The 101827-nt window shown below is 41.6% G+C and overlaps 1 protein-coding gene and 1 long non-coding RNA gene across 4 annotated transcripts; one reads left to right on the top strand and one right to left on the bottom strand.

Annotated features, from left to right (window-relative positions):
* Positions 1-9752: 9752 nt before the first annotated feature.
* KCMF1 (potassium channel modulatory factor 1) lies at positions 9753-85421 on the bottom strand. Of its 3 annotated transcripts, none has more exons than XM_067704537.1 (9): positions 84626-84870; positions 79369-79543; positions 78988-79115; positions 40301-40468; positions 36125-36264; positions 22370-22460; positions 19259-19444; positions 15764-16046; positions 9753-11856 (listed from the first exon to the last, which is right to left on the bottom strand). In XM_067704537.1, exons 2-9 carry the CDS (start codon positions 79470-79472, stop codon positions 11595-11597), a joined length of 1362 nt encoding a protein of 453 aa, XP_067560638.1. In that variant the 5' UTR covers positions 79473-79543; positions 84626-84870; the 3' UTR covers positions 9753-11594. The 3 variants fall into 3 exon arrangements, with proteins under 3 accessions (XP_067560638.1, XP_067560636.1, XP_067560637.1); XM_067704535.1 differs by lacking the exon at positions 84626-84870 and adding an exon at positions 79922-80006; XM_067704536.1 differs by lacking the exons at positions 78988-79115; positions 79369-79543; positions 84626-84870 and adding an exon at positions 85255-85421.
* A 397-nt stretch (positions 85422-85818) lies between these two features.
* On the top strand, positions 85819-88188 carry LOC137206017 (uncharacterized). Its single transcript, XR_010934409.1, has 2 exons — positions 85819-86465; positions 86576-88188. It is a non-coding gene; the product is annotated as an uncharacterized lncRNA (long non-coding RNA).
* The last annotated feature ends 13639 nt before the right edge of the window (positions 88189-101827 follow it).

Genomic DNA, 101827 nt, shown 5'->3' on the forward strand with positions numbered 1-101827 from the left:
CATAAAATGTACCATCTTCAAGTATACAGTTCAGTGTTTTAGTATATTCACAGAATTGTGCGACCATCACCACTATCTAATTTTGAACACTTTCTTCAAAAAGAAACCCTGTACCCACTCGCTGTCACTCTCCCGTCCCCCCAGCCCCTGGTGACCACTAAGCCGCTTTCTGTCTCCATGGATTTGCCTATTCCGGTCATTTCATTTAAATGGAATCATACAGTATGTGGCCTTTTGTGTCTGGCTTCTTTCATTTACCTTAATGTTTTCAAGGCCCATCCAAGTTGTAGTGTGTGTCAGAACTTCATTCCTCTTTATGGCCAAATGATATTACACTGCATGGATATATTATATTTTGTTTACCCATTCATCACTTGAAGGACATTTGGGTTGTTTCCCCTTTTTTGCTATTATGAGTAATGCTGCTATGAACACTCATGTATGAATTTTTGTGTGAACAAAATTTTTTTTTTAATACACAGATATGTAGTTTATTTTTTCCCTTACTCATAATTAGTTCTTAAAAATGTTAAGAGTTCAGAAGCCCAGATTTAGCTATGGTTCTATAGGATGTACTGGGAGCCAGAGAATAGATACTGGTTGAAGAGATACATCAGGATACAATCTGGATAAGAACAGATGAATATTTTTTTCTGATAGTAGAAAATTCGTTCCTCTGATATCTGCCATATTAATTGACCTCAAGCCCAACTCTGCTGAAACAGTATAAGACCACAGAACAGCAGATTAAATTCTGTTTTCTTAAAGATTCTGCTTGGAACTACCAAAACCCAGAGGGAAAATATATTTCATTGGGATTAATGGATAATGTCTATTGAATGCAAAAAGTTAAAACTATATTATGTCTACAGTTGTGAACACTTTAGCCAAGAGAGGATGTAATTTTATTTATAGATTCTTGCTTTGAACTGCATTTAACTTTCTCAAAAGTATCTTTGGGCAATAAAACTTTCTGTGATTTTCTAAAAATAATTTTATTTTTGGTTCTGGCTTTAAGTAAGAAAGGTTATAACATTTAAATTTTTTTATAGAACTAAGAACTGATGTGATAATATAATAAGGCTTAGAGAAGTAAAGTTATAGTATATTAGAAAATGGCAAATATGCTTTAAGAGAACATTTTAACATTTACAATTTTACACTCAAGATCAGATTTTTTATTGAAATAATTATAATGCCAACTCATTTTAAAAATTGATTTTTAAACTTGAAATTTATTGGCACAATTTTTTTATTGTCTACATGTTACTGCTTTATTTTTTTCAGGTTTTAAAAAAAATTTTATTGGAGCATAGTTGATTTAAAATGTGTGCAAATAACTCAATTTCATTTCTTTTTATGGCTGAGTAATATTTCATTGTATATATGTGACATCTTTTTTAAAAAATTATGTTAATTAGAGCTGTATTTATTTATTTATTTTTGAGTCTTACTTTTATTTTTATTTTTTAACATCTTTATTGGAGTATAATTGCTTTACAGTGGTGTGCTAGTCTCTGCTCTAAAACAAAGTGAATCAGCTATACACACACATACACCCCCATATTGCCTCCCTCCTGCATCTCCCGCCCACCCTCCCCATCCCACCCCTCTAGGTGGTCACAAAGCACCGAGCTGATCTCCCTGTGCTATGCGGCTGCTTCCCACTAGCTATCTATTTTACATTTGGTAGTGTATATGTGAACAAATGTTTTTAATTCTCTTGGGTATATACCTAGGAGTGGCATTGTTGGGTCATATGGTAACTCTATGCTTAATTCTTTTGGGAACTGCCAAGCTCTTTTCCACAGCAGCTGAGTATTTTATATTGGTGTGTACTTTTAAAATCATAAAAACCACTCTTTTTTTTTTTTTTTTTTTTTTTTGCGGTACGCGGGCCTCTCACTGCTGTGGACTTTCCCGTTGCGGAGCACAGGCTCCAGACGCGCAGGCCCAGCGGCCATGCCTCACAGGCCCAGCCGCTCCGCGGCATGTGGGATCTTCCCGGACCGGGGCACGAACCCGTGTCCCCCGCATCGGCAGGCGGACTCTCAACCACTGCGCCACCAGGGAAGCCCCAAAACCACTCTTAACAGAACCTGGCCCACAATAGTCATCCTTTCATCCATAAATATTTATGGAGCACCTACTATTGACAAAAACATTGTTGTAGACATAGGAAAATAGTGGTGAATAATAGAAAGTTGGGATTCATGTGTGTGTGTGTTTATGTATGTGCATATGTGTATGTGTGTATGCATGTGTATGTATGTATGTGTTTATATATGTGTATGTACGTGTGTATGAATGTGTGTTTATGTATATGTATGTTTATATGAATATGTCTGTGTGTATGAATGTGTGTATGTGTGTATGTTTGCATGTGTATGTGTTTATGTATGTGTTTATATGAATATGTGTGTGTGTACGTGTGTGTATGTATGTGTGTGTGAGGGGGAGTCAGATGATGATAGGAGTGTTGGGGAAACACTGAAACAGGGAAAGGGACTGGGGAAGTCTGGGTGGGTGGGATCGCTGTTTTTTTTTTTTTTTTTAACATCTTTATTGGAGTATAATTGCTTTACAATGGTGTGTTAGTTTCTGCTTTATAACAAAGTGAATCAGTTATACATATACATATGTTCTCATATCTCTTCCCTCTTGCGTCTCCCTCCCTCCCTCCCTCCCTCCCTATCCCACCCCTCTAGGTGGTCACAGAGCACCGAGCTGATCTCCCTGTGCTATGCGGCTGCTTCTCTCTAGCTATCTGCTTTACGTCTGGTAGTGTATATGTGGATTGCTGTTTTTAACTGAAAGGTCAGGGAAGGCCTCACTAACAAGGAGGAGGAGGTGAGGGAATGTGGACCTTCCAAGAAAAGGGAACTGCGAAGGCAACAGTCCCGAAGCTGTGCTGAGCCCGAGGACAGTGAGGTGGCCAGTGGGGCTGGGGTGGGGGAATAAAGAGAGTAGCAGGGGATGAGCACAGAAAAGTCACAAGAATTGCATCCTGCAGGGCCCCGGGGCCAAGATGAGAAGTCTGGCCTTCACCCTGAGAGAGAAGAGAGTCACCGGAAGGATTTGAGGCATGTGGTGACCGCATCTTCCTTGGGTTCTAACAAGATGGCCCAGCTGCTGCGTTGAGCACAGACCCCGAGGAGACAGGGATGCTGGTCAGGAGACCACGGCGATGGTCCTGGCGGGAGATGGCGGTGATCTGGGCCCGGGCAGCCGTGGAGATGGTGAGGAAGCGTCCGTTCCTGGACAAGTTGTGGAATTAAAGCCAACGGAGTTTGCTGATTAAATGGATGTGAAGTGAAAGGAAAAGAGTAGAAATGACCCCAACAGATTTTGCCCTAAGCAACTGAAAAGAAAGCAGACTGTTATCCACTGTGCTGGGGACAGCTCTGCTTTGCTCCCTGTAGAACCCGAGTGCCTGAACAGTGCCTGGCACGTAGGAGGGCTCAACAAATTGAGTGAATGGAAAGGTGGCAGGGTCCTCAGTAGGGCCTCGGTCCATCTCTATTCTTTAGACCTGTGGTCACCTGACCTGGGGTGATACGTCCCTCCCCCTGATCTTTCCAGATAAAGAATCTTGAGTTTTCGTGGTTGTTTACTAGGTCACTGAGCCTCATGGAGATGGTTGCCAGAATCTCTTAGAAGTGTTGGAAGGAGGGCAGGCTAACTGAATCAATGCACTGCCTTTGTAGAAGCCTGCGCCGTCTGGAGTTTGCTCCCAGGCGAATCTCGTGCTGTTCTCTGCCATCTGATCTACCACCTACCATTTATTGAAATGGTTACTTTGTACCAGGCACTGATTGAGCACTTTATTTAATACTATTATTAGTTTCACTTAATAGTGAGGAAATATGCAAACTGTTTAATTAAGGTTAATTATCTCAACCAAGATCACACATCTAGTAAGTGGTAGATCCGGGACTGAAACCCACGTCTGTGCTTGTACCCACTGCACTTTATCTTCTTCCTGTTCTGGGTGGATGTTCACCTGTCAGGAGTGTTTCCGGGGAACCCCTGCATTCAGACGGCGATCGAAACTTTCCAACCCTGAACTTTAATCCCGGAGATCCATTCTCCAGGTTTTCCCAAAATTTCACCTTTAACTCAACTGGATTTCAAACCCCATCCACCGCTCTTGATTCGAAAGCACGCATCTTTTAATCTGTGCTGTGAATTTCAAATTCTAACCTTTGATCAAGGAACACCATCATCTTCCCTCCCCCTCCCTGGGGGTGAGCGAATCAGTAATCCAGGGAATTCTGCAAGTTTCAGACTCTTGGCCAGTTATTGCCTGGGACGTGAGGACTTGTCTACTAGTCCAGGCATATTTGGGTACTTTTAAGGTGGGAGAGGGAACCTTCAGGTGATAAGCTGAACCCTAATTTCTAATGCTCAACATTCATATCCATTCTTACCATTCATTGTAATCTTTCCAACACTTCTCCTCACCAATCTTATTCCATTCTTTCTCCTGACTACCATCTGTTATGGCAGTTACAGAATTCATAAACATGGAAAAGCTGAGCATTTTCCAAATTCTTCATCAAATACTGCCCTAAATTCTAGGTGAAATGCCCTGTAACCATATCTAACTTATAACAGCATAATAAATTGTGAAAAGCAACCTTTGTTGCCTTCTTTAAGAAATCTTAGCCAATCCTTGGCTGCCTGGAAGGCAATTTGAAATAGGTCAGTGTGATAAAAATGTCTGGCGCCAGGGCCACTGGACAAGCACCTGAAAGTCTACATGGTGGGTTTTGGTTTACTCAGATGGACCTGTTTGGTGCTCTGTAACCAAAGAATGGTGAGAACCTGGGGAAAAAAACACTACAAAGAATTGAAAGCCTTGTTGAAATATACTAAAATTACTTTTAAAAGATACGCTCCGGGGCTTCCCTGGTGGTGCAGTGGTTGGGAATCTGCCTGCCGATGCAGGGCACACAGGTTCGTGCCCCGGTCTGGGAAGATCCCATATGGAGTGGCTGGGCCCGTGAGCCGCGGCCGCTGAGACTGCGCGTCCGGAGCCTGTGCTCCGCAACGGGAGACGCCACACAGTGAGAGGACCGCGTACCGCAAAAAAAAAAAAAAAAAAGATACACTCCATCTTCCCTCCCAGAGACCACTCCAGGCTCATTCATCTCAACCCTTAGAGCCCTGGGCTAAAGTGAAAGGCTCTTGTTCAGGGAGATGCCAAACATTTTATGATTTTCACCAATCACTTTTAAACCCACTTTTGTTCATTGGAGGCATTTGGCTGTTCCAAAAGGGAAAAAGCAGCAACAAGCAAAAAGTTAACAGGGACTCTGAAGAGGGAAAAAAAAAATTGATGAGGATTAAGCTTTGTCCCCTCTCAGGTCCTGGGGCGGGGGGTTAGGACTCATGTTGTGCTGACGAAGTTCCGGGGGCTCCTTCCCAATTCCCTCTCTGTAGTCTTGCTTGTCCTGTGAGGCTGTGAGTAGGGTAAGTATTCCGAAGTCCTTGTCTGGACTGAGCAGAGGCCACACCTTCACCTCTCCGGCTCAGCAGTCTTCGTGTTCATCCCAAGTGCCGTCAGCAATGGGTCTCAGGGTAACCTGGGTGGGTCCTGAAAATTCTGTAGGCAAACGGAGCTAAAACTTCTACATGTCACCAGAAGCACTAACGAAACACACACACAGATGGAAGACAGAGGAAATAGAGGAAGCAGAGAGGGACAAGAGGAAGAAGCTATTCATGGGGCATTTAAAACTGTAGAAAATTCCCTGTAGAACAGCTAAGACACTGGTACCACAGCGTCTGTTGAGCATTACTTAAAGAGGTAATCAACAGAGCCACTGACGCTCCACATGAATGAAATGGAAAGTGACTTGTATAACACAAAGTTTGTTTATATATGTACCCCAAAATATATTCAAATCAGACCACACAGATAAACTGGGTGGCTAAGTGATGATGTTATAAAAGATAATCCATGTAAGGATTCAGTGTCAATTAGTCTGGGCGCCTGTTACGATGTAATTCACTTAAAAATACTGCTGTATTGTCGGTGGGATATTTTTCAAGGTAAGCTTTAAATCAGACTGGTCAGTGAACAAGGTGGCTGCCATCCAATCTGCTTGCACTCCAGTGACAAGCTCTTTTGCAAGGCAGCAGATTTTGATTAGCACGCTGCATATGCAAAGATGGTTTTTTTTAATTGGTGAAACTAGTGTCTTGTCATGAGAGGCTCTCACAGACAGAATTAAAGGCATTCCAGACTAGGCAGAGCACCTTATGCAGGATGTAAGAATCCATGAAATCTTCAGCTGGTAGAGACCGTGGCTGAGGCCTGCTTCCTAGTTGGTCCGGCGCACTTGCTGATTTAGGAGTATTACAAAATCTTACCTTAAGAATATTGTTGCTTCTACCTCAAGTGTTAAAACCTTTTATACAGGGTGTGGTCAGAAGATCTAAAAGGAGAGAACTGGGACCTCATGCAGCTTACAGAATAGGATGTCCCAACTGTTTTTGTGCCGGCTTTGCTAAAACATCAAATTCGGATTGATGTTTTATGTGTAAGGCGGGATGCTAAACATGGGCACTCCAGTCTGACAGCAAGATTTAAAGAAGTAGCTCTCTCAACCAGATCAGACCGGTCACCCTATCTACCAAAGGCAACAGGCTTGGTGACCTTTGAAAACACTCCCAATTGGGTGAGGGTGAAAGGCTCTTCTAGGAGTCATTTCTGATGAATTCTCTTATGGGGGGAACGTCTGTGAAAACCACAAGCTGTAAGCAATGCTTAGGCTTGGACTAAAGCTCTGTACCTACTGAGAGCTCAAAAAGTATACATGAATGAGAGATCAGGGGTGATGGTGGTTTATGGAGACAGTGGGGCCACACCCACTGTCTACAAAGGAAACAAGGTACAGACTAGGTTCTTGGTGGTTCCTAAAGTATCAGTGAAGACCTCAGACTCTAAAACTCATCGGTCTAGGTCTGAGGAGAGCAGCCTCAGGAGAGTGTGCGCACGTGTGGCCCGCAGGGTTTCAGGTCACATGCACACATCCATCCGTGCACAGTCTGCACACCAAGGACAGCTATCAGGGACACAGAGTCATGCTGAAGGGTTTCTTTTTGATTGAACCATCTCTTTTACTAGTTGCTGTAAAGTTCAACTGACTTTGTAAAACCTGAGAACTTGAGGGGAGCATCACGCTTTGTAATTTGAGGAGGCCAGTCAAGGCACTACCCACCTGATAGCAACTGACTAAAATGTCATGTGGATTTGAGGTTCTGGACCAGCCTCTCTGAGAGATGAATAATCTTTCATACTTGAACCTGCTAACCACGTTAGCAAGGCTTGCTGCAGGGTTCCTTAAATCAGGAACTTCCCAAGCTCATGTATTTATTTACAGAACAATTATTTGACAGAGATGGGTTGAAAACTAGAAGAACCAAGAGTACTAGTCAGAAACAAAGACAAAGCATTTCTTGAGCATGGTTGAAGCTGATGGCATAGGAATTACATTTCTACACTATTCTGAAAAACAAAGTAACCTAAATTTGGCTTTGTAATACTGTGATGAACTTATTCAGATTAAGGCCATGTTTAAAGCCACAGAATTTCACAACATTGTCACAAATGACCAGAAAAGTCTGCAAATTCCCTGGCGGTCCAGTGGTTAGGACTTGGCACTTTCACTGCCAGGGCTCAGGTTCAGTCCCTATTTGGGGAAGTAAGATCCCATGAGCTGTGCAGCATGCCCCCCCCCCCCGCCCCCACCAAATAGATAAAATAAGCATGGAAAAGCAAGACCTTTGTGCCAGACATCACAACTTCAGCATATAATTCCGGGAAATTTTCATACATAGCATTTTACTTATTCCTGCACATGAAATCAATTTTGCATGTGCCTCCCCTGCAAATAAGGGAGAAACGGCAGACCTCGCATATATGAACACTGATGTGGGGCTCTTTGCTACAAAACTGATACATGTGTTAAAGAGCTTTTAGCACCCACTTGGATAGTTTGTTACACACTGCTGTTTCACAGGGCTGTACTGATCATCAGACTCCAGTTACAGCAGACTTTCCTATTTTTTACCAGACACCTTCAGTGGCAGGGACCTCATTCAGAAGAGCCCTCTTCACCGAGCACCTCCTTCCACTATCTTTCCTCTTGACCACCTTTCCTCCCAAGAGCCATGGAGTAAAATACACAAGGGAAATGGAATACTTGCTGTGAGGGGCCGTCAAGAGAACTCTTTAAACTCCTTACCTGTTTTTTGTTTCTAACTGTGGCCCACAGACCAGAAAAAATACAACAGGCTTAGTATTATAAAATCTCTTTGTACGTTATCGAAATTCAAATTGAATGGGATGGATGGATTTTTGTGTTGCTTCTGTTATTCTAATGACGTAATCCGCTATCCTAAACTACATTTCTTTGTGGGTCACAGGGAGAGGGACCTTCTCTTCTATTGCCTGAGTCTAATTATAAACGAAATAATCTACTGCGTAACAAACCTAGGCTCCAACTCTGTGGGTTAAAAAAGAAAACAAACAAAAGACCAATACAATCTAAATACAAATCCAAATATTTCACTGTAGCCAATCACAGAAATTGTATCTTATGACAATGGCCATAAAAGCACAGGCATTTCTATTTGTTCAAAAGAGCGGAAATATTTTAGAAAACTAAAGGAACGAAAAACAATCTGAGAAAGTCATGCGGTAGGTTCTACTATTTGAAATTCCAAAATTCCATTGTTCTCCATGATTAACTATCCAGGAGTGGGAAGCCCACAAACCCCTACACAGTTACAGTTTAGCAGGAATTACTGATACTTTGGGATTCTTAAGACACAGCATATTCTAGTCCATAAATTATACAGAAATAGAAACAAATACAGTTTCAAACATTCCCTGTAGGTCTTCCCCTTCACTAGCTTTTTTTTTTTTTTTGGGTGGGGTGGGGGGTGGTTTCTCTGTGAGTCATGACATTAAACTTCTTCCAGAACAAGTGAGCAGATTTAAATTATTTCCACGCAGTAAGTGAAGAGAAGCACTGCAGAACACTTACAAACGTACAGCCTAGACACTCAAAACTCAACAAAACAAAAACCTCTCAAAACTCAGGGTCTGGTCCTTAGAAAGGTGAAGCTGTAGCCAAAATAAACAATGGTATAGTGATTCTCTCTCCTCTACATCACCGTCTTTGCAATTATTTTTATTCAATAATCCCAGTAATATGATGTTAATTCAGAAACTAAAGAAAAAGGACACAAGAATTTGAAGGGCTTAAATATATTTTTTATATTGATAATCTGTGTCTTTCTACCCTAATACATTATTATTGATTACATACAGGATGAGGTGAGGTATTTGTAAAATATCTGGTAAAAAATGATTAATATACAGTATTCTGAGATGGAATCTTATAAACCTTTAGGTCTTCTGAAGTGTCAAATTGATCATCTCAATTAAACTGCCCTGACTGGACTTACAGCTGTTCCCTCAAACCACGTTAAAAAAGGAAGGATCTTACATTTTCCCAGAGCGTGTGCAGTAAAGGGAAAGCAAAGAATTGGCAATTTCTATCTCTCACATCCGAAGTAATGCATCCACACAAAATCAGGACCTTCAAGTCTAGCATGAAACAAACAAACAAAAAACCCCCCCAAACCACAGACAAACCAAAAGACTAGATTAGAGATATACAATCTCTGAATGATGGTTAGGCTAATTCACCAACACCAAAGAAATCCAAGTGGTCAACAGTCTTGAAAATGCTTTATTGAAATGTGTGACGTATGTGCAGAAGATGTGTGTGAAAAGACCACAGCTTGAAAACTGGTTTTTGAAACGTCTCAACAACCAACTGAAAAAAAAAAAAAAAACCTATTGGACTGGACTTCTAGCATAACCAGAAGCCTGGTGTAAAATTTTCCTTTAAAACATTTTCCATCACAGAAACTAAAGAAAACAAAGCTAGGATACTTGGAAATTGTTGGAGTCTGAAGTTTCAGAGAAGGAGAAGCAACAGTTTTTTAGAAATGTGGGGTGACATCTTTTTTGGATACATCTGGATGAGCATGGACTTCACAGTTCTCGGGAAAACACCGGAGGGTGCTTGAGTCTGTATGCTTGTGTTGAAGAAACAGAGAAACACAGACGGGGAAGGAAAGGACTACAGCGGAAGAGGGGAGACGGAGGAAAGGGCTCAGAGGAGAGAGCACTGGAACAAGACATGATTAGGTTAAGTCTAGTTATAAATTTATCAGAAGCTGTGCGCACCTTTTTTAAAAGTCCTAAATTTACATTCCAAAAACTGCCCCCCAACCCCAAACCCACTGTCCCTGCCTTGGAGCTATTGTGAAAAGTCTATGCACAAAAACTGAAACAGAAAATAAAAAATATCCCGGCCCCTCCAAACCCCAAAACAAACCCAAAAGAGTTGTACATTTTTTTTTTTTTACACATAGGATTAATAATATAGGCATATAGGTGGCATGATTCAATTAAAACGCTTTGCTTTTTATGCTGGAAAAAACCCAATAAATAAAAGGTGCTAAAGTTAGCATTAAGAATTTGGTTGTAATATATTGACAAAGTCTGGGAAGGCAAATCCTCAAAGCTCCCCTGATACTGATCTGTCTCAGCAAACTATGAAGCAAATACATAAATAATGCAAAGTATGATTGAGAATGTGAGATTTTCAAAAACAAAGACAACATAATTCAGGTTAACTTTGTTGAACAGTGAATAAATGAAATTCATCTACACCTGAATAAAACATATTTAACAATTGAAAAAAAATTTAAACCACCACAGAAAGTAAAAAGTTTAAACAAGTAGAACAGGATTTGTTTTCAGGGCACACAGACGCCTGCAGCAGATTCCCACAGTAGCTGTACTGGTGTGTCTTCTATGGATGAGTTAGACAGGCTGAGCTCCACACGGTAAGATGACTAACAGGGCGACAGGACAGTCACACAGGGCGGAGCGCGACACCGGCTACGACCCCAGGTTCCACTGCAGAGCTGGCTTGTGCGTAGAGGCACACAAAGAAAGGTGATTCAGGCAGACATTATTCAAAAGCTACTTTGTCAAGTAATCCTTTTGCTGCGTAACCATTGAATAATGTTTGGGAAAGCTTTGGGCTTTTATTTTTAAGTTTTACTCCTTGTATTTAAGTTTTTTAAATAACAAGGTCACTAAAACTCATGCACGCTGCAAAAAACCTCATGCAGTAGTTAAGGTAAACCATCCAAGCAGTTTTTATTCATTAATATTCATAAATACACACAGCAGCTTCATTAGAGATTTCAATTTTCCTCTTCAGTTTGAATGTGGAGTATTAGGAGAGCCTTTTGCATGTCAAGGTACAGGAAGCAGAGATCACCCCTGCACTGCTACCTACATTTACCTGCTAGAAGTAAAAATTAGTTAAGTGGAAATGATTATCATATATATCTTCTCTCTTCCTGTTGAATGTACACAATGTAACAGAGTGACAGACCTGAAATTACAATCACCAAACAAACCCAAGATAGCTGTTGTCCACTTTCATTGGCAAATACAGCACAGAGGACATTGTCTGCGAATTGGGATGTCATCAAAGAGGAGGTGGTGGAGGCTCATTTCCTTTATTACTCTCTTTTAAATTTAGGTTTTCTAAAGCAACATCTAAAGGCATAATATCTACACAGCCCATAGCACCAAAATCTGCCATCTCCCCCCGTTCATCCTCGTCTGAGGACGAGCTCTCTTCACGAACTAAAGTGGACAGAAGGAGCTCTTGGACAAACAGGCTGCGGTCTGCGCGCTCACTTTCCATGGACTGGCGCTCTGTTTCAGACATTTTAGGATCATTCAACCTGTGTAAATTAAAAAGAAAAGAGCTTATTGGTAAAGAGTCAATGAACAATGTCGTGGTCAATTTCTACAATGTCCTACTCTGTACAAGCTTCACAGGCGGCAAAACTCAGAATCTGAGACGTATTAATGGAACACCTTGCTCTAATTTACCTCGTTAATTATGTTGAGATGAATTCCCCACACTTGTAACAGCAATACTGTTACCCCGAGGTGCAAGTCTATGCTTTAATTAGATTCAATGAGAAAAAATACATTTACACTTCTCATACTCCCTTTAGAGAAAACTGGTGAAAAATTTCCTAAGGAAAACAAAATTTCTACCAGATTAGATACTTGGGGAAGTAGTGATTTCCCCAACCAAAATTTTACCAGTGGGTAGTAAAAAGAGGAAAAGTAGCAACCCTGGTCACAAAAACAAAATCTGCAGTGATTAGAATAGTCAACCGAAAAAAATCCTAAAAGTTCTCTTGGCTTTTCTCTATTATTTCCATCTAATTCTTCCTGAAATGAAGATATGTCCAGAAGACTGAGAGGGCAAACACACACACTCACACACACGCACGCACGAGCATGTGCGCACCTACGCTTCTACCAAGGACTGTGTAACAAGTCTGACCCAAGGTTTAACGGCCCAGTATGCTCACCTGACAACAGGCACTTATGAGACCTGTGTCATGTTGGGAAACCTGGTTCGTTTGCACAGAGACTGGACGGCTGTCAAGAGCTGAATTTTTATTACTAACCTGTTAAGTGACTTATGCAAAATTCTGCTTAGTTTCAGTGCTAATTTTATTTCTCTACATTTTTAGTGGCAAAGAAAGAAAGGGAAACTGGTTGGAGCACTGGGATCAAGAAAAGTAACAAACAGGGAGAAGATGGTGACAGTGAAAGGAGGTTCAGTAGGCACGCGTGACAGGTGCTCCTCCCGGAGAAGCCAGGTGCACTTGGAGCCCACGTTCGTCTACACCCCGCACCTGTTCCCTGCTGTCCCACCGACGCTGGAAGGCACGGGGGCATCCCAAAGTAGCAATGGAGGAGGCGTACTGGGCACTCACCATGGGCTCTGCTTTAGGTGCTTTTTGTATGGATTATCTCTTTTAACTCCTACGAGTTAGGTCTCATTATTATCAAGTTATAGGCAGAAGAAACGGAAGAGGTTAAGTGACGTGCTCAAAAATCTCACAGCCATCAAGTTCAAAACCGCTCAATGATTAGATCCATGGCTTAGAAAACAAAAGATCTAAATTTAAGAACTGAAAGAACCAAAAGGATCTGGAAGGCAACTACATAAAAGCCATTAAATCCACACTGAAAGGAAATGACTGATGACATTTATGATTAAAACCAAATTAAGAATATAAGAGAGTATCTAATGAAACAGGAGATTGAGCAATAGGCTACATATTCTCCATCAAAAACTTTGAAAGTGCTAAGAAGTGAAGTACATTCCACATCCTTAGTTTTGGAAAAGGCCTTAAAAAGAACAACAAACTAAAGTCAAACCTATTAGAAAGAGAAAGGATGCATAGAAAACTACCTACACAGCAAGCAGGCAAACTAGAAACATACAGGCTGAGGCTCCCAAACCTTCGGAGAGCATGTAATTCTGGTATCACTGTTGATTTTTAGGAAATAACTGAGAAAATGTTTCACTCCTGAGGGGGGCAGATAAAATCGGTACTAGGACTAGATGTCTTGATGGCCAAACTTCATTTGGGATCTAGAAGTAACTGCAAAGCTTGTAAGGAGCTTCAAACCGGAGTTAGCCAAACTAGCTGGCTCCATTACCAAGAGACTGGAATCTGACATAGGCACTTACACAACTGCTTTCTAAAAGGTCAACCATTTTTGGATCCCAAAGAAACTGTGTCCCACCATCAGTTCCAAGGCAACAGGAACAGGAATTGCCCCTGGTCAAAGAGACCAAAGAAGAGGCTGGAGCCCCACACATGTCACATGACAGCTGTGTGGCCAGGGAAAAGGATTTCCCCTTGGAAACATCGCAGACCCTCTCCTAGCCTTGAAGATTCTCAGCACACATGTTAATGTATTTGAAGTTCTGAGACGCCCAAGAGTAAATAAACTATTTGTTAGTTAGTTTTGCCCAAACTTATTCATCAGGAAAAAAACTTGAACATAAACAACTATTTATATTTCTTAGAATATATAAAGTTCCAGGGAATATTTTTTTGGGAAATATTGCCTTAGGTAAACTATATGAGTCAGGATCTAATGACACAATGAAAGATGTAGAAAGTGGTCTACAAATTGCAAGGTACTATGCAACATACAGTATGACAGAAAGGGGGCCTTCCAGAAGCTACAACCAGAATCCAAGGAAAGCACTCAGAGGCCACCCATACTGTGCCCTGGTTGCTGGCTGTCTGGTCTAGAATAACTACATAGAGAAAAGTCCCAGATCAAGCTCACTGAGTCTGGAGCTCAAAAAACAAAAACTAAAAACCAGACTGGAGCAAAGGTGGGAAGATGTATTTTCCAAAGGGCAGTGGGGCAAGACATTCATTCCACCCCCCAGGCCAGCGAACCCTCAGCAGACACATACACTGGTAGGGCTCCTTTCTGAGGTAGGTACCTAGATCTGTGGCTCTGTGCTTTCTCTACGTTGAAGCCACGTTTTCTGGTGATAATCAATCAGGCACAGTTACTCACTTTGCAGAGATAATACAAAGGTAAAATTTCCACTTGAAACTTCCTCCTTAGATCCATACCAAATGATAATAAGTACCATTAACTGGGCTTTTATTACATGCCAGATACTGAGCCAGACCATACACATACCTGTACTCCATTTCATCCTCAAAACAATTCTCATTCTAATGCGGCAAAACTCATGGGATATTATAAAACTGAGGTCTGGAGAAGTGAAGTGACTTGCCTAAGGTCCAAACTAGTAAAAGCTGGGGCTCTTGACAGGGGTCCTATTTGCAGCGACGTGCAAACAGTTTTTATTCTGCATCAACAATATGTTATTTACAACTATACACATGTGCCACTGTACTAACAGAGATGTTTAAAAGTATGAAATAAAAGAAATATACACAGAAATAGTGTTTTCTTCTAACATCTAGTTGTCACACACACTACTTTTTGGAGATAACTGATATATTACACTAATTTTCTTCTTCGTGTCACAGTTTTTAACTTTATATTCCTCTCTATTCCATTAAAAGTCCAAATTAGTCCAGGTTCTTTATCTGCTGAGCCTACTCATTACTGCTCTTTCTAAAATTCTTTTATTTTTAAAAGTCACATAAAATGCCTACGAGGTCTCAGCAGAGGAACATATTTGGTTGCTAATGGTAGTTTTCAGAAGCAAATAAGAACTCTACTCCATCCAGCAGAGCCATTTACTGTGTGTACTAAGTATTTTTTACACTGTGGTGAACCATTATTTTAAATGGTTATTTTGTGTACGCTAACCACAAAAATTTAAATTCCACTTCTTTAGAAAGTCTCAGGAGAAAACCACCACATTATAAAATCTTCTCTTATACTTTTGGATATTTCACAGCAGACTGAAACTGGCAATAAAAAGACAGCAATGTTAATTATGACAATAAATGTACCTAGTATGTCCCATATATGTAATGATATGATGTTTACATTTTATGGGCAACATGGGAAAAGAAATTCATATCAGATGATGACACACCGTCAGAACAAGACCATCAGCATTCCTAGTTTATCTAAAATAAACTATTATTTTTCATATTTTTAAGGAAATACTGAATATACAGTTTTGATTAGAGATCTGTGAGTTTTAATGGTTTGATCAAAGGCCGAGTCTGTAAGAACACATATAAGCACAAAAGAGAAAAGGTCATCTCAGGCTGCGCGGTGCTAATAAAATACTACTTCTCAAAGTTACATTAATAAATGAACTACCTTGTTAAAAGAAACTGGGAATTCTGGATAGTTTGCTGACTGCTTTCTGTGTTAGCTGTGTTGGTTGTTGCTGTGGATTGTGTGATTGTAGTGGTGACACTGCTTGTGTTAGTACGTCGGGTTGCGTTGCGTGCAGTCTCCAGTTGTTGCCGTGCTGCCTGGGCGTGCTGCCGTTCTAGCTGCAGCTGCATCTGCAGTTGTTGTAACTGAGAAGCTGAAGGGCCAGAGGAATTAAGCTGTCCTCCTGCAGAACGTCTCACTCCTGATAACTGGGATAAAAGCTCTGCCAATGGAAATGAAGACATTAATGTCTACTTCAATATGAGGAAAACAAAATGCTACAGATCTTTCTTTTACCAGAGGAACATTAAAAATGATTGTCAACGGGAAGGTAACCTGTGGCAACATACAGTTCCAGCTTGGAGCTTAATACCTTTTAGGATGCCTCCTAGAGGCAAGAGTTGTGTATGTGTTGTGCATGGGAAATGCAAATACATATGAATATTAGCTCACATACAATTATTCTTAAGCAAAACATAGCAAATTGTTTTTCAAGTTGTCTGCATAATGGGCTGATTTAGTTACACTTTCTCTTAGTATCTTAGTAGGCTAAGGTGGCTCATCTGCTGGTCCAAACACAACAAAAACCCTCTCAACGTGAGCCCCATGAAGGCACGGATCAAGTCTACTGTTTACGATATGCCTGGTTCTTAGAACAGCACCTGACACATAGTAGGCACTCAAACATTTATTTAATGATTGAATGACTCTCAGAATTAAATCCAAGAGACCTGCATCATTTCTAACTGTGACGGTTGTACACTTGCCTCTGCCTTCTTTCTCTGGAACCTTCTGGTACTGCTGTTTGAGAGCCCCAGAACACCACTGCAGTGAGGACCACTGGTGATGCCCAGTGAAGCTGATTAGCTCCTGACTGTACAGCCTATTTAGACGCTCTTGTTTGGACAAGGCTGTGCTCATCAGAAGCCAGGTGGCTCTCTGTCCCTGCCTTGTCATCTAAGTGAGGTGCAGTAGTTGCCTTCTTCCACGTGGAGGGTCTATCTGGCTTGCATGGATTTGATGATTGCCCTTTCAACACTACTAGGCTGGCAAAGCTCTTCACCATTAAAATTCATTTCCAGGGCACATTTCTGCCTTATTGCTCACTGCTGTTTTATTCCAGGGGCTCTTAACACCATTCTTTCACATAGTCCATCAATAACACAAACTAATTTTCACTGACAGAAAAAAACTGAATGGAGAAAGTGTCTCAACTGTGAATTTTGCCCCCAGAAATCACATTAACTTTTAGAGCCTGCTACCAAAGACAGCAGGTAAATATCCTTTTAGATGAAGAAGTATTTTTTAAAATTCCCAAAACTCAGTTTTTTGGGGCTTACTGCACATCCAAATGCCCAAAGCACATTTGAAATTAAGATTTTACACTGGCTTCCCTGGTGGCGCAGTGGTTAAGAATCCGCCTGCCAATGCAGGGGACACGGGTTTGAGCCCTGATCTGGGAAGATCCCACATGCCGCGGAGCAACTAAGCCCGTTCACCACAACTACTGAGCCTGTGCTCTAGAGCCCGCGAGCCACAACTACTGAAGCCAACGTGACACAACTACTGAAGCCCGCGCACCTAGAGCCCATGCTTGACAACAAGAGAAGCCACTGAAAGGAGAAGCCTTGAGGTGACAAGCACCTCAACGAAGAGTAGCCCCTGCTCGCCGCAACTAGAGAAAGCCCGTGCACAGCAACGAAGACCCAACGCAGTCAAAAATAAATAAATAAATCTATTAAAAAAAAAGTTTAAAAGAACGATTTTACACTGAATACCTCACATTTTCAGGAAGATTTTATGAATAAGACTGTTCCTACTTTCGATGACGGATGTATACTCAGCTGCATTTCAGGTATGCGTTCCACTGTACGTACACATTTCGGACTTGTACAGGCTCCCTGGACTCTTACTGCCTGCCAGTGCTTACTGTGTCTTTCAGGGTCTCAGGCTACAGTGACTTGACATTTTGACTGTCAAACCTTGTGTTTTGCTGCTGGCTTCCCAGGTTGGCCGTGCATGAGACCGGTGACTTGGCTATGAACTACGTGTTCAAATGTTGTTGTTGTTTCTTTTAAATAATTTTTTCCTATTTATTTATTTATGGCTGCATTGGGTGTTTGTTGTTGTGCGCGGGCTTTCTCTAGTTGAGTCAAGCTGGGGCTACTCCTCACTGCGGTGTGTGGGCTTCTCATTGCAGCGGCTTCTCTTGTTGTGGAGCACGGGCTCTAGGCACATGGGCTTCAGTAGTTGTGGCTCGTGGGTCAGTAGTTGCGGCACACGGGCTTAGTTGCTCCGTGGCATGTGGGATCTTCCCGGACCAGGGCTCAAACCTGTGTCCCCCTGCGCCACCAGGGAAGCCCCAAATGTTTTTTTTTGTTTTAAATAACAAATTTATTTATTTATTTTTGGCTGTGTTGGTTTTTCGTTGCTGCACACGGGTTTTCTCTGGTTGTGGCGAGCGGGGGCTACTCTTCGTTGTGGTGTGTGGGCTTCTTACTGCGGTGGCTTCTCTTGTTGTGGAGCACGGGCTCTAGGCGCATGGGCTTCAGTAGTTGTGGCACGTGAGCTCAGTAGTTGTGGCTCGTGGGCTCTAGAGCGCAGGCTCAGTAGTTGTGGCGCACGGGCTTAGTTTCTCTGCGGCATGTGGGATCTTCCCAGACCAGGGCTCGAACCCGTGTCCCCTGCATTGGCAGGTGGATTGTTCTTTTTTTTTTTTTGCGGTACGCGGGCCTCTCACCGCTGTGGCCTCTCCCGTTGCGGAGCGCAGGCTCCGGATGCGCAGGCTTAGCGACCATGGCCAGCCGCTCTGTGGCATGTGGGATCCTCCCGGACCGGGGTATGAACCCGTGTCCCCTGCATCGGCAGGCGGACTCTCAACCACTGCGCCATCAGGGAAGTCCGGCAGGTGGATTCTTAACCACTGCGCCACCATGGAAGCCCCCAAATGTTTTTTAAAGTAAGATTTTCCCAAGCTATTAAAACACGAATGTTCCACAATAATATAATTCTCAAATCAAGGCAAGGACAAAACACTCCTACTTGACTTTCTTCCATGAGAAGAGCTTAATTCTTTAGTCCTGTCAATTAATTTTCTTATCTGTGTGCTTGTGGAGGCTGAGCCATGAAATTCTGCAGGTCTTTCAACTCTGACATCTTCTATGACTTTCTTGGGTTTCACTGGAGGCCACAAATAGAACAGTGACTGTTCCTTATTCTCTTATACCTCTAAGTACTTAAAGAAATGCCAAAATAATATGAACTACTTTATGTGGTCTACTTTAAACATATTTTATACTTATAAAATTTAGAGGAATTTTGTCAAGGAACATGTGGCGTGTGATAAGAGACTAAGAATACAAATCCTACCAAAAATTTTTAAAGGGAGCTCCACCATCCCCAGCCATTTCCTTTATTAATGTGAAACTAACTTACCAGCTATAGGATCCATGGCTTCCCTATTGCTTGGAGAATATGAACTCTGAGAAGAAGAAAGTCCACCAGTAGAACTGCTAGTAAAGTGCATGTTTGATCTACGTGCACGAGGACCTCCCAATCCCCGGCCAGGGTGAAACATTCTACGTACATGTCGAACGCCACTCGATTCATCATAACTCCAAAGTTAAGGAAAAAACTGAAGTATTTCATAGAAAGAAAAAAAAAAATCACTCGAGTCCTTGCAAGATAGACATGCAGATTTCCCAAATTATAAGCATTTTAAAATAGCACATTTCATTTAGAATACAAATGGTACAACTGTATCTATGAGGGCTATTAACTCTAAAAAAAGACACTCAAATATAAAGCAACATGTGAGTATGTGTATACTGTGTGTGTATGTTGTGCATGTGTGTGTGTTTTCAAAGAGAAAAAAGTTTCTCCAGGTGGGAAGAAGTTCCCTCCTAACACTGCCAAACGAGGTGAGAGGCACTGCCTGGTCAGACACCCAGGGTGAGACATTCTCTTACCCTCAACTCAGTATTGAATTCCATATACGTTCATACCGAAGTAACCACAAATAATAACCAGCAATTTTTTATATTTGGTGAGAACTGTGCTAATATGCAGGCTAATCAAATCTCAATGACCATCTGTAATGAGAACCGAACAGTATAAATAATTTAAATTCAGGAGTAAAAGACTCCTTCTGGCTATTAGTTTTAATCTGTCAAGTTTTTTTTTTTTCTTCCAATGCTGCTGCTAAGCAGAAAACCAGATTTGAATTTCCTGTACAGGTGGACACAGACAGAGTAACAGCACATTTCTCAAGAAGTCAAAGTTCCAGCAGCCTCGACCATCTTACGCACCTGCGTGTGAGTTACACTGAAGAAGGTCCTGAGGAGCAAAAAGCTGCCAAAACTCGTGAAGACAACACTGTGTTGCCTCCACACAGGTGAGTGTGAGTGTGCAAAGAGGGTGGGGAGGGCGACTGGGTGAACTAGCTATTGTAGCAGGGGAGATCTTCTTTCAAAGCAGCCAATATATGGGAAAAGAATCTAAAAAAGAGTGGATGTATGTATATGTGTAACTGATTCACTTTGCTGTACAGCAGAAACTAACACAACACTCTAAATCAAGCATACTCTAACAAAAATTAAAAAAAAAAAAGAAACAAAGCAGCCAACAGACAGCTATATAATACAGATTAATTTTTGTGTTGACTTCCCAGCTTTTTCAGCTGATGGTTCAGGAGTCACGTGGGGACAGGGTGGGTGGCCGCTCCAGGAAGCCCTCAGGCGCCACCATGATGCACTGTTTCATGGTGGTATGACGGTGGCTTGGGTTCTGCAGAAAGCAATGTTGTGATCATCACACTCTGCTTTTAAAAAGTGTAAAAAGTGCACTTTAGGAGGAGTTCCATCAAAGTAGTTAAAAAAAAAAAAAGAAGTTTGGGTGCTTAAGAGGCTTAGAAACAAGTCACTCCCTCATGTCAAACAAAATTACCACAGCAGCACCTGAAGTACCTGAGAAATCAGTTATGCTTCCAGGAAAACGGCTATGCCAACATTTTGCTTTCCAGAACTTAATGATAATACTTGTTAGTAATCTAATATGCAACACATGACTTCTCTTATTCTTATATTTTGCATAAGTTAATCTTTTCTTGGTAATGAAAGACTCATAAAAATCTTACAAAAATGCATGTAGATGATACGGGACATTCTACTGAATGGATACTAATTTCACTAGAGGCCCTTGAACTTGCTGAAAAAGTGCAGGATAACAGCACGGTTTTAAGTTATTTGCCCAGCTTCTCCATGAAGATGGAGTGAAGCAGGGATCAAGCATAACTCCGGGTATCGTTATAGGATTCTTTTATACAAAATGAGAAGTGACCCTAAGGCTAAAGTATTCTTGGCCTATTTGGATTTTCATATTCTCTTGGAAAAAAACAAAAACAAAAACAAGCAAGCACCGCTTTCTTCACTTTGCTTTTAGTGTCCCCTGCATTTAGGAGAGAGGAAGAGTGGGTTCCTCTTTCAGTACTTGTCCTAGACTGGCTCAGTCCAGGCTGATATTCTAACTTCTCAGGATGGGTCGATATCTTTTTCTTTCCATTAGTTTCCACTTATCTTCCCCTAACTCTAAAGGGCCATATTTCTAATTAGAAAATTAGGAATTGTGAGCAAGGGATGGGACCTATAGGACAAGAAAACCACCAGACCAGTTTCTTCCTCAAATAAGTCTAAGCTTGAATTATGACTGCCAGGAGGCAAGCAAAGGAATCAGAATGAAGTCTGGCAGGGAGAAAGGTTGTGATTAGCTCTTGAATTGCTTCAAATTGCAGCGAACATTAAAACCTTTACATGAGAACAGAACCCTACGTTAATAGGTGATAGTTTCAGAAAAACAATTCATAACTTGAAACCAGAAGCACCGAGTCTACAAAATTAACTTACTCTGGGGGGCCAGTAATCTCTTGGAGATTATTAGGGAATACTGCCAGGAACTGTCATGAGATTGGTTTGGGAGGGGAAGCAGAAATGAAAGTGGGAAAGGAATTTAGAGCTGGACCTGACCTTATGCTATCCTACTCAGAGACTGGGCAGGAAATGGCTCTCTCTGGAGAAGGAAACTCCAAAAGGGAAGGGAGCCCCACGACACACACTTGCCCACCATCCAGCCTATAACAGGGTGAGGCAACAGAGAACAGGGGTGGCAAGCAAATACATCCTCCGTATAGTTAATGAACGAGATTTTAATTTGGATTAGCATTTTCCTCTTTCGTATGAAAACACCCTCCTGAAGACTTATAACCTGGTCAAATTGTCTTAAAAAAAATCTGATGGTAACGAACTAAAGATGACGAGCAAGGGAACTTTCACTTACTGAGCATGATTAATATAACAGTCATAGCACAGAAAAAGAGAAATAAGAAATTGCACCTTAACACTGAGTCACTCTTAGGAAAAGGTTAAATCAACTAAGATAGTCTGGAGGTTAGTTTTCCTCTTTGGGGATGCCGTCCTTAAAATTCATCGAAATGATAAATGTTACAAACAACGTTTCCCCTTGTTGCCTCTCGAAAGGATATTAAATCTCTAGGGGCTCTGTGTTCAAGTGTAAGATGAGCTGCAAAGTCATCCGTGACATGATTAGGATCGCCTCCAGGCAATGCCGCACATATTGGACAAATCTGAAATGAAAGTAAAGAAAGCAGGTTTACTTACAGATGAACACTGATCAGACATGTTTCCGGATGAATACTTTACTATACATTTTACCTTGACCAGGTTTTAACCAGGCAAAAACAAAGCAGATCCTGAACTAGTGAACAGCTGCAGAGGCTGAACAAGAACCACAGGCATCAGTGCTGTGACTCCACCGAAGCAGACGTCTGTCAGGCTCAGACAGATAATTCTAAACACACAGGTCAAATCTGAGCTCTGGCAACGACTTCCAACAGCCTGTCCAATTCATCTGCATGGTCTAGTAACACAGTTTCCATAAAAAGAGTTTTTTAGTGTGCTATTTAGTGCACATTCATGTCTAAGTCCGGTCTTACTGGTAAAGGCTGAGACATAAGCTTCCCTAAAGTAAGCTAGACTTGAGGGCCAACAGCCAAACAAGACAGCAAAGCTCTTACTAAAAACACAACTGCACGAACTTAAGTACTTTGAATGTGGTATGGTAAGACAGACAATGACTACTGATAATATGCAAATATGCTCTATCGATTCATGAATGGGACTTCCAAGGTGGCGAGTGGGTATGAGAGACCATTTTTAGAACTTTACTTCCCAGAAGGATGGGAGGTAGGACAAAAGCTTGTGATCAGAGCAGGTCAAGGAGTAGAAGACAACTTCGCTGTGGGCCTGAGAGCAAGGGACAGAGGAGAAAGAAGAAATAAAATAACGTGTCCACAGGCAGAGGAGGCTTGACAGGTTGGGAATGTGGTTTCTGAAACAGCAGTTTCAACAGAAGTGGTGAAATAGGAGGCAAGAGAGGGAAGGACAGGAAGAATGCACAACTTTCAGGGGAAAGCCCCTTACTCTTCCAGAAATCCAACTGGACAGATGATGGCCTAAGAGTGGTAGCCAAGCCTTGAAGTATGAAGAACTTCAACCTGAAAGAACAGAACCAAGAAGAAAGGTCTGATATCAGCAAAGGACACAACCAAAGGGAGCCACAGGACTCGGACAAAGAAAGGTCTCAGCTTGTGCCCCTCCAGGGACAGGAGAGCTGAGGGTAGGATTCATCTTGCCAATACATGTGTCCTGTGCCTAAGTTCTTTCACCTGGAGTAAAACTGGGCATCTGGTTGACCTTACTGCCGGCTCACAGCAAGTGGGAGAGGAGAGCGGCACTGGAGATGAGGCAGCAGGAAAAAGGCGAGACCTGGAAGGACAATACCGGGATACGGAGGGGAAAACAAATCACTCTGATTCCTAGAGTCTAAGCGAACACAAATCCCTATCTCTAATGACTAGAAAGCAGAAGCTCCCGGACTCTGATGTGATCCTAGGTTCCCCTTAATGTGCGAACAGTCAGCTGTCCTGATTATCTGCCTCAGGACTCTGAGAAATATCCTCAAGAAAACCTAAAGTTGCTCAAGAAAAATAACACTTAAGCAAGACTGTGCAAAAGAATTAGGGAGGTCACAATGGGACATACTTGTGAGGCAAATGAAAGAAGTAGATAGCTATGCCTGTGTTTTTTCAGAAGATGCTAGAAACTTTTTTTTTTTTCTTTTTTTTGGTGCCAGAGAGAAAAGCAATTGGATCTGTTTACAAGTGTACAGATTATCAACTCTCTCCTTACCAGGAACTTGGGTTTTACTGTCTGTACCACTCCTGTGCTGTGACACTGTGGGGTAGAGTCTGATATACTTATTTTACTTTTCACATGTTTCTGTCTTGTCTAGCTAGATTGTAAACTCTTTGAGAAATGCAGGACAGTGTGATTTCTTTCTTGTTTGGGAACTGTGACCAGATTTGCTAAAACGAAAAAGATTGACAATGTTTGGAGAAGCAGAAACAACCTCCAGTTGCATGTATGAGATTTTTATCCAAAGAGAAAATAACCACCAAAAGGTGGTTATCTATTTATAACTTGAACTGCACAAAGATAGCTACAGAAGTTGCAGTACTGTGAGGATGCATATAAGTGAACTTAGATGAGGAAAGTCTCCTTGAGAACATGCATTCCTGGAAGGAAGACAGAATGGGAAAGTACAGATACCAAACATACTAAGAATGTCCTAATAGGACTGATAATCTCCTACAAACTAGAAAATCACCTTTGATGTAAAATAGAAGGAAAATCAGGATCCTTCAATATTGTATATTAATTTCAGTTCTGTAATTCAAAATCTTTTATATTTCACTATCGGGATAAGGCAGGATGAAGGTATTCAGACTGCTTCCCTTAGAGAGAAATACCAAAAGCAAACACTTCTCTAGTAACTAGGGATAAAGAATTACCAAGGATAAGGAATTACTGGGGTAGGAGGACCACCTAGTTTGGCAGCTGGCACACAAAAATCAAGAGGCTAGATTAGAACCAAGTGGAAGATGCTGTGACACTTGGGGCCACATGAAGCTAATTCAGATGAAGACCTGGAAGGGAAAACTAAGTGCTGATGGAACTGGAGGCCCGGTCACCTTACAAGTTTTTACATTTTATACTTAGCAAGCTAACTCATGTTTTAGAATAAAAACTTTGGTAAATCAAGGTTGTACTACTTTTCTGAGAGATAATTGAGAGAACAAGAGGAAGGGAGAAAAAGAAGAGCAAAGTGGGGCAGGAGAAACAAAGAGGTGGGAATAGAGACAGACGCCACCCTGCACCCAGGAGCACAAATGCAGCTTAGCTCTGAGTGTGTCTTTACTTCCCCGAGATGGTACCTAATACCTTTTACAGGACAGGCAAATTCCACACAAAGGATAAGCTATTAACCCTAAAATTATGAGCCTGTCAACATTAGTATTTATCATACTTCTACCGCCACATGATATAGAAATATCTATCACCTGAACAAGAAAATTCCATTAATTTTAAGCTAACACATTAGCTTAAAATTATGACAACACAACACTGTAAATCAACTATATTTCAATAAAATAAAAAATTAAAAAAATTACAACAATTTGTCAACGTTAAGGCTTACTGAATTGGCTTAAGTCAGTGCTTCCTAAATGTGCTAAGGATATAATTCATCTGGAGCATCTGTTAAAAATATAGTTTCCTACAAACGTATGGACACCAAGGGGGGAAAGCGGCGGGGGGGGAGTGGTAGCGATGGGATGAATTGGGAGATTGGGATTGACATGTATACACCAATATGTATAAAATAGATAACTAATAAGAACCTGCTGTATAAAAAATAAAATAAAAAAAATATATATAAAAAAATAGTTTCCTAGACTCCTGCCTAGAAAGTGATTCTAGGTTTGAGAATCTGTATTTTGACAAGGGTCCCAGTTACTTTATAATTAGAAAGTTTGGTAAATACTGCTTGAATATACAAAGGTACTGAAAAATAATACTTACCCTGTTGTATGAAACACCAAATGTTGTCATTAGCTACCCCTCCCCCACAAGCTTATTCACAAATGTCCTTGCTATTCTCAGTCTTAGCAATCTTTGCTATTGCTCGAGTCTTCCCCTTCTGCGTCATCCTGCCACTGAGGGTCACCGTCAGTCCTGCTTTTTACCTGTAGCACCTTTGGAAGCCGTTACCCATGTACTGGGGTGAGACTCCAGGCCAAAAACATAATGGAGTTTCCATTTTTCCACATGTTCCCAGTGCATGATTGCCAGTGAGTAACCAGTCAGTACAGATTCTTAACACCGGTGGTCACCTGTGTGACCAATGTCTAGAACATACCTTCTGAAGTTACTATTCAACATGTAAATGCTAAGTCACTACTGAATTTACAAAATCTTTTTCCCTGTGACAGGCTACTATATTAAAAAAGAAATCTAAAAGCAAAGCGCCCCATATAATTATCAACCAGTCTAAAGCAAGTTCGGATTTCCCCCAGCTTCTTTCTTGAGCTCGAAAACCCTCTCCAGGTGGCATTCTGTCTGGCTACTGTACAGTGCTTTAAAACAACAAGAGAGGAGGATTTAAGTTCCTGTGATGTGGTGAGTTCTTTACCTCTCTCTCTCTCCCTCCTTTTTTTTGGATAGGCTTCGTAATACACTTCTTGCCCATTTTGTTCACTGCTACAGAAAAACGCATTTTAAAAACTGCCTATCCGATCCAGCATACAACCTGGCCTTCACTGAAGCTAGACTGCAGCATTATAGAGAGACCGGTCTTTCACCAAATTCGTTCAGCAGCTGCTGGGGAGCGAGGTAGGCTCTTCACCATGAGGAGGATCCACTTCGATGCATCATCTTCTCAGACCACTTGAAACTGCCCTTGAACTCAGATTCTGGGACACCACGCTTCTTCTCACAGCAAACACCCTAAGTGAAATAACTGCCCTGGCAATCGGCATTTCTCGACTAGGTTTCTGGATCACAAACCTGATAAGCTCATTTATTTCTTCGATCTAATTTTACACCCATGAGAAACATTCTCCTTTTGAGAATACATGTTCCAAAGCTGTGATTTCCTTACATCATCTTCTATTGTTACTTTCTGGTGATACCAAATGTCTGAGGCATCACTTCTCTGATGATCATGGTCTTATAACAGGCAGCAAAAGCTTCTTTGTAATTGCTACCCTTTTTTTTTTTTTTTTTGCGGTACATGGGCCTCTCACTGTCGTGGCCTCTCCCGTTGCGGAGCACAGGCTCAGGACGCACAGGCTCAGCGGCCATGGCTCACGGGTCCAGCCGCTCCGCGGCATGTGGGATCTTCCCGGACCGGGGCACGAACCCACGTCCCCTGCATCGGCAGGCAGACTCTCAACCACTGCGCCACCAGGGAAGCCCCTCTACCCTTTTTTGATCCATGTTCATCCACATAATCATTATGATTAAGTTCATCCCGTTTCAAAAGAACTACAGAATCACTCAAACCCTACCATCCTTCCCTTCCCAAATGAGAGCCTAGGTGCCATGATGGTAGAGAAAATGTCTCTCCTCTGTACAGGGGCAAACACTTCTCTTTATTGTCCACCAAACCAAGTGGACAAATATTCTGGCTTTAAAGGTTCTCTACTATCTGGCTTCATTTGGCTGATTCAGTTTTCCCACTACTTCACACAACAATCAATGCCTTACCATCCTTTCCACATCCTGTGTTCTTTCTAACACTGCATCTTGGTTCATGTCTCTTCCCTCGAGTAATACCATTCCTTCCATTCTGTCCACTTTTTGAAGTAACACCCATTTTTCAAGGCCTACCTCAAGTCACAAAGCCCTGACTCCTTGCGTTTTTCTCCAATTGTGTCAAAAGAGCTAGTTTGGTTTTTAGACATGCTATAAAGTCTGTGTGGGTAGAGGCCATGTTTTAAATTTATTATGCTGACAGCCATCGTGCTTTACTCCAAGAATCTGATGACTTCGGAAAGCACTACTTCACACTTGACATATTAGATGTAACGCTCCTGGTTAATAGTTGGAGAGACACATTGAGAAGTTAGGAATATATGAAGTCTTGAGAAAGACCAGCAAATGTTTCCCTAAGCTGTCCTTAATAACTGACCCAGGCATGACCCAGAACAGCCTTTCTTCTGACGTCATCCGTCTGAGGGCAAAGTAAATGTTGTGCCCCACCCTGACCCATTTCCTCCATCACAGCTAACACCTCAGTTAATTTCTTCTCAGGCACCCACACTTTCTCTCACACCCTAGCCCTTCTGCAGCCCCCATCCTCCTTTGTTTCCCTGTTTTTTGTCCGGTCATTACTTCAAAACTCCTTCCCCCTTTTCCATTCCTCATTCCTTTATTACAGCTGTGAGTCAAGTTATGAAGTTAATCGTGGTTGAAAAGATTAAAAGTAACAGCCTTGTATCTGAAGAGTTATAAGTTCTGAAGCAAAATTAAAATGCAGTGAAGAACCTGCCCACTGCCATAGCTCTACTGTCTTCAGAAAAGCTCTGATTATTTCTTCATCCTTATGTGAATGTGCTGTTTTTCCCCAATAATAACACAAGAACATAATTTCAAGCCAAATAATTTTCCTGTGTTGTTTGATACTATACTAATTTTCTAGTATAACGTTACCTAGGTTTTCCCAAGCTAGCTCTGAAACCCAAGTTCACTACATGATGCGTTCTGGCAACTTATGTGCTTACTGTGCTCTGAGCTCCAAACCAGGTGTCCAAAGGACATTTACAAAAATAGCCTCTTTTTAAAGTTGGGGTCTTCCTTTTTTACGATATTTATGTAGACTATGTAATAAATTCAAATAAAAACATTTAAGTAAAGCCTTGTGAGTGTCGTTTAAGATAAGGGCAACTTCTGGAAGTGCGATAAGCATACCTTCTCTTGTGCTGCTCTTTACAACTGTGTCCTAATTTCTGTAAGTTAAAGGACTTATGCTGTGAAGTCCAGGTAAGCTGGTAAACTTAAAGTTCTGACTGGTTAAATTTGCCATACTGTATAATTTTGTTACTATGGATTAACTAATTCATTAAGTATTTACTGAGTAAATACTTAGGTACAATTCATATCTGGGGCACAATTTGTGTCTCTCCTTTTGAGGAACTCAAATTCAGCTCTAGAAATACCACGGGCTTGTTCTGTAAGGCAGATTTTCTGATCAACTGCAATTCAATGGGGGTGTTTTTAACAAAGTTTCTTTTACTGAAAGGTGGTGACCCAAAGGAGCTATTATAATTTAAAGCCATGACATACAAAACCCCTCACATGCATTATATTTTAATCCTCATACTAAAAAAAGAGAGTTGACATTCTACTGAATTAACAACTGCTAAGGCTAACTGATAACTCCAGATTTTTGGATCTCTTGAGTAATTAAAAGTAGTTTATCTTATAAAATCTGCAGATATAATGAAAATAAGACCAGAGTGAAGTTTTGCTTTGAGGACATACAAAAAGCACTAGTGGAAAATCTATGCTACATGGTCAACAAACTCATTTTGGGCCTTCTCTAGAACCATCTAAATTGTAGCTACATGCACCTTAGCCATCTGTTTTGTCAATACAGATATAGGTTCTTTCAAGACCCGAGTGATCACAATGTTCAACTCGATTATAATCTAATTTTCTGCTGTTGCAGTGGAACACTCAAATTAACTTATAATTAAGTATAAGCTACTTCATATTGAATTTATTTTTCTCCTCAGTTCCATTCTCCCCATTTTAATGCTGAGGTTGGAACTGTCACCTGCTTCCCAAGAGCAGCATTTAGAATGTTAGGGAGTTTTTGTTAAATACAAAAATTTCAGTTTTCCTTACATTTTTATATATGATTTAAGAGTACTAAATAAATAAAGTTTTGGTTTTAAACATGTTTCTTGGATATAGATTTAAATTACATGTGTATACTGATGTCCTGGAAATTCATAACACTTGAAAAAACATAATTTAGCCACAATGAAAAATAACTCCAAAGGGGTCAGGGCGCTCGCATTTCTTTATCCTGTTCACAGTTCACTCTGAATATGAGCACTCATATCCACGAGTACTGAGAAGAAGAACTGCAGTGTAAGCTTCACTGTTTCCACCTATCCTGGGGTAAGCTATCTATTTCCCCTGTTGACCTAGAGAAAGAAAAGGAAACGGGCACCTCTTGTTGCATAGTGTGTCCGTAAGCACCTGCGAGCTGCAGGGAGACAGGCACAGGGAGGCGGAGCCCAAAGCCAGCAACAGTTTTAGTGAAAAGTCACAAATGACTCCACGTAAGTTAGTGGGTTTATGTTGTTTATGAGTTGAGTGTCTGGCAATGACAGAAGCTTTGTATGCTCTCTCCTCAAGAGCATTACAAGTTTGTCAAGTGAGGCTGAGTTTGGTCGGATTTCCTAGAAAAAATAACCTCAGCTATGAAGACCGAGACTGGCGTCTTCAAATAATTTTCTTAACCAGTTTTTCTTTTTTTAACCTGAGAGGCACGATGGGGAAGAAAGGGATACCAGGAGAAGAGACAAGGCTGAAAAGTGTTTAAAGGACTACTGAGCTACCTTATAATTTTCCAATAGGTGCCAGAGAGGTCCCATCTTTAATTTATACCCCCTTCCCTACAAATCTTTCTGCAAGCCCTGCAAGAAGAGGCCCCACTTCTATGCACTGACTTGAAATTAGCTGTCCAGACACTGAACTAGACAAGCCAGTATTTCACAGGACAAAGAAGAAACCAAACCAGTGGCCAAAGAAAAAAAGAACTCAAAGTGAATGTCTCTACACCTGCTGCTCTTACCCAGCACTCCCCTTCACACTGGGTGTTCTTCCCATTCTGAAAACTGCCTACTCACCTTCCCCTACAGGAGTTTACTTCAACACAGAGGGAAGTACAGAGCAATGAAAACCCTACCCAGGATAACAATATACTCTGAAATACCAGGCACAACACCTTCTTGGAAAAGCTTTTATTACCTCATTTTCATAATATTCTAAATGATTCCCCTCCTGGTTTTCATATCACCTTAAGGAACTGATCTCTTATAGAAATATCTTTTAAAATATCAGGACACACACATAAATTGAATTATCCTAGAACAATCTGGAATGCCCAACGTGTCTCCTATCATTTCCTTCTGTGCTATCAACTCAAGAATCTACTGGGAAACCAATGGCTGTATCACCCTTAAAATCAAAAGTATTACTATCCGATTTTAAACAAGTAAATATGCTCAAAATAACTATTATTAAAAATGTGCAAAGATAGCTAAATACTAAAGATAGTAAAAAAGTGATTTATAAAAAAGAAAGTGTTCTGAGTCAAAAGTAATGAAAAGCACAAATGGTAAAAGTACCAAATCCTGGTCTTCTATAATCTCTCTAGCTAAATGCAAATGAGTAGTAGCTATATGGTTGCCTGTAGCAACGGTAGTTTTATGTATTCCTCCACTATTATTAAATAAAATACCATTGTTAGTTCACAGAAAAGCAGACAGCATCCAACTGCATTCTTTGAAGAAGAATGCAAGTAGTAACAGTCAATTAAAGCCTATTTAAAAAAAAAAATGTGTATTTGGCTTTTAAATGCTTACTTTTCTTGATTACCTGATTATAAGAGTAAATAGGTAATTATAATATTTAAGAAAATGTACAAGATTAGATTAGAAGATTTGTAAAAATTGTGGTTCACTCCACTATTATTGTTCCTAATAAGGAAATACCTGTGTTGGGAAGTTAGCTCTATATATCTACATATTAAAATGGTCTTTCAATGAAATACAGATACTATTTTGATGGTCAAAATTTAAAAGTCCTATACACAATTTAAAGATATGCAACCTTTCATAGCCCTCATGTATAAACCATACCTGTCACATTATTTTGGTTTGCAGTATATTAGATCTTACATTTTCCTGCTTGTTGAATTTAGGTATCAAATGCATCTGTTTATACACAAAACGCCACAATGATGATAATTTCTATTCTGTGTTCTATGGCTCCTTTTAATTGACAAACAACCGTCTAAATATTAAAAAAATTATCAGCTAAAACAGATTATTCTGACTCATTAAAAACAAATTTAAAAGTCCTTTTATGTCATCATGTTTCTCCATAAGAATAAAATTGTATAGTCAGATTGTGAAAAATTTCTAAAATAATTCTTTCTTCTTGGTTTTTACTTCTTATCAAATCAGTATAAATAGAACACAATACAACCATGCTATTTCAAAATTAAACTCAATTTGTTACAAACATATCTAGGTCTTCATTAAAAAAGGAGGGATGTGACAATAGTGTTCTGAGGTTCCCCAAGGTGCAAGATGATTCACTTTGCTGTACAGTAGAAAGTAACACAACACTGTAAAGCAACTATACTCCAATAAAAATTAATTAAAAAAAGAAAAAAGGTAAAAAAAAAACAAACCAAAAAAGAAATGAGAAAGAGTCAGATAGTGTAGACATCGACAATATAATAAGATGATATTATGAATAACCTTGTGCCAAGTTCAGAAACTTATACGGATGTATCCCTGGGAAAATAAAAATGAACAAACTAACACAATTAAAAGAAAAAAAAAAAGGAGGGACTGTATCACTTACATGTATGAAAACCTAAAAGCTGGAGATTGCCCTAACCTCCCCTTTTTGGAGAGGAAAGAAACCAAAGAGTAAAACCAAATGAAAAATAGAAAGCAAAAAGCTTCTAGCAGGGAATGCTAGAGAACTGATGCAATTATGAACGGAGTAGTATACTGCAACACAGATTTCTAGAAGTGAGAAGAAAATGTTGGTGAACAAAAGTACTCTTACTTTTTAAAGCATAATGTTCTTAATATAAATTGCAAGAGATTTATTAAACAAGGAAGTGAAAGATTAATTACATATCATTAATTAGAGGTAAAGCTACATTTCATTTAAAAACAACAACAAAAATCCCTGAAGGCTTTCTAATTAGCTGCAGTGCAAGTCACCTCAAATGTAAGATTTAAGAAAAATTTCAGGAGTCATGCTTAATGTTTTTATGTTCAAAGCTTTCCCACCGTATTTCTTCCACATTCTTACCACTTCCTCAACAAATCCTTCATGTTTGCAATCCCATTTGACCTCTAGTGCTCACTTCTACTACCAGCTTGATGGATTTTGATAATTACATACTGTGCTACTTCCCCTCTTAATTCTTCCCGCAACCAAAAACTAGTCCCAATCAACCAGATTTCATAACTATGAGGGTTTTTAAGAACTTGTGCTTAACTTCAAAATCACACTGCTTATCAGATTTGGTGTTTATAAAAAGATCCCTGAGACTACACCCAATCTGCTTGTAAAATTTTTAATCATCTTCACTATGCATTCTATGTCAGATGTTTTTTAGTTTGAAGGATCCTCCATATCCTCAAAATCAAAAGCCTCTTGAGCAATCTTAAATTAATCTTAAGAAAGGAGGCAAATCTTAGGTTGGGGCCTTAGAGTCCCAAGTTGAAAAAGGAGACAAAAATATAGACAAAGGGGCTTCCCTGGTGGCGCAGCGGTTGAAGAGTCCGCCTGCTGATGCAGGGGACACGGGTTCGTGCCCCGGTCTGGGAGGATCCCCTATGCCGCAGAGCGGCTGGGCCCGTGAGCCGTGGCCGCTGAGCCTGCGCGTCCGGAGCCTGTGCTCCGCAACGGGAGAGGCCACAACAGTGAGAGGCCCATGTATCGCAAAAAAAAACCCCAAAACAAACAAACAAACAACAACAACAACAACAAAATATATATATACACACAAAGACTACAAAGTTATTTTAAAAATTAACCTTCCGTACACTTTCTTACTAGCTATGTCAGGTATTGGTAAGTGCTTACTAGTGGTGACAGTAATATCTGCAGGGATATATCCTCTCACTCCTAAATGTTCCAAAGGGATGCTGGTTAGAGGAGTGAGATCCTTAAGTCCTAGAGGAAGGTACAAGCTGGTGGTACAGAGGAGAGATATGCAGGAAATGCAGGGGCAAAGAAGGATAGAAAATTGAGCATTTAGGAAGAAAAATATAAACAGGAATAGAAACAGAGATACAGCTATTATGTGAATCTAATTCCCTACCTTCCAAAATGACATGAGTCACTCCTGAACTCCAGAATTCAAAAATGTTTTAATTACCATGACTTGGCAAAACACAGGGGGGAGGGTGTTGAGAGGGCACACATAATAATATCACATGGACATTTACGTATAACTGTAACACATCAGAGCTGATAATGTGTTTCACATATATACCTAGAGGCATTCAAAATACTTAACACCTGGCAAGGCACAGGCAGCAATCACTGAGCATGGACACTGGCCAGTATTCCACACGTGGTACACCTGCTGATGTCAGCCCCGGATCTAGGACACGACCTACATGATTCAAAGAATCAAGCACCTTTGTATCAAAGATTCTTGCCTGCTTGCTATTTTTCACTTTGAAATGTCTGGGTGTGCTAATGAGTGGGAAGCGAGGTAGATGCGGTGCTCATGCAGACTAAGAGCCCATGAGGAGAAAGAAATCCTTAAAATATTACACAAATACTAATATGAAAAAATGGTATGGCCGCTGCCTTGAGCTATGTTCCAAAAGTTGGGGAACTAAACGAAGGCATATAACTGAACACAACTTATGAGAGACAGACCATAAAACTATTTGTAGATGGTATTTAATTTTCAAACTGTGTATCAGGTACAAAGGACTATAAATAAATTGTATTTACTTTCTGGAAAAAAATAAAGGCAAGGCTGCTGGTAGTTGACTCTCATTTTTAAAAATGAATAATTAGCTTTTCATTCATGGAGAGGACTTGAATTTCCACTGGATTCCCCAGTTTTAGATGTGGAAAACCGACACATTGTCCTGTCCCAAAGGGGTGATGGAACTACTACACTAGGGCCTACTGGCTAATATAATAATGATTTTAAGAATGCCAGGTTTACAATAGGGAAACCCCTCCTTATTGTATCTAGGTAAATAAATTCTCAAACTTAACAGAATTTAAATCAAAGAGAAATTATTCCAACTTTCCCACAACAACCAGGACAGAGATGCAATCAAATCAGCATTCATTCTTCACACTGTCATCTGGGACTGTTCCAAAAGGAAGCAAAATCACCTTTGTAGAATAAAAAGAACAAATTAAGAACACAAGTAAAATGTGACAATAGTGTTCTGAGGTTCCCCAAGGTGCAAGATGAGAGCATTTTTGAGTTGTCAGACGGTAAAATTTGATTTGAGAACTACATAATGTAAATTTACCAACTGTTTGAACTATGGATCTTATAACAACTTTAACATCAACTAGCAGTGTAAGTGGAGATAACAGTGAACCTGTACTCTCACAGCTGTAACAGCAGGGCTGTAGTGGAGACAGAATAAGACAGTGGTTAAGTAGGGACTCTACAACCCAGAGGGACTCTGGCTGAGTTCAAACACCTGACTCTGCCCCTTACTAGCTGTGAGTCCTTGGATACACTATTACTTTACTTCTCCTGAGTTTCAGTTAATTTGTTTTGAGTACATTCAGGGGCTTATGAGTTGAAGCAATGTGCAAATGCTTGGGCCCAAACTCTCCGAGTTCCACACCCACAGTTCCAGCTCTCATGGCTCACTTTATCTACTGTTACCAATGGTAAACGGGGGGAAGGGGACTCTTTGGGGTGCACTCATCATTTCTTGAAGTTGGATATATGCTGACTCAGGTGTCAAGTAAAATATCCAAAAAGCTTTCAAGCCAAGATTTTCTTTGGGTATTATTCTGGGTCCCAGGCCACTGGCAAAGATCAGAGTAGGAGGAACTTCTAGGGACCTCAAAGCTCTGACCTATGAAGCAAGAAATATGATCTGATGAAAACCAAGGAAGGTCACTGATCTATCACAATGAGATGTGACAATGGATTTCTACTTAGTATATGACCAAAGATTTTAAAATTTCCTTGTGAAGGTTTCCTTATAAAAGGGAAATCAATCAGGCAGCTAGAATACTATGGAAAGCGATGTGTTGCAGGTCGGGGTGCTTTAAACCTTTTCACCACGTGTTTACTGAAGGCTCCTGAATTTGGTTAAGATTCCACGTTGTGCTTTCAGCAACACCGCAAGAAAGGCTAGTGTGGACAAATAGGGGGCATCATCTTGTACACGTGCAGCCTCCCTCCTAGGATGCGTAAAATTTGCTGTTTGAAGATAATTTAACAGTTATCACACAAACAGTAACAGTACACTTAACAGGAGGTAGATGATAGTGACATGGCTTTATTTATGTTAGAAATAATATACTTTACCATATCATTTAGACACAAGGCTGCTTCACTTACCACTTCTGTTGATGTTTCTGCATGTTCAGAAGTAACATGTTCTTGAAGAGATGTCTCCGTATAGCCCATTTTTCCACAATAGGGACAAGTAAAAGACTGTGGCTGCTCTACAGAGAAAGCTTCCCCACCATAGTACAAATCTGAAAAACAGAGTGGAACTGCATTGAGAAATAATTATTATTCGTTTTTTAAAAAATATATGAAAATGTAACCATGTGGTACAATAACGTAAAAAAACCCAGGGTGCCTGAAATCTCCACCAACAGCCTCACTTTGTCAAGGAGTGCTTAGGTACCTCTCTGTTTACCTCTGTAACATCCTTATTCTCCCAAGGACTCTATGTCACTCTTCCCAAATTCCTTCTCTACTTGCTACTACAGCCTTAAGAGAAAAGCAAGCAAACAGCTTTATATCCCTTCATTTAATTTTGAAACATCTCTAATTTCACATCTGGTTCTAATTTTATCGTAATTTATTTTTTTCTTTATCTCTGTATATACTGTGGCAACACCAATGTCAATACAAAGAATCAGCAGGATATATCACATACAAGAACACAAGTGCTCAGAGGGAAAGAACAGATGACAATGATCAATATGCTAACTCCTAGATGCAGCTATTTATCTACAGAACATACCATTCATATAGCAGGAAGGACCCTAAGCATTCAGTTATTATAAATGCTAACTTGAATGGGGAACTACCACAACGTACTCTGCCCAACTTGGTTACTGAAGAACTGACCAATTAGTGAGAGTCTGTGGGAATAATCTGTTTGCCTGATTAACACATGCCAAGGAATAAGTCTATTTTTCTCTATCAGGAGCACAAAAGGAAATGCAATTGAAAGTACACTTAGTATGTTATGTCACTTCATTACAAAGATCTCATTATTTAACATGAAACAAATACCTACTTTAAGAGGATATGATCGTTTTTGTGAGAAGAGAAAATGAAAGAAAGTGTTTACTACATGGTAGATTCGTGCACATTCATTTTTAGGGAAATTAAGACTATCTTAAAAATATTTACCCATTACATATATATTGACCATTTATTATATGCATAAGACTTGCCAAGTGAATTTGGGGTAGGTGGAGACAAACATAAAAAAAAAAAGAAGAGAACTTTCTTACCTGATAAAGGGCATCTACAAAAAACCCAGAGCTAACATCATACTTACTGGTGGAAGACTGGATGCCTCCCGCCTAAGACCAGGAACAAGACAAGAATGTCCACTCTTGCCATTTCTATTCAATATTTTACTGGAGGATCTAACCAGAGTAATTAGGCAAGAAAATGAAAGGAAAGGCATCGAGATGGAAAGGAAGAAGTAAAACTATCTCTATTAGCAGATGACGTGACCCTGTATATCAGCAAACCCCAACCTTTTTGGCACCAGGGACCAGTTTCCATGGATGCGGGCGGGGTGGGGGTGGGGTATGGCTTTGGGATGATTCAAGCACATTACATTTATTATGCACTTTATTTCTATTATTATTACATTGTAACATATATTGAAATAATTATACAACTCATCATAATGCAGAATCAGTGGGAGCTCTGAGCTTGTTTCACCACTTGCCACTCACTGACAGGGTTGTTTTTTTTTTTTTTTTTGCGCGGTACGCGGGCCTCTCACTGTTGTGGCCCCTCCCGTTGCGGAGCACAGGCTCCGGACGCGCAGGCTCAGCGGCCATGGCTCACGGGCCCAGCTGCTCCGCGGCATCTTCCCGGACTGGGGCACGAACCCGTGTCCCCTGCATCGGCAGGCGGACTCTCAACCACCGCACCACCAGGGAAGCCCACTGATAGGGTTTTGATATGAGTCTGCAAGCAATTGATTTATTATGATCTCTGTGCAGTGAAACCTCTCTGCTAATGATAATCTGTATTTGCAGCCGCTCCCCAGCACTGGCATCACCGCCTCAGCTGCCCTCAGATGATGTGTTAGATTCTCATAAGGAGCGTGCAACCTAGATACCTTGCATGTGCAGTTCACAGTAGGGTTCCCGCTCCTGTGAGAACCTAATGCTGCCGCTGATCTGACAGGCAGTAATGTGAGCGATGGGGACTGTCTGTAAATACAGGTGAAGCTTCGCTTGCTCACCCGCCGCTCATCTCCTGCTGTGAGGCCGGGTTCCAGTAGCTGTGGGGACCCCTGCTGTATATAGAAAATCCTAACGAATCCACTAAAAAACTATCAGAACTCATAAACAAGTTCAGTAGCATTACAGGATACAAGATCTATATATAAAAACCTATTCTTTTTCTGTAATTTGCAATGGACAATCCAAAATAAAAATTTTAAAAAATTCCATTTACAAAAGCAAAAAGAATAAAATATTTAGGAATACACTTAATGAAAGAAGTGTGAAACTTATCCTCTGATAGCTACAAAATTTTGCTGAAAGAAATGAAAGATGACTTAAATAAACAGAAAGATAGCCTAAATAAACAGAAAGATACCCCGCATTCATGGGTTGGCAGACTTAATAACATTGCTCTCCAAACTGATCTACAGGTACAAAACAATTCCTACCAAAATCCCAGTTGGCTCCTTCGCAGAAACTTGACAAGTTGATCCTAAAATTCACATGAAATTCAAGGGATCTAGAATACCCAAAACAACTTTCAAAAAGAACAAAGCTTGAAGACGCATACTTTTTGATTTCAAAGCTTACTACATAATTGAGACACTGTGGTACTGGTATATAGGCATATAAATCAACGGAACAGATTGAGAGTCCAGAAATTAAAACTGACATTTATGGTCAACTGATTTTTCTTTTTTAACAGCTTTACTATCTTTGACATATAAAAATTGTATATATTTATGGTATAAATATGTTTTCACATATGTATACACTGTGAAAAGATCACCACAATCAAGCTAATTAACATCTCTATTACCTCTACATAGTTACCATTTTGTGTGTGTGTGTGTGTGTGTGTGTGTTGAGAAGATTTAATTTAAGATCTCCTCTTTGAAAATTTCCACTATACAATACAATATCGTTAAGTATGGTCACCATGCTATACATTAGATCTCTGGAACTTATTCATCTTGCATAACAAAACTTTGTACTCTTTGACCAACACACCCCAATTTCCCCTTTCCCTCTGGTCAACCGATTTGCAACAGTAATGCCAAGACAATTCATTGGGTAGAAAATAGTCTTTTCAACAAATGACGCTGGGACAACCGGATATTCACATGCCAAAGAATGAAGTTGGAACTCTACCTCATTCCACACACAAAAATTAACTCAAAATGGATCAAAGATCTAAATGTAAATACTAAAATTATAAAACCCTTTGACGAAAACATAATTTTAAGTCTTTATGATCTTGGATTAGGCAATAGTTTCCTAGATATGACACTAAAAGCACAACAAAGGAAAGAAACAGATAAACTAGACACCATCAAAATTAAAACTTATGTGCTTCAAAGCGTACCATCAAGAAAGTGAAAAGACAACCCACAGAATAGGAGAAAATTTCTGCAAGTCATTTATCTGTAAGGAACTTGTATATAGAATACACAAAGAACTATTAAAAGTCAATAATAAAGGACACATTACCCAATTAAAAAATGGGCAAAGGATCTGAATAGACATTTCTCCAAAGCAGATCCACAAATGGCTAATCAGCACTAGAAAAGATGGTCAACATCACTAGCCATCAGAGAAATGCAAATCAAAACCACGTGAGATACCACCACTTCACCTTCACACCCACTAGGATGGCTATAATCAGATAATAACAAGTGTTGACTAGTAAGAAATTACAGCATGAAACATTTAAAGCTTTTCTTATGAATTGACAGTGCCTTCTAATCAACTGTAGAAATAATCTGCTTCCTGATAACCAGAGCAAGAAGACTTGTGTATTGTTAGCAAGAACGGTCAGTTTAAACTTTATTCCTTCTTTACTGAGGCACTCTTCCGTTTCATACCTTGCCGGTTGTATTTATTTCTGAATGGCTTTCATAAATAAACTATAAGAGGAAAAATTACTTAGAATATAAAAGTAAGACTCATGTTATTTTTAATGAATTTGGAGCCTCATGTACGCTACTGGGGACAGTTTTAGAACATTTTGCCTTTACTTCTTCATACACATACACACAAAGTTCTAAATGATAATTCATTAAAATTTTAATTAAATACGTACCAAAATCTACCCTTGTTAATATGCACTGCATTGGGTGGTCAGTTGTATGCCTTGTTGTTGTTGCACCACTTTCATAACAAGATGCACAAAGATCGTAATCGTAGCAAATTAAACACTTATATCTGCGACCTCGAAAATTTCCTTTTAAACATGCATCACAGCTGACACCTATAAAAAAAAGAAATATCATTAATCAGCAGCCGTAAAAGGCCACTCTCCATTTCAATTTTATAAATAAAAAAATATGCATTTAATCCCAGATTTCCTTTCCAAAATGACTAAAAACAACACAGTAAAATGATATAGGAATTTCCAACTACATGGTGGATTTGTTCCCCTGATTTACATTCCTAATGGAAATAACTTAAAATGTTTCAAAAAATGCAGAGAAACGTTTTAAATGCCTTGATGAACTAGCAAGAGGGTAAAACCCAAGTGAAAGAGGAATGGTTAAATGGAATCACTCAAGAAGTGGGCATCTATTTGGAAAAATCTGAGCTTAAATTTTCACAGCATTGCAGGACAGACACAGGAAGCAAAGACCAAGGTCTGCCACGGCGGGGTGTCTGAACAGGCAACTCCTCATAAAGCTGAGACCCTAATATACCCTCAGTATATGGGTGAGCTAGAAACCCTCCCTAGGGAATTACAAAACTTACCCGTGAAACCCCCCTCTCCCCAGGCACAAAACAACAACAACAACAACAAAACCCTGAAAAGTTATAACTACAAACCAGTCCAGACTTCTTATAAGTGGAGAGCCCAAATTCAGACTCCCAAATGGTTCTCAGGTCAAGAATTTAATTTAAAGTGGTCCTAAATTAGTACTGCCACCAGGCAGCTGGCAGAAATAAAATTTGAAGGAATGACAGCTCATACACAAAATACCAACAAAAAACAAAACACCATCAGAAAGTAGCAGAAACAGCAGAATCAGAATGGCAAACAGTTTATAACAGAATCGAATATCAAATAACACTTAACAGTTTAAAAGAAATAAAGAAGAGCTTGAAGAGGCGACCAACAGATTTGAAAATGAACTATCTAGGTATACAAAAAATTAATTAAAATTTAAAACTCAATAGGCAGGTTTAATTAATAGTAGGAAAGCCTTTTATTCACATGTGATATGCTTGTTTATACAGAAAACCCCAGCTAAATTATTGAAATTAATATTTTAAGCAAGTTAGCTAAATACAAAAACCAATTTAATAAAACACTGATTTCTTCACTCAAAAAAGACAAATACTGGTATATTTTTAAAATGCCACTTATGATTCCACTTATATGAGGTACTCAGATTAGTCAAATTCACAGAAAAAACAAACCCCCCCCCCAAAAAAAAACCCAACAAACCAAAGTAGAACAGTGGTTAGTTACCAGAGGCTGGGTGGAAGGGAGAATGGGGAGTATTGTTTAATGGGTTTCAGTTTGGGATGATAAAAAAATTCTAGAGATGGACAGTGGTGATAGTTGCACAACAATGGGAATGTACTAATGCCACTGAATTGTACCTGCAAAAAGGGTTAAAATGATATGCTGTGCATATTTTACCACAATAAAAACGTTATGTCATTTGTAGTAGCATTTCTGAAAAGTGCCTATGAATAAAGCTAACGAAAGGGGACTTCCCTGGTGGTCCAGTGGTTAAGAATCCACCTACCAATGCAGGGGACGCAGGTGCAATCCCTGGTCAGGGAACTATGATCTCACACGCCATGGGGAAGCTAAGCCTGCGTGCTGCAACTGGAGAGAAGCCCGCACGCTGCAACGAAGATTCCGCATGCCGCAACTGAGACCCAACGAAACCAAAAATAATAAAAATAAAATAAATAAATTTAAAAAAGCCAACCAAAGATATGCAGCCCTTTATGAAGTAAATTAGTAAAAATGTGTTCAAAGACAAAGAGCTTTAAAAAAATAAAAATACCAGGTTCACTGACTAGAAGGTTCAACATAATAAAATATCATTCTCCCCAAATTGATCTGTGGATTCAATACAATTCTAATAAAAAAAAATCACAAAAGAATTTTTTGTGGAACATGATAAGCTGACTCAAATTTTTACACAATTTGCAAAGGGTCAAGAATAGCCAAGATATTCCTGAAGAATAACAAGATGCAGGGATTTGCTTAACATATCAAGAGCTACTATAAAGCTACAGTGATAAAGATAGAATGGCATTGGCATAGAGACAGACAAACTGACCAAAGGAACATTATAGAAAGCCCCCAAACAGATGCACACATGTTGAAATCTGTTTCATGACAGTAAGGTCACTAGAGATCAGTGGGGAAAGGAGAGAGTAGACAATAAATGGTCCTAGGACAGGTGATCACCCATATATGGGGAAAATAAAATTGGATCTCTTTCACAGATCCTACACACAAGAACCAGTTCCAAATGGTTTAAAGACAAACGTGAAAGGAAAGTGAAAAAATCTCTGAAGACAATGTAGGGAATATTTTTATGAGCTCAGAGTAGGAAACAATTTCTTACACACACACACACACACACACACGCCCAAACCATAAAAAGATATATTCAACCACGTTAAAATTAAGACTTTTCCTTCACTTTTAATACCCTAGAGTGACAGAAGAGACAACGCCCAGAAACTGGTGATAAATACAACATACGTGACAGACAGAAGTAAGGAATACATTAAGGAACTCTCACATATCAGTAAAAAATGACCAACATCCAACAGAAAAATGGGCAAAGACCTCAATGGGCACTACAAAGAACAACAAACACAACTGACCAATAAATATATGAAAAGACTCTCATCTCATTAGTCACCAAAAAAGTGCAAATAAAACCATCATGAGCTATCATTTTACATCTACCAATCTGGCAAAAGCTTGGAAGTCTGTTGATATCAAGTGCTAGAGAAGACAAGGGGCAACAGAAACTCTTCGACGCTGCTAGTGGGAACACATATCTGCACAACTACTTTGCAAATTTTGTTCATATTCTAGTCAAGTTAAACATGTACAATTACTGTGACTGCAATTTCACTCTTAAATCTATTCCCTGGGGAAACTTTTGCCCAGGAGCACCAGAAGAATGCAAAAGAATGTTCAAAGCAGTTTTGGCAACTGGAAAGAAAAAAAAAAAAGGCTGTTAACAACCCAAAGGGCCATCAACCGTCCATTATAGAATGAATTAAAAAAGAATGAATGATAGCCTAAAAGAGTGGGTGAAGACAGGCATACAACCAAACTAAGTTATAAAGCAAGTTGGAAGATAGGTGCCATGGAGAAAAATAAAGCAAAACAGGATAAATAGTGTGGACAAAGAAAGCTTCACTGAAAAGATGGTGGGCAAAAAGATGGAATACTTCAAAATCTGCCTATTCAAAATAGCTTCCAAGCATGACAATGCTTTTAGCACAGCACTGAAGGTACTGAAAAGGGGTAAGTATCTATTCAGATTCACAAATGAAAGTTTAATGTAACAGGGTACAATAACTTTGTCAAACAAAATGTAGTGTGAACTGAGCTAAAGAGGTGCCTGAAAGGCAAGCTCAGTTTTGAACACTAACTTTTCGGCATGTCCCATCCACCATTACTCTGCGGGCCCCACTTTTCTTTCTGTGGTGGGGATGCCCACCGACAAGTATAAATGAACAAAGCTTAAGGCGACTGGGGATGGTGATATTGCCAAACACTGCATCAGTTTCAGTAGGGACATGCTGATGATGCCTGTCCCTTGCCTGTTCTACTTGGCTGATAAAATTCGAAGCTATCTAAATCTAAATGCTCTCCTAAGGGGTGAGGATGTCGAGTGGTGTCAGGCTTCACCTACAATCCAGCTGGAGTTCAGTAACTGTTAGCCCTTTAAGAAACTGAGGTTCTTTTAAAAAATTACTAACTTTTTTTTTTTGCGGTACCCAGGCCTCTCACTGCCGCGGCCTCTCCCGTTGCGGAGCACAGGCTCCGGACGCGCAGGCTCCGCGGCATGTGGGATCTTGCCGGACCGGGGCACGAACCCGTGTCCCCCGCATCAGCAGGCCGGACTCTCAACCACTGCGCCACCAGGGAAGCCCTATTAACTATTTTTGATGGAATCATTTCTAAAATGTATGTTTTGGGGGAAGTCCCTGGCGGTCCAGTGGTTAGGACTCCGTGCTTTCACTGCTGTGGGCGCGGGTTCAATCCCTGGTGGGGGAACTAAGTCATGTCCCGCAAGTCATGTGCCTCTCCCCCCACCCAAAAAAGACATTTAACAACTTTTGTGATTCAAGGTCATTATTTCAAACACAAATATATATTTCAGTCTGACCATTAAACATTATATTAGGTAAGTTCTCGGCAGGGTTTCTTACAACATAAGTAAGAGTAACTTTAATAATAATCTATAGCAGCAAGTATGTTATAGAGTATTTGTTTTGGTGAAGAGTGTACTATGAATAAGAAGTCGGAAGTAAAAATATTTTATCACATATAATTTTCCAGACAACCTGCTACTCCTTCTCATTGTAACAGCTCTGCCAATTTAATACTTCTAATCTGTCATCATAAGCTTTAGTCAATATCTCACTTTAGAGACGATTCCATACCACCTCTCGACAGTAGCTCGAAGTCTCTGAATAGAAGCACAGAAGCATGCATAGGCTTTGCCACAGTTTCCCAACAGTAACCCGGTCTCCCTCTGCCCCAACTCGAAATTACTAAATCTCATGTAGCTTTGAAAAGAACCCCAGATTTCTCACTCAAAACAGAACCTCTTCCAAGTATACCTGTCCGAATTCACTCTATAACACAGACTAACAAAATGTGCTCCCTTTGTGTCTACTACAGGTGCTTTCCTATCAGGGAAAACAAGCCAGCTCTTCAATGCACAGTCGCTTGGTTAATAACAATGTTCTACCTGGTACCAGGAGACTCAGGAAAATCTGAAACAGAACATATACGTGGCATATGTAAAACGATCAATTCCTTGATAGGAAGAATGAAGTTCCTTCTGGTGAGATAACAATAAGATATATTTAAGATGCTAAGAACTAAAGTTCCTATGCAAGAGGGAGGGGGTGTGGGGATATATGTATACATATAGCTAATTAACTTTGTTATACAGCAGAAACACAACATCGTAAAGCAATTATACTCCAATAAAGATGTTAAAAAAAAGTTCCTATAGAAAAATATCATTTATAATAGAAACAAGAATTCAAATATTGTCAAATAAAATATCGCCTTGAGAGGCAAGGCTGGAGAACCACTATGTGTTAGCACTGAGATCTCCTGGATTTAAAAAATGTTAGGTTTCAGTTACTCTATACTATATACACCCTGCAAAAACTGAGTTAACCAAATAATAAAATACGCAACTCATCCTTGAATAATCTAGCTTTAGCCATATTGTCATAAACAAATTCGGACAGTCACTACTTTGTAACATGGCAACTAGCACAAGCTACATCTTTTTTTTTTTAAATTTTATTGAAGTATAGTTGATTTACAAGGTTGTGTTAATTTCTGCTGTACAGAAAAGTGATTCAGTTATACAGGTATGCAGTCTTTTTCATATTCTTTTCCATTATGGTTTATCACAGGATATTGAACATAGTGCTATACAGTAGGACCTTGTTGCTATACAAGTAGGACCTTGTTGTTTACCCATCCTATATATAACAGTTTGCATCTGCTAACCCCAAACTCCTGATTCATCCCCGCCCCCACCCTCTTGGCAACCACAAGCCTGTTCTCTGTACCTGTGAGTGAGTCTGCTTCCATTTTGGAGATAAGTTCGTTTGTGTCGTATTTTAGATTCCACATATAAGTGATATATGGTATTTGTCTTTCTCTTTCTGACGTACTCCGCGTAGTATGATTATCTCTAGGTCTATCCATGTTGCTGCAAATGGCATTATTTGATTCTTTCTTTATGGCTAATATTCCATTGTATATATGTACCATATCTACATCTACACAAGCTACATCTTAAAGTTATGGTGGGATATTTGTGATTCCCCATCTGACCAAGTTCACCTAACAAGACAAACAAAAATGCTAGGAAATACAGCTTATCCTCAATTTTGACACGCCCATGTGTGAAACTTACATAAAAAGAATGGTGTATATCTGACAACCCCTATCTATAATAGGTATATCTGAACACATTCAAACCCTCAACACTTACCTTTATATTTAGCAGTTCTGTAAAATAAATACATAAAAGCTATGAACTAAAATCAAAGGAAAGAATGCCCTCTAGTGGGAACAGATGTTTAAAAATCCACCGAAATAATATGTAAAGTCTTTTTTCTTTCTTAATTTTCTAAAATAAACAAAGGTTTATTTACTTATATATATATTACGTGTACATTAAATATACATTTATATATCTTTTAAAAGAAAAACCCAAAGGTTGATACAGCTTTTTCTTTTGATTTGAACGAATTTTTAGGTAGGGAACAGAGAGGTGGTGGGAAGGGAAGGTCGACAAAGGGAAAGCTATCTGTCAAGATACACAGTGAAAAGAAACACAACAGGAAGAGACTCCATCCACCTGAATTTGAAGCCCTGGGATTATTCAGCCTTTGCCACTGACAATCTATTTTGACTTCTAGATGCCATGTAATTTGGAGAGAAGGCTCTCTTTTTACTTCAGTGAATTCTCTCTTCAGGCCCTATGCATCTCTAAATAAGTGTGACTTTTAAAAAAAGAATGTGTGTGTGTTACATGCTATAGAACAATTTTAATATTAAGATCTGCACAGAGAACTATGCCACTAAAATAACTTGACAATGATAAGGGCAATTCCCAAAGAGGCTCTTTGCATTTAGATGGTTGAAGAATCATGCAACCTTCTGAAGAGGATCTCAGATGAACACAAGCAGTTAAAGAAATGAACTATTATAATTCAGTGAACAGCAGAAGTAGCCAGAATTAAAGAAGATGATCAATGGATATTTCTAGAAGCAAAATTGCTGGAACCTAAGACAAATTTTATAATGCTTCACAAGCTGGGAGCCTAGATCAGGAGTAGAAAGCTTTCCCCCCTTCTATTAAAGAAACATTGGGGGGCTTCCCTGGTGGCGCGGTGGTTGAGAGTCCGCCTGCCGATGCAGGGGTCGTGGGTTTGTGCCCCGGTCCGGGAGGATCCCACGTGCCGCGGAGTGGCTGGGCCCGTGAGCCATGGCCGCTGGGCCTGCACGTCCAGAGCCTGTGCTCCGCAGGGGGAGAGGCCGCGGCAGTGAGAGGCCCGCGTAACGCAAAAAAAAAAAAAAAAAGAAACATTGGGGGAAATAGAATCAATCATGCCTTGCAAAGGTAAAGTAACTCTAGGAGTTTGTTTCTTTTTAAAGAAAAAAGAAAGCCCTACTCAATTATTTTTAGAATTAGGAGCAGAATCCCGCACCCCCCCCAATTAAATACACACGTAATTCTATACGTTTATTAAAAAAAAAATCTATGCCATATGATAAAGGGAGAGACTCAAAAGGAGATGGGTTTCCCTGGTGGCACAGTGGTTGAGAGTCCGCCTGCCGATGCAGGGGACACGAGTTCGTGCCCCGGTCCGGGAAGATCCCACATGCAGCGGAGCGGCTGGGCCCGTGAGCCATGGCCGCTGAGCCTGCGCTCTGCAACGGGAGAGGCCACAACAGTGAGAGGCCACAACAGTGAGAGGCCCACGTACAGCAAAAAAAAAAAAAGAAAAGACCTTTAGGACTTCCCTGGTGGCTCCGTGGTTAAGAATCCGCCTGCCAATGCAGAGGACAGGGGTTCGATCCCTCGTCCAGGAAGATCCCACATGCCGCAGAGCAACTAAGCCCGTGAGCCCCAGCTACTGAGCCTGTGCGCCTAGAGCCTGTGCTCCACAACAAAGAGTAGCCCCCGCTCGCCCCAACTGGAGAAAGCCCGAGCGCAGCAATGAAGACCCAACGCAGCCAGAAATAGAAAAATTTAAAAAATAAATAAAATAAAAAAAAAGAAAAGACCTATAGTTAAAGAGACGCTAGGGGCAGAGAAAAGAGAAATCAGAAGGAGCGTATACACCTGGGGAGGGTACGATTCAGAAGAACAAGGGCAGGGTGATGGCGAGGAATTTTATGGGAAAACATGGAACAGCCTGGTAAATAGATCTTGTAGTATGTGTGTTCTTCACACTTAGCAGACTTGCTTGAACCTGTGATACATTTACCTGGCCATTTAAAACAACCTTTTCTGTACTGGGACTCAGCTTTCTAACTTCCGGTTTATTGTTTTCAGGTGGAATTCTACAAGTTTGATGACATGTAACAATGAGGAGCAGCCACCTATCCTTCCACTACTATCTATTCTGCGCCAAGATACAGCAGTGAGTAAAGGTCTTTGCTACACAGAGCTATAATACTCCAGTGGTAATAGCAGCAACTTCCATCACTATTTATTGTGCGCCCATTTTCATAATTACTTTATTAATCCTCACAACAAAGTCATGAGGTAGTTGGAAAATACGATAAAACTTCTTTCATGGCTGTGGATGATTCCAAGCTAGTTCATGTCTGTTCAACAAAGTGGACAGAAAGGCAGGGGTTGGACATTATATTTAAGGAGTTCCTTATGCATTTTTTCAGAGGGAAGTTTAATTCATTTCTAAAAGTTTTTAGTGTAGTGAAATTTGGTCCATTTTGGAACAACTGGCTGTTTTCCTTGGTTTTAAAGAACTGTTCTATGCTCTTATTTCGTAGAAATGCATCCCTGGCCTGCGAACAGAAACCTACCTTAGTAACAATGGACTTGCTCATGAGTAAGCTTAGTTAGGAATAGTCTTTCAGAACCTCTCATCTGGAAATAGAGAAGCTTCTATATTACTCAATCTACTATTACACTCAGCCATGATTAGAGCTATTTTCTGACTCACACATAAAACGAAGGAAGAAGAGGTGTGTAAGGAATGCCTGGGACAAAGTGGGAATTCAGTGGGTATCTGCTGAATGAAGTGGATGAAAAGAGAAAGGGACATTTTCCTAGAGTATTTAGATAAGAGCTCAAAAGAGAGAAGGGAAACAAGGATTAATGTGTGTCTATAATAGACCTCTTGATGTAAGAATGACTGAATGATGAAAGTAGGGGGGAAAAAGAAGGGACTGAACAACAGGTACTTGTTTCCCGTAGGAGAAAGGAAAATTAAGTCAGCAAAAATGCTGTGCCGAATACTTCTAGGCATCAGCCCCCATTCGGCAACATTAGCCCAAAAGAGCTTGGCTGCCAGCTGTATAAACGAAGGGTCTGTTCTTGGGAAGCAGGTTTTTTATCAGCCACAGATTGTGTTAACAATTTCATATATAAAAGCCAAAACTAAAATCTCAATATTTCCAAATATGTGTGCAACTCCATTTAGTTGCTATAAACAATGCACACTAATCAGAAACACTGCCCTGTTTTTTGTTTTTTGTTTTTTTTTGGTACACGGGCCTCTCACTGTTGCGGCCTCTCCCGTTGCGGAGCACAGGCTCCGGACGCGCAGGCTCAGCGGCCATGGCTCATGGGCCCAGCCGCTCCGCGGCATGTGGGATCTTCCCGGACCGGGGCACAAACCCATGTCCCCTGCGTCGGCAGGCGGACTCAACCACTGTGCCACCAGAGAAGCCCTGCCCTGTTTTAAAGACCCTCCAGGCAGGCCTGCAGGGCAAGGGCAGAAAGCTCTAGCCCTCCCAAAAAGACAAGTGCCCTTAAAGAAGGTGGTAATTTTTATTAAAATATCTAGTGATTACATGAGCATTTTGCAGAGCCTTGTAAAGGAGAACACTAGTAAAAAATACATTACGTTTCAAACCTATTGGGATCCGTCTGAAAAATTAAAGCCCTTAAAACAGGTATAAAATGACACAGGCGAGAGAGAGTCATGGACATATATACACTAACAAACGTAAGGTAGATAGCTAGTGGGAAGCAGCCGCATGGCACAGGGATATCGGCTCGGTGCTCTGTGACCGCCTGGAGGGGTGGGATAGGGAGGGTGGGAGGGAGGGAGACGCAAGAGGGAAGAGATATGGGAACATATGTATATGTATAACTGATTCACTTTGTTATAAAGCAGAAACTAACACACCATTGTACAGCAATTATAACCCAATAAAGATGTTAAAAAAAAATGACATAGGAGACTCTCCCTCAGATCATCTCCACTAACCAATTAGTGTTTAACTGACCTTGCTGCCTCAGGCACCTGCTAAGGGCTTGGTCACTGAACTGTTGTTCTTCTTTTACAGATGAATAAACTGAGGCCCACAAGCACTATGCAGCTTGCTCCTAGGGCGCACCATCATGAAGTGACCAACGGTGATGACGATGAAGGGTTACCTACTAAAGCAGATCATCTGACAACAATTAATCTGTTTTTTGTTTGTTTCAGAAATGGATGTCTTTAGAACTTTTATTTACTATGGCATAGAGATATACATTTAATGTCATGTTTATTATTCTTCCCTTAATTCTTTATTTTGTGAGAGACTTTAATTTTACCTACCACATAGCTTCTCTAAAATGAAACCCTGAGATTGAGGAATTACTTTCAAGGCAGGTGTTTTTACATATACATATATATATATTTCCAGAGGTTGATAATTGATCAAACACAGCTCTACCTAAAGTCACTATTTTGTTAAGTTCTTATTCTAGAGTAGTGTTCTCTTAACTTTTTGAAAATCCATGTCCTATATTGGTAAATGTTTAAAAACATCACCATCTCTTTTATTTAAAATTTCAGGGACTTCCCTGGTGGCACAGTGGTTAACAATCTACCTACCAGTGCAGGGGACACGGATTCGACCCCTGGTCTGCAAAGATCCCACATGCCGCGGAGGAACCAAGCCCCATGTGCCACAACTACTGAGCCTACGAGCCACAACTACTGAGCCCACGCACCATAACTACTGAAGCCTGTGCTCTGCAACAAGAGAAGCCACCAAAATAAGAAGTCCGTGCACCGTAGCAAAGAGTAGCCCCCACTCACTGCAACTGGAGAAGGCCCGTGTGCAGCAACGAACACCCAACGCAGCCAAAACCAAAACAAAACAAAGACAAAAAAAAAAAACCTTAAAAAATAAAAAAAATAAAATTTCAGTAAGCAAGAAACATGTCAGGCCTCACTCTTTCAAATCACAGCAGAATATCAATATGACTCAAATATATAATTTATTTTTCTTTTTTGGTCTTTTCAAACATAAGGAAATCTGGCATACACACATCTTCAGACATGGGAATCAACAACCTATTATACGTGACATAATCACATAATGAAATTCTAGAACATCGTACTCCAACAAACTGCTATTATCATGTATAAGTCCCCACAAAAACAAGTTGTAAAAGGATACAAACCACATGGAAGCATTTATGTAAATTTTAAAATACACGATACTCTATAATTAGAGTTTATGGACACATACATATGTGGAAAGCATGCTGAAATGTGAACGGAAAGGATACACACCAGCTCCAAGAAGTGATGGCCTCTGGGAAGTAGGGAGAAAAAGGAAGGAAATAGAATGGAATCAAGAAAGGGTACAAAGTGAAATTCGTCCATATCTGCAAAATCTTTCTTTCTACATGTTTAAAATGTTTCGTTAAAAACTCCACGAAAACCTAACACAGACAAAACTCCCCCAATCCCATCTCAACTTGTACAGTAGCATGGAAGGTTGACAGGATGGCTGGTTTTACACTGAGGTATAAATGGGTAAAATAGTTGACCTAATGAAATTATAGAATAAAACTAATGTTTTTTGGCCCCAGAGATGGATTCTATATCCCGTACTTGTTAATTCTTGCTGAAGTATCAACTAGTCACTGAGTTTCAAGCTAAGCATTCACAGAATGACTTCTCCCAAGCACAGTGTATAATCTGGGTACGCTAGGCACTGCACAGACAACGTGGACAGCGTACTAGTGGGCACTGACAACAGGCTGAAGTTGCTGTTTAGAATGCCTTCCCATTGCATAGTTGGCCAATGCAGTACAAAGAGCAGTAGGGGACCTCTTGCCTTTCCTGGAAAGACAGACTACATATATTCGTGAGAGAGAAGAATGTCATTTTAAACAACTAAAGGGTGAAACATACTTAATGGGATTTGCCACCCCCCCACCCCAGAACATCCTGCCTATGGTTTAAACACTTTAAAACTGATCTTCTGCAACTGTTTTAGGGAAAGGGGAAGAAAACCACAAGATGAATAGGGAGGGACCAGAAAACATACTATTTAATAATTATTTGAGCTAGAAATGTCTGCACATTTATTTGTGATAAATTCACAGTCTGCACATGACAGCCCTTTCTATTATAGTGTAAAGGATTTGTCCTGCACGGATATTAGGAGATAATTTTGTATTAAATTACTGTAACAACATTACTTCAATGAACACAAGTTTCTGAGCACCTATAGGCCCACTTAGTGTTTAAAGTTTAATAGGGAATAAAGATAAGTAAACAAGCAATTAAAATAGAGTATGAAGAGTAAGTGGCAGAGAACTATGGGAACACATCCAACAAATAAGAGCAATATAAGATGACCTGTTCTAGTTGGGAGAGTACAACAGAGCCCCACAATTAGCCTCACCCTGACACAACGCTTCATATCAAGCAGTCCCTGAGGTACCTTCTCTTCAAAACACTGAAACACAACTTCAGGTCCCTTTGTTCCATGTTTCCTCCACATAAAGCAATTACTCTAAATCCGCTCTCAGAAAGCCACTACACAGCTTAAGACAAGAATCAAGTCGCTTCTGGGACTTCCCTGGTGGCGCAGTGGTTAAGAATCCACCTGCCAATGTAGCGGACACAGGTTTGATCACCGGTCTGCGAAGATCACATATGCCACGGAGCAACTAAACCCGTGCACCACAACTACTGAGCCTGTGCTCTACAGCCCGCGAGCCACAACTACTGAGCCCGTGTGCCGTAACTACTGAAGCCCATGCGCCTAGAGCCCATGCTCCGCAGCAAGAGAAGCCACTGCAATGAGAAGCCTGCGCACCACAACGAAGAGTAGCCCCCACTCACCACAACTAGAGAAAGCCCGTGCACAGCAGCGAAGACCCAGTGCAGCCAAAAATAAACAAATATAAATAAATAAATTTATTTAAAAAAAGAATCAAGTCACTTCTTCCTCTTTTCTTTTTTTTTTTGGCTGTGTTGGGTCTGTACAGGCTCTGTACTTGTGGCGTAAAGGCTTAGAGGCTCTGCAGCATGTGGGATCTTCCCGGACCAGGGACTGAACCTTTGTCCCCTGCATTGGCAGGCGGATTCTTAACCACTGCGCCACCAGGGAAGTCCCCTTCCTCTTTTCTAGGCGAACCGATTTTAAATCTAACAGGTCTTCAAAAATCCTACCTTCAACTGTTACGTTATGTTTGTGTCTGCTCTAGTTCCTTCACTGATTTTAAAGCAAAGAGACCTACAACAGATATAAAACTCTGGAGAGGACTAGGAATAACGCAAAGTACAGAGAATGCTCTAGCACTGGAAGAGAAAAAGCGGTTTATGTCTGGCTTAGAAAGCACACTAGCCTACTTTGGATGTTAGGTCTGAGGCGATCATGAGTCATGCAAGGTGCAAGGTACTGTAAAGTATTAGGTTGATCTTTGGGAGATTTCCTTTGAGAGAGGACATGTCTTTCTACCACTGAGAGTGACACACAACAATATGGAATAGAAAGAAGTAAAGGACTAGGCATAAAGGCAAAATGAGAAAAATAGGCAGTGCTTGTATAGTCTGAAGCAAATCTCTAGGAAATCAAGTTAACTAGTACTTAAATATAAGTATCCAAAACTAAAAAACAAAATAAGACATTGGCTTTAACATAATTTATTTTTTTGGCCACATCGCACAGCCTACGGGATTTTAGTTTCCTGACCAGGGATTGAACCCGGGCCCTCAGCAGTGAGAGCACAGTGTCCTAACCACTGAACCACCAGGGAATTGCCTAACAAATATTATTCATGTTTCTTCTTCCCTCTGTTTGTGAACATTTTTAGCCATTATTCTAAGCATGGCTCCAGTAGGGCACCATCCAAAAAATGCACCCAGGTTGACAATATATCCATAATGACTTGAAAATGCAACACTCAAAAGAATAGTTGCCCCACTTAAAAAGACTATGGCAATAACTACAACCTAAAAATTCAAGCACAAACTTCAAGAGCATGTAAACGAATAACTTTATCAGCAAGGATTTGAACCCTGCCTGACTGCGAAGAAATTACTTAACTGGTCTTTGCTTTCCTCATCAACTAAAGAAAAAAAAAAAAGCATATACTAATCTCTCTATATTGCAGGGCTGTAACAGGAACGTAAATGTTAATTTCTCTTCCCTTCCTTCACACTTCAAGGTTGTGTAAAGTAAAGTAGGGTGCTGGTTAGTACTACTGTTTCTCAGCTCCAAGTCTACCCTTCTCTATTCTTTTCTGCAATGATGGTCCAGGAGGTGGTCCTCAATGGGGTCATTTTGCCTCCCCAGGGGATAGCTGGCTATATATGGAAACATTTGGGGGTGGGGTGGATACTGGAATCAAGTGCATAGAGGCCAGGGATGTTGTTACTAAACATCCTACAAAGCACAGGATGGCCACCTGGCCCAAAATGTCAGTGGTGCTGAGGCTGAGAAACAATGGTCTAGGGTTTGCAAACTCAAGTTATTCATACTCCCTTGGCAGCTGGCTTCTGGTTCACGTTCTGCCAATGGGAGGTTAAAGAGGGAGAGAGAAAGCACCCCTCCAGCAGCAGAGGGGTTCTAGCACCAAGCTCTTCTGGCATTCTCATCACCAACCAGCTGAATCCACTCAAAGGCCAAGCACCAGCTGTGTAGAGATGGGCCTGGGGAAGTAGGAGTCTCTGAACTCCTAAATTCTAGTAACCCCATCTTTCCCCTTTTTGCAATGATAGAAATATCTCTTTATCCGTGCTGTCCAAAGCCATCAGTCTTTAAAAATCCCTTGTCAGCTTACAGAGCCTAGAAGCAGTGCTGGTCCAGCAGCAATGAGCCCACCAAGCAACCAGATCTTGGTTTCCATTATCCTCCACTAAGAGGAACCAGAGCTCCTTGGAGAAATGGATGATTCCAGAGGTTAGGACAGGGTGAGTACGTGAGGAGCCTGTAATGTCTAAGGTCTAGAATGAATGATCCAGAAAGAGGGTACATGTCAAAAGGACACAGAAGAAACCTGAATGGGGTTTCCACTGTCCAAATCTGGGATAATTTGAGCATCAAAATCAATAATAAAAAAATAATGCCCACTGAATAATACAGAAATCCACGTGTCCACACTGATATGAATGAAGAAATAAATTAAGGAGAAGGAAACAGGAAAAAAACGTCCATGTAGTAGATATGCTGACTAGAATTTACATTCCAACTCCTAGTTCACCAGCACTGGACCTGCACTGTCCAGTATGGCAGCCACTAGACGCATGTGATTATTTAAATGTAATTTATTAAAATAAAATAAAGGGAATTCCCTGGTGGTCCAGTGGTTAGGGTTCCACACTTCCACTGCAGGGGGCATGGATTCGATCCTTGGTCGGGGAACTAAGATCCTGCAAGCTGCACAACACAGCCAGAAACAAACAAACAAAAACAAATAAAATTAAAAATTCAGTTCCACACTGAATTGCACAGCTGCATTTCAAGGGCTCACATGGCTAGTGGCTATTGCATTGGACAACAGTGCACTGGACAGTGGCATTTAAGACTGAACCATAATTCTGTGATGATAAGGTCTAGAACAGATAATAAGGTAAGACCTAATTTTGTTCTTTTCTGAAAATCTTAAAATCTAGTATTGGAATTTAAAAAAGACAATTTCATAAGAATAGGGACAACACAAATAAATAATAGCAACAAAATTTTGGAAGCTGGGAAGCAGATGGATGAGTGGTAATGGAGTTAGGAGGTTGGAGAAAGCTGAATCCTTGTATGGGTAAAGGGGGAAGCAAAAAAACCACCCAATTTACAGTACACATTCAACAAAATGTCTGGGACTGGCAGCATCAGGTATTGCTGGAACTTGGATTAGAGTGGAAATCATTTAAAGATGAAAGATGTAAAAACTCTTCCAGAAGCAGTTAAATTTGTAAGTTGCCTTTCCAACATATTCTACTCCAAGTGGAAATAGGAAGTTTATTCATTAAAGAGGGTAAAACAGAGGGCCTCTGACCTAGGGAACTCAAGGCACTGTTGACAACAGAATAATATGCAAGTATTACTGAAAAGAGAAGAGTCTGAGTTAAATCTTAACTAAATTATTTCCAGAAGGAGAAGGTGCAGGAGGGAAAGAGAGAGAATAGAACGTTAAAGAGAAGAAAACTGGAACCCAAATCTCGACGTTTCAATATCCTGAAAGTGACCTTACACATAAAGGAACTAGAAAAAGAAGAACAAACAAAACCCAAAATTAGTAGAAGAAAAGATATCGTAAAGATGAGAGCAGAAATAAATAGAGACTAAAAATACAATAGAAAAGATCAATGAAACTAAGAGCTACTTTTTTGAAAAGATAAACAAAATTGATAAACCTTTAGCCAGACTCATCAAGGAAAAAAGAGAGAGGGCCTAAATCAATAAAATCACAAATGAAAAAGGAGAAGTTACAACTGACACCACAGAAATACGAAGGATCATAAGGAATTACTACAAACAATTATATACCAATAAAATGGACAAGCTAGAATAAATGGACAAATTCCTAGAAATGTATAATCTGCAAAGACTGAATCAGGAAGAAATAGAAAATATGAACAGACCAATTACCAGTAATGAAATTGAATCAGTAATCAAAAAATTCTCAACAAACAGAAGTCCAGGACCAGACAGCTTCATAGGTGAATTCTACCAAACATTAACACCTATCCTTCTCAAACTATTCAAAAAAATTGCAGAGGAAGAAACACTTCCAAACTCATTCTACAAGCCTAGCATCATCCTGATGCCAAAACCAGACAAAGATATCACACAAAAAAAGGAAATTATAGACCAATATCACCAATATCATTGATGAACACAGATATAAAAATCCTCAACAAAACACTAGCAATCTAATTCAATAATACATTAAAAGGATCATACACCATGATCAACTGGGACTTATCCCACAGATGCAAGGAGGGTTCAATATCCACAAATCAATCAATGTGATACACATTAACAAACTGAAAAATAAAAATCATATGATCATCTCAACAGATACAGAAAAAGCTTTTGACGAAACTCACCATCCATTTATGATAAAAAAAAAGAACTCTCAGCAAAGCGGGCATATAAGGAACAAACATCAACATAATAAAGGTCACATATGCATCATACTCAATGGTGAAAAGCTGAAAGCATTTCCTCTAAGATCAGGAACAAGAGAAGGATGCCCACTGTCACCACTTTTATTCAATATAGCATTGGAAGTCTAGCCACAGCAATCAGACAAGAAATAAAAGGATTCTAAATTGGAAAGGAAGAAGTAAAACTGTCAGTGTTTGCAGATGACATGATATTATACATAAAAAAATCCTAAAGACACCACCAAAAAACTACCAGAACTCATCAATGAATTTGTAAAGTTGCAGGACACAAACTTAATATACAGAAATCTGTGGCATATTCTATACACTAACAACTATCAGAAAGAGAAATTAAGAAAACAATACCACTTAAAATCCTATCAAAAAGAATAAAATACCTAGGAATCAGCCTAACTAAAGAGCTTAAAGACCTGTACTCAGAAAACTGTAAGACACTGATGGAAGAAATTCAAGACACCACAAACAGATGGAAAGGTATACTACGTTCATGGATTGGAAGAGTTAATATTGTTAAAATGACCACATTACCTAAGGCAATCTACAGATTCAATGAATTCCCTATCAAAATACGATTGGCATTTTCCACAGACCTAAAGCAAATAACTCTAAAATTTGTATGGAAACACAAACTACCCTGCATAGCCAAAACAATCTGAGAAAGAAGAACAAGGCCAGAGGAATCATGCACCCTGACATCAAGACTATACTACAAAGTAATATAAAAAACAGACACATAGATCAAGGGACCAGAACAGGGAGCCCAGAAATGAACCCACACTTATATGGGCAATTAATCTATGACAAAGGCAAGAATATACAATGGGGAAAAGACAGCCTCTTCAATAAATGGTGTTGGGAAAATTGGATAGTTACATGTAAAAGAATTAAACTGACTACTCTCTAGCAACACACAAAAATAAATTCAAAATGGATTAAAGACTTAAATGTGGGACTTCCCATCTGGTGCAGTGGTTAAGAATCTGCCTTCCAATGCAGGGGATGCGGGTTCGAGCCCTGGTCAGGGAACTACATCTCACATGCATGCCACAACTAAGAGTTCGCATGCCACAACTAAGGAGCCGGTGAGCCACAACTAAGGAGCCCACCGGCTGCAACTAAGGAGGACACATGCCGCAACTAAGGAGCACACTGGCTGCAACTAAGGAGCGCACATGACGCAACTTAGGAGCAGGTGAGCCACAACTAAGAGCCCGTGAGTCGCAACTAAGGAGTCCACCTGCCGCAACTAAGACCCAGTGCAACCAAAAAAAAAGAAAAAACCGGAAGCTCTTTGACATTGGTCTTAATAGCATTTCTTTGAATATGTCTCTTGAAGCAAGCAAAACAAATGCAAAAATAAACAAATGAGACTACACCAAACTAAAAAGCTTCTGCACAACAAAGGAAGCTATCAATAAAGCGAAAAAGCTGCCAAGTGAATGGGAGAAGATATCTGTAAACAATATATCCGATAAAGGGTTAATATCCAAAACATACCAAAACCTCACACAGCTCAACATTAAAAACAAAACAAAAACCCGATTAAAACCTGAATAGATATTTTCCCAAAGAAGATATACAGATGGCCAACAGGCACATGAAGAAAACACCCATCATCACTAATCATCAGGGAGATGGAAAACATTATGGCGACTCCTCAAAAAATTAAAAATAGAACTACCATACAATTCAGCAATTCCACTCCTGGGTATTTATCTGAACAAAATAAAAACACTAATTAGGAAAGATATATATACCCCTATGTTGTTCACTATAGCATTATTTACAGTGGGCTGGATATGGAAGCAACCTAAGTGCTCATCAATGGATGAATAGGTAAAGAAGATGTGGGGTGTGTGTGTGTGTATGTATACATACATACGTATATATACATATGTATAAAGTGGAATATTACCCAGCCATAAAAAGAACGAAATCTTGCCATGTGTGACAAATGGATGGACCTAGAGGGTATTATGCTAAGTGAAATAAGTCAGACAAACACTGTATTATTTCACTTATATGTGGAATCTAAAAAACAAATGAACAAACATAACAAAACAGAAACAGAGCTACGGATGCAGAGAACAAATAGGTGGTTTCCAGAGGGGAGCGGGTAGGGAAAGGAAAGAAATAGGTGAGGGAGATCAGGAAGTACAAACTTCCAGTTGCAAAATAAACAAGTCACAGGTATGAAATAAACAGTGTGGGGAATATAGTGAATAGCTATGTAATATCCTTGCATGGTGACAGATAGTACCTAGACTTACTGTAGTGATCATTTTGAAATGTACTGAAATATTGAGTCACTATGTTGTGTAACAGGAACTAACACAGTATTGTAGGTCAATTATACTTCAAAAACAAACAAACTCATAGAAAAAAGAGATCAGATTTGTGGTTACCAGAGGCAGGGGGTGGGGGAAAGGGGAACTGAATGAAGGCAGTCAAAAGGTACAAACTTCCAGTTATAAGATAAATAAGTACTAGGGATGAAATGCACAACATGACAAAGATAATTAACACTGCTGTGTGTTATATATGAAAGTTGTTAACAGAGTAAATCCTAAGAGTTCTTAAAACTTTACCCTGAAAGCGAGAAAATGGAGGAGAGGAAAATAATCAACAGAATAATTCAAGAAAACTTTCCAGAAAAGAGGATATAATTGACAGACTGAAAAGACCCATACAGTACCGAACAAAATGGATAAAAGGAAAGCAAGTAACCACATTTCAAAAGAGCAGGCTTAAGGGAGATTCTACCACCTTCCAGGAGAGGGAATAGGGGAGGAAGGAAATAGAGGTCACACACAAAGATCAAGAATTTGATATGTTCAACAGGAACACTGGACTCCAAAAGGTAATACACTAATGTCATCAAAGTTCTAAAGGAAAGAACTTCCAAATTAAAATTATATACTTTGCAAAGTTATCATTCATGGATGAGGGTAGTATTAACAATATTTTCATATTTGTTAAGTTCTTACAAAATTATTCCCAGTGCACCCTTTCTCCAGAAACTACAGAAGAGTGAGAAGAGGAAATAATGGGGAGATCGAATCTAGGAAACAGGAGATCCAAAATAAGAGAGAAGCAACTAAAATCAGCAGGAAGATGGTGAAGTGGGAACCCCCAGAATGACAGCCATGCAGTAGCTGAGAACAACTTGTCCACAACAGAGCAGTGACACTCAAAAGCCGTGCCCAATGAGTGGCCACCGCCCAGATCCTGAGGCCACAGTACTGTTTGTTTTACACTATTTACTGAAGTGGAACACCATTTAGAAAAATACACAAATCATAAATACGCAGCTTGGTTTTCACGAAGTGAACACATCCTGCGTAACTAACACCCAGATCAAGTTAACAGAACAAAAGTCTCCCTTACGCCCCTTCTGGTAGTAACTACCCCAAGTTACTATCCTGGCGTCTAACATCTTGGATTAACTTTCCCTGTTTTTTGTGTGTGTGTATGTATGTGTACGTGTGTGTGTGTATGTGTACATGTGTGTGTGTATGTGTATATATACACACACACATACACATACAGACTTACATAGCATACCTGCAGTGCTTTCAAAGTCACTCATGCACATCTGAGTTACCAATGTGCACATTCCTAGCTGAGCTCAAACAAGTGGCCGCTCTGCCTTCTTGTTTCAGTTCATCCTGTAAACAAGCATCCTTTTCATGGTCTATGTACTGTCACGTTTTTCAACTTTCTGTATTGTTTGTAGGTGATCTCACTGTTTAAAGTGGCCCCTAGTGAAGTGCTGAAGTGCTGTCTAGTGTTCCTAAGCACCACAAGGCTGAGAAAATATGTGTTAGATAAACTCTGTCCAGTCATGAATTATAGTGCTGTTAGCTATGACTTCTATGTTTATGAATCAACTGTATATTAAGTAAGGTGTCTTTCAACAGAAACACACAGAAAACAAGGTTATGTATTGATCTGTTGATGAAAGTGTGACCAGAGGCTCACAGGAACGTAGCCCTGTATTTCTACTGGAGCATTGGTTGAGTATTTGCTACTTCAGTGTTCACGGCAACTTTATAGAACACAGCTACCAAGAACAACAAGAATCAACTACACACACACACACACAAAATTATATACTTTTTTCCTTTTGACCTGAGGACAGAATGATGCTCAGGGCGTCTGGCCCAGGCTCCGCTGCTCATCTGGACTTGGCTGATGAAGTAAGTTCCTGTTCTCCACTCCAGGAGGGAGTTCAGCTTCACCCCACAGGTGTTCTGCTCTGACCTGCTCCTGAGAGCGGGGGATGTGAGTGGCTGTCCTCTGACCGCATCTCGGCTGGAGATCCACCCTGGTCCAAACGAAGGCCCAGCCAAATCCCCCGCTCTGTGGTGGCCCTGATCTTTCAAGGTCCACTCGTGACCTCACCCAGTGACTTCTGCAAAGGGTCTCTGGGAAACTCCCAGGGAGGCTGAAGACAGACTTTGTTCAGCTTCTCCTCTCCTAGGAGCTTGTGTCCAATGGTGCAAACTGCCCTTTCCTCACACAGAGAGCTCTGAGCTTGTCACTCAGCGATTCATAACTAAACAATACGCTGCTTAGATAGGAAGAGATTTACTGGGGATAAAACTATAGAGAAAGGCAAGAGGACGATCAAGACAAAGGTCCAGATAGTGGTTATGGACATGTCTGGGAGACAGCCTATGTTTTAATACAGATGGATACAATGTCCTTTGTTTTATTATCTTTTTACTGAATGTAGACATCTTGCACATTTCTGAATGCATGACACATTTCTCACACATGCATAAAAATTCCATTCTCAACGAAAAGGACTGACTGGTTGGCATATATCTTAAAAATGGCAAGTATGTTTAGATTTTTTAAAAAAGCCATGAACTTCTTAAAAGAAACTACAAGAGGATCTCTTTATTTTACCTCTTAGTGTGTGAGAAGTTTCTAAGCAATACAGGGAACCTGAAACCATAAAGGAGGCAAGGAAGCACAATGTAAATTTGATAATAGGTAAGTATAAAACTTTAATATTGACAAAAGAGCCACAAAATAAGTCAATTACAACAGATAGAGAGAAATATTTGCAACAAATACAACAAACAATGGGCTCTTAAAGATTAAGAAAAGACCAACAGGAAAAACAAAAAAGAAAAATGGGAAATGATACATGAACAGGCACTACTGAAAAGGAAGTATCATTCAAATACATCCTTGAGGGACTTCCCTGGTGGCGCAGTGGTTAAGATTCCACCTGCCAATGCAGGGGACACGGGTTCGAGCCCTGGGCCGGGAAGATCCCACATGCCATGGAGCAACTAAGTCCATGCGCCACAACTACTGAGCCTGCGTTCTAAAGCCTGCGAGCCACAACTACTGAAGCCCACGTGCCACAACTACTGAAGCCTGCGTGCCTAGAGCCCATGCTCCGCAACAAGAGAAGCCACTGCAATGAGAAGCCCGCGCACCATAATGAAGAGTAGCCCCCACTCGCTGCAACTAGAGAAAGTCCGTGCGTAGCAACGAAGACCCAATGCAGCCAAAAATAAATAAATAAATATTAAAAAAAAAATCCTTGATAGTAAAAAAAAAAGTGTGTCTAAAGTCCTCCAAAATTTTCAATGCCATTCATAAAAAGGCCTAATTCAAGAAAGGCTCATGAACTCTTAAAGTAGAAGTTTCAGGCACATCCAGTCAAATGAAGCATAAGCTGACAGTCTTAGGAATAACAGCTGGCTCCATTCTTAGGTAAAACTGACCCTCCACCTACCAGTCCTCCAAAAAATTCATTTGCTCTCATTCTGCAAGAGTTCTAGTTTAGGCGCCACCCCAGTCAGCATATAAGTAACACTGAATCACGGCCTTCAGCCTATGCTGACAACATTTTTTAGCTTCCTCATACAGTTACATACTTGCTATACAGCTTCTTTTCACTTGCCATCTTGTGCCATGGTAAGGTCCTGTATTTGACCCTGTTCTATACGATATTTTTATTAGTGTCTTAGAAAATGACAGAAAGCATACTTATAAGCTTTGCATAAAAGAAACAGTTAAAACACTGGAGGACAGGATAGAAATTCAAAGAGGCAAATGGGTGTGCCAAAACAAACGAGATGAATTTTTAAAGGGGTTCACATAATGTCTTGCTGTTGGATTAAAGAGCAATTCATGTGATTAAAACAAGCAAGCAAACAAAACAAAAAAACTCTGGGTGAATTAAGTAAGCAGAACTTCAGCTTCAGTATTAGCCCAATATGGGATGCAGTTGCTTACAAAAGTGAGGGAATAAACAAACAAGCTTAGGCTACATTAACTGTCATGTGGGACACACAACTGTAATATTTCCACAACATTTTGCTCTCGTCAGACCATATGTGAAGAACTGCATTCAGTTCTGGATGTCTTGTTTTAAAATGAGAAACAAATACAACATACTGACAGAATGGCAAAAGATCTAGAAACTCAGTCAAGAGAAATTACTAAGAGACAAAATGAGAAGAACAGAGAGCATGCAGTGTGGAGAAAATGTGCCGGCTCCACACAGACCCAGTACAGAGAAAGAACGCACTGCTCTCCATGCAGCTACTCAAGTCCAAACCAGGAAGCACTAAATGCAACATGGAATCTTGAACTGCATCCTGCAACAGGAAGGGGATATAAGGGGAAAAACTGGTAAAAATCTGAGTAACTCTATAGTTTAGTGAGTAACAATACATCAATGTTGGTTTCTTAGTTATGACAAACTTGTCAAGTTAACATGTTAACATCTGCGGAAACTGGGTGAGGGGTACGTGGGAAGTCTATTTACCATCTTTGCAACTTTTCTGTAAATCTAAAATTACTACAAAATAAAAAGTTTATTAAAAAAAAACCAAGAAACAAGGAGGCAGATGGTTCAATGAATGACACTCAAAACAGTGTAGTGAGTGCTCTGTCAATGCATGGGCTGTGTTTAGAGATTAGACAAACTGATACATGCCTTTGAAAGAATTTCTGAGTGTTTCACTGGAGGATGAGGCCATCTAAATTGGAGGTCAAATGAGTTTATTAAGACCATCAATATCTGTCTTGGAGTATGAAAGCCAGAATGTAAAGAACAAAAGCAAACTGAAGTGACCTATCAACACTAGGGAAATAACCATCTTACATTTGCAATAATGTTGCAAGTCATTCTACTAGTTTTCAGGAGGACCCAGAGGCTTCCCTAAGTGTTTTTGCAAACTGTAGCTCAGGACCCAGTAAAATCAGTTTAATCACAGAAGCTTTCACCTGGGAGGTACCATCCCCAGGGAGCCTATGGGGGTTATTTTTTGGTCACCACAATGATTGGGGTCCTACTGGCATTTATTGGGGGAAAGGCACCAAAGATGCTAGGAGTCTGGAAATGCAATAAAGAATTGCCCAGTATCCCAACAAGATTTTCCAAATCTCCCACCAGACATTCAAGTAGGAAATTAAAACAAAAAACTTTAAAATTGAGCATACTACCAAACTCCATCTTCCCCATAAACACAAAATATTTCCTGACGCTTTAGTTAACTTATTTTCCAGGTGTGACACTATCCTATAAGTTAAGAAAAGACTGTTTTGCTTCATTTAGGACTAAGACTGTTTAGCATTTCAGAAAATCTGATGACAAGCTGTTTGTAGTAGCTGAGTTTCCAGTACAGCATACCTCTATCAGACTGCTTTTATAGCCATAACTTTCAAATAGTATGTAACAGAGACGTCTCTGAATAGATTTATTTCTAAACACTAAGTTAGTAAGGATTTATGAAACAGAGGGTTCTTTCTAAACTTTATTAACATTAAAAAAATTTCACATCAAGATCATCCTATATGTTATCCGATATTAGAAATCTATGTTGTGAAAAGTAACTATTAAACTTATTTATTTTGGGGCTGCTTCTCTTTCTTTTTTTACTCTGAGAATGTCTCTCCAAGTTTACCACATGGCTGTTAACTGTTTCTTTTTCTAATCCATCCTCTACACCCCACTGCCCATCAAAGGATATGCCCTGCAGGGTAGTTAAGTACTAGAGTCTGAAAGCAGGTTGCTAATGATGACTTCTTCCAGGTTTTCTGTGAGACTTCATCACTTCCTTGTCTCATGCCAGGTCATTTCACAGGGAATTATTTTGACCCCACAGGTATAAATAAGGTCAAACTCACTGGTGAGTATGTGATACTACTTTTACTTCTCCATGTGGACAGTCTAATTTCTTATGTTATCCTCACATCAAGTAAAATTACTTCCCTCTCTTATCATATTTTCCATTTTTAAAAATTTCCCTCTTCCTCTTATCATATATTGTTTTTATTTATTCTAACAGTTTTTATTTTAGTATCTACATATATCTCAACTCTTTCATTTTCCTATGATTTTTATACGGTATGTCTTCTGAGCCTATTTCTTTTCTTTTTTTTTTAACATCTTTATTGGAGTATAATTGCTTTACAATGGTGTGTTAGCTTCTGCTTTATAACAAAGTGAATCAGTTATACATATACATATGTTCCCATATCTCTTCCCTCTTGCGTCTCCCTCCCTCCCACCCTCCCCATCCCACCCCTCTAGGTGGTCACAAAGCACGGACCTAATCTCCCTGTGCAATGCGGCTGCTTCCCACTAGCTAGCTATTTTACATTGAATCCGAAGGTATTTACTATAAGTAGGTACAGGCCGTCAACTACTTCACTGTAACATCTAAGGTACCTGATGACCTATCTACTAACTTTATTTCAGGATAATCAACAGCCTTAAAATATTTGTTATAAGAATAAATGAGGCACTAGGTCTGACTGGGTTGAGAATCATTAATATAGTGGATCTTAATCAGAATTTCTTGAAAACAACTGAAAATTATCAGAGTACACTGCAAACAGGGGACCGTTTCATGAAACTTTTGTTTCCATTGTGTGTGTTTTTCTGGGTGTTGTAAAAATGTATTTCTTGCTGGAAGTCAAGGTCAAATAAATTTGTGGTCCCCCAGTTACTGAACAGATCGGTGGCCAACAATTGTCCTACAAGGTCCCTCACACTCGCTGCCTGCTTCACAAACGTCCCTCACCTCCTGGGCGCTCAGTCTACTCTGGGATTTACTTCCCACCTCCAGGTCCTCCCTGTCTCTCTAAAGCAGGTGCTTTCACCTTCCCTACTCCCCATATGGATGCCTTCAAGTCACTCCCTCAATTTCTTTTTATCTTTTCTGTCTTAAAAAACAAATAAATAAACAAAAAAACTGTGGGCATGGCAAAAGGCAAAAAAGTAGCCTTTTAAGGCAGGATGAAACCCAGAAGGCATACAGAAAAGACAGAGATAGGTCTATAATAAAAGTGAAAAGTCTTTGGGGGAGCCAAAGCATATACAAGGCAAATGCGATTCAGAAAAAAGTCCTATAATATAAAAAAGGTTTAATATCCTTAAGACTGGTAACAATCAGGAAGAAACAAGCAATTCTACGAGGCAGAAAATAAGTGAGCGCAAGAACAATTTTTAAATGAAAATTAAGCTGCTCACTTACCCTATGACCTAGCAATTCTCACCTCTAGGTATATACACCAATCCGCTTACTAAATTATCTCAATAATTGTAATAATTTTAAAAGAGTTTCACGTTTTCTAGGCATAAAGTGATATTAGCAAAAAGAGAGGTGGTTTGGGTTTTTTTGTTGTGTTTTAAATTTATTTATTTTTGGCTGTGTTGGGTCTCCATTGCTACACGCGGGCTTTCTCTAGTTGTGGTGAGCGGGGGCTACTCTTCATTGCAGTGCACGGGCTCCTCATGACGGTGGCTTCTCTTGTTGCGGAGCATGGGCTCTAGGCGTGCGGGCTTCAGCAGTTGTGGCACGTGGGCACAGCAGTTGTGGCTCACGGGCTCTACAGCACAGGCTCAGTAGTTGTGGCGCACGGGCTTAGTTGCTCCGCAGCATGTGGGATCTTCTCGGACCAGGGCTCGAACCCGTGTCCCCTGCACTGGCAGGCGGATTCTTAACCACTGTGCCACCAGGGAAGCAAGAGAGGTGGTTTTTACCTCCTATTTTCAAATGTTTATTTATAGTGGTTATTTGATTTCCTGTCTTAATAATATTTGCACTTGACTAGTGGTTTTTTTTTTTTTTTTTTTTTTTGGCGGTACGCGGGCCTCTCACTGTTGTGGCCTCTCCCGTTGTGGAGCACAGGCTCCGGACGCACAGGCTCAGCGGCCATGGCTCATGGGCCTAGCCACTCTGCGGCATGGGGGATCTTCCCGGACTGGGGCACAAACCCGTGTCCCCTGCATCGGCAGGCGGACTCTCAACCACTGCGCCACCAGGGAAGCCCTGACTAGTGGTTTTTAAAGAGTGTGGTATTACTTCCGAAAGGGCATTTTGAAATTTGGGTGTCATCTTGGCATTTGGGAGGTCAGTGCCAGGGATTTAAGAAACCTGCAATGTGATGGACAATATGACACAATGAAGAACTGCTGTTCTACCTTTCACATATCTTTCAAAGGTCCAAACAGAAAAATCTGTTTATAATTATTTGAACTTGGAAGCTAACTGAATTTTACGTATAGATACTAAGTATGTTTTGTAAGATTTAAACACACACTGAAATCATCAGTAACTGTTTGGGTAAATTGTTTAAAACCTGACACCAAGAGTTGTTCAACAGAAACAGCACTGATGGCAACATTGTTGAAGGTGAACTGCCAACACAACATGTCTGTATGGATTTGCATTTGAAGCTATCTGACTCACAGTGAGTCTTACATAGGTACAAGTATCTAACCTCTTCATTATTTCCTCTAATTTAATTATGCCTGAGCATTCACATCCTGAAAGGCACTATTTCATTTCATTTATCCTTTATGAGAGCATTACAGTGATTTCTTTAAAGTACGTGAATCAGAGTTCTTTATAGAAAAATTCTAATGAATAAAATAAACATAGGGAAAACAAAAATGGAAAAATCAACATCTTGCAATCACTATGAAACAACAGATCCAGGCAGCTTACATCAGTAACTGCCAACGGAGGGACAGCTGACATTTGAATCCACTAAGACAACCAGTCATTATGGGCCTCTTAATGTGATATAATAAGTATTATGAAATATTCAGCACCTATAAAATATTCTATGAAACAAACATCTGAATCAACCCTCTAGAACTGATTACCGCTTAAAAGAAATACAGAGAATGAAAGAATATGATAAAATGACATCATAAAAATGCAAACCAGAATGTTAGAAATACCAAAGAAATGATTTGGTTTCTTCAAAAACTAAATAGCATTTTTAAGGGTGGGGGGCTGTTATAGAGATTTTAAAGGACATAACAACCAAATGTAATTATGTGGACCTTCTTTGGATCCTGATTTTAACAAACTAACTTTAAAAAGACGTTTCTGAGACTACTGGGAAAACTGAAGATGAACTGGGTATTATATAATACTAGAGAATTGCTGTTAATTTTGTGAGGTGTGATAATGATACTGTGGCACGTGTGTGTGCACGTGTGTGTGCATCCCTATCAACGGGATAAATACTGAAATATTTGTGGGTAAAATAATACACAGGTCTCGGATTTGCTTTAAAAATGTTCAAAGCCCCCCAAAAGGAAGGGGGTAGGAAATTGATTTAAAAATGGCAAAATGCTGATGTGATGAACCTGGTTAACAGAACAGGGGAATATATTACCAATGTGTTAATCTCAGTCAATTAAAAAAAAAATCTTAGAACAGAATAAAAGAGGTACAGAATCACCTCCTTAGTCCTCTCTTTACTCTAGGTTGCCACTAATCTACCAATCAACACTCTGAGCTACTCAGTGATGCACTCCTCTGACATCATCATCTAATAGAGCTAATATCCTGTCCACGAGGACAATGACAGTCTTTTATACACCTTAATGAAAGATATTGTCTATGGCGATACTTTGATATACCAATTTAGAAGCCCAATCAAAAGAGATAAGTCTGGTATGCTTGGTTTTGATATATCCTCAATATATCCTAATCACTACTATTTTTCATGGGCCTTTTCCCTAGCAAAACTGTTCTTTTCACTGTTCACAAATTCTCACAAATTGTGTTTTCCTACCTTGGCCTTCTTATTACATACTCATTTCTGCCCACCCCATTGGTCTGGAATGTCTGCTTCTCCTCTACCCAGGCAAGTCCCTTATCCACAAAACTTGCTCAAACCTCTTTCTCCTTAGTCCCTTTGCCTTCATCTGAACACTCAGATTCACAGAATGTTAGGAAAGTAAGAGATTATTCATGGCTTTCACTGTCCTATAACAAATAGGTAAGCCTTTTAAAACTTCTCCCTCCATTATAATGCAAATTCCTCAAAGGTAGAGACTATATCTTACCTTATATACCTTATCTTACCCTACCTTCCTATATCTTCTCTTATATACTTTGCATAACGTTAACACTCAAATTACAGGCACGGAACTGAGAAGTATGGTAGACAACTGTTTCGTACGTCCAAGATGAAAATGATGATGATGGCTCAGACAATGAGTGCTTACCATATGCCAGGCACTATTCTAAACATTATATATATAATAACCATCAAATATAACCATCCTAGCATTATGCCCACCTCATGAAATGATACACACAGAGGTGAACAACTTACCCAAGGTCACAGTTTGTAAAGTAAGTGACCAGGCTGGGGTCTGAACCCTGGTGGTCTGGCTCCAAAGTCCCATGGATAAATTTACTTGTCAGCATCTCAGAAAAAAAAAACCTTGAGTGAACAGAAAATTTTATCCACTGAAGAAATCTAGCCTCAGAGTATCTACAAACTAATAACTCTCCCTGAGCCTACAGTTTTGGGTAACTTCATCCCAGCAGCATATATAGTACAAAGTGAGCCTGGAATAAGAGTCATAGGATCTGAATTCTAGCCCTCACTGTGATCTCAGGTAGTGTGACTCAGCCTTTCCAGACTGCAATTTTATTTGGGAAAAAAAAAGGTTGATTTCCTCTGGACCAAAAGGTCTATTATTCTATCTTCTCTTGATTTTATTGGAGAGAAAAGCATTCAAATAAACTAATTCATTATCCAGCTGCCAAACTGGCCTAAGTTCCACACTGAGCTCTCCTGGCCTGGACCTGTATCACTGCAACACTGGCACAGGAGACACACCGGGCTTGTGACCTCTATGCTCCCTCTCTCTTGCTACTTTGGGGGAAAAAAACAGGTTCACAGGCCCCCCCAAACAGACACTTACCTACTAAAAGGTTCAGGGACTCAAGCCACAATAAACTGGAAAGAAAGGCAGCAGAATCACACCAAGTCTTGACTTTAAGATACCTAATGATATTGCTGAGCCTGTACCTGTTCACACTCATTCAACCAACTCCAGTTGATTCAGCACACATCTCCACTTGAACATTTAACAGACATCTCTTACCTAATATGTCTGAAACGGAACTCCTGACTCCAGCCTCCACAAATGCTCCTCCCCTCCACATCTCAGTAAATGGCCCTCCTCTCACCCACCTGGCCTGCCTGTGTCCTTGTTAGATCCACATTCAAAGGATTAAACCCCAATGCCCCACCATCACCTGTAAAGCCCCATGTAATCTGGCCCAGGCTATCCCCACCTCCTCACCTAGTCAGCTCCAGCCATCCTGTTCCTCGCATAACCTACTTCATTCTAACTCCAGGGCTTGTATACCTGAAGTCTCTGCTTGAGATGGGTCACCCTCCTCTGAAAGGCTTTCTTGACCAATCTTTTTTTAAAAAACACACAGACCACTCATTCACCTCCCATCATATTCAATCCTTAATCCCCCAGTCTGCTTTATCTTCTTCAGAATATTTATCAGTAACCAAAATTAAATTATGTGTTCCTTTTCTGTATCCAACCTCCCCATTAAAACATAAGCTCTACGCTGAGAACTTCCTCTTATCTTTCATTACTCTATCCCCAGTTTCAACACCAGTACCTGGCACAGTATTTGTTGAGTGAATGACTTTTCCCAGTCTTTAGTATCAGTCTGTAGTATCTGCCTTTTAGCTACAGACATCTCTCCTTTCCTTCACAGCTTAATCTTTAAGAAGTGTTTCCAGTTTCTCATGTTCCTTCAGGATTGAATACACTGCAATCTGGGCTCCAGCCTATGCCTTTGAAGGTGCTCATTAAGTTCCACAACCTTCCTCACTCCAACAGTCCCAGCCAAAGAACACTTCACTCCTTATCTTCTTGACCTTTCTGCGGCAATACTAACCATATCCTCCTTCCAGAACGTCACCTTCCTAAGTTTCAGTGACAATGCTCTCCCCTGGCTCTCCCGCTCTCCAGGCTATCCTCTTCAGCCAGTCCTCCTGCTCCTTGAACGTGAACTTTTCCCAAGGGCTGAATGATTGGTCTACCAATCTTCTTAATCTGCATGTTCTCACCATCACTGAGCAATCAACTCTACCACTATGGATTTATCTTAGCCCAGACCTATTCCTCCTGAATTCCAGACCCACATGTTCAACTGTCCCTGGTCATCTCTACCCGGATGTCCCACAGGTACCTCAAACCCAACATGCTAAATATGGAAGTCACTTCTCTTTTCCCTACTTCCCACCTTCACCCTTAAAGCATGCTTCTTTGTCCTAGATATGCATCTTGATGAATAGCACTGCCCAACTAATGAAGCCCAAACCCCGAGTTTTCCTAGACTCTTCATTATTCCAAAATCCCCACGCCTAACCATTCACCAGATAGGTCTCTCATTTGCACCCACTATAGCAATTATCTTATCTTGTGGTAACTTACCTGTCCGTCCCCCCGCCCCACCCCCCGCAAATCCATCCTTCAGAGCATCTCTTTCTAGAACACAAAAGTCATACTGGTTTAAAATTTCCTAAAAACTCGTTCCCATTAACCTATCCTATTGACAAGGTTCATCTCCTGGCATCAGCCCCTCCCTTTCTGCTCCAATAATGTTAAATTTCTTATGGTCTCCCCTCAGAGCAAAATTCTTTCTGCCCATGTCTCTTTCCATGGGATACTCTTCCCCAACATCAGATACAGCTCAAATACATAACTCCTTTTGGGATGCATTCATGAATTCATCCATAAAACTGAGAAGCCTCCCATATCTATTCCTTCACTATACCTTGCAGGTATAAATTTATTATAGTTCATACTACATTGTATTGTAATTACCTGTCTCATCTTAGAAGGCTGGAACTGGAACTCCCTCTGCTCTTCATCCCCAGTGCCCAACACAATGTCTCCGCATAGAGAAAGTATTCAATGTATATTTATTAAATGAATGGATTAAAGTAGGAGTCAGCAAACCATTGCCCATGGGCCAAATCTGGCTCACCACCTGTTTTGTCCAACCTACAAGCTAAGAACAGTTTTTACATTTAAAAATGTTTAGAAAATTTTAAAAAGAATAATATTCAGTGATGCCTGAAAATTATATGAAATTCAAATTCAGTATCCACAAATAAAGATTTATTGGATTATAGCCACGCTCATCTGTTTATGTTTAGTCTTATGGCTGCTTTCATACCACCGCAGCAGAGTGGAGTAGCTGCAGTCGAGACCACGTGGCCTGCAAAGCCGTACTTGCTATCTAGCTCTGTACACAAAGTTTACTGACCTCTGAATGAAATGAAATGATCATGGGCTTTGGTTTTTGACAGAACTTAGTTCAAGTCCTGGCTTTACCACTTACTACCTGGGTGACCTAGGACAAATAAGCTAACCTCTCTTACTTAGACTCAAATCCCTAATTTGTAAAGGATAACATATCTGCTGGGTTGTTTTGAAATTTTACTAAGCCTTTTAATTGTGATCCCCGCTGTAGGAACCAGTCTATAAAGTGCCTGGTACAGAGTACAGCTTAATGTTGAGAACCCAGACCTGGGTTTGAATTCCAGCTTCATTGCAGACTGTGTGACCTTGGGCAAGGTACTGAACTCAGTGCTTCAACTTCCTCATCCATTACACTGGGATAATAAATATACACCTCACAGGACAGTTGTGAGAACTAAATGAGTTGGTACATGTGAAATGCTGAGCACAGTGCCCCTCGGATTGTAAGCACTCAATAAATACTACTATTACTATAGCAAATGTTTGGTTAGTATTAGTTTCTCCCCTTCCCACCTCCTCATCTACTCTACCTCTCACCCCTATTCAAAGCAGCCTATATCTAAAGGAGTAAGTCAATACTTGCATGACAAGTGCTATTGCAGATGATGGGTGGTCAGGAATGGTCTGTGGCTTCCAAGTCACATCACAATCATGGTTCTCCCTTTGCTTTCTGATCCTCCCTTCTCTAGATGCTTTCTTCCTTAGAAATCTAGCCAATCCCCAGACTTCAATGTAGGCGGCTATAAAATTCTTTTTTCTAACCAAGATTTCTCTCTCCTGAGCCCCAGTGTAGTATTTCTCAACTCCTGATTTCTACCTAATGGCCTACCATCACCTTAAATTCAGAACGTCAAAAGCTGAAAATTATTCTTTTCCCCATCTTTTCCCCACCTGTCCCTTCCTATCTTCCTTAACTACCAAAAGAACCTGCTATCCTCCCAGCACCCTGGCTGGTTGTCCTGAAATTATACTTTAGTCCTTCCTCTCTTGCAATAGGACTTTCTCTCAAGTCATATTTTTTCTTTTTGCTCCTACTGTCACTGACTAATTCAGGTCCTTTTAACTTCAAGCTCATTCCGCCAGAGTCTCTAACTGGTCCCTGCCCCAGGCACCAACCTACTCTGCACACGGATCCCACTACTCTTCCTAAAACATGCCACTCTTCATCATGCCCTTTCTCTGCTTAAAACTTTTGATGCACTACCCCAACCCCCCTTCCATCCCATAACCTGTATGGAAAAAGGAAAAGACTGACCTTAGTGTGGCAATCAAAATCCTTCCCTATCTACCTTGCTCCAATCTTCCTTTCTAATCTTATCTCCCATAATAAAAATACCATCACCTTACATTTGTGCAGCACTTTATCTAACTTAGAAAACATTCTTACATGTGCTGCCATTTCATCTCCACAACAACCCTTGGGAAGAGGCCAAAGAAGTATATTAGTATCCTTTTACAGAAACCAGATTCCTAGCACTGAACTGGAAGTTAGGACTTACTGGCATATGGGAGGCTCCTGTTCTAGACACCCTGGTCTCCTCAGTATTGTCCCATCTACCTCTCTCCAACTCGCTCATGTTTTCTTAGCTCTGCAGTCTACTCCCTCCCATTCTCCTACTTGGTGGACTCCCTAGAGTGAAGAGTATAGGGGAAAGTTCAAAAAGAAATGTTTCTTAGAGATGCTGGAATGTGCTTCATTAGGGATTTAGTTTCCAGCCTTTGCCAGAAAGATCTCTCTAAAGAAGGGCTTCTACAGTGTATTTCTCAAAGCACTAACAATTCAACAGTCCTCACCACAGCCCACCATACAGGGTATGCAGGGTCTGGCCTGGCTATGCCAACTCCATTTCCTACCTCTTCCCCCTCGATCACTGTCTGCCATCCACAGTGGCCTCACTGCTGTTCCCAGAGCATTCCAAGTCTCAAGGCCTCTGCACTTGCTGTACCCTCCTTTACACATCCTTCACTTAATTCAAATTTTTTCTTTTAAAGTTCTGTCTTCAGAAAGGCCCTTCCTGACCACCGTATCTAAAGTAGGCCCCCGTTCTCTATTCCCTTAACCTGTTGTATGGGTTCTCATAACACTTGTCACCTCCTAACACTCTGTTACTTATTCATTCTTTCATGGTCTTTCTCAGGGATCCACAAACCTTTTCTGCCAAGAGGCAGAGAATAAATATGTTCAGCTTTCTCTGTCACAACTACTCAACCCTGCCACTGTAGCACAAAGCAGCTTAGACAATATGGGAAAGAGGAGATGTGGCTGTGCTCCAATATAACTTTATTGACCAAAACAGGCAGTGGCCAAGTTTGGCTTGTAGGCCATACACCCCCAGTATACTCCTTCTAATAGAGTGTGAGTGTCAGAGGGACAGGAAGCTTCTCTGTTTTGTTCACTATGGTTTCCTTGTGGCCAGAATAGTGCCTAGCCCCAAGTACACATTCAATAAATATATGTTGAGTAAACAAACAAATAGAACTAGTCTGGAGCAGAGAGCTATGCTCCTCTTCACCCCCTCAGGTGACAACAGCATGACGTTCAAGAAGAATGATGCCAAGGTCATGAGCTCCATTTCCATTTGGTTAGTATCACACCATGAAAAGTGGTCCCACAACCATTGTGTGCCTGTCACCAGCAATAACAACCTCAGGCAAAGAATGCCTTTGGTTGTAACTGGGTCCAGGTAGGAGCCTGTTAAAACACAGACTGCTGGGCCCCACCCCCAGAAATTCTGATTTGGTAGGTCTAGGGTAGAGTCCAAGAATCTGCATTTCTAGCAAATTCCCAGGTGATGCTGATACTGCTGGTCCTGAACCACACTTTGAGAACCACTGGATGAGAGTATCCAAAAATGACAGTACTAGCGTTTTTATACTATTAAAAAAAAAAAAAGAGAGAGAGAGAGAGCCACAGATTCCTTATGTTCCAGTGATCTGGCTGGAGGGGGACTGCAGGGAAAAAAAAAAAAAAGAACCGTAAAACTGACTGCTCAGTGGAAATGTTGCTCCAATAAAATGAAGACAGAAAAACACTAGGTCTTTAATTTTTAACAGACTGTCTTCCAAACACTCTATTTTCACTTGCAAATCTAGCTGTAACTGGAAAACAATAAGCCAAATAGGTAAAAGAGAGAAGTCACCAGTGGGTGGCTAACCTTGATAGTGGGCTAAGTATTAACTCCATAGTCAGTTTCCTTAAAATTACTTTAAAGAACAATCATAACCACCTGTCTTTCTATTGCTAGATGCCAAGAGACTTTTGGAGATGGATACTAGAGATCTAATCTATACAATGAAATATATCGACAATAAATTACCAAGCCTAGGGGGTCACTGTTTTCAAATGATGAATTCACCATAATAGAACTTGAAATGGACTAGTAACAATTTTCCCAAATTCTACATTTGTCAATGCAGGGGACTTTAAAATAACCCCCAAACTCACATTAAAATCACCCTGAAGCCATTACTTTATACCTCATCAATCTGAACAGCTCACAAAGGGATTAGAATTTATATACATTTGTAGCTGTTTATAAAGTAGGTTTCTATTGTGATGGTTATATGCAGCTAAAGTAAGTTAAAAATAATTTTAAGGTGAAAAAGTAAGGTAAAACCTAGCTTCATAGGAGAGAAATTCTAGGAACAGAAATCTAGAATGCTAATGAACAGACCATTAAGTAGATGGCAATACTGCATCAACATGTACTTACAAAAAGAGACAGTACATGATCAAAAGATGAATCAGCAGACCCCCGATATATGAGTCTAAAGTATGTCTCAACTAAGACCAAGTATTAATTTTTTTTTTTTTTTTTTTGCGGTACGCGGGCCTCTCACTGTTGTGGCCTCTCCCATTGCGGAGCACAGGCTCCGGACGCGCAGGCTCAGCGGCCATGGCTCACGGGTCCAGCCGCTGAACGGCATGTGGGATCTTCCTGGACCGGGGCAGGAACCCGTGTCCCCTGCATCGGCAGGCGGACTCTCAACCACTGCGCCACCAGGGAAGCCCAAGACCAAGTATTCTTTATGAAAATCTAGCATCTGAATTGAAAAGTATTAAGTGTGAACTATACCCTAGATTTTTATAGCATTGTAAAGAATAAAGAATGTAAAAATATCTCATAAACAATTTGTATACTGATTGCATGTTGAAATGCTGTTTTGTATATATTGGGTTAAAAGCATTAAATTATTAAAATTAATTTCACTTCCTTAGTTTTGTTACTGTAGCTATCAGAGAATTTTAAATTACATGTGACTTGCAATTAGATTTCTGTTGGACAGTGTGATCATGCACCCCAATTCTGCAAGTAGATTTGCTATCTCCTCTACCATTTGGGTGATTTCTAAGAAGCTTGCAGAAAATGATATGGAACAATGAATGAGCCTGAAGATATGCAGTATGTCTGACATGGAGTGAAGCTCCCTGATCCTGGCCTAATACAGGATCACCACGGGCCAGATGCTCATCCACTGTAACTTGAGGTTCTAATCACCATTTTTCCCAAGGATAGGAAGACTGGTTCTACCTCTGTGACTACTATGTATATCCATATCTATAGCTATACAAACATGTGAACAGGTGACATTCAATTCAAATTGCAATTAACTGTGTCAGAATCCCTAGTAGTGTCAATAAGGATGAACGTAAGATCTCTGATTATGAAAACTACCTGGTTCCCAACACCAAACCAACCCCCAGCTCCCAGCATGTATTTCATTCTTGCAGAGAAGGGACACATCTGTAACAACTCCTTTATATAATCCCCGCCCATTTTATTTCAATGTTTTTAACTCCTGACTTAGAAAGTTTCTCATTTGCTTGCACTGCCAAACCTCTACAATCACAGAGGACACCAAAGGAGAATGCTGGCTGAGGAAGAATAACAGAAGGAAGTAGGGTCTAGTTACTCACCCCAACAGTTGCTATATAACCATAAGGACTTCGCAAAAAAACTATACTGAATACAAAAAGCTTAATCCCTTGAGCTCTTTTCTAAGTATTCAATATCAAAAAGATACTTATATATGCAGATGTGTGTTGAGTCTTACAGTCTAAGGATAATATTGTTAAAGAAAGAAATGTACTGCTGGACAGCATTAGAAGTGATTGTGAAGCTTGAATGAAAATAAGCTAAAAAAAAAAAAAAGGAGGGGGAGCAAATATTGCCAAAACATTAAAACACTTACATGACTTAACTATCCTGTCATAAAATATAAACTTCAAGGACTAACTCGAGCACACTGGAAAAGAGCCACAACCTATGCAACAGCATTTAATTCCCAAACATGTGTTTCTAACCCGCTGAATATCATCATCCTGCAGCAAGGGTCAACAACTTGCGGCAAGCTCTGGAGATGACTGAGTGGTACTTGAGTAGGTAGTCCATAAATATTTGCTGAATGAATGACTGAATGAACCAAAAAACTCATACACAGTACAATTAATATGCAGAACCCACAGCCAGCTAATCTGAAACCAGAGCCAGAAGGAGAACAAAACAGTACCTCGGAGTCCAGTCCCAGGCCATCCCCACAGGAGTCAGCTACCCTAAGTTATTTTCATTCTATGTACATAGTTTATTCATCCCCTCTGACTTTTATGGAAGTTCCAAGTTCTCTTTCCTACAATCTCTCTCCCTCTTAACCAGTTCCTCCAGATAAAAACAGGAATGCATTGTCCAGTCTCACCATTTTTTAGACAAGTATTAACATCTCTAACAATCACCGGCAAATGTTCACTGGGCCTCCAAAGGCCAGACACTATGCTAGGTGGTAGGGTACAAAGGTAAGTGTAACACTATACCTACCCCTCAGGTAGTTTGTGGGGCAGGCAGACAAGTAAACAATTGCAGCATAAAAAAACGCCTGGAGAATGAGGCAGGAGTGCCACCGGAGGAACTTAACTTTGCTGGGTGGATGGGGAGGGTGACAGAGTCTTAAGGAACAAAAGAAACAAAAGTCAAAACCAAACATTATAGTTCAGTATACCTGTGACTGTTCGAATGGTCAACTCATCAAGTTAGCACTCTAAAGTGGTGCTCTGAATGAAGATCCTCTGACTGTAGAAAAATTTGAAGTTCATGACAGTGGCAATGAATACTACCAAGAGAAGGAACACACAGACACACACTTCAGCAGAACATAATGTGCAAACCTAATTAGTCATGATGTCAAGAGGCTTCACCCACTTATTGTCTGTCCCTCCAAGCTGAAGGTGACTCGACTGACCGACCCACTCCTGTGATTTCAGCTGGTTTTTTCTCACAGCAGTGATGGATTTGCAAGGATCCATCCATACTTTCTCCCTGATACCCCTTGTGGCTACGGGCAAAGTCTGCTGGACTGATGGCTGGTACTGTGGCCCTGAAAAGATACACAGACCATGTACATGAACTGGATAGACCCACACTCTGCTTGTCACTATTCAGAAAGACACAGCTAAAAACACGGATTAACAAACATGTGGGAAGGCAGTGAGAAAGGTAGCAGGGATGGCACCCTGGAAGGTGCCTCATCAGGCAATTCATCTCTTGCTAGTTTCACAGGACAGTGAGTTTTTACCTCCTGGCATGCAGCTCTTAAGACATTTCATCGGCATAATAGTTTTGTGTTTCTGACTCCCTGTGACTACAGATAATTTCCAAGCTTCAGGCCCACCCTAACTTTCCTCTGCCATCACCCTCCTGGCCTCTTGTCCTTACCATCCCCAAAACGTCCTCTCTTTTCACCCAAAATGCTCACTTCCTTCCCATGGAACGTAGGTAATTTGTTCCCTCAGGAAACTGTCTGCCTTATCCAATATCTCCAACATGAATCAGGACATAGATAATATATAAAAATTAGCACATTTAAAAAATGCTCTGATCTGTATATCTCTTACAGACTCTTTCTTCAATTATAATGAATAGCTTAAGTGACTAAAAAAGCATACCATATCATTTTAAGGAAATAAACAACATCATGGCTCCTAGCACAACACTAAAATTAACATGAAATTAAACTTTTATCAACAAAGATTTTAATTATGAATAGCACTCCTTTTAAATTTTATGAGTATGATGGGTAGGAAACGTTTCCGTATTCATGAATGTAGCCACACAGCAATAATGAAATTAAAAACACACTATTTTTAGGATAACACAACGATACCTTAATCTTCACTAAGAACAACTTTTGGAACCCCCAGTCTAAAAGAAACACCCAAATCTCAGCAAATATATATGGTAGATGTTATAAAGCTGATTTTTGAAAATTAAGTAATGACTCATAAGGGCATGGATTTCTTTTCTGAAATGTCGCAAGTGTAATATGAAGGAATTTGGTAGTTTCACATCAGAAGCTTCCTAATTTTCCACTGTGAAAAAGTTTTCAATCTTTAAGCAAGATTGCTGCTAATAAATTCTTAAAATTCTAAGACTAAAAGGAATTTCTTCCAAATTAAATTTCTAATTTAAAATAAGAGAGGGAAGTTATATTTCGTCACATTTTAACTTTAACACAAATGTCAATATATGGGGAAAATGGGCTTCAAAATCAACTTTATACAAAATCATGAAATTGAAGACCCCAGAAATTAAAATATTTATGTTCTATCCTTTATTGAAAGTCAAGGTAAATGTAATTCATGATTTATTGAAATTTAAAGTCAAGTAAGAATGTCATAATCTTTCAACAGATCATTTAAGTAAAATAAGTTCTCTGACATGATGGCAAAGCTCTTTTCAGTGGGAGTGAATCTACTTTGCCACAGGAAGGCAAAAGTCACCACATTAAAATCACATGCTAATTGCCAATCCTGGCTTTCCAGTCCCCAAATCCTGAAAACAAAATTATTGCAATTCACTACGGGATTGTCTGCATGTGCATTTTAGCATCAGACAGCACTTTCAGAGAAGAGAAATCTACTAACAGAAGAGTTCTACAATTTCAAAAAAATGGTACAACTTTCAAAAACTAGAGTAATGGCCTACTTACTCTTGTACATTACATTCTGAAAATAAACAGTATCAGATGCTTCTGAGAATAACACAGTATCATCACTTGTCCATTTATTCACTATCATTTTTACATATGAAAATCTTCAAAAAACTAGGGGAAATATAAATCAGGTAGAGATAGGAACTCTATTTGAAATCTCGAACAATTTTATCCAAAATCGAGAGTAGCCCACAAAAAAGCTGAGGCGGCACTCAAGAAAAAGGAGTTAGGAATCACAGTAGATTCCCTCTCTGAAATTGGGCAAAATTAGCAAGAAAAAAGTTGGTAATTATTTTGTCATCAATTTGTTTATCCCTTCCTTATGGTATGTCTACTGGGCGGTAGAAGCTGTGCACACATGCACCTTCCCCACCAAACTTAAGGTGAGAAGCTGTGTCTTGTTCATTCATCCCCACATTCTCCGTAACTAACCCAGGGCCTTATACATAGTAGCGAATAAAAAAAGGTTGAATGATTTAAGGTAATAACCCCAGGTAATCAATTAGGCTCCAACTCATGCAAGAACACTCATAATTTCATTTTAGCTAATAAGCACTGAGTAATTTGATGTTTTTAAAAACATGTGCAAAGCTATTATATAGTTTTTAAGCTCTGCATAACACAGTTATACTTTAAATGTATTTAAAAGGAAAGTATGTAGTGAAACATTAAAAAAAATACTCTTACAAATGAAATAGAAAATGATTGGTTTCACTGTGTATAACATGGAACTAGATGGTGTTGGTATGTTGAACATAAAGTGACTAGGAACTGATGTTGTAAAATGTTTGTTAACATGACAAGAACGTTACAAAGTGAATTAAAAGGCCCTGGAATTCTGGTTGGAAAAGTCACGTTGGGCAAGCGGGAGACAATGTAGAGTACCATCATCTCCACTCAGACAGTGTCTGGGAAGGTGGTTGGGGAGTCTGCTTCCCATGCCTCAGGAACAATGACTTCTATCCCAATTGACATGGTACTGCTGGAAACAGGTACAGAACTGGCTCAGTCCATGGACTTGCTCCCCATTCCCAAAGGAAACACCAAGCAGAGCGGGCCCTTTCTGGACTCCCAACAATTCCAGTTCTATCAGCTCTCTAAAGCTCTACTCTAGAGTAAAAGTAGGCAAATTATAGCCTGCTGGCCAAAATGGGCCAAATTCGGCCACCTCCTGTGTTTGAACAGCCTGCACGCTAAGAACAGTTTTTACAGTTTTAAATGGTAAAACAAAGAATCATATGTCATGACACATGAAAATTAAAATGAAATTCAACAGCAGTTCCATAAAGAAAGTTTTCACTGGAACATGGTTGTGCTCATTAATTACATGCTGTCTGCTTTTATACTACAACGGCAGAGTGGACAGAGACCTTATAGCTTGCCAAGACTATGATACTTACTACCTGGTCCTTTACAGAAAAAAGCATGCTGACCCCTGGGCTAGGACATTTTTCTATGCTTCTAGTTGCATCTCATTTCTCAGAGGTAGTCCACTGCTTCACCAAGTACAGACTCTAAGCTTGACAGATGTCCATCCTGGGGCTGTGTTGTCCAAAGTTACATGTTACATGTAAAATAGCGCAACTCATTAGGATGGGCCCAAAGACAAACTAACAAATTACATGCCTACAGAAGGCACTGAAAAGGAAGCTCAATGCAAGCACAACAGTACAGGCAGCTCAGTTCAGATCTTTTCGCAGACTACTACACCCAGTCCTGGCTCATACTACTGAAAGGAAAACAACAACTACAGAGAATTTGGAGGTGGACAGACGATTGAAAGGGCTCAAAAATCATACCACTAAAGAAATGGGATTACTTGGCCCAAAGAAGAAAGGGTAAGAAACAAACTATAATATCGAGGGTGTCAAACTCTACATTTGTTGATAGGCTAAATTTCTACTGATGAAAATAACTGGCAGCCTAAACTAAAATTCCACAAAACATATATCTAATGAATTAAATGTGATTCTTAATGAGATTGCCATTCCTGCCTTAGGCCATAAACCAGATCCTTAAAAAGTAATCACTTGTCAAATATTGTACTATAAGTCTTAAACTGATACATTATAGGAATGCTCCTTCTTCAGAAACCTCTGGCATTATGTAAGTTACCAGAAAAGGTGTGCTATTCATGTGCTGAGGAGTTCAGTAATATTCAAGTAACTAAACGGTAAATGTAAGTTTCATGACCACATGCCTTTCCACAGGACCAAACAGGGAAAACTGGGCTTAAATTACAGAATTTGTGTTACATTCAAGAATGTTCACGCTGTGGGATTTTAATTACTCTAAAAGATTACTGAGGGTAAAGGAATCTTCCCAGGACACCATTCAATCTGAATATTCCATCTGGAACTACCTGGATATTTTCTTAAAGCAAGGAGAATGGGTCTCAAACACCCTTCTTCCATTGCTATGTTTCTGTAACTTTAACTCTCCTAGTTCTTATGAGTAAGAGAGCCTGCAGCCATTACTCACTTTCGTTTTGTCTTGAAGGTGGTCAATGTACACACGACTTCAGCCTAAAATAAACTTTAATATCCCCAATTAAAATTTTATTATAACTTTAATTACAACTTCTTTTAAATTACAAGATAGAAAATGTATTGCCATTAAGTAGAAGAAAATGGGAAAATAGGCATAGCTTCTAAATATTTGTATGAGCCTATGTACCTTATTATTTCAAACTGTCCAACACTTGTACACAGTAAGTGAAGAAAATATAACCTATTTCCTATTAGTTTTCTGACTTTAAAATACAGAACCCTTGGACACAATATTTTCTTGGAGTCCATCTCAAATTACATTATAATTAGTAATGCTCTGAATATAATTTTGAACAATCTGAGTTTTTCAATCTTTAAAGTCTAAGGCCTGTATTTCCCTAAGAATACCCTTCTAACAGTGTGATGCACACACAAATGTGACTCACTAAACTTTCTCCACTCCTACATCACCTATACAGTATTTTAACATCCAGAGTACACAATATCTTCAAGCCACTTCTACAATGTTGCATTAACCTTACCAGGATAAACTTTTCGCCAAGTCTCGTAATACTTTTTATTTAAATACCTGTGGTAGTGAAACAAAGAAAACACAACCCCCCTCCCCCTTTTCTAAACCATATGGCAGCAAACTGAAGTTAACTTATTTTTTACCAGATCAACGCCTATACCTCGGCTCTAAACATTTTTCTCTTTGTGCCCTGGGGCCGGGCTAGAGCTGTCTGCTGATTTGCAACTGTACCCCCATCATGTTTTTAAATCGCAAAACAAAGTCCAAAACGCTCCCTGACCACTAACAGACCTCACCACGGTCATTTACCAAAACCTGGTTTAGGGAGACACGCACGCCGGGAGAGGGGCCCACGGCCGGCCGGGAGCCAGTCCCCCTCCTACCGGGTGACCGAGCAGGGAGTTTGCTCGCCCGGCCGGGACGGATCCGCCCCGGGAACTTGGTTACCCGAGCTCAGGGCCGCGCCGAGGCCTAGCCGCGAGGCCGGGGCGGGCTCCAGGCGGCGGGGGCTTCCCGTTCCCCGGCCGCAGAGCCTTCCCGCCCACCCCGCAGTCGCCCGCAGGCAGGGGCGCTCGCCGTCGTCTCCCGGCGACCGGACGCGCCCGCCGGGTCCCGGGCCGGCTCCTCGGTCTCCTGCCGCCGTCTGCGGCCCCGCTCGGCGGCCGCGCCGGGCCCTTCCGGGACGGCGGGAGCGCTAGGCCGCGCCGGGGCCCAGCGACTCCGGGGCCGGGCGGGCGGGCCGCGGCGTCCGGTATCAGTCCCGAGGGCCCGGCTCCCGCCGGTAACGGGCCCCGCCGCCTCCCCTCCCCCTCCCCCGCCCCATGACAGTGCAAACCCTCCGGCCTGCCCGGTCGCCCCGCCTCCGGCACCAGGCCCAGTTCAGGGCCGCGGCGGTGTCGGCGGCAGCGGCGGCGGCTGCGCCGCGGCTCTCCGCCCTCGCTCGCTCTCGGGCCCGGCGCCTCGGGCCCGGCTCGGGCTCGGCCCAAGTCTCCGCCGATTCCCGGCCGCCCTCCGCGGCGCCCGGCCCGGGCGGGGTAGGCCGAGGCCCTGGCGGTGGGGGTGGGGGCTCCTCTCACCTTCATGTCGGGACATCCTAGTTCAGACGGTGGCGGCGCGGCCCCTCCCGGGCTCCGGCTGCAGTGTCCCCCGCGGGGTCCCGGCGCTGCCCGCGCCGGCCGGCCGACTCCCACTCGACTCCCGGGCTCGGCCGCGGGGGCGGGGTGGGCAGCGGAGCGCTCCCGCGGCGGCGGCGGCGGCTGCGGCGGGGAGGCGGCACGGGGCGGGAATGGGGACGGGCCTGGCCGAGGCTGAGCTCCTCCAGGAGGCGGGTCCGACGCCGCGGCTCCGCCGGCGCCCGCCGTGACTCGGTCACTCTCGGGCCCGCCGGCTCCGGGCGGCGGCGCCGCGCTCCGCAAATCCCGCTCCTCCCCTCCCCCGGCCCACCCCCCGCCCCTCTTCCCCGGCTCCCGGCCGCCGCCTCCTCCTCCTCCTCTTCCTCCTCCTCCGCCTCCTTCCGCCGCCCGCACGTCGGCCCCGCCTCTCGCAGCCCGCGCCGGGCCTAGCAGCCCGGAGCCCCACGGCTGGAGGGCGCGGCGGGGGCGGCGGGGGCGGCGGGGCGGCGCGGCGGCGGCTGCCCGCGCTCGTCGGCAGGCCGCGGTCGGGCGCCCGAGCCCGGCCTCGGCCTGGCCGCCGCCGCCGCCGCGCAGCGCGTAGGCAGGAAGAGGAAATGCTCGGCCGCTGGCGCCAGCCGCTCGCCAGTATGACCGGCCCGCGCGGCTCGAGGGGCCCTCGGCCGCCCCCAGCCCCGCCTGGGGCCTATCCGAGCCCGGGCCGTAGGCGCCCCGCCGGTAGGCCGGGCCAACCGCGACGGCGGGTGCTTCCCGGCAGCGAGCTGGACCCCGAAAGGCTCCCCCCTTTCGGGCCCATGGCTGCCGGGCCGACAGCGGGCAGCGCCCTGCGGCCTCCGATCCAGACGGGAGGCTGCGCACCGGCTGGGGACATGTGTTTGTATTTCTTTTTAAGCCAGCGGCCCCAAAGGGGAAGGCGGCTGGCCTCCGGGAGTCGTCCGGTGTTGCCCGGCGGGGTGACTCGCGGTCGGCAGGGCGTGGACGCGAGAGGCCAGCCGGGAGGCGGCCGGTCTTGGCTGCTGTGACCCAGGGCCGGCTCCTCGGGAACCATCTACTTCGAAGACTCCGCTCCCTCCAGCCCGGGTGTCCGGCAGCACCCGCGCAAAGTTTGTTCCAGCACCTTGGCTCACCCTGAATATTCTTCTCTGAAAACTGTTGGGGTGTGTTTGTATATGTGTGTGTTTCCTTTTCTTCCTGTCCGTGAACTACTTTTCTGTTTTTAATCTATCTTTTACATTTTTACCCTCTTCCTTGTCAACTTTGTTTTCAGGCCTTAATTAGTTCATCAAATATTTATACAGCCCCTTACCACGTGTCGATTGGTAGCGTGGTTTAGTGGAAAGAGATCGCACTTTGCAGTCAAGACAAATGCCGTGGATTCTGGTTCTGATATCCTCTATGTAACCTTGGCCATTTACCCTTTTATATTTGAATTTTTGTTTTTCTCCATAAACTAGAAGTGTGTCCCTAGGCTGAGTCTACTGAAATTGGATTCTAAGGTAGTGCTTGCTTTGGGATTACTCTTTTTCCTTTCCACCATTACTATCTGTGTGACCTGGAGCAAATGACTTAGCCTCCTTGTGCCTTGACTGTCCCATCTTTAAAATGAGCGCGATTACACATGATAATAACAATAATAATAACAACAGGTATTTGGACGATTAAGAGCTAAAGTGTATATAAAATATCCAGCACGGGACACAGTAAAAACACAGTTTGTTACCATATTTCATTACATCTGATTTCAAGACGCTTCTCGATTTGAAAGGTATTTTTAAAAGCTCATCTTAAAAGTCAGGGAACTAAGTATTAGGTCACTATTTGGTAGTAACTAATGATAAACTAATTCCCAGTCAAACTAAGGTTTAAACAAATGGGTTTAAATGAGGACTGTCACCAGAAATACTTCCAGTGCATGTACGGAGCTTTTGCCTAAATTCAGGCCAGCACAGTTGTTGAAGAAGGAGGTTCATCTAGGCCGTAAGGGGGCTTGGTGGGATAGAGAAAATAGGGCTTCCAACAAGGCTAATATCTACTGAATGCTTGCCCTGTGCCAGTGTCTTTCTAAGCATTGTACAGTATTGTGTGTGTGATTCCCTGGTACCAAACTCTTAGGACCCTCAATTTCTTGGGCTGTAAAAGTGAAGACAGCAACACCCCATAGTCTTGTGATGAGTAAATGATGTCTGTAAATAATAAGTTATAGAGGTTAGGGCATTATCAGTAATATAGTCAGGTAAAATGCTGGAGCAGGTAGGAGAGCTGACAAATACTCCAGGAAGGAATAAGAGTTAGTTTCTTTTGGTTTGGGGAAATGTTAGCTAATCCTATTAAGGAGAGCATACAGATGACTGTCTAAACCTGAACGGAATATCGGATCTTTGACAGTTAACGTTGTTTTCAATCAGGCAAAAGTAAGAAAATGAAGACACTAAAAAAATGTATTTTTTCCTATTTGAATAAGAGTAAGCAGGAATATTATGGTTATTCAGGGTTTTCATGAGTAGATGAAACATTTCCTCAATTCAACTAGAGATCAGGCCCTTCAATTAAAACAACCTGCTTGCTGTCCTTCGTATAGGAGACTGCATTTCCCAAAAAAGGATTAATGTAAACGCTCATACCAAATTGTTCATCAAATGATTTTTGGTCTTGGGACTTCCCTGGTGGACCAGTGGTTAAGAATCCGCCTTCCAATGCAGAGGACTCGGGTTCGATCCCTCGTCAGAGAACTAAGATCCCACGTGCCGCCGGGCAACTAAGCCCGCGCATCGCAGCTACTGAGCCTGCGCGCCCTGGAGCCCATGCTGCAACAAAAGATCCCGCGTGCCGCAACTAAGACCCAGTGCAGCCAAATAAATAAATAAATGTTTAAAAAAATGATTCTTGTTCTCCAGGAATGCTTCTTCCAGTCCTTTCCTTTGCCTGCACTTCCTTGAGTTCTTCTGTGTCCTTGCCTTGCCAACCCAAATCCATACAATGGCCCAATTATGTACCTTAACACAAGCTAATGCTCATAAACATTGGTGAAATCAGGATAAGGTCTGTAGTCTAGTTAATTGCACTAATGTCAGTTTCCTGGTTTGATATTTTTCTATAGTTTTGTAAGATATTACCATGGGGGCCAGGGGGGAGTGTACGTGGGCTCTCTCTGCAACTTCTTGTGAGTGTATAATTTTATAAAGTAAAAACTTAGGGAGTTCCCTGGTGGCCTAGTGGTTAGGATTCCAGGCTTTCACTGCTGTGACCCAGGTTCAATCCCTGGTTGGGGAACTGAGAGCCCGCAAGCTGCTCGCGCAGCCAAAAGAAGAAAAAGAAAAAGTAAAAACTTAAACTGTAGGAACAGAAATCAGATTAATAGTGACCTGCAGCTGAGAGGGTGGGGGGATGGGGATTGACTACAGAGAACTTACAGAGGTGATGAGAATACTGTCTTGATTGTGTTGTGTTTACTGTATACCTTTGTCACAACTTATAGATCTGTAAACCTAAAAGATTACATTTTACTTCTGTGTAAATTGTACCTCACTAAACCTAACTTTAAAAAAGAAAAGCAAACTCTTGTCACCCCAGCCTCCTGTGATTAGAGGGTGAAGTTTAACTTCTCATATAAGGCCCAACATTCTTTTCCAGCATAAGGACTTTTCCTGCCTCTGCCAGTGTACCCTGTGCTATCTCATACTATATTGATTCCTGCCTCTGGGTCTTTGCACATGTGCTTCCCTCTGCTTAAAGGGAGGACAAGAAATTCAAGCCTAAATTAAAATTCCTTGTACTCTGTTAAGCCTTCCTTGCCCCTCAGGCACACCAGTAAGTTCCCTGTGCTCACTTATGCTGTGCATAATTTATAATTAGTTTTCATCTTGTTTCTTAGCTAAACTCCTCCAAGACAGACAATCACGTGATTCCTTTCTGTCTCGGATCCAGTAGTGTGGTATAAAGCTGGAAGAAAACTTAAAGTAACTGTTCTCAAAGTGTTGTCCAGGGTCCTCAAGACCCTTTCAGAGGGTGAGTTGCTTGGGTTTTCTTGTATACTTGAAACAGCACATCTCAGTAGATAGAAGGCAGAAGCAGCTAAGAGAATCCAGCTGTCTTCAGTTAAGCCAAACATTAGAGGTACTATTTGCAAGGATGTAAAACAATGTCACACTTCCAAATATTTTTTATTTTGAAAAATTACTTTTCTTAAAAATATTTGTATTTCTAGGAAATGGGTTATGTTAAAAGATTTTCTAGGAAATGGGTTATGTTAAGATTTTAATTTTAATTAAAAATCAATAGGGGACTTCCCTGGCAGCACAGTGGTTAAGAATCCGCCTGCCAATGCAGGGGACACGGTCCAATCCCTGGTCTGGGAAGATCCCACATGCTGCAGAGCAACTAAGCCCGTGCACCACAACTACTGAGCCTGTGCTCTAGAGCCCGCAAGCCACAACTGCTGAGCCCACATGCCACAGCTACTGAAGCCTGCACGCCTAGAATCTGTGCTCCACAAGAGAAGCCACCACAAGGAGAAGCCCGTGCACTGCAACGAAGAGTAGACCCCGCTCGCCACAACTAGAGAAAGCCCGCTCGCAGCAACAAAGACCCAATGCAGCCAAAAAATTAAATAAATAAAATAAATAAATTTATTTTAAAAAATCAATAGGTATAATACACATTAAAAAAAAAGTTCTTTGGAGTCTTCAGTAATTTTTAAGAGCATAAAGGGATCCGGAGACCAAAAAGTTTGAGAATCTCTGCCTTAGAGACTGTTAAAACCCCTTCATTGCACAAATAAGAAATCATAATGATGTTGACATTTAAGTAGTGCTCTGCTACAGGTAGAGCTTGTGATAAGCACTTTTCTTGTGGGTGCTATTATAGCTTCATTTTACTCATAAGGCAAGAGAGGCACAGAGAAGTTAATTGACTTGGCCGCATACCGAGTCGCTGGTAGAGCCAGGATTTGAGCCCCCGTGTGTTTCAGAGGCCCTGCTGCTAACCATCCTTTTCTGCCACCTCCCTAGAGCCCTGGAAAGGGTCAGAAAGGCTCATGCTATCTGGTACCTCACCGCTCTGTGCTCTCCACCCACCTCACTGTCACTAGGTAAGAGTCATGGAGGCCTCCAACTTTCCAGTTTTCATTTCAAATTCTGCCACTCTGAGTATTTTCAAGCACAGCATTGCAATGCTTTGGTTTCTAACAATCTAACTATGTGCACCTGCACTTCAGCCACCCATTCCCCTCTACTGACCACACCCAGAACTCTACTACACGACTTCCTGTTTTATTGTGACTGCCTACTTTTCCAGTTTTCTTACTCTGCCATTAAATCTATTCTTTTACTTCTTTAGGACCTCAATCCTTTGATCTTTCCACTTAACTTCTTTTCTTTTTCTTTTAACCGTATTCTCTTCCTGACCCAGTGGGTTCCCTATGGTCAACTAAAACTATTCTCATTTATGACCTTCAGCTCTTTAGACCCCTCATTCTCAAGCTGCACCACCCCTGCAAACTCCCAATCCGGAATCAACTGCATGACGATTTCCCCCCACCTATATTTTCTTGGCATGCAGAACACAATGTAAAATATGATGCAAATAAGCGGATTCGTCAGGCGGGGGGGAACTGTTACAAAATCTAGTGGATCCAACTTCAGCTGGACCTCAGTACCATTGAGCAGTTCTTATCTGATCAGCACCCTCTTCCTTTCTCAGATTATTACAGACCTTCACCACTTGGCTTCCACTACTTACCTATCCACCCTCCCAATAGATAACCTCACCTCCTAATTCACAGAGGGAATATAGTTCACAAAGTAAGAACTTCCCCTTCCCACTATTAACCCCCAAAGGAATCTGTACATGTGTATCCTGCTACTTCATGCCCTCACTCCCATCCCAGAAGAGCCAAGATGTCCTTTTTCCAGTTTAATCTCACCTCTGTTTATGATCTCACTTCACCCCATCTTGGATCATACTCCTTCAGTCACCTCCTTAACATCTATACTTCCAGCCATGCAGCCTCTGCTGGTTTGTTTCCGTTGGCCAAGAAACACCTCAGCCCTACATTCCCTCTGCTTACCACCTTATTGTTTCTTTCTCTTCATAGTCAAGCTTCATAAAATGTCACTCCTCTTCCTCAGCTTTATAACCTGATTCATCTGATTGCTTGGCTTTTTATGCTGTAGGCCACTCTCATTTCCTGTGATATCACTCTTACCTTCCCTCCCATGTCTGTGCTCTTCCTGTATCCTCTACTGGGTTGAGCAGAGTCATCATCAACCTAGTCAGTTACCCAAGATGAAACCCAGTAGTCATCTAGACTTCCTTCCCATTTACCTCCTGTGGCCAATCAGTCACCAGTGGATTTTACCCATTAAACATTGGTCAGGTTCATCCCTTTCCATTCCCATGGCAACCAAACCACTCCAGGCTGCTACCCTCCCTCCTCGAGCCTCAGTACATCTTGGCCCCTCGCCACTAATCATACCCCTTCTGTTGTCCTTTGTACCACTTCTAGTTAGATTTTTCCCCTTTTTTGACTAAATTTCTAAAACTATAAAGTAATACATACTCATTGGAGAAATTTTGGCAAATACAGAAAAACATAAAGAAAATAAATAAAGATCACTTATAAACCTACGACCCAGAGGTAAACATTGTTATAGTTTGATGTGTTTCCTTCCTAGAGCTACAGTTCAGAGTTACAAATGGATCATATATCCACTGCTTAGAGCCCTTCAGATGGTTCACCTTCAATGCTCCCCATCTCTTACAGACTATCACTCAAATTCCTACCAAGGTCTAAAGTCCTGGTAGGGTCTGCCTCTACTTACTTCAGCTTGTCTTCTGCCCCCACTATGTGATCCGTGTTAGATGGGTTGCTCTGGCTGCAGAGTGGTTTCCTTTCCTATCCCTGGAGTGTCCGTACCTGATTCTTCCTGTAGCAGCCTTAACCTAAAGTCATCTCCTCAGAGAAGCCTTTCCTGACTACTTTATCTAATATAAGGTCCCATCACTGATTTTTTTTTTTTTTTTTTTTTTTGCGGTACGCGGGCCTCTTACTGTTGTGGCCTCTCCCGTTGCGGAGCACAGGCTCCGGATGCGCAGGCTCAGCGGCCATGGCTCATGGGCCCAGCCGCTCCGCGGCATGTGGGATCTTCCCCGACCGGGGCACGAACCTGTGTCCCCTGCATCGGCAGGCGGACTCTCAACCACTGCACCACCAGGGAAGCCCCCATCACTGATTTTTTAAAATCTTGTTTATTTTATTAATAACAATTCATATGAATTGTTACAACCATTCCAAGACAGGATTTCAAAGAACCATAGAATTTTGCCCAGTCTTTGATATAGCAATCCCACTTCAACTCACTTGGTCTCTTTAAAGCATGATTGATACATGTAAAGATTTTAGATACAAGGACGTTTATCACAATGTTCTTTTTAATACTTAAGACTGAAGACAACCTAAATAAATTATTTTTTATTTTATTTTTTTTTTTTTGCGGTACGCGGGCCTCTCACTGTTGTGGCCTCTCCCATTGCGGAGCACAGGCTCCGCCGCGCAGGCTCAGCGGCCATGGTTCACGGGCCCAGCTGCTCTGCTGCATGTGGGATCTTCCCCGACCGGGGCACGAACCCGTGTCCCCTGCATCGGCAGGCGGACTCCCAACCACTGCGCCACCAGGGAAGCCCCTAAATAAATTATTTATCCAAACCCAGAGCAGCTAGAAATATATTTGTGGTATCTTTTCCATAAGAAAATCAGACTTTAATCATACACTGATCCTTTTGTAAATGATGTATAAACAGCATGATGCCATTTTTGTTTTCTAATAAAGCAAATACATAAAATAAAGACTGAATGGATAATATGAAGGATTTATGTTATTTGTTCAATTTATACATGTTTATTGGGAGTCTTCTGTGTCCACCGAGCTTACAAGGGTGAAAAAGAAAATCACGTCCTCATCCTCAAGCCATTTACATTCTGGTGACAGAATTAATTGAATTGCCATTCTGATAAGAGTGTCTTGAGAGTCTGTGATGTGGATGTGAAGGGCCTTTTCCCCCTTAGTTTTGAAATTTTCTCTAATGAACAAGTACTAGTTTCATATCCCTTTTGTTTCTTTTTTTTTTTCTTTCTTTTATGTTTAAAGAAGCTTCTCATTGAAATAAATGGGAACTAGAAGGTGGTAAGTGGAGGGGTCCAGAGTAAAGGGGATGGTTCTGATGATTTGAGGAATGGGGGAGACTCCAGTGTGTTTAGAGGCTTAGGGGAAGGCATGTGTGTGTGTGTGTGTGTGTGTGTGTGTGTGTGTCTGTGCCTGAGTAAGGCAGCGGGGAGGATGGAGGAGACAAGAGGAGCCCAGGTGAAGTAAGCGTTCACCAGGCAATAGGACTCATTCTCTGCTGACAGTCATAAGAAATAAAGTTGTTTTAGGCAGAGCTGTGTCTCTTGGCCTTCATTTTCTCAAAGTCGAAGGTAAGGCCATTTTGTGCCTCTGTGCCTGGTAAGTTTCTACTCCTTCCTCCTTTAGAAATCAGCAGTAGAGGGCTTCCTTGGTGGCGCAGTGGTTGAGAGTCCACCTGCCGATGCAGGGGACACGGGTTCGTGCCCCGGTCCGGGAGGATCCCACATGCCGCGGAGCGGCTGGGCCCGTGAACCATGGCCGCTGAGCCTGCGCGTCCGGAGCCTGTGCTCCGCAACGGGAGAGGCCACAGCAGTGAGAGGCCCGCGTACCGCCAAAAAAAAAAAAAAAAAAAAAGTCAGCAGTAGACCCCTGCCCTTGTGAACAATTTCCTGACCCCTTCAAGTGTGCTGGGGCCACTTCCAGTAGCATCACCTTCTTGGGGGGGGGGGTTGAGGGGGGAGCTCTTGTTTGTTAAAACCTTCCCAGCCCCCTCGGACTTACTGGTCAGAGTTTCTGAGGGGTGGAGCCCAAGGATCTGCATTTGAAAGAACACCCACAGGGATCCCGGTCATGCAAAGTTGGAGGATCACCCCACTAAGCGCTCCCAGTTCATTTTACAATTCTCCGTGATTGCAATTAAGCTATTCCCTTTTACCAGCTTGCTGACCTTGGGAGGGAGTGTCTCTTCATTTACAAACTTTGCTTACAGCCCTGCACTTGGCTACCACAGAGGGCTTCGGGTGCTAAGTTGTGAAATGAATGGTGTGTCCAAAATGAGTCCAGGCATCCTGATGTCCCTCTGACATCATGGTTTATCTCCACAAGCCGCTGAATTCTTCATGAAAGCATTTCCTGCTTCAACTATGCCAAAAAATCATATGCTAACTAAAACCCTTACAGACCCACATAGGAAGATCCTGGGAAGAATGGACTTAAGGAGGACTGGTGGCTGTAAGGAAAGTCAGAACCCGAGGCCCTTTGAAAGTGAAGTGAGTGGAACCCACACCGAATGGATGAGCCAGTCCCTGCAGCCGGTGGGGATTCTCAGTATGTCACCTGTCTCCCCAACACCCACCAAGGAGTTAAAACAAGCTTTGGAAAAGAGCCCTGGAATGTAACTGTTAATAAGGTGACTGCTTGGCAGGTAACGAGTCATAACAAGAGGCTTGTGTGTGACTTGCACAGAATCCAAAAAAGGGGAGGCCACAAGGTTAGAAACTATAGTGTGTCTCTCACACTGTCCAAGGAAAAAGATGCTCTGAAACCATTGGTCAGTGCTGTTCATTTAGAGGGAACTGTCCAAAGGATGGCTAATTCATCTTAGGAGAAACAGATTTATCTCCCAAGAACAGCTAATCCACTTTCTTTAATCCAAGTCTTTATTGAGCACCTCCCATGGGTCAGGGGCCGTACCAGATGCTGGAGATGTGACAGTGGACAACACAGGCGTAGTACCTGCCCTGAAGGAGTCTCAGCGTCGTGCTCACTCACTCACCCAATTCCCAGCCTGTAATTTGGGATGCTTTGTGGGTTTGCCTGGCAAGGCACAGGACTCTGAGCAATGGCCAGAGCCCATTATTTTGCCAGTTAGGCCTCCTGTTTTCACACAAACAACATTCTAGCTTTGAGTCATGTGTGACTCGGATGAGCGTAAAACAGCCAGCTCTGCAGAGTTTGATTTCCTCTGGGCCTACGGATGAGCTGGAGAGACGTCCTCGGCCTGGGAAGCCCTGTGATGGCCAGCAGCCTACCTTCAGTGGCTCTCAGTTCCTGCCCAGCCTCAGGCCCACCCCCAGTACCATTAGGATTGCCTGTGTCCTTTGCTGCCCCAGTGGCCCACTGAGAGGTTGTTGAGAGGTTGATGGGAAGATTTTTGAATTCCTGGGTGTCTTAAATTCCAAGGAGTTGAGTCAGCAGAAACCACTGGGCCCAGGGTTGATTTTAAAGGAAAAGGGAGCAGAACCAGCTGCTGTTAAGGGGAACGACTTTGAATTGGCCACACCTGTGACTTTGAGGGCAAGCCCAGGTTCTTAGTTTCCCTGAGAGCCCAAACCAGGATCCTTAGCCCCTGGTAATTCCTAAAAACAGTGTTTCACAGACCTGGCTCTGTGAAACATTCACTCAAGGGCAGATCCAGATTTGGGAGCCTGAGGCCTATACACTTCTGAGGGGTGATTCCTAAGAAAGAAATACAAAATTAGACACAGGGCCTTAGAAGGGCCTGTTTTAGGAAGTAAGGGACCCTGAAGCTTAAACTTCAATAGTTTCATGGTAAATCACCTACACGTTCCTGCTAGAAGGTGAAAATATTGGGTGTCTCTGATCCCAAAGGACTGGAGGGCTCTCTGGATGCTTAGAGGAAAGAAGCAGGTGGGGATGAAAGCGATTTCACTGTTTTACTTCCTTGATCTTATTAATAAATCACACTTCCCTTTCTTCATCCCCACATCCAGTTATAGGTTTAAATGCTAGACTCTGAGCTTCTCAAGGACAGGAAGCACATCTCATTTATCTTCAAATCCCTAATACTTCGCAAATAGCATAAAGCAAAATATGTGTTGAAGGGAGGTTGGATGAATGAATGAATGAGTGAGCGAATGAATTCTCTCAGGCACTGAGAACTGACAGTCCTGTATATCCCCCGTCCCTTCCTTCTTGGCTGCCTCCGGGTGGCATGGGTTAAGAGCCTGGGCTCTAGAGTCAGACCTGACTTTGAATCCTGACTTTGCCATATACCAGCCATATGACCCTGGGCAAGTTACCCAACAGCTCTCAGCCTCAGTTTCCTTCTCTGTAAAATGGAGCCAATAATCCCTCCCTGCAAGGTTGAAAGAATCAGTAACAATGTCTGAAAAGTGCCTGGTACATGGCAGGTCTCAAAAAATGGTAGCTGTCCTATTATTACTTTAGGTCGAGGCTAGGCAAACAGCAGCCCATGGGCCAAATCTGGCCCTCACCTCCTTCTTTTGTAAATAAAGTTTTATTGGAACATGGCTATGTGTATTTGTTACATATTATCTCTGGCTGCTTTTGTGCTATCATGAGGAGTTGAGTAGTGGTCACAGAGACTGCATGGTAGTCAAAGCGTAAACTATTTCCAGTCTAGCCCTTTACAGGAAAACTTTGTCAGTCTCTGATTTAGGCCTTCGCCACTTTACTCTCAACTTGTAGTTGCCTCCTAACTGGTCTTCTAGCCTCTGGTCCTCCTCCTACTCTGTTTTCTCTCTACTCTGCAGCTAGTCATTTTCCTAAAATATATATCCCACTAGGGTTTAACTCAATAAAACCTTTGTTGTTTCCTCATTTTCTGTAACTCCTTAGTATATTTTTAAGATTTGTCACGATCTGGCCCCTATGTTTCCCTGCAGCCTCGTCTCACCCTACTTCCTTTCCTCTCTGTGTCCTGCATGACAGCCACATCAGACCTCAGAGCCTGTCAGTGGCTTGTGCAGCTCTGTGATTCCACACCCCAATCACCCTCTAGAGTGTCCCTTTCTCTGCTCTCTGCTGCTCCAATTGGCCTCATCTTCCCAAGCTTCTCTGTGAAGCCTGTCCTGATTTCCTTCCTCTATGCACTTAGATCAATCAGGATAAGGTAAATTACGCTGCAGTAACAAACAACTCCCAAATCTCAGTGACTGAAAACTACAAAAAAAATTAAACAAAGAATAACGTGTTTACAGGGGCCCCACTCCTAGATACCTGTCATTTTGCCTACACATTTGCCTAAACATTAACAGATACCTGTCATTTTGCCTAAAACAAAGGCTCTTGTAGAGGTTGTGGTTGATAAATAATCAAAAGGAGAACTTCATTGAAGGAAGAAAGAATGGAAAGTCTGGGTAGATGAACTGTAAGTAAAGAGTCATGCTTAGCACTGCTTTTGGCCACAGTAAGAACTCAATAAACGCTGCCTCACGGCTGGCCCACGGCTACTTTCTCTAATCCAGTTCTTGAGCCGGTCCTTCCCAAGGCTGTGTGGTGGGGTTGAGCAAGCAAGGAGTGAGGACCCAGCCTCTGTCTGAACCAGCATATGGTGAGCTGTCATCAGTACCCTCTTCCCGGGGGCATAAAACCACATTTGACCTGCTCCAAGGGGCAAGGGGGAGTTTCTCCAGGACTGTCTCCTCTCTCCATTCTGAACGTCCTTGTCTTGCCTCCTGAAATTTGGTCTATTTCTACCCAGCCCCTCAGACTGACACTTTGGACCGTCTTTCTCAGCATCCTGTTATGCAGCCCATGGGCCCACCTTCATTCCAGGAAGCACATTGCAAAGAGACTCAGCTCTGTTAGCCCTGGGCTGTTCCTGAGCTCCGGTGTTGCTGTGTCCCATGCCTTTTCTTTATAATATGGCCCCAGGAGTCTCTGGCTCAGGGACGCCCAATGAACCTATGTGTTTCTGAAATCACTTCTTGCCCTGTCCATGATCCCCATCCCTGGGTTTGGCTTTTTTTGGGTCCTACTGTTCTGTCTTGATCTCTTCCGTGTCCTCCCTGTGGACTGGATCTTTGACTCTGAGCACCACCCAGAGCATTGACTCCTGCCCTTGTTCCCCCGACGGTGCCCTATCACAGCTCATGGGAAAACCAGGTTTGGAAATCCATACCGGCCTCTTCCCTGCTCCACGTCCAGATCTGGGCCTCACCCCCATACCTCTAGCCCCCAATCTTACTCCACGTGCAGCCCGAAGAACTCTTTTATTTTGGCCACACCTCTTGGCATGCAGAACTTCCCTGACCAGGGATCGAACCTGAGCCCCCTGCAGTGGAAGCGCGGAATCTTTTTTTTTTTTTTTTTGCGGAACGCGGGCCTCTCACTGTTGTGGCCTCTCCCATTGCGGAGCACAGGCTCCGGACGCGCAGGTTCAGCGGCCATGGCTCACGGGCCCAGCCGCTCCGCGGCATGTGGGATCTTCCCCGACCGGGGCACGAACCCGTGTCCCCTGCATCGGCAGGCGGACTCTCAACCACTGCGCCACCAGGGAAGCCCGGAAGTGCGGGATCTTAACCACTAAACCACCAGGGAAGCGCCTTAAGAACTCTTGACGTAGACCCGGCTTAAATTTATCATGCTTTATTGGGATTAGGTGGTGTAGAACGAGCCCCTCCATGGGGTGCTGAGCATCGTCCCCTTTTGGGAACCCACCTCCCACTCTGATTTCTTTTCTAATCCTGGTCTGCAGCCTGGCTCCTGATACTGTCCCGGGTGCTCCTCTACTAGGGTTCTGAGTCTGCATTTGATTTTTTTGAACCCAGTGTCCTGTGCTCTCTCTGTGCCACGGCTGCCCACCCTCCCACTGAGGCCAATTCTTCAGAACTCTCGTGGGGAGAGCTCAGGGACCGCTGGTCTAGAAGCACAAACAGTGGCTCCTCCCACCCAGTAAGGTTTATTCACTCATGTAAAGCACCAAGCGTAGTGTCTGGCCCAGAGTGAGCCTATATAAGTGTTACTTACTGTTGTTCTTGTTGTTATTACCATGTAATTAAACTAGGCAAGGCTTGGCCCCCAAAGAGGAAGACATATATAGCAGTTAAAAATAATAAGCCTATTGTGGGAGTTCCCTGGAGGTCCAGCGGTTAGGACTCAACGCTTTCACTGCCAGGGCTCGGGTTCAATCCCTGGTGGGGGAACTAAGATCCTGCCAGCTGCGTGGCGCGGCTAAAAAAAAAAAGCCTGTTGTAAAGGTAGTTGGACACCCCCTCAACCCTGCCATGTTGCCTCAAACTGTGCTCCATGTATCTGGCTTGTAGGACTCATCTTGACCTTTCATGAACAAGGACTTCCTCTTCATCTCTTCCTTTGGCTTTGCTCTTAGCTTGTGACCAACGATCCTTTCATCCAGTCCTATCCCCCTATGAAGTCATCTCTCCTCTTCCTCGCTACAAGTGACCCTCCACCCGAACGAAGACTGAGTGTTGTTAATTGCCCTTCCCCTAAAGACCTAGAGAAGTGTAAGGAGCTGGTGACTTGGAGAGTGTCTAGCACCCCCTGGCTTCTTGTAAATAGACTGTGGGCAAGAGGGGTGTCTCTTAGGCAGGACACTGGACTCCAGTGAACATGGGCCTTGAAATAGGAAGATACAAGGAATGCACTTCAAGTTGTCAGAAGCTGCTGAGGCATTGCTGACAGACTCCCGGAACCGAGGACATCCACCATCGAGGCCACGTGGCCGCTGGCAAAAGTCAGCCAGGATGTCAGCTGGGAGTAATCCAGAAGGAGGAGACGCTTCACCAAAGGGAAGAACAAACCTGAAAGAGAAGACATGCAGCTTCCTCAGGACCCGATCCTGTGCCTGGTCTGTAAGAACAAAGTAAGACGTTGTGGAAAAACCTGAACGAACTTTTTGGCCAGCCCAATAGAAAGGATGGATAAATGGGTTCAAGAGGGGAAGGAAAGAGAAAGAAAATACAAAAGAAAATATCCAGCAAATCAAATAAATAAATGAGTCAAGAGCAAGATTTGGCTTCCAGTGACCTGGGACCTTCCTCCATCCCTCCCTCTTCCCCTTTCCCCCTCAATCTCTCTCTCTGTCTCTTTCTTTAATGAGGCTATTTCCCATCCTGGAGTGGCTCTAACTTTTGTCCCCACCACGGTGGCAGTCTGGCCGAGCAGGGCACGGTATGCAGGAAGAAAGCCAGCAGGCTGGGTCTGAAGTGTGGCATGGGGCCCACAGGGCCTAGGGGAGAAACACAGTCTGAATCAGGCCCCTTCAGTAGCAGGGCTGAGCACAGAGCTTGATTTCAAAAAGGAACCAGCAGGATTAGCTGGAATGAGGGCTCAGGTGGGATGTGCCAAAATTATGCAAATGAAGCAAATATTCTCTCTTGTACAGGGAGATCTGTGGCACGAGCCATTAAGGTTAATCAGCAATGAAGTTCATTGATATAACAATGTGTAACTGTTAAAAGAATTCTATTCACATATCATGAAATTCACCCTTTTAAAGGGTGAACCTAGCAGTTTTTAGTATAGTCACAGAGTTGTGCAACCATCTCCACTATCTAATTCTAGAATATTTCATCACCCTGAGTCTAGTAGTGGTTACTCCCCAATCCCCCTCCCCCCAGCCCCTGGCTACAAGTAATTTACTTCCAGTTCCTGGATTTGCCCACTCTGGACATTTCACAGAAATGGAATCATACAACAGGTAGGTGGCCTTTTCTTTCTGTTCTTTCACTTAACACAGTGTTTTCAAGGCTTACCCATGCTGTAGCATTTATCAGGACTTCGTTTCTTTTTGTGGCTGAATAATATTCGATTACGTGGATATACCACATTTTGTTTACCCATTCATCAGTTGATAGATATTTGTGTTATTTCCACCTTTTGGCTATTTGAGCAATGCTGCTGCTATGAACATCTGTGTACAAGTTTTTGTGTGAACACATTTTTATTTCTCTTGAGTATCTACCTAGGACTAGAGTTTCTAGGTCATTTGTGGTAGGTAATTCCATGTTTATCTTTTTGGGGAACTACCAAACTGTTTTCCACAGTGTCTGTACCATTTAACATTCCTACCATCAACGTACTAGGGTTCCAGTGTCCACACATTCTTGCCAACACTTCTCATTGTACATCTTGTGACTAGAGCTATCCTAGTGGGTGTGAAGCTGTACCTCACTGTGGCTTTGATTTGTACTTCTCTAACTACTAATGATCCTGAGCAACTTTTCAAACATTTATTGGCCATTAGTATATCTTCTTTGGGTAAATACCTATGTATAACTTTAACTGTACACATACATACCCATATTCCCCAGTACAGTCTGAGACTGTGCACAAGTTCTGATAATTGCTTCTTCAGTTATCATTGGCGGTCAGAGCAGAGGGGATAATCCCTGAGGCTTCCTTGAAGGAAGAGACATTTTGTGCAGGTTGACGTTTTTCCTCAAAGTTACTTTTCTTGGCTGTCAGGTGGCATAATACTGTGGGGATTCAGTTGAGGGTTAATATGGGCAGTATGATATTCAGTGGCTCACACTGGTTCAGCGATACCAATTGTTTAAGGTCTGCGTCTGTTCTGACTGGTTGATGCCCATTCCATAACGGTTATTTAACATTTGGAACACCATGCCTGTATACAGAGTATCCAGCACACGTGCCTGGCATGCAGTTGGTAA

This window comes from Pseudorca crassidens, chromosome 14 (genome assembly GCF_039906515.1).
Source record: "Pseudorca crassidens isolate mPseCra1 chromosome 14, mPseCra1.hap1, whole genome shotgun sequence".
In the NCBI taxonomy this organism is placed as follows: domain Eukaryota; kingdom Metazoa; phylum Chordata; class Mammalia; order Artiodactyla; family Delphinidae; genus Pseudorca; species Pseudorca crassidens.

Coding starts and splice junctions, on each gene's coding strand:
- KCMF1 (XM_067704535.1), bottom strand. CDS start 79,991: ATGTTGGAGATATTGGATAAGGCAGACAGTTTCCTGAGGGAACAAATT. Junction 79,544..79,921: donor CTACGTTCCATGGGAAGGAA/GTGAGCATTTTG, acceptor GTATCTTTTCAG/GGCCACAGTACCAGCCATCA. Junction 79,116..79,368: donor CTTGGAGGGACAGACAATAA/GTGGGTGAAGCC, acceptor TTGTTCCTTAAG/ACTCTGTCACCCTCCCCATC.